This window comes from Diadema antillarum, unplaced genomic scaffold (assembly GCF_040938485.1).
Source record: "Diadema antillarum isolate AM-2024a unplaced genomic scaffold, OU_Dant_1.0 scf00000147, whole genome shotgun sequence".
Taxonomy (NCBI): Eukaryota; Metazoa; Echinodermata; class Echinoidea; order Diadematoida; family Diadematidae; genus Diadema; species Diadema antillarum.
In genome coordinates, this window is record NW_027271036.1 from 243,842 (window position 1) to 388,020 (window position 144,179).

General features: G+C 39.8%; 1 protein-coding gene across 1 annotated transcript; it reads right to left on the reverse strand.

Annotated features, from left to right (window-relative positions):
* Window positions 1–1,154: 1,154 nt before the first annotated feature.
* On the reverse strand, window positions 1,155–89,901 carry LOC139721705 (uncharacterized). Its single transcript, XM_071633034.1, has 24 exons — window positions 89,520–89,901; window positions 56,227–61,538; window positions 42,569–42,913; window positions 41,557–42,167; window positions 37,159–37,278; window positions 21,375–21,480; window positions 15,987–16,092; window positions 15,092–15,339; window positions 14,488–14,596; window positions 13,594–13,746; window positions 12,677–12,917; window positions 12,196–12,403; window positions 11,302–11,434; window positions 9,902–10,055; window positions 9,001–9,191; window positions 8,274–8,367; window positions 7,679–7,820; window positions 7,201–7,285; window positions 6,539–6,626; window positions 5,702–5,871; window positions 5,057–5,094; window positions 4,404–4,499; window positions 3,586–3,785; window positions 1,155–1,608 (listed from the first exon to the last, which is right to left on the reverse strand). Exons 1-24 carry the CDS (start codon window positions 89,541–89,543, stop codon window positions 1,532–1,534), a joined length of 9,051 nt encoding a protein of 3,016 aa, XP_071489135.1. The 5' UTR covers window positions 89,544–89,901; the 3' UTR covers window positions 1,155–1,531.
* Window positions 89,902–144,179: the final 54,278 nt, after the last annotated feature.

A 144,179-nucleotide genomic window follows, 5' to 3' on the forward strand; every position in this document is an offset into this window, starting at 1 on the left:
TTCTGGCGTTGGACTCCTCACAAGGATTCACCTCTGAAAGCACGCATTACACAAAGTGACAAAGATACTCGCTGCCTGAATCACACCCCTACACTGTAGCAACCTTTATAAAGGAATCCTGGTTGACGCTACCCTGATGCAAGCTAATTCCGTATTGTCCGGTTTGGTTGCGAAATGAAGGTCTTCTTTTACACGAAGAGACACGTTTGGCACCATCACAACACCTGCCGGCGTGAGGAGTTCAGGAAGATGAAACAGAGAGTGTGTGTACCGGAACCAAGGATAAACATCAACTCACAATATGCTCTGATACAAAATGTGAACTCATGCTGAGTACAGTCATTAGTGAGGTACCAGGTGGGCTAAAATCACACCAATATCCACTTCGATGCTGCTCTTGTAGTGTTAATGTGAAGTCTAAATATTCAGGTCGATTAATCCCTTTCTAGTGCGATGATGCAAACAGGTACGCATCATTTCATTTGTATTCATGTGCTATTCATGTGATCTGACGGTTGCCTCACATTCTACATTGTTCTTCGCACAAAATCTCCCCACTGGAGAAGAAGACAAAGAAGAAAAAAAAAAAGCCTACCCGCATTCCCAAGATGGCACAGCGATTTTAAGTAGTACGCCCTTTATAGATCATGTAACATATCTGGTAAGCGGTGAAATTACAATGGTGGGATTTTGTTAATAAAGTGCTGTCACTACAAACAATATAGGAATAAATTATACATATTTGAAGCCTCCAATGGCACATATTTCATTACCGTATCTTCAAAAATGTTACATGATTTCTGGTACTCTTAAAATAGATAGAAACATAGATTTCATCTTTAATAACACATCAACAATTAAAGTCACAACAAAACATTGCAATTGAAGTTTGTGACACATTCAAGATCAATGAACCGCTTTGTGTGTAATATTTCCACAAAAAAAAAACAAATCATCATCTCGCTTGACTGACGCTTCCCTATCTGAGCCTTCGGCTTTTTCTATGGATCATCTTTGAATCACAGTTCTTAAATTTCGACCCTGCTTACTGACATCTTGTACAGATATTAAGCCTGCCACACAACAATTTCTCTACGCACGCCTCTCTGACTGACAAATGTAGAAGTGCTCGAAATGGGTAATTACACAACAGATACAGAAACAAATGATTGTCACAAGTGGAAAAAGTGGCAAAAAGAAGGGGAAAAAAATAAAAACCAGTCACAGCTCTGTTTCTCCGAACGAACGAATAAACTAACGGCAGCTTCACACTCCTTCTCCCCAAGAATGAGGAGATTATGGTAGATCTTCATCTCGTTTTTCTCTCTCTCTCTTTAGACTGCTGGCTGTGCCGATGAAATCATGGGGTAAGGTTCACGCCCTCTCTTTCTTCTCTCTCGGTGGGATTTAAACAAACAGAGGAGCGAAGCAGGAGTTGCCTCGTACCCCGTTGTTTGCTCAGGCCAGACTCGACCAACCGATCATCCCCTCTCCTTTATATCCGATCTCCCACGGCGGTCTGGCCCGGTCCTCAGATGAAGCCTTCCATGACTGGAGGTGTTCTCTTCCTCTGCCTCTTGCCTTGCTCCAGCAGGTAGGTTACGTCCACTGCAGGGTGGAAACAGCCACAACCCGAGGAAGATGGGGAGAAAAAAAAAGACATCTTGGTTGATAGTCTTGAAACATGGAAGATCTATTTTAGTGTCCCATGTCAATGACGAGACAGCTTATACAAACTGAACATTATCAAAAGCATATCAATCTTTGGTCTATCTTACTAATACTGTAAAAGCTGTTATTTTTGCAAGGTCTTTTTTCGAGAATCACCGTTGGGCCGCGAATTTAACAACACGTGGAAATACCGCCACACTCTTGGGTATGTACGCATATCTTTGTGCACTTACAATAGCATCGGTGTCAAATCACGAAAACAACATCTTGTAAAAACGTCTGTGACTTTCTCATTTGCGAAAAGAACAGCTTTTACAGTAGCTTTGTTTATCTTATTTACTGCTTTAACTTCGCAATGCTCAATTAAATCATAAAAGAGCTAATTCATATCCCTGCAAAATAAAACGCTTCGCTGTTGAGACTCGCACCGTTCACACTCGGTAGTTTTTTTTGGTGAATGCTCTGTTGAGCACAACTACGACCCACAAGGAATATGCTATGAAGTCCAGTGAGAGAGATACACGTGATGAACTTCCACAGCTCCCAGGGTCATGGGTCATTATTCTAAATGCAGAAATTTTACCCTTCGAAGATGACAACTTTTGGAAACGGCCTTCACCAAATTGTGTCCAAGAATGGCATTATGAATACAAGTATTTGTTTTGGTCTGGGTTTTTTTTTTTTTAATCTTCTGTTTTTTGACTGGTGATCAGAAACTCAACGTTCTGGTACTGGAAAGGGTACACTTCAGTGAACATCTTGCAAAGGGGAATCAATAAAGGGAGGGGGGAACAAGATGACAAACATGCAAGCAGAGACTTGAAATTGAAGGAATCATTGAAAAAAAACAACATCTTTTTCAGTCACTTTCACAAGGAGCAACAGCTGGCTATTGAGCATGCTTTCATGGTACACATAATAGTGAAATTTCTTTTCTTGTGCAGGTGCAGTTTTTTTCAATGATTTGAGGCAGTGACAAGAGTGGAACATTGAAATTTTCAAACGCCGATGGCAGAACAATGGGCACAAGACATTTTCTGAAAACAGAGAGAGCTTTTCTCATTCCTTTTTTGTTTTCTAATCAGCATGCATGGGGTGAGGATTTGGTGGACAAAGACTGCATGAATGCATAACTCTCATGCTTTCACTTTTGACATCTAAGGATATGGCCTAGGTCTGCTTTAACGAATACAGGGACTAATCCCGACATGTATACATTGCTTTATACTTTAATCTCTCAATCCTCTTTTTTCCTGCAACTGTCATCAAATGGATTAATTGTTTCTGTCCTGGCCAGTTTAACATGATTTGTTACAGAGCAGGGGTGCATCTTTGCTTTAAAGAACTTCAAACTCAACATAAAAGTATACATGACATTTATTAATGACAAGTTTTACAAGTGTACTGCAGTTTTTTGTTTTTTTTCATTCTTACAAGACGTGTGTGATGGCAGATTGGTGTTTATTTCATTGCAGATTTCATGCTTCAGTGGCAAATACTATGCCCTTTTTGCCATGTTCTTGCCATAAACAGTAATATTCAGATAAAACAAAAGCTTTATCAATGAGATCTATGCTTGGATATTTTCTGAATTAAAAAGCTTTGAAACAAAAGTCAAAACTAAGTGTACTGTGAAGTGTACAATGCCTTGCATATTTAAATGAATGTATGTGTGCTACAAGTAAAACAACCAACTGGGTTGTGTGGGCTGCTTGCAATGAGCAGTTACATTTAGCATCTAAAAAAATTTTTTTTTTTTAAAATCAACAAATCAAATGCATTTTGATGAGAAATCATAACAAACAAACAAACAAACAAACAAACGGAGAGCAATAAAATGTGATCAATAAACAAAGAAAACAAAAAAAAAAGGAGATGTAATAAAAGTTTGCAAATGAAAAGTGAGACACTAACAGACAGTGGAGGCAGCATCATCATTTGCATCATGCGCACCAGCTCCTTCCTTACACTGCTTGCTGGCTCGCTGCTGGGAGAGGAGACCCTTCATGATGTCGTCCAGACGTTGTTTCTGCTTCTCCTTCTCCTCGGCGGTCTTAGGGTGGCGGCGCTTCCCCTTGGAGACCTTTTCCTGTGGCTGCTTCGAATCTGTGCAGCTGTGATCATTGTCAGAACATTGGAGGGGAAAGAAAAATGCAAAAACCAACTCAACACAAGTGAGATTCGACAGCAGGCAGCAGATATTATCAGGAATTCATTTATAGATTAAAGAATCAAGGATATCTCACTCCCATAAATGAAATTTTGTCACAAAAGTTCTTCAGACAGTTGATCTGCCTACCCGGTAAGATTTTGGATTTGCTTAACCTGAACACTCCCGGGGTATTTTTAATCTCAGCTGAGGATCGCCCAATCACAGAAAAGATTTGTGGAATTTCGTTTCTCAATATTAAGGCGTTAGTAAGCACCGACAAAAATTTGACGGGGGCATGAGACTCCATAACTTTATCCTTATAAGACTTAAGCACAATCCAACACAAACTCTGTAAAAGTCATCATAGTCCAAATCTAATAAGTGTAGTGTGTTTTGGGGTTTCTTCTTTGCTTGTTTTGGTTTTTTTTTTTTTTTTTTATACATTCACCGCATGTCATGGTTGGAACAGAGTAGATGATATTTTTCTGACTCTGAGAGACCAAATGAGACCAATAGTGATAGTTTACATTCACTGATCCAAATGGAAGTCACACAGTCTTCTACTATGACCTTTCCTCACTTTGATTTCTTGCCACCATTCTTGCGCAGACTTGACAAATTTTCCGAGTCCTCGTTGGCAGACAATTTCTCCTTTTTACTTTTCACCTGGTTGGTTCTAGAATTAGAATGAGAAAACATGCACACAAATAAACACACAACATATATAATTTGCTTCTTGTCAAGTATGATCAAATATCATTCCTACAACGTGTATCAAATACTTCAACTTGACATTTTGTCTCACGTAGATGCAAACACTAAATTCGTGTGTAAGTACCTTTGTACTTTGAGTTGAATAAAATAATGACCAGATTGAGAAGCAGAACAATTTTAGAGATTTTAAGGCTTATGCAAACTCAACAGATTTCTGGTACAATCAGTATTTGTATACAGACGCTCATTCATAGTTCATGGAAATAGCCCAAGAGTACCATTCAACAAGCTGAAATAGCAGTGAATGGTACCAATTGCATTATTTGAAGTGTCATCAAGATTCACTAAATTTGAATCACATATGTATCTCTTTTTTATCCACTATGGCTTTACAGAATCATGCAAGGTCCAACTTGGCGAAGTGAAGGTGTATAATGCAGGATGGAGCAACATCTTGAACAACACTTATGCCCTGAAATACATACAATAAAATGTGTTTAATTCCCTAGAGAAATTTACCTTGGTTGTCTCTTGAAGTGCTCTGGGATGTAATGAGGCTGAAGAAATATAGAAATTGTTTGGTCAGTTATTTCAAAAACTCATACCTGATAGGTGCTTAATAAACAGCGAATGAAGACATCTACACAGAATTAATTCTACACCTTCAAGTCTACACATCACTGCACATGCATTAGATTTTTTTCCTCTCATAAAAACAGGAAATTACAGCATGAATATTCTATTTTCTCTGATACATTACAATACATTCACAAACAATAAAAATATGACAAAATAACTGATATTAGTTTAGGGAGATCAAGGCATAGAGCTAGCTGGTTGTTTGTTTTCACAAACATCTAGCACACAAAACACATCAAATACACAACCCGAAGGAAGAAGAACTCAAGCTACAACAGAATTGCCTAAAGAGAGAACTATGGTTGGTAGTTTCTATAATAATTTTGCTCTTTCCTGATATAAACTTGCACACCAAAATGGAAATAGATATCTGAAATGTTACTCTACATTTACATACTTTTTTTTTTTTTTGGGGGGGGGGGGTTTAATGATATAAATCAGGAATTCTCTAACTTTCGTGCTGATTTCATGGAACACTACTTGGCTTTTTCAACACTGATGGCACCCGACAAAATGTTTTCTTACCGTGTAATCCCGCTTGGGGTTGAGCTTCTTCTCGAATCTGTCAAAGGCGTATCTCTTGGTGCAGACCGGGTATCGGTTCATCTTGCCGATGGGGGAGAAGAGGTGGGCGGTGCGGTCCAGGCGATACTCACAGATGTAGACGTCTTGCTCCTTGACGTTCTTCGGTCTCCCTGGTTACCATGGATCAAGTTACCGAAACACTTTTAGTCACAATCGTCTGATGGTTAATTACTCACTAATTATCCTCATCACTTGTGTGGAGATATTTTTCAGAATTACAAAAACAAAAACAAAATATTTCTGTCAAGATTGCTATGAAATCTGCTGTAATATATGGGTATTAATCATGAGAATGATAAATTTCTGAATACACAATCTTTTTTTTTTTTTCAGAGTGAAAGTGAAAGACAAAATATTCTTTTTCTCAACAAACTCTTCCACATATCTACACTTGGAATGGGAATCCAAGACATCTCCTTCCAGCTATTCTTCCATTACCCAGATACCCACAGATATCCTCATCTTGAAACTTGTTATCATGTTATCATTGGATGAAAAGAAACAATGAGGATTTATAGAAGATCTAAACCACTTTTAGTAAGGGGAAAAAATGTAGGCCTACATCAACAAATATGGTGTTTAATCCTTCTAGACTGCTGGCAGGCAAACACCTAGAAGGTTCAAGACAAAGCAGAACGGTGCCTTTCATACTCACCGCGAGCGGTAAAAATTTGCAGCAATGAAAACAACAAACATGACCGAATGATATCTAGATATTAAAGAGGGATGCAACTACACCATCAAACACTGATATATACCTTCGGGAGGCTCGCATACCTTTACAGTACTTGGCAAGATCTAGGACACAGCAGATTCCAACGATGGATTCCAGGCGGATGATCTCGTAAAGAGGCACTCGGAATAACTGGCAAGAGGAGAAAGGAGGGCACAAAATGTTAATACTACCCTCTGAAAAATGGCTGATGCTCCTTCTGCCATCAACTTTTTTGCTTTTTTGGTTATTCTATATTTTAATTTGTCATTTGTCCTTGCATAAAATCTGCCAAGATTCATTGCCACCATTCGTTCCTACCTACCACATGGGAATTGCTTTGTGGTCTAACTTTCATTTCTCAACACAAGTGCACCATTATTGCTTTGTCAGATAATGTTAAAGGCCCCTAATGCATTTTGTATCTCAAACATAAAGAAAACAAAAGGACTTTTTAACGTTACATATTGCATGTCACTTGTATCAACATAGCCATCAAAACAAGACATGATGTGAACTTTAGAAAAAAAGAAAGAAAAAAAAAACCAGTTATTTTTCTTGAGCAATGTGAAAGAGATGGCAACTTTACATTTCATGGGTCAAACAAATTCAAATCTAATGGGACATAAATTGTATATCTGAAGATTTCAAAACAGCAGTGAAAAATAGCAAACTTTCTGTCATGGGGAAGAAAACAGATGATTGATGAATGCTTAAAAGGTCTCACCTCATTTCGGAAGAACTTTCTGGACGGAGTGTGATGAGTTTCGTGAGGCCTCAGGAAGTGGTGACCGAAAACGAATCGCTCTCCTCTGAAAGAAGACCAAATTGAGACACTGGTATCAAAGACTGCTGCTTAAGAAAATTCATACATCTGTATACAATAGAGTATGTGGAAACACAGTCTACAGAGAAGGCAAAACATATTCATTAAAATATAAAAACAAACAAAATTTGTATTTCAAAGCAAATAAAAAAGCATACAAACACAGATAGCATGCTTATAAATTGGGGCAATTTCAGTCATTTTCAGTTGGTTGATAAATTGCAATATCCAGTAAAAATGAATCTTGTTTACAAACAAACAAACAAAAGACAAAACAGTGAGAGATATGGGAAAGGGGATAATGAAAGGGCAGAGACTCACAAGAACACACACACACATGGGCTAGACAAGATCAGACCAAACGGGGGAAAATACTCACACATCGGTCTTCCATAACTTCTCCACCCTGAAGATGTTGAACTTGTCTGGCGTGGTGTTGGCCATAATTCGTGCCGAGGTTCGGATGGGACTCCCGTCGGGGTTCCGCCGCTGGTTCTCGTGAGCTAAGTACACGCAGTCACCTGATGGGTCACATGATCGAATGCCAGTAGGACATTTATGTTATATACACTCAGATAGTGTTAATAATAATTCTTGAGTTTTACCATTCCAACAGCTTCACACAAAAACTCACACATTCCCATCCCCCCCCCCCCCAGCATATTGTAAAGCTTGCTCAATACGATACAGACCTTTCCTTGAGGGTAAAGTCTGCACACATTTCAATCACAATTATATAAACATCATATTTGCCACAGGTGATGGAAAAAGGGTGTTAGAGCAATTGATTTGTAGACGTTAATGCCCTTCTTTACCTTATCACGCAAGAGTGTATCTATACCCCCAGCATTCTCTCACCCTCCCTGAGAACTAACATTGCTAGTTTCTATAGAAAAAGGTAAAAAACAAACAGACAAATAACTGTCTGGAAACAAATGCAGGTCAACAAACTGACCGTCCTGTCCCTCACTCACCCTGTTTGACGGTCAGCGTGTCATCTCTCTGCAGGCACAGGTAATAGGTGTGATCTGATTGGGCATTCTTCGGCTGGGGCGTCATGATGATCTCCTGTATATGGCACAACGTTACCAATTGTACATTCAGCATCAGGACGTAACACAACTGTGCATATATCCATGCAATCTACTATAACAATGCATTCCAATTACACACAAACAGTGGTAAGCATAGCATTCTTGACATAACTTCATCTTCACCAGATTTTGTGATATATGAAAAGTATTATCATCTGTGTGCAATTCCAAAAAAGGAAATTTCTTCCTTGTGTACAACATAATCCATGACAGATTTCACAGCACTAAACCCTGTATAACATGAGACAATTTCAATTACAGGTTAGATACACAGTTAGCCTGTAAGTCACAACTGATATAAATTCTTTTATTAATCACTAGTCCTTTACATTATTTTCTGACAAATGATTACACCACAGCAACTGGCTCTCGTTCTATAAGTGCCATATTATGATCTTACCTTGGCTACAATAATGTAAAATTGGGTAATGAACATCATAAGCTTGGTCACTTACATATTCATATCAACTGTTCACGAACAGCTGGGCAAAAATGACTAAACTTAACAATTTCACAGCTTCCCTAATCTTCATCCCATTATGTTACTCTTTCTTAATACAGACTAACTTCTATCTGGTCCAAAATTGGCAAGAACATCCCCACTGACCTGTTTGACAGGGCGGGGATCACACAGTTCGCACAGGTAGTGCTCCGGCTGCTCCACGACCCCAACACAGTCGCAGTGCTGCCAGACAAAGCACTTCTCACACTGGATCATCAGGCCCTCGTCGTTAAGGAGACCACACAGACATCGGATGACCTCTTCCTCCTCCTCCTCCTTCGGACCTGCCTTAGGGTCTGTGATGGAGGGAAGGAAGGAATGAATGAACGAATGGATGAGGGAAAAGAGGAAAGGATGTCAGGAATGTCAGAAGATGAAAGCACCTGTGCACAGAATTACATGATATGCATGTTTTAAGATGTTTTCGCCAAGCTCTTTTCTGATGCCATTTTGTCTGCACCTTTGTGAAAAAATTTACATTTTTCTTCTACTCTGGAGGATGCTCAGTTAATGGTGACCAACACAACGCTGGTCTACCACATTTTCTAGACTTCTTTTACAGAGATTCTTAATCCTCCAAAAAAGTCAACAGATCATTCCCTGTTCCATTCTTGTTGGCTAATAATGCCTTCAGCCACACTTTGCAGCAGAGACAGTTAAAAAAAAAAAAAATTAGTGTCAAAATTATACAACACAAATAACAACGCAACATCATCACTACCATCGCCACCACCACCACCATCATCATCATAACAAACAGCAGTCGGTACTTTTGCCAGAGTACACCTCCTATGCAATGAAGAGAGGAGTGCCTTCTCAAGTCAATTTCCCATTGCCAACAAGATACATACTTTTCCCCATTTGAAAGACCCTATGAGTTGATAAACACATCACGTTAATATATATCACAACTACATGTACAAAGTAAGACAATAAATGAAGATGAATACTGATAGAGAGATGTTTTGCAGTTAGAGGGAGACACCACAACACTTTCCCCTCTCACCTTTGACAACCTTCAAGGCCTCTGTGTCCAGCTGTTTTTTGACCGGTTCCAGGATGTCCTGTATGTGGCTGGTGGCCTGGGCCTTGGCCTGGTAGTACACCTTCCTCAGGACGGCCGAGTCCTTGCCCAGTACTGACCGCTTGCCATTGTATTTCTTCCCCAGGACAGGAAGTGGGGAGGAGAGATGAGAAGAAACAGCCATGATTAGGATCAGAGGTGGTTGTGATATATTCCTTTATTGCTCCTCTATAGACCAATTCGGGTTCATTGAGGGCAGCAGACAATTTGTGGCACTGGGCGCAGCCATGAGCTCATTTTGAGGTGTCTTAGCCGACCCCCCTCCTCTCCCCCACCCCCGGGTAACATGTTTATCACGCACTTGTAACGAAGGTTCGCGTACTAAGCAAGCATTCGCGCACTCAGTACGAGACGCTCATTGGCTAAAACAACCATGCATCAGTTTTTCATTCCGTGCACGTGAGAGGGGTGGGGAGAGAGGAGGGGGGGTCGGCTGAGACACCGCAGTAATGGCGCTGCCCATGCCAAAAATACACATAGCGCGTCACAGAATCGGTCTATAGGGCAGGATGAGGTGGCACAATGCAACAAAACCCATTGATTGATCTGGGCAAAGGAGCTCCGGAGTGTCCCTACCAATGTCCACTACCCTTACTAAACTGTCAGCCATCAGTCCAGTTGCTTGCATCAACTTCAGTGAACAGAGGTTACCAAGGAGAGTATTGCCCTTGAAGTTAAAGGGTTGGTACAGTATTGGTAGAGAGGAGGAATTGGCATTTAACTTTTTGTGTGAGATACCAAGAAACCAATTCTGAAATACTACAGAGCATACCATTCTAAGAGGAATGCAAAGTTTATTTGATGAAAATCGGGTTGGAATGGCTGAGACATTCCAAAAACAAAGTGAAACAAAGTGATCATAATAGAAGGTGGGTCCCACCTTTCATTAGGATTGCTCTGTTTTGGATATTTCAGCCATTTCAAAACCAATTTTCATCAAATAAAAATTGAATTCCTCTTGAAATTACATTCTCTTTCACATTTCATATGAGGTTTCTCATGATCTCACCAAAAATGTTAGAAACCTGAAGTTAGGTGTCAACCAAAACTGTATGATCCCTTTAAAGACAGCCAAAGCTACTGACTTATGCCACTACGGAAGCTACGCACACAGACTTTGAAGGATATGAATAACAGAGAAGAAAATCATACTGTAACTTGCAGACTTCAAAGATATTGACTCTCTTCTGACAAAAAACAACAACAAAGGAGCACTCACTGTAACCATCACGATACTATGGACTAATTTTTGCCTCGTTTTCTAATCTTTTATCACACTGCAGCTTTCTTGTCCATTGCCAGCATCAATGCATAACACATACCTCGGCATTTTTGAAGACTTTGAGGAAGTCTGAGTCGAAGGCCTCCACATTCTTGTAGTGTCCCGTCATCAGGTTCTTCTCAATGGTGCTCAGATCCACCGGCTCTGAGATGCGCTTGTAATAGTCTGGATTCCTGCATCATCACAAACACACCAGCAGGGAGTGAGCATTACCCTTTCACGGCAAGACTTATCTTAACCCGTTGAGGATGAGTCCCGAGTATACTCGGGCAAGTGTCTATGGGAAATGCGTGTTGTAGCAAAATCAGCCCTTCCTCAACGGGTTAATCACCTGACCCCACCTCATACTGTGACCTTGTTGAAAATCTTTTTTACTTGGAGATTTATCAAAACCTACATCTCTGTCAAAATACATACACAACTGTAGTAATGGCTGAGATACATATTTCAGCCACTGCTCTTCATTGACGGACACCCTGTGATGTCAAAGGTCATATTCCTACATTGCATTCAGAATTACTAAATGCAGCACTCATTAAGAGAGAGGGAGAAGGGTACGAAAACTGCAATGCACAAGCTTTTCTAAATGACACCTTCTTCATCATCCTAATTCAAACCATAACAGTTTCTGCCAGCCACAAAATTAGTAGCTGATACTGAGACTTCCTATCATACTCCTGAGCTATGCATCGGGGCTCTACTAGCAAAAGTTTATGAAAGACAGCATCCATGATCTCTTCATACTTCAGTTTTGCTCTGTAGAAAGGTGGCAAAAGATGTCCACTCACGAGCACTTACTCAGTGAATGCTCACAAAATCTTTCCGTATTGCATACTGCCCACTTGAGGGAGGACTCTCCAATTTATAACTGGCATCAAATGATTCTAAATCAGTTAAACCGAACAATCTAGACCAATGACCATCAAGAACTGACCTCTTCTTGGACGGAAGGTTCATGAATGGTATGGCCAGACTCTGACCACTGGCATCCCGGTACGTGCACACTGCTGTATAGATGTCTTTGAAGACCTGTGCCAGTCGTGCCGCTTTGGTCACCTCCGTGTTCTCCTGCGCAGCCGCCAGTCGCCGTGTTTTGACCGATCGGGAGGTCTTGAGCGCCGTGAACTGCGCCATGAAGACATCTGCGGCAAATCAGGGTTTGAATTTGGTGTTATTTTGAATCTCATTCAGGGCAATCTTTGCATGGTATACATTGACATAAGGCACAATACCTAGCTACATCATATTAATAGTCTTTGATGCAAGCAACTATGTAGCTTATCCATTACACGATAGTGGTTTTATTTTCATCAAAACTATCACCTTAGAACATTACACAAATAAAAACAAACAACACAAAAGATAGATTTCACACCATGTCTCATCTCAGAGAGGCGAAATGATATGGGACCGACCTTTTCCAGTCCTGTCCTTGGCGTAGTGTCGCTGGCTCCCGTTGACCCGGCGGTTGTTCTCCGAGGCGCGTTTCTTCAGGATGAGCTCCCGGATCTGCTTCACCCTCTCAATGTTCCTCAGCAGGAACACCTGGTGGTCGGCCACAAAGTTCATCTCCCTCACACTCATGGGTTTGGGGATCATCAGCTCCTTGGTGCGGGTGGGGGCGCCTTCCGTCCCGTCCTCGTCCTTGCTGCCCTCCTGTCACGGGGGTGGGGTAACAACGGTAAATGAGATCATTGCAAACATACAGCTACTAAAAGCGCTACTCCATACTTCTTGATATCCACCTACACACTACGAAAGACAGGACGTCAAATTGTTACAGCTTACTAATCAAAACAAGAACAAAACAAATACAAAAATCACTTAACTGATGCCTTCTTCCTTGGCATAATTAATCAAGATGATGCAACTGCTGCTGCAACAACCAATCACATTATTACTGATTGCCATTTATCATGCAGGATCTTAGAATGATCCTAAAGGGATAGATATCTCCAACCTGTTTCTGGTGTGCATATTAATGACTTTGCTATGAGGTTTTTGGTGAACTTTTTGTGAAAAGAGGAGAGGGTTCACATCGATGTGTATGAACATTGCAGCTCTCAGATAGACATCCCTCTTGACAGCACACAGAGTGCCTCCTCCCCCCTCCCCCTTCTATTAGCATTTAAAACAAGGTCCTTGTTGTGCATGTTAAGCAGAAGCACTTTCCAATGATCAAATTCACCACCGCAGTTAAAGTTGATTAGTTCAGCGACATTAAGTGTCTTGATCACCCTGATGTAGGTTCTCACACTTATTGTGCTGCGTCAACCAAACTGACATTTTGCATCATCTCTAATTTCACTCAATCTCCTCCTATGACACTTACGTGGCTCTTCTTCATGACCTTGCTCTGCCGACTGGTCTTGCTCGACGACGACCTCTTCACAGCCACCTTCGTCTTCTTCACGCTCGTCGTCGGCTTCTGGGCCTTGCCTCCGATGTAGCCGCGGCACGTCCGATGACCGCAATTGCATTCTTGCTGTAAGGCCAAAAAGGAAATCATCGTTCAAGAATAGTCAGGGGAATTCTCGACCCATGCTATGGTTCATCTAATAATGGGCACATCCGTCAATTTTTGCTTCATTCGAAAACTGTCAGACACGGCCAAAACACTGTCAATGAGTTGGATTTATGTAATATTGCACACCACTTCAGAATCAGCATCATCTTTGCATGAATACCATGATATTGTTGCCCCTGTGCAGGTTTGTCTCACACCGACACGTATGTCTTAGCTTTGGAAGAGGAATTCAACATACATATTGACCGATTCGGGTTCGTTGAGAGCAGCAGACATTTTACGGCACAGGGCGCAGCCATAGTGGGTGTATGAGCCGACCCCCCTGCTCTCCCCCACCCCCGGGCAACATGTTTATCACGCACTTGTAACAAAGGTTCGCGCACTAGCAAGCATTCGCGCACTCAGTACGAGACGCCTATTGGCTAAAGCAGTTTTTCATTCTGCGCGCGTGCTAGTAGGGAGAGGGGTGGGGGAGTGCGGGGGGGGGGGGGGGTCGGCTGATACACCCACTATGGCTGCGCCCATGCCAAAAATACACATAGCGCGTCACAGAATCGGTCAATAGAAAGTGCTGACTCAGATGCTTGGCAAAGTTATTGCTCGGTGCATGGGGCTTGGAAAGGACTAAATCATGTCTCCAGGACAAAGCTCTGAGAACAAGAGGCAAACAGGCTGTGCTAATGACTTCAGGATGCTCACCTGTGTCTCCATGTTGAAGGAATGGAAATTGTAGTCGTACGTCAGCTCCTCTCCGGGCTCGATGTCTCGTAGGGCAAACATGCCGATCCTGTACATGCCGTTCACAGTCCTGCCAGGAAACATCGATCGTGAGAAAACATAGGGTAAGCCAAAGTTGTATCAAGCATCTTTTGGTTGCAGATTTGAGAAAAGCCATGTATCATCAAGGAAACTTCTGTCAGCAAATTTTATTGCAAGTTGACTGGATCACATTTGTTCTTTCTTCGGTATCTGCCTCTTTTCCTTTCCATTCCTGACTTCTATCCTGTTCATAATTTGATGTCACCTCAAGACTTTAGAGAGCCACTGTGGTACTTCCCATTTCATTACATCTATACTGGCAATATGAAAGTCATATGATAACCATCACATGAAATCCGAGCCAAGTCCATTGAAAAGCAAACAACTTTAGTAAAGAATGCAAGAGAACAAAAATTTAAGTCATTGTTATCACGCTAATTCATAGATAAACACCTAATTCTATGTGGACAACATTCTTTCGGCACAATGTCATTTCGTGTGTTCCTGTATGCGTCACAGCATAAGCTTGCTATGCACGACTCACCACTTTTGCATCTCGCAGTTGGGATTGCAGCTGTGGTTGACGAATCGGGCCTCGTTGCCATAGCGATAGCCATCTATGACCATGCCTCCGTCCAGGTTGAGGCAGTAGTGGTGCTTCTGGTACTGGTAGTCATCCAGGGCTCGCTTCCACAATTCCTTGACGCTGATGACCTCGCCCAGGTACTCGATGATGAAGAAGCCAGACTTGATGTCCTGGGTCGCCCTCAACCCCCATCCTCTGTTTTCCGTCTGTTGGCAAGGTGAAGAAGTCAGAGATACATACGATGTATTGGTGTTCCTTCATTGCACGGGACAATGTACTACATGCTCGCTCATTAGCCAGTGGATGGTATACATTAAAGCAAGGATGATAATGATTATCTTGTCAAACTTGTCATAATATGTTCTGTAGTCACTGCTTAACTCGCTCTTCAACTGCACCGATGAATGAATGGATGGATGGACAGATACATACAATGTACATAATGTTGGACGGATAATATGGCTAGTTTAAAAGATGGATAGAAAATGTAGATGTGTGGAATGACATTTGGATAGAATGGAGTAGACAGAGGGACAGAACGACTGAATGGGCAAATTGGTGGATACATGGATGGGCAGAACAGATGAGTGTCAGGGTGGAAGGAGGTCTTCAATGAACAGAAAAGATGGATGCATGAGAGTTTACACACATAATGGCAGGATGGATGGATGGATGGATGGATGGATGGATGGACGGACAGAGGGATGAATGGACAGAATTAATGGATGGATAGAAGCTACATGCAGATAGAATAGATGGATGGATGTACGGGAGGAGGAACATGTAAGTAGCCAAAGGGTGTGTGGATAAGGTACGGGAGGGTCGACAAACATGAACAGGAATGACATCTTACCAAGAACCTCTGAAGTCCTGGACTCCATTGGTGTCTCTGGATGACTTGGTTGGAGCACTGGTCTCCACAGGGACATGAGTTTACATTGCATTCATGCTGGATCAACCTGCGGGTGAATGACAAAGTATCATATGCACAAGGATTAGACAAGAGAACAGTATCTCACAGAGGCTGACATTACACTAAACACGAAAATGTCCATACCCAATTGACTGCTTTCCCTTTTCCTCTCAAAATGTTACCCCGATCATATCGTAATTTTGCCTTTAGAAATACGATAATTTTGCATATTTTTACCCCTTCTCTATTGAGGCAGAAACGAAGGTGTCATTTAAAACGTTTCCATACTTACCCCACCACTGAGTATTTGCCTTGCCAGACAAAGGACTATAAAAGCATACTAAATATAGAAGGAAAGCATCTGCTTGACATCAAATGACACATGAAGGTTACAATATTTGTCTCCACGGCAGCCACATGAAAATATTAATGGAGCCTGGTGTATCAAACTATCGAATAAAAACTCATGAATAATGCCATATCATGTTTCTTAACAATGCTCATACCCATACATAGACATACACATGTATATATGTGACCCGCTACGACAAAAGGATCCGAAAGTCGGGGGAGGACAATTTTCTGAAAATGGCATGACATTATTCCCTTACTCTTCTACTTTAAGTTCATATATAAAACAACTCATAAGAGTACTCGGTTGAGGAGATATCGATGATTTTATTAGCACATGTCAAGTGGTTGTGGAAATCAGAGTTTTGAGAAAAACGCCTTCAAAGTTTTCGTGCTGACGCTATCATGATCAAGGGGAGGCGAGACAGTTTTCACCGCGTGACAATAGAAGGTATGCTTCTAGCAACCTCCATGATGTTCATTCAAGCTTAGCGCCAGCGGTCTACGCACGACCAATCAGTAATCAGGATGCCACGCACTGACCAATAAGATCACTCTCTTGTTGCTAGGGGCAGAGTCTAGCTGCGGTGCTAAATCCAAACCTTCGGACACGATTCTGTTACTTTGGAAGGTCGGAAAATCATGTCCCAGAAAAATGCTGATTTCTTGCCTTTCTTTTGATCATTTAGCTTCGAAATTTCGGCAGATGATAGACAAAACATTAGACTACAAAATAATGCCAAAAGTAGAAATTGGGTTGTTTTGACCAATTTTGATGATGTGACTTCAAACTCGATTTTCTCGGCTTAGTCTTCAGCAACTTTAGGATCCTTTTGTTGTAGCGGGTCACATATGCTATGACCAATACTCTTGAAAGTATGATATCTCATTTTAAAATGCCTGAGCTAATATTAACTCACAACACACATACCAATTAAACCATTTAAAACAAAAAAAAAAATCTTTGGATTGGACCTATAGTTAATATCGCCAATTTTAAACCTGATTAATGACATTGCAAAAATACAAATGTATAATCATCACATCACACGTTATTATCTATTATGTCACAGGTACAATGTACTTGGCACACGTTTCACACATCATGCATTCACATCACTTGCCAAGCTGAGCTGAAGTATGCATTTTTTTCATTTGCCTTTCAATATTTGTCTGTACTGATAGATGTATGTTAACTTTGTGTGCCCCCAGATATTTTCATCCCTACGATAAGGTTTAACTTTGAATTTTGGAAGAAAAAATTTTTAAATACCGCAATGTGTAAACACATGTCAGCAGTCTCGTAATGAGGTCATCGTGTCTGACTTAGAAAGGAATCTCTCGTCATATACAAGAGAAACTGTTCAGAAATTGGAGACAACAGCAAAACTTGGTATGTATGTGAGACTTGCTAGACATCTCACACAGCTGGTGTGTATAAAGTCATGATTGGCCTTCTCCCCTCCGATGGCGTCACTCCACGCGCGGAGAAATCTTCGCCCAGCTCCCGTCTAACCGGCCATCCTCGGTGAGGTCGTTTCTAAATTTAGGCCCGCGCATCTCCCATCTTCGTCTTTACAAGTCGGACTTCACAAAAAGGAGACACACTCATGTTGAATCATTCCTGACTCACAACATCTGAGAGGCTCGGTTCGTTTTTTTTGCTTCAGATCTTTCTTTTTTTTCCCTCGATGCGAGACATGGAAGTTTTGAGGTTTTGAGGAGAAAAAGCCAAAGAATCAGAAACGCACCCATCATTACATCTAATTCTGGTGTGTGCCTGTACTTTTCATTCAAAGGCCTGATGACATGTTTCGCAAAAAACAACAACAACACGTGTACTCTGTTTTGTAGTTCATTTGCAGCAAATTGTATGGGATTGGACTCATGAAAAGAGATACATACATTTGCACTCCTCATTGAGATTCAAATTTTTTTTTTAAAAAGGAGAAAAAAAAAAAAGCACGAGAAGATATGATCCAGGGAAATTAATCTCCAGGCTCACATCCACTAGGGGTGGAAAAAAGAAAATAAAATTAAATCAAGGATCACAAACTGGCTTAATCACAGAGAAGGACATTATCTATGAGACATCCAGCTTACAATAATCAAGGCAGGCTGCTTTATTAAGGGTAAATACAGGCATTAGTGGACAAGACTATTATCATGAACTCATGTTCTTCCTTTCTTTTTTTTTTTGCTCTCCAGTGACCACATAACATCAAATGTCAAATGACGCATTTCTAAATAGAGTAAATGCTCCCAATTCTCTGGATACCTCACAAACAGGCCATGAGTCACAAAATACTCACATATAATTTAATCTAATCTACCTTTGTGTAAGCCATGAATCCCCTCCTCCTGCGCCGTCTAGGTACCAGTTACTGCTAAGGCAATCATCGCTACTCGCACTGGACCCATTACTCACTGACCAATTAATGAATTGTCCCTGTCTTCCATGGGAAAGGTTTTGTGTGTATGTGCGTTGGGGGGGGGGGGGGGATTTGGTGGTGTTGAGAATAACACAGTGGGACGGACGTTTCATTTACAATTAGGTCAGCTGGTCAGTGCGTCATGATTTCTCCGTACTCTACGGCAATAATTAACCCCCAACCGGAGCTCCCCCCCTCCCCTCCCCTGGCTGAGATAATTAATCACTCTCCACACAGACGACTCACTCCCAGATCCTAATCACATGATTAGTGAATATCGTGGTCCATCGATGATGATGGGGAATGGCGAGGGGACAAAGTGAGAGAGGGCGGTAGACGAGGACGAGGGAGAAATTAAAAGAGATGACAGGGAGAGACAGAACGAGAGAAAGGGAGACAAAAACAGATGGGGAAGAAAGAGAGGGAAACAATTTCTGCCAGTGACAGCGGAGGAGGGAGACTTATCTTTCGATAACAATTGTTGATCATAAATTATTCTGGTGCGTTGGTTGCGGGGGAAGAGCATAATGTCATCTGGATTAATCAGCATCACTTGTGTAGTGTGTTGTGTTTAGCGACTGGTAGCCACCTGGAGTGAGAGATATATATCCCATCTCTCATCCTCCGTTCTGCTTCATGAAATCCGCCCTCCCTCTTCCCGTTCCACGTACACTGCTGCTGTGCGATCATACTTCTTCAAGCACGTCTTCATCTCAAGGGGTACATTGCTCCACAGTACCCTTATCCTCTCTCCTTCATCTCCCTAGCCGTCTATCTGTATCTATCTATAGCTATCTGCTTGTCTGTCTATTCATCTTCCTGTATATCTGTCTCCCATTATACTTTCTCTCAATCTCTTCATCTCTATCTCTCTCTACCTATTTATATCTATCTATAGCAATCTCCCTGTCTGCCTATGCACCTACCTATCTGTGTATCTCTCACTATATCTCTTTCTTATCTCCCTCTCTATCTATCTATATGTTTCTATATATAGCTACCTCCTTGTCTGTCTATGCATCTACTGAACATACCGGTATCTGTCTGTCTCTCATTACCATCTCTTACTATCTCTCTTTCTTCTCTCCCTCTCAATCTATATGTTTCTATCTATAGCTTCCTCCTTGTCTGTCTATGCATCTACAGTACATATCAATACATGGTGTATCTGTCTCTGTCTCTCACTACCTTCTCTCACTATCTCTCTTTCTTTCTCTCCCTCTCCATCTGTTTCTATCTATAGTTACTTCCTTGTCTGCCTATATGCAACTGCCTATCTGTCTGTCTAACACCACCTTCTCTTGATCTCTCTCCATATCTATCTATCTGTATCTATCTATAACTATCCACCTGCCTGTCTGCAGATGCATTTATCTACCTATGTATATATATATATATATATATATATATCACTTAATCTCTTTATCTGTATATATATATCGCTCTCTCTTCTTAACACACACACATACACACAAGAAGGCAAATGCCAGGCAAGATACACACACACACACACACCTATAACTGTCATGTTTGTTCTTTATATATCAATCTAATCATACATGAAATAGTGCATACACTTTAAATTCCCTTCATTCCTACCTCCATCATAAATAACAGAAAGAATATCTTCAGAAGGCCGAACCCTCATTAGTACTATGCTTGTATAGTGGCTTTGATCAAATAACCTCTATGCCAGTCAACATATATATATCTCAAACCACATGAGCATATGTATGCCTGTTCGAATGCTATAACTATCATGATTGAAAGGCAAGGGGTCAGAGAAATCGGATACCATGAAGTTCACCAATGAGCTTCCACACACCATGCTATATTTCCCCAATGCATGTTCAAGTGTCCCCACCATGTAATATCAACTCCAAACGACCATCATTTATTACTCTGCCTCAAACACTGTCTCGACCTGGCATTTTATGAAAGCATTTACCGTTCAAATTATAGCCAGGGCCTACCATATGGCTGCTGTCTTCGTATGCAGATCAATTACCACTGTGTGTATGGATCAAATCTAAAGGTATTCCACCAGAATTGATAGCCTTGTCAAGAGCATACTTATCATCCTGTCTGTTTCCACTCTCTCGAAAAGCTGTGAAGACGGTCTGAAAGTCCAGACTCCTCATAATAACTAATCAATACCAATAAATCATATTTTGCTCTCTAACTATGTATCAATATTTTGACTAGTGACTGACACTATTACTTTGAAACAGGGCACACAAGGAGAAAAAAAAATGCATTGGGAAATGTCAAATCATGTGAAGACATGGGATTGAAACATCCAAACTTCTATTGACCCCCCCCCCCCCATTTTCATAAGAGATGTTTGTTACGACATCAATTCTTGCTAGAATGGCAGATTCTCGCAGCAACAACCAATCAGGAAGCAGGATTCTTGTCGTTACCATGACACCTGCCATCCCAGCAAGAGAAGCTACCATAGCAACGTTTTATGAAATGGAACCCTGCTGCCACACCCCTGCCCCCACCCCTCCCTATCCCACCACGCCCGGTTCCCCTCCCTTACCGGTTGAGGCAGTCCTCTCCGCATCCCTTCAGGCTGTTGTCCGGCTTCTTGCAGCTGCATCGGGCCACCTCCCCGTAGACGCTCGGCTTGACATCAAAGTAGATGTCTGGATGGGAAATGGAGGCACAGAACAAGCAAACATTTGAGACGGATCTGACATTTATCACGCCATTAATATCGACTTGATAAATACGCGGTGTGTGTTTTTTTTTTTTTAGCTGGTGCTTTGTGGAAGAGGACGTGGAGTGATGCACAACTTGAGTAGGAGTGAAATGCCACATTTGTTTTCCATGCGAGGATACAGTTCCTGAGTGGAGATGGAGGTTATTTGAAGATTTCAGAATAATCATCATCTTTGTCAAACAAAACATGACGCCGTCTCGCTGGCCTCACACAAACACATTTCCATGCACAAATACTGCTCCTGCTTCACTAGCCACTTATTTTTGTCATTTCTTCATTTTGCACATTATATGTCATCAAATTGAGTGTTCTAAATTCATTGAATATTCGTACGATACTCATATAGATGAATTTGTATTCTGAGGTATCTGAAGATGAAATGAAAAAACAAAACAACAACAACAACAAAATGGTGAGGCCATCTCACATGCACTCAAAGTTTCTGCCTATGTTTCATTACTGGTTGACCACTGGTAGAAAAGTGTGAAATTTTTACTCAAAATGCTTTTTTTTTGGGGGGGGGGCAGAGTAATCTCTTCTAGAGATCTAAGGATTGATTTGATGAATGCACAATGTAAAATGGATTTGATCCATTATTACAACCGAGGTTGAATAGCTCTCAAGATGTCATGATCTCAACTCATTATTATTTTTAGTTAATCCAAAGTGCTCATAAAACCCTTAAAATATAATGGTATGTCTTCCTGCTTCAATCTGGGTAACCTGTAAGACCCATATCTGGCAAGCCACTATTAAATACAAGTTGTATCTTGTTTCAAACCTGCCATGGACCACAAAATGAATGCACTCATAGATTTAGCTCTCAATTGGGAGGGATATCTGCTTTCAAGTTACACTGATTGACATTATTGGCATTTGCAAGGGCATTATTGTAATTTACAAGGACATTTTCATAATTTGCAGGAACATCAGCAAAGTGGGCGAATAGAAAAAGAAATAATTCTGCACAGAAAATATAGAAACAAATAAACTGTTAAAGATCTCAATACAAACATACAAACAAACATCTTCCTTAGAAAATCGCTCAGAAAACCTCAATGGTTTAACACCGATTTGCATCTGTGATTCTCACTAACATCCCCCCCCCCCAATATCTTTCCCTCATTTCATGGCATCGTGTCATCGTTCCATGGTGAACATCATAGCATGCTGGATGTCATGATTATTTCATATTTCAACATCAAACCCATCGGTGCTTGAATACAGCCCTCTCTATGCAGGAGGAAGGAGGTTTCAGAAGAAGAAGAAAAGAAAGAAAGAAAGACAGACAGACAGACAGACAGAAAAAAGAAAAGAAATAAAACAAGTTTTAAAAAATGGTGACGGAGCTGCATGAGCTCAAATGACGTTCTGGGCAAACAACGAATAATGCAACTGGCAGGCATCCAGTGTTGGTTTTGCAATTCAACGCTTATCGTAGCAAACAGTCGCCTAGTACATTCACAGGAGACAAAAAAGGAAGAAGACGAAGAACAAGAAGAACAAGAACAAGAAGAAGAAGAAAAAGATAGAAAATGAAAAAGAGGAGAAGTCATGAAGACAAGAGGAGGGTGGGTGGGGGTGGGGGTGGGTTGGGGGAGATGGAGACATGGAACCGTGTTGAAGACAATCCCTCACGCAGGCCGTTGACGAGACACTTCATTGCCACTGCACCGCATCACTGTTTTGCGCAGGCGGATGCCCGCCGCGGAGTTTTGTTGTCGGCGCTGAGAAATGAGGCATAAATTAACCTTTTGAAGTGAGCAGGAAGAATCGGCATTTTAAAGGGAAGCTGTCTACTGGTCGGTGGCAGCGATGCCAGACCTGGACGATCAACCTTGTCCATGGAACAGTCACAAATGTGGCGGGGGACTTCAGACTGAAACTCATTATTAATTACCTAGACATCATATCAATTGAGAGGAGGCAAAAACAAAAAATGACTCTAATCTGTTTAGAGTAGTGAAGTCATGATACTCATTCTAGGAGTCACTTTGGGCACTATGGTAACCCGTTGAGGACAGGCTGATTTTGCTACAACATGCCATTTCCCACAGACACTTGCCCGAGTATACACATGGGACTCGTCCTCAATGGGGTTAATGTTACAGACTGTAAAAGTTAGATGAAAATGTTTGTTGGATTTTGTATTTCCAGTACTTATATGAATCACTATCCTCCTCTAACATGCAGGATTCACTTTAATAATTACTAATCATGATCCCCCCCCCCCCCAAAAAAAAATAGAACTTTACATTGGCAATGCATTTCTTATTCAAAATGCCAGACTGTCGACTACTTGGCAGTGGTTTATCATCAAACTATAAATAGTTTGATCACTGGATGGTATCCACGGCAACGACATCACCTCATCACCGTCTGTATCCCTTCCACACTCCGACTGTCCTTTCATTTATTTGTCCGTCTTCGGCAGCCTCACCTTGTCAGATATGTCGCAAGATGTGATACCACAGTGTTATGAAAGCTTTCAATTATCTGCCTTCTGATGTACATGCCTAATGCCACATCCTTTCCCTATTACTTATTTTATAGTCCCTTGTGCTTTATTTAACAAAAGAACACACAAAGTATCTAAAAAAAAAAAGACGAGAAGGTTGTATATATAATGTGTGCTCAAGGATCTAATGCAGTCTTGTCTCTGAAGGAGTTGCTTTCTGTAAATCAACTGACAAATGACATTTGGACATTCTTCTGGGAGTTATATTGATGAAGCATCAATGAGGAAGTGCACCCGCCCTCACATATTGCTACTGCCTAGAAGTACCTGCAGATTGCTTCAGAATACTAAAACTCCCGTCAAAGACTGACAGCTGATCGTACACTTTACACAAAACACAGGCAGTCACTGACAAGTACTTGCAAATGAAACAGAGAGAAACCCCCCAAGAAACAACAACAACAACAACCAAAAGGAAAAAGAAGAAGCCACAAGCTAAAAACTGCCCTTGAGAGTGGAACAAATGAAGTGTGTGATGGTTGGATCATTGCCTGGAGAGGTCTACAAGTGGGTGATCACAAAATAGGCTGGAGTTGTTCCATCCACTTGAGACAGGCTATAGCTGAACAAAATCATCTCACAACAGGGTATGTGTCGTTGTTGGTTTGTGTGTGGTGTGTCTGTGTTTGTTTTTTGTTGTTGTTTTCTTCTTCTTTTACACAGAGCAATTTGTATGCTACCATCAGATAGGCAGCAGCACTCAAGAGTTATTCTGACATCTTTTGTCCTGGGGCAGCATCAAATTGCACCATCTTTTTTTTTCCAAATTAGGATGAATGTTTTATGGTGAATTCCATTCCTGACAATTTAGTTCCTTGTGGGGGGGGGGGGGGGGGGAGGAGACATTTAATCTGAATACATTTTTGTCCTTTTCAATCTGATAAACAAAAAACATGTTTTAATAAAACCACAGCATCCTCTGCGGGCAACTAGATAAAATCTTACATGTGGGAGATAAATCAATCCAAAGTTGAATCACAATTGTGAAGACAACTGAGTATATTTTACATACACATCATCAGTTGCTGTTTAGAAAAAGGAGTAAAAAAAAATAAAACGGAAACTATTGTGGACATTTAATAAAATGCATCATTGGTATTGTTACATCTCTTTACCTGCTAAAAGTTGCTCCTGCAACAAGCGACAACCAATATGATCTAAACCTACAAAAAGACATTTCCAACATGGAAATCTTTGGTTTGAGCTTCAATTGGAACATACATATGTACCATGTATGATAAACGTAATTACTGGTACTGATACTTTTATTCTCTGAATAGTCAGCTTTGTCAATACAAATGTTTCCAACTCCTCAACTTACAGCTTTATGTACAGTACAAAACATATGATAAAGAAAGAGAGAGACAGACAGACAGACAGACAGACACACAGACACACACACATACACACAGACGGACAGACAGATAGACAGACAGAGATTCACAATAAACAGTGAACATGACAGCCACGATGAGTTTAGCTTTACGGGAATGACTTCTGAACTTGCATTTCAATATACAAGAAATGGTTTAAATTGCCTGTAGGAACAGCTGTTTTTAAGTAGTTTTTTGTCAAACCACTGATGGGGTACATATACAATACGAATCAGATTGGGGGTGGGGTGGGGTGGGGATGGGGGAGCATGGCTGTCAGTCAGTTATTAAAACTTTCACTTTTTTTTTTCTTTAATTTTCTGCCCCGGCAGACTGGATGCCATTCGTTGTAGGAAGGAAACAATGGACAGCGGAGCGGAAATGAACTTACTCTTGATTCTCACACTTCTCTGCCGGTTGCCGGCTGTGCCCCCGAAGGAATTTTTGCGCCCATACCTTTTACTTCACTACGCCAGCCCCGTGTCCCACCTCTATTATGCCATACAACCACCAGACAGTGTGTGTGTTTCCTTCATTTCATCTCTAGTCTTCGCTTCCTGTTTTTCCCGCTGCACGCTTCCTACCACTTGACATTTCTCCAGAGGAATGTGGAAAGCATAATCATGTGTTCCACTGGAAACTTAATTTGATGAATGCTCTCGACACACTTTGCTTTCTTTGTTGTTGTTGTTCTTCAGTTTTCTTCTTCATCTTCTTGCAGCAACATCTCAAACTCTCTGAGCAAAGTCTTTCTTTTATCATCCACCTTACCGTGTATGTCAAGTTTTTTGAACGTAATCTTCTACAGTTTTTGTTATCTTCCTGAATCACCCAAGCATTGCAGTTAGAGCAACGAATAAAACAGCAGCGTGATGGTGAAGCCCTAGTGTTATAAAAGGTCACCCAACCGCAAGCATAACATAATATACAAGCTTAAGAAGGAGACTGGCGTAACATTATTAACAACCTTAAGCCAATAATCATCACATGAAGCCAAAAAGAGGGCTCATTTACAGGAAAGGTTTGTTTGTTTGCTTGTTTTTTGTACTTATCCAACCACAGATATTCAGATCAGGTGGAATGTAGTGCTCAGTAGAAGAGGCAGAGCCTGATAATAGACAGTGAACGAATTACAAGGTATGTTGCTCACTGGTGGTAGAAAGCTATTCAGTTGCATTTCTCATATTTCATTGCAGCGTTTTTCATAATCCTCATCACCTTACCACTTCAGACTCTGTTGTGCACACCTCTCATGCATACGGCAAGGACGTACCTATCTCAATACATTTCACCATCAATCATTTTTGCAATGTGAGACGGGTACAATTGTTTGCGTTTCTTTTTTTAATCTCATGCTGACGTATCCCTCCAACTCCCCTCCCCCGCACATAACTCCACAAGATTATTTGATGGACCGGACGCTATATCAACTTCCATTCAATTGCAACAATGGCCAGCACATTCAGAGGCAGTGGATTTGCGATGTCAAATTTAATTTTCAGTCGATGAACCTTGCATTAAGTGAGCATTCGGGAGGAACTGCTTGTAGAAAAAAAAAAAGACAGAAACAAAAAACACTGGATCTGCGGCTGACGCCAGGATGCAAGACGGAGGAAGTAGCTCATCAGGTGATGCGCTAAAGGTCAGAGTAAAATACTGTGGCTTTGACGTCTGTATAGTAGGTTAAACACTATACAGACCAAATTGCCTCACTGTAACCAAAGGACCAATGGGATCATTGACTCACTCCATAATGTCACCACGACAACCGCCTAATTCTTGTCCACACTGCATCTTACCACAGCTGAGGTGGGACTGAATGAAGACAACTTTACAAGATACAATAATTTCCTCTTTAGGGCTAGTATTTATAATAGTAAGTTAGACATTTTTTTAACTAAATGTGTGGGAGAAGGGCAGTAAACTAAAAAAAAAAGATGATCTGAAGAAAACAATAAAACCAAGAAAGTACAGGAAAATAATGAAGGATTTTTTTTTTCCTACTCCCAATCAATTGTCTCTCAATTCAAGAATATTCTACCTTTTCTCTCCCGCATGTGGCCACTGGCCAAACACCTTTTGGAAATGTTGAGCTTGTAAAGGACTAGACACTAAGATCTACTATCTGTCAAGCCAGATACAAATGAGCCTGGCTGGATGTAATGTCGTCTGCAACAGTCTGGTTTTCGACCAAGGCAGCGGGGATAAAGTACGTCAGCAATACCTCATTAATGCAGCCCTGCCTTGCGGTAGAGACATAACTCGGCTACTGAGCATAATCAAAATCTCCCTGTCTGCTATTTAATGTCATCCATACACAACAGCTCTCAGCTTCTCCCCCCAACATCCCCAGGCCTATGATGCCTGTTCAGGAGCATAAAGAGTAGCAGCTGATGCCGCCTGCTCATCTTTCCCTGAATTAAAAAAAAAGAAGCCAAGAATGCATCAACATCTGAACTTTCCTAGAAATGCCCCTCCTCTGCCTGTTCTTTTACCACCCCATGAAAGTGAAACTGTACAAAGGTTACAGCTCTCCCAACACTCCGAACATAAATCAGTGTCATGACCAGACACTCCTCCTATAAAGCTCAATGACTGAAAGGTTTTCTAAAAATATTTTTACTGATCTTATGAAGGTTGATATATGTTCTCTGGGAATACAGTGATCACTTTGACTATGAGCTTATTCAACCCTAAGAATTACAGAAAATGATGCGTAAGGGTAAATAATGTTTGAACAACATCTTTACATACCTAACAAAAAAAAAAAAAAAAAAACGCCTTTCGCTCAGGTGAGTTATAAAAAATAGCATGGATTTCCTTTCAACAGAATAAGGTTTTGTGAGGGAAAAAAAACAGTTAAGCAAATGTACAAAAGGGATTTACAATGTATGTTCACGAAGTACTGTGAGTTGTCAATTAACATTAAAAAAAAAAAATTGAAACATGTTCATTGTGACACAATCTACCAATCAAAGAACAATCCCAGAGCATACATGGTTTGAACATGTGACGTACACATACACTATCAATATCCTACTTTTTGTTTTTGCACGAAGAGGAAAATGTAACTAAGTGTGAAATTCATAGTCAAATACCGATTTCCCTCTCTACACAATATTTCCTGTACTTGATTGCTCAACAATTGATAAGATAGGCATCAGTATTAAAGATGACATTTGTGTGGGTGGTCTCCGATCTGCATGGTCCGAAATGGATAAAGTTGTTACGTCATCGTGGCTGATGCACGCTAGTTGCGTCTTCCTCCCACATCTGTTGTAATTTCAAAATTCTGCTTTCATCCTACAAATAGGAAGGGGGATATGGGGTTATAAATACAGGAATATCCCTGCGAACTCTTAACAGCACACTTGACTTGACGCACAAACAAGTGATGGGAACGATGGATCTGTCAGATCTTTCCTGCGTTTGATATCTGAACATCACACAGCCGCTCCAATAGCATCGCGGAAAACTCGTACTACAGGCAAAACCAAACTTGACTGACTAAATCAAATGAAAAAATACACTCTAGAGAATTCAAAGACAAACAAAAAGAGGTTTCAGTGCGTCACATTAACCAAATCTGCCTATTCCTCTACGACTCAGACAGAGTTTCCATATCACAGCTTTACATCTCCTCCCGACCCCTCCCCTCCCCTCCCCCCCCCCCCACCCATCCACCGCTGCCGCAGTGTGAGTGGCGTATGTTAACGTTAAATGCTCAGTTCCTGGCTGCGTGTGTTTTGCGCGCATCTACATCGCTCGCCCGTGCCAAAACACGGGGAGAAAATTGATTCGCCCGAAGGACGCAACTAAGTGATATTCCCTCCCAGAAGTGCTCGCAAGCATAGATTACCCCTAAGGATGCGACTCTCTCAGCTTTCAGATCCGTGCATGATAGCCATCTACTACCCTTTATTGAGGGCCACTTAAGCATGCTCCCAATTCGAGGTTTTATTACTCATTTGAAAAAGAAAAGAATCACTGCATCCCTCTTCACATCCTATTTCCCTTCCTGCCTTCCACAGCTGACAGACTTTCCCTAATTTCTGAGTCTTTTTTTCTCCTCACTGCCACAATATCAACAGTTTAACAGATGAAAAAAAGAAATAAACATATTAAGATATGTCTCCTTTCAGTGGAGATTTATTTTTCTCTTCTTGTCATTACAAGTTCATCCACTTTAATGCTGTAAAATCCCTCGCTCTCTCTCTTTATCACCACTCAATGAGTGGTGACTTGAATATTATATTCTTAGTATGTCGTATTGTTTACACAATCATTTCTGAGGCCATTATCAAGTCAAGCATTTGCTTATGATGATGGTCTCCTGTATTTCTGTTATATCCAGAGTTGCTTAATTTGTCTTTTGAATGGCAGATACACGGGATCCAATGTTTGCATATATATATCAATGCACAAAATGATGCCTGCTCATTATCATTTTGCATCATGTTAGAAAAAAAATATTGGATATTTGAATTAATCATTTATCTATGTTAATTGTCAGATTCAAATAGTACTGAGCTCAATTAGTTCGTTCAACTGACTTTGTATTACATTTATGTATGAAAAAGAAATTCAGATCAAATCAAACGGAAATTTTCAAGCAAGTAATTTTTAACACTTGGCCTGGTAAAATGAATTTCTCTTGTTTTAATTCCATGGAATCAAAACATCAATAGTGTTGGTTATACAAAAAACTAGCAAAAAAAATATTTGAGTGCTTTCATTTATGTACTACATGTAGTTTTTTATTACACAAAATGTGCGAAAATGTCCACACTGCGAAAGTTTCCACGTTTACAATATTCCTTTTGCTTCATAATAATCTGAACTCTGTAATGTTCTTGTTGGTGATAAATGCGCAAAGACGCACATTGCATGGATAGTCAAGTGATTACGTTTAGCTGTCTAGTACAAGATTATGAGAATAAGGTCCCCTTGCTATGCATGACACAAGCAAGAACGCAACCACAAATGTACTTTCTTCATGATTTCTCTGTGCTTTTATCCACACAAATGCTAAATCTGTATCACCACAATATCACGCAAAATCTCATCTCTTGTTGGAGAGGGGAAGAGTAAAAAAAAAAAGATGCTTGACTTCTTGATCAATAACAAGGAAAGGGATATATGAAATGAAGAGACTGATCGGCATGGCAACGAACCCGCCGTGCCAATTTGACGATTTCTCCCAATGCGAACCGCTGTTTACACCTCGTGTGCGCCGTGCCTCGGTTGTTCAGTTTTCCAATTGATTACACTTGTATGATGAGGCCATTAGACGGAAGTGGGCACTTCCCGGAGAGCTCTGTGGAGCTCACTTCCTGCCCTGCCCCAGACAGGTTTACGGTGGTGATGCACTGCGAGAACGCCTCCTGTTTACATCATTGCCAATTTTTCGACCACCCGGGAGAGAGAGTGCACGGCCAATAAAACACAGCTCAAGTTCAATAACCCATTCAATGGAAAGGTTACTTTGAACATCCATGAGAAATTCATTACAGCGATACGATAAACATGTTTTTAAGAAGTGATCATGAACCTTGCGGGAAGGGGGAGGGGAAATTGAAGGAAAAATAATAGACAATGCAGTTTTTTGAAGAAATCAGAAATTTCTCAATGACCAAAGCACACATTTCACCCATAGATGTGGTGTGTAAAGTTTGGAATCAAATGAACCAAGTTTTGAGATTACAAAGATAAATTGAACAGTACTACATCAACTAAGAAAAGAAGACAATTATGCATTTTAGAGCACCATTTCTTGTTCAAATTCCAAAATTTTGTAATTCCTTTCATAAAGGAAATGTTTGACAAGTTATAGCAAAGTGCATGAACTCATAAAGAGTCAAAATTCAACCTGAAGCATTTTTTCACACAACTTCAAGTATTCACTCACACATGGGTATTAAAAAAGTGCATAATGCAAAAAAAGTTTGTTTTTTGAGTGCTTCATCCACGCATTTACAAGCCCTTCAAAATGAAGGTATTTTTTTTTCAATACTTGCCAACTTATCTTGCAAATGTTAATGCATGTTTTTATAGTATTGTACACTTGTTGGAAATGGTTTTATAGAAAATTACCAAAAAAAAAAAAGAAAGAAAGTAAAGAAACGATATATCAGTTTCAACAATGTCCTTCAAAGGAAAGTTTAAAAATGTAATGCATGTGCTCTGGTTTAGTAAAACAAGATATGAATGTGTCAAATTCTCCAAATGGACAGTAAATAATAAGATACATGTTTATGGTAAAGTTACAGTGTGATAGAATGACTTTCTATCCTGGTGAATACATTATAATGCAGCTCTCTGCCATCTAGTCAGGGAAACTATGAATGCATGAGCCCATTACAGCACAATGCAGTGTCACCGCCTTCATGCATTATGACAAGTATGCTTGCCTGCCTGCTCTAGGGTCCCCACAATAAACACGAATTAGTGGGCTCGTGTGAATGACACCTCCGCATCCCACAGAGTTTACCGCTCCCCGCTGGGACATCATTCACACGCGGGTGAGCAAGCACTGGTGGCATGAATTCGTCATTATTCCACGATGAGATGGCTGAAAGGGGGAAAATGCACACACACAGAGAAGATTGTCGTGTAAGCCTCCGATCTCCCGCCTCTTTCTCCGTCTCCCGTCACCATGGTATCAATCGTGGGAGAAGAGAGCTAACACCAGCCCCGGAGCGGAGAGACGAGATGGTGCGAGTTTCTCTCCATGAGAGACAGATCGAGAGAGAACCTTCCAGGGCGGAATAAACATTTCACGGTCGACCCGGAACGGAGGCTCAGCATGCGGACTTCACACGTTTCTTGACATGTCGCTACTCAAGACAAATCAACGCAACACGGGAAGATTCCTGCGAGCCTTGCGGGCTTTCCCGTTACTCTGCACAAGCCCCTGTGATTTCATTTACAGAAAGATTGATAATGACCCACGTTTCCCTTGTTCGTCAGACACACCATTGTTCGGGGACTTTTATTGTCTGAAAGCGGTTGATTATACACGACAGCTTTTCATACTTGATGAAGGATGAATCCTCACTAGGATGAAAACCATCATTTGCCAATAGGGCAGCTTGGGTCATCCACTAGTTTTTCGCGCCTATTTCTTTTTGTCTTTTTGGGACTACATGACAGAAAGTGTCAATAGGGTAGGCAGGGCATAATCAATCCATCCCTTCCTTCCCCCCCCCCCCCCTTGCAAGATTTTGTATAAGCTGGATAAAAGCCAAACCAAGAAATGAGGGCATTTGACACATGATGAAAGCAGTGCTCATTTCTTAATAGTCTCCACCCATACGATGGATTTTTCCTGCGGTGCACACCTCCCTTCTTTGATCAAGAACCAAATATGCAGTGTAATGATAAATCATATGTGGTGAATTGTTTAGATCAAATGTGCCTTATGATAGTATTAACTGGTAAATTCAATATTTGAACCTCCTCCCCATTTCTGCATGGATTATACGACAGAGAGTGCCATAGTACATCTTTCTGAGTACTCTCATATGATCTATGCAAAGAAAAAAAAAAACGCCCAGAAACAATACATTGCCCCATATACATTGTACTCACACCTGTGTGGTAGTGAATCTGATTACATGATTGCACACTGTTGTCGAGATTTTGTAATTTTGTCTATATGTGTCTTTGTGGTCCACACATATTTCTAAATATGTATAATCTAAGCCTGCGTAGCAAGCCACTGCAGTGTATTTGGACATTTTTATTTTCTTTTATAGCATAGCATGTACTCAAAATGTTGCCTGAACTGACCACAGGCTACAAGATGTTTGCATTTTGTGTCACTTGATATTCACTCCAGAATCTAGAGGGTAGAATTTCAGAGAAACGCCAAGCCGGATACTGACGGTGCGCTTTGGAATCAATTTACTTCACGGTGCCGGATTCCCAAGTTAAAAGATGGCCATCAACACTGCTGACTGCAGGATATGATTCTTGCGCAATGCTTATCTAACGCCTGCAATTTATCTAATCGTTCTGCTAAATACGACTCCATTATTTTTGTACATCTGTGCTAATTATCAGTAAAAAAAAAAGTGGAAATTTGCTTCCATGATTTTTTTCCCCCAGTCTGTGTAAACAAGGAAGTATATATCTTATCATATGCAGCTTGGTTTCCAACAAGCTAATGCATGCATATCACCCCAAGGCTGTCATCCCAGTCAAGCAAACTGCTCTTTAATGACGGTCTCCTCCACCTGTACATTAAGATAAGATATAATGTTTTTTTTTTTTTTTGGTATTATTCCTCAAAAGTACTCTGTACGTACTCTTATTTATATTTTGATGAGAACACTCTTGATTTGTCACAATGATTTCATTTGTACAAGTGGGGAAAATGAAACAAACTGAATGTGAAACTGAAAAAACCATCCAGTGTAGGGTACAGGAGATCATTATCATCAATGGAGTGAGCAATTTAAAAATGCATGTATATAGGAGAGTAGATCATATCAGCAGACGCTTTATTTTTTTCGTGGCTCTGAATTCCCTACTCAGAATATGAATTTTCAGCCAAAAATAACACCAGTTATTCACAAAGTCCTGAAAATTGCGAATTCAGCAAAATAGGGCAAAAATTATTCACTCCAATATTTGGAAAATACACTTCAAGTATGCCCTTCCACAAAAAGTTGTCTTTTAGCACGGTGTAAAATCACATTATAATTCCGTACATAATTTTCGTAATGGAATAATTGACATCTTTCGCATCTTGTCCTTGCACCAGAATCACAATTCATACCCACGATTCACCGTAAACATTGTTACTGAGCGGAGGACAAAGAGAAAATCAGAAAATGAGGCTCAAATTTCATATTGTATGGTAAAAGGTCTAACATTAACATATCGAAGAATCTTGTGAAAAATTGATATCTCCTCCTAAATCTGATGTATCATGTGAATTTTTTTAGTGTTTCTACATTTTTGTGTTGCATTTTTTTTTTTTTGCGATTTCAGCCCACACAACGCTCTGTGAGGCTAGTCTATGAAGTCCCGCATGTATATTGAATGTCATCTACACACAGAAATTTGTGCATCTGGAATTACCATGCTGTTTGGTAATACTATACCTGTATACATACACATATATATATTTAAGAAGATACCACAAAGTACGGGCAAATCTAATATCAACAAGACCATTTCAAAAGAATCACACTTCACACATAAATGCAGATGTTACAATTTTGAGTCGAAACATCCCATCCATCTTGCATGTTAGCCTGAAGCCAAATACGATGGGTGTCAATTGTTCCTAATCTTTCTATGATGAAGCCTGCCACAAGATATGAGTCATATCCATGTTATGGTGCCCAGACATAAGTATATTCTCTCCAACAACTCCACCAGCAACAACAACAAGGGTGCCCTTGACAAAGCCGGAGTCAGTGGTTGTGACATGACTTGATTCGGAGAATTTTTCTCTGCGGGCAGCGGTGAGCACAATACTGTCGATGCATTCATGAGACCAGGAAACACTAAAAAAACACCTTGAGATGAAAGCAGACGAAAGTCAATTTTTTTCCTCAGATTTCCAGTACAATAAGGAAAATGTAACAATTTTACCAACTTTTTACCAATTTTACCATTAAATTAATAGATAAATCAATGATTTTAATAAATGAAAAATAAATTAACATTATGTGAGACAAACAGGAAAAAAATCCCTTCCTGAATTTTACTAAATACAAAATCTCTGCAGTCTTTTTTTTCTTGTACTGTGTCTGTGTCACTTTCATATTGGTGATAAACTGGAGGATTTAAAATGGAACTGCAAGAGGGGAGGAAAAAAAAGGGTAAGATTAAATATCGAGCCTCTGGCACACTAATAGAAAAGAGGGATATAATGAGAGTGATACAAAAACAAAAATAGAACACGCTTCCAGACAGACAGACAGACAGGACTTGGGAGTAAATACGGTCGAGCAATTAGAACACAAGAGGAAAGCAGATCAATTCTGCCTGTACGGACTAGAAAGTAATTTTCCTGCCAAGGATGGGTGCCTAGCAACCGGAGGCCAGCTCATTTTTCACCTCCCAAACAAGGGTCACCCATTAGGGGAGGCTCAACTAACAAGAAGGCATGTAAAGTCTCTCTCACAGATTACCAAATGTATTTGTGTCTGTCCGTACGTGTGCGAGAAAGAGAGAAAGAGAACATGAGGGAGACACACAAACTGAGATTTTGAAAATCTGTGTTAATGTTCTGTGCAAGTATTCTTGTATGCAACCTATGTTTTCAATCACACCCGCTGCTGAAACGAGACGGATTTTTATCCAGAAGCCATATCCTAGCCTCTTGCGGGGCATTCACAAATGTGGGGAAATATGACATGCAAATACTCACAAAACAACAAAGGTGTCTGCCTGATGAGATTTCCATTAATTTCAACTTTGTCGTCAAACTGTAATTTAAAACATTAAAATGCTTCTATGAAATGAAAAGCAGATCTTTCAGCAAATGTACTGAGAGATTGTATCAAAACTCCAACACCACACACTTCTTCAATTCAGAGTTAATCTAAACACATACAAAGGAATGATATAATGAAGATAAACCAACAACTATCCAGGCATATCAAAGATGATGAAAATTTCTTTGAAGCTAAATGTTGCCAATTCATCTTTTGTACCTCAAGCATTCACACAAAAGTTAGGATGAGGGGGGTAAACAAGAAGAAAGCAATTCACCAAGAAAAAAAAAAAGAAAAAAAAAAGAAGGAGGAGAAGAAAAGACTCCCAAAACTGCGGGCAACAAAAAGGCAAGGAAGCATGATAGCATCTCATGTTTCACATCTTTCTCGGGGACTGTTCCTTGAATCCAAGTGTGAGAGGGGAACATCTCTTGCCTCAAGGGTCAACTTTCTCTTTGGGAGGACATGAGGAGGATGTAGTGGGATGCTGGCAGCGGGGAGAAAGCATGCAGCTATGCCACGAATCCAACCTGCCTGGAGGAATGTGCCTGTTACCGTGGGAGCGCAAATATGCAGTCCCCAGAGTCGCATACAAAAGAGGAACACCACCATCCAAAAAAAAAAAAAAAAAAAAAAAGTGACTTTGTATACAATATACATGTGTGAGAGAATTCTTGACTGTGAAAATATCTTGTCGCAAGTTAGAGGCTTGTTTGCGCTCTGCGTGACGGCACGTCGTTCTGGTATAATCCTTAGCCTTGCTTCAAGCCTCCTTCACCACTTTCTCTCTGGAGTGTTCTCAAGATTCGAGAAAGGCAGTGAATGAATTGGTGACAGGCACTGACTTCCAGTGTAATTTGCACCTCACCAATTGACAAAGCTGAGAACAAAACAGAAAGGACATGGCAAACGAAAGAGCAATGACTTATCACGACAATTACGCTTAAGTTGAATATCTCAATTCTAAGTGAGAAAGTAGAGACATAAACAACTACAAATTCTCTTTCATATCCTCACCACATAATCTGATTATAGTACAACAACAACAACAAAATGAGAAAAGAGTGTTACCATTCATTAGGATACCTTTTTTTTCTCTCTTTCATTGGTACACTTTTTACAGACAGCTAACAATACAGTAGCTACAGTGACTAAACAAGTGAGCCACAGATGAGGAAGAAGAAGAGGAAAAAGAGGAGGAAAGGAAGGAGGAGGAAGAGAAGAATTTGTCTGGTGGGAGGCCGCGGAGCACTTACTGTTGCGGATCTTCTTGAAGGTAGGGGCCTGCGTCCTGGGCACCAGTTTCTTGTGCACCCACTGCCACCAGATGTCGTAGGGAAGCTCAAAGTCGAACCACTCTTCGCATAGGTTGATTCCTGACCACACAGAGAAGTGAAAGGAATGCATCAGAGTCAGCACAAACATCCATCATCACAGCACCTTGATGACATTTACGGACAAACACTCAGCCACTTTACCGTACAGACACATACACGTACACACGCACGCACAGCCTGAAAATGATTCATTAGCAATCTGCTGGTACTGTGGGATGACTTCAGTAGCTCGGTGTAAATTTCAAAGATTGAGTGTGAGTGGCATTTCAGGAATGCTTGTCTCCAAAAAACGTCCTTTGCAACGAACAATTGCACTTCTGAAGTATCAGGAATACAGCTTGATTAGCGATGACTATGATAGGATGGTCTTTGCCAAGCCCGGTCTGTGAGAATTTTATGTCAGTTGCAAACTACAGGCAGATGCCAAGAGTAAATCAGCTGTCGGCTGAATTCTACAGGTTCCTAACTGCACTATCCTAAAGTTACAGCACAAGTTTCAAATTCCACCACACCACCATCACAAAAAGAAAAAAAGATAGACATGTCAAAGCAAATAACAAACAGAACACAGTACGTCCTCATATTTTGTGTAAGTTTTCTTCATTATGATATTTGCCAGTACAGTTGCAATTGCACATCTGGAACAACTTTAACAGTGATCTGTCCTGTTCATACTTGCATTGTGTAGAGTGCCAAAGTTTTATTATCTCTTCTGTCAGCAAGCCAACTCACAAACACTTGTAAACACTATACAACTGTCTACTTAGACTACTTGTCTTCAATGATGATCTTATTGTTTCTTGCGAGTTCTTCTTTCTCTCGCTCTCTTTCTTTCTAGATTCATTCATCCATTTTTCTCTCTAGTCACTTATTGACCTATCTTTCTTTCTCTCTCTCCTTTTCCAATTTGGCAGATCATGCATACAAGCAGTTGGATAAATCCTGATGTAAATGATACACAATTACTTTTCTTTTACTTGAAAAACAATTCTACGAATGGAGGATAAATATCTTGGCACCAAACTTTTAACCCTAATGTAACAATAAAGGAAAGGGGTCTTTGATCCATTGCTCTTAGATGTATGCCTAAACACAGCCAATCTAAAATACTGTCAGGTACAATTGTATAAGGGTTTTGAAGTTATTAACTGATATCATTTAGCATGAATGTGTGACTACGTGATTGCAAACACAACCATAGTTTGTGTCTGGTCATCATGTGGTTGGATAGACTTGAAACTTCAGCTAAAAATTGTCATTTGTTGTCCAGACTCATATCCACTTGAGGTTTTCTGACAACATAACACTTCCAAGCATTACATGCTGCATCTCAATGAAGTTAAAATATCAAAAAATGAGGCTCCCATTCTGCATCTTTGACCCCATTAAAGTTGAGTTTGTTAAGTCAATTTCTTCATTTTCTTTTCTTTTCTTTTTTTGACAGGCACAGTATATGTGCTCTCTGCACTAGATTTATACCGAGCATTCACTCTCGCTAGGCGTGATGAATTAACCATTTTTAGGTGCATATATCTTGAAGCAAAACTGTTCCTTCGATGGACAGACCATCCAGTGTCTATTTGTCCTCAGTTGAAGACATGTACATAATTGTCCCTTTGTCATTTTCACTGGAAATGGGATGTGATTGCTAACCTCATTCTGAATACACCAAGCATCCCTTTTGGAGCATATTCAGCTCTGCTGTGTTTGGCATTTTTTCTTCATACGACAAATTCTATATGCTGATTGTTTTAGAAAGTGTCTTTTATACTCAATACTGTACAAACTGTCATCCCTTCTCCAAATGATCCCATCCCCCCCCCCCTCCCCTATTCACTGCCCAATGGTGGCAGGATGGTCTGAATAACCATGCTACAAGCCAAACAATAATTTCCCCAGATAGCCCATTTCAATCTCCAACAACCACCCCCCCCCCTCCTCCTTGCAACATTTCATGCCCCTGCACTCATGCTAAGCCTATAGATGCTAGAAGCTACAAAAAGCATAATGTGCCAACATCATGTCAACACCTTCAGCAAGAGGACCCCACCTGCTTGGCTTACTCTGGCAGACTGCCATCCACATAACCCTCTCCTACTAACTCCCCTCCCTGACCTCAAATCTCTATCAATTTTTTTTTTCTTAATTTGTAAAAAGATAAACCCATAGAATTGTACACATCTCTCCAGCATAGATCACTGCATAACAGCCATTGCATTTCCGGTGTAATAATGATCGTTGTTAACCTGTGATATCCAATTTCTCGATGTTCTTCGCATGAACACTGCTAAAGCAAGACTGCATCATGGCATCTTGAATGAGAACATTAAAAAAAATATATATTTCCACAAAACTGCCAAGACATCACCCAACAAAATAAAGGATGGAACTTATTTTTAATTAGGACCACTTTCTTTTGCTTTGTTTTTGGATATCTCAGTCACTTCAAGAGCGATTTTCATCAAATAACATTTTTAATTCCTCTAAGAATCATATGCTCTTAATGTTTCATCTATGTGGTTTCTAATTATTTCGTAAAATTTCAAAACCTGAATCCCCATCTCAACTAAAACTATACCATCAGTTTATCTGGCTTTGAAGTATGCTCTAGTAGCTTGTCCTGTATTGCCATACTTAGATGTAATCACATCAGTCACACATTCAAACTCTTTACATATTTTGAGGTATCAAGTAACAAAATATATTATCTACCTAAAATGCTTTTTATACTGCATAGGCATTTTTCATACATGATTTTTTTTTTCATGCAAAAGAATAATTATATCATATGTGCAAGTGTACACTTAAAACATACTCTTATTTTCCTTTTTCTACACATGGAGATCATTACAAGGATGTTGTGTCCATTCAATTTGTGAAAATAATCCTGACAATCCCAAGTCAGTTTAATCTAATCATATCATCATAAATCATCATTTCTCAGACAAGAGATATGTGTGAGGTCACTAAGTTTAGCACCATTTTTCTCTTCTTTTTTTTTGGGGGGGGGGGGGGGTGGGGAGGAGGAGGAGGAAGAGAGGAACTTTTTGTTCTGAAGAAGCCATGTATGTGTTAGATCAAGCCATAGTAGAAAAAAAAAAGAAGCTGTGCAATCTTAAGTAAACTTGACGAAAGCACCAGACTTCAATCTCCCTCTTGTCATAACTGGTTGTGCTTCTCTCTTTTCATGAGGAAATGAACTTGACCTGTTGCCATGGTTTTTAAACACCGTGGTCAGGATGAGTGTATCCATTATAATCAAAGCCAACCTTGCCAGCAGGAATACCACAGACAATAAGTGAATCACACCTTTTAGTGTCGTAACATCACAGACACACAAACACAAACACACACATACATACATACACATTGACTGGGGCAAGATTGCCTTGATATGTATTCTTCCATCTACCGTACACTGCCTGTTTCACTGGCCTCTCAATATATCATTAACCCTCAATATGCCCAGGCACATTTCTTAACTTGCCAAGCTCTTTTGTCTGCATTCAGCAAACCTATCCAAACTTGACCTTGGTGTGAGGTTAGCAAGAAAACTCAGGTGTAGCAATGTGCCTCAGTCCAAAGGGAAGGCCATCATGACACAATAGGGATTAGGTAATCACTATTCATTGACAATTAGTTTCAACACATCTGTGCCAATCAGCAGAGAAAGCTCTCCAGTGTGCATGTCAAGTGGCAGACAATTTCTCAAGCACAGTTTGTGTTAAAGTGAAAAATCACACTATGTTCAACGTGATTCACATGAACAAAGCAAAATGAATCAAACAGAAGATGAAGGTTTTGTGTCATTTAAAATTTGAAGTTTTACATGATTTTACGAAAAAGTTGAATCAGTTGTGAGCAAATATTTGGACCAGACTAAAATAATGACTACAAGCTATAGCTTGAGCAACAGTCCTATAGCCTGTGAAATTAGGGTTTCTACTTTAAAAATTTAAGCTTAAACAAGTGGTAAGCCTGTGAAAAACATCAAGAGGCAAAAATAATCCGACATTGAAATTTGCATGCACTAAATGAATTATGTCCATGACCATATGATGTAATCACATTAAACCCCAACAAAAAAATAGAAGATTAGTGACAACACAGATCTCAACAAAGGGGAAAAACTGACAAATTCACTTAGAAGTCATTTTTACTGAAATTTACTTCTCAAAGGATGCCACAAAGGAGAAAATATGAAATATCCACATGTCCTTTCCATACATTTTGATAAAATGCATCATCACAAACAAGAGTTGCACAGAGGTTAAAACAAATTCACATTATTCGCATCACATGCTGATGTCAACCCACCTGCATGGAAGGGGAATGGCAGCAACTTTGCTGGAGGCTGGTCGGAGGAGGATTCCTCACTCCCATTAGTAGTTGCAGTTACAGCAGCTGTCTTGGCATCACTGGCTGATTGTGCTGCACTCCCAGCTGACACAACTTCCATCCCCTCTGGTTCTGGTGCAGAGATTTCTGCCGTTGATGATTCGGCCAACTCTCGTGCAGCTGCCCTGGAATCTGGAGTTGCGCTGACCGGTGTCATTGTTGGCGTTGCCACTGCTGGAGTGGCAAGAGGTGCTGAAGTTGCCGTCGATGTCATTGTTGAAGATGATGGCTCCGTTGAAGGTGTGGTTGCCGACTCTCCAGATGTCGCCAAAAGTGGTTTTTCCAGACCAGCTTCCTCCATCGCAACATCCGCTGTGCTTCCATCACCTGTCGATGTCTCATCCTTGACTGCCTCCGCGGCTGGTGCGGTTCTCGGCGAGGATGGTCCCTGAGAGGGTGCCGGTGATGCTGTGCTGGTGGCTACCTTGGTCTCCTCTGGAGGTGACGCTGTCTCTGGAGGTTTTACGGCCTCATCAGTAGATGACTTCCCAGCCTCCTCCCCTTCACCGTCTTCACATTTCTTCCTGACTCTGCAAAGAATAAAGTGCAAACATTTCACAAATAGGGGGGAGGAAATCTATCAGATTAAGATGAAAATCACTTGTGATAGGCTCTTTTTCTAGTGTGGTCTGTACATGTCTGTACATTAAGGCACTCTTGGAATCACAGTGTGGCCATGGAGGAGTCTTCAGGACTCAGAGACTGTTAGTGAAGCACTCTTCAAAGAGATGAACAGCTATCTGTACTTCACACAGTCAAACTGGCTGGAGTCCATCAGCCTGCAAATCATTCATTGTCTTATCTGTGATAGACAGATCATCTTTACATGACTGACAATAAGAGGTGCAATGTAGCTGCCCTTAAAACTCCGGAATGTTTCTGCTTGTCAATCAATAACACCATTAAAAAAATGTCAATGCCCCTGACTTACAGCTCTTCCTTGAAGGTGTCTGAGTAGATGCCTGCCCTCCAGTACTTCCTCTTTGGTAGCTGCTCTTCCTTTGGCTTCCTCCCTGGCTTCTTCTTCTTCTTGGTCTCCTTATCCAAACTGGGGGCTTGTCCGGGAGGCTTCCCCCTCGCCCTTGACTGTTTGCTGGATGGAACAGGCCGCGCATCCTGCTTTTTCTTCTTCTTCTTCCGCTTGGTGTCCGGCTTGGCGGGCTTGCTGGTCTGCTTGGCTCCTTTTCGCTTGGGGGTGCCGTTGTCCAGGCTCTGGACACTGGACGGTGCAGGGGGTTCGTCCACTGGAGGTGTTTCAGTCTGCACCTTAGGTACACTGAATGAGGAAGATAAAGAGATATGTAAATAAACATAAAAACAGGACAAGCACACATCATCCATGGATTTAACACACTCCCAGCATTTCCAAATATATATGTGGTAAAATTTGCAGTTGACTATAAAATTTACTTTCAGACTCTTGTCATGTCCTAGTCCTTACAGAATGGGTTTGATTGCGAGATGTTCCACCTGTTCTACGGAACAAAACCCAAGAGACAACTTATAATGAAAATGAGGGCAGTAAATTTGAAAAACTAAAACAATGCCAAGAGAGTGCGAGTGAACAAGCTTTGTATGCATCTCAGCATCGGACAACCAGTAACAATGAAAAAAAAAAATGAATGAGTATCAAAACTTCTGTGGTAACTATAGGTCAATGGCACAAATGTAACAGAATATAAGATGTTATGACTATCAGAATACCAGTATAGTCATAAACATAGAATGGCAATCTTTGTGAATCTCAAAACAGAAGTCTTGGTCATGGAAATTTGCTATACTTTGCATTCTAATCCTCATTAGATTGGCACACAAAAATAACTGAACACATGCTTCAAGATTCATTGATAGTATTCAAGGGCGCCGTCTTCCATATCTTATGATGTGGAACATGGACATCTCTTTATTTCCTGAGCAATGTTACAGGGATAGTGACTGTGGTGCTGCTGACATTTCATGCAAAAAAAATAAAAAAAATAAATAATGATAATAATAACCCAACGTCCTTGCACCGGATTGATAGTTAGACCAAGACAGCATTTCTGCAACACATAGAGTAGGAGATGTCCTATGATGTCAAAGTCATGTGAGTGATGCAGCTATTCTGGGATATCAAAAGGATGCCATGACGGATGACATACTTTCCACATCGGCCCTGTCATGGTATTTTTCTGAATTAACTTCAAGTTTCACTAGTCCTGTCAGTTTCATTTCCTAGTTCTTATTTTTAAACTTCCTTTTCACAATAAATTCTGCATCGTTTCTGGTCAGCTTTTGCTCATTGTCCTTGTGATATACTCAAATGTATTGGCAACCGAATAATGCTCTTACAAAGACCACGCAAAAGAGGAAAAAGGAAAGTCTGGGAGTTCCTTAAACTTGCACATATCACCAGTCAAACTTTCAACAACCAATCTTCAACAGGAGTGTATCTTTGCACCTTGCAGAGGTGAAAAATGGGTCCACTACCCTTTTAGGTGCAAGATTTAGTCATAAATATCTTTCTTTTCTACTGGAAACCTGGCTGGAATCTTCCCACTCATTAACCTCTTGACTTTAGGGCAGATTTCTTGGCTGCACTTGCTCTAAGATGGTAGCTCTGATCAGCAAAGTCTCATGTCTTTCGTCTCTTCAAGAATTCCATCTCTTGTCTTTGTTTTATTAGGCTACAGTGCACTGTAGCCTAACCCTATTTGGTACAAAGTATGTCAAGTGTAATAACACAACAACACTCAACTCATGATCAGCACATGCTACCTACAGTGTACACTATCACGTTTCAACTTGCCAGCAATTTACACACAATACACCTATTCAACTGTTCAAGATAATGAAGAGTTCTGACCACCCACAAACACAAAGTGTTATTAACTACTTACACAAATGGATGCATATATGCAATACATCCCCTTTTATGTTCTCCACAGCGATTATAGTGTTAAGAGTTAAGGATGTCCTTGTAAAATGCCATCAATGCAAGCACATACAGGTAGTGTCCTGAATCAGTTTGATACAATATAGTCTCGCTCAATGCATCTCAAAGAAAAGGCAGTGGACTGCCGTTGTAACAAAGTCCAAATGACCAGCAGGTTTTTCTTTGTTGTTTTTTCCCATTAAAAAATGTGTTACTATAGCCAAATGATAGAGTATACAAAGACACATGAAGATGATAATTTGGAGATCTGAATGTTTACTTCACTGTAACGAGAATTTTGTTATAATCATGTTTTTTGTTGTTGTTTTTTTTTATAGGAGGAGTACAATGTATGGACAGAAACAAAAACTTGGCAATTAAATCTTGAAATTTTGTGTATTCTTTTTTCAGAAGCCTTTGATTAATTTGTTATTTATTTTCGTGTGTCTAATCAGTGACAGGAGCTCTGTTACATCACAGCGCAGTAGAGTATATTTACATAGTAGCTGCGCTATACAAATTTGTCTAATTATTATTATTATTATTATTCCGATGTTGTTTTCATGTCATCTTTATGTAAAATGTTTTGAGGTTTTCTCAAAGAGCACATTGTAGCTGTTGTGGGTTGGATGCTAAGAATCATCTGGTTTCACAAAAGGTTAAAGAAATAACAAAAAATAAAAATAAAACACTTCGCAAAATCGCATCTCTTTCCTTTGACAGCAGCTTATATCAGTACATCACATCTTGACACGCAAACTCTATTTTTAGAACAATCTGATCAAGGCCATTTGGTACTAATACCCGATAACCTACAATGTGATGCCAGCTACTGTGGAAACGAGGCAAAAAACACTTCACCTTCTATCTAGAGCCAGTCGTGCTGCTGGTTAAAATTTGTGACATTTTGGTAAAGGTTGCTCTGGCAAATGAAATGAAAGCCATCCGAAACACCACAAAGACCACACAACACTAGTGCGATTTTTCCAACTTTGCGTGAAGTTCGCTGTGACCTTTCGCAATGAAATTTTCATCATGTGACTTCACTCAGTCTATCCCTCGGCAACATACAGAATGTGCAACTTAGCCAGCTAGGCTACTAGTTTACGTCATGAGATGTAGTTGCATGCAGCAAAGATTTGAGCCATTGGGGCACGCTCATCATTGGGGGCGAAAACACGTGATACTTCTCAACTGCCGCAACATCATGATTTATAATTCCAATGTGAATGAGAAGGTCAAACAGCGTAATTTTCAGTATCCTTATGTTTCCAGTTGAGAATGGGTCTGTAAACTTTGTCTCATCTTTTTCCCAAAAGATGAAAATAACCCTCATGCCTATTCGGTATCCCATGAAGCTTTCATATTCATTCATTTTCATTTTCTTTTACTCCCATCAGCCTATTTCCACAGATAAAGGCAATAAGATCAGGCTCATCGATCTCAGGGTTGTCAATGCTATTAGACTGCAGCATTCTGAAATAAATTTTCAAGGTTATTTCTCTTACAATTAACGAAGGGCAAATTCTTGGTCAAGAGCTTCACAGTATCTGAATCCATACCGGCTGAACACTTCTCATTAGCAGTTCCCAATTATGCAACTTTAATATATATATGATGTAATATATATATATATATATATATATATATATATATATATATTATTTACACATATTTCTTCTTTTTTAAATTGTTGTATTACATGGAAAAAAAAGGCCAAGCAGTACAATTGTAGTACCATGAGAAAGATTTAAGTGTGGACAAATATATACACAGGAATCATCAAATTGAAAATGGACAATTTATGATTACTGTCAGGGTTGAAACAACACTCCTCGACCATACAACAAGCCAACCAGTGGGATGAAAAATCATAGCCATTAAATTTTTTTTTTTAAAAGAATTTGCCATGATGACAATATCCCAACTGCAACAAATAGAAAATAAAACGCACACACACACACACACACACACACACAATGCATCCAAAATATATAGAAGAACAGATCACTGACAGATAATGGAGAACTCACTCAAGCAGGTATACTATTGTAGATTAAAGTAGGAAATCTGGAAGAGATCTAAGCAAAATCTACAGCACTACTAGAAAGCACAGGATACAATATTCATGACTGGCGATGACTTTAGAGGCAGGAAGTCATTAGCAACAAAGGTGTTCCATGCCATGGCATCTGACATACCAGCCCCAGTTCTGTGAATGTGAAGATCTCACATTGTACTCGACAATTCCACGGATGAAAAAGTCACTAATTTTCTGCTCTCTTCTGAGAAATACTTTCTCCATGCAAAACACAACAGAGAAACCCAAGACATGGTGTTCTTGCCTACAGGTCCTCTATCTAAATTTTATAAACAAAAGTAAATTCTTTCGAGTAAATTCAAACACATGCCATCTTTGTCTTATTTTCGTCTTCCTGATTGAAAAAAAAACCAAAAACCGATGTGACCTAGTAGAGTGACAGCAAAGTAACATGATCATGGCAGCTTCTAACAACGTTGCAAAGAGAACACAACTGATGTGACTGACATTCATATATATATATATATGCTCTTCACATATCAAATTTGATTTCACTGCTATTTTTACCTTGACACAGCCTTCAATACTCATCGACGATTTTTTTCAGGTACACACTTAAGTCAGTTTAGAAGCTCTTGAAAACTGGAGTATGTTATTTCTGACTCAGACAAGCAACTCAATCAAGTGATGATTGTGTATGATTAAGAGTGCAACAATGTCAAAACTACATTCGCATTACACTAACAGGCACAGCGTACTAAGCCCCTATGATCGGCAAATTCTATATCAACACCACTGCCAAAAGAGAATTCATGTTATTCCACACAGGGTATAATATCCCAAAATAATCAAATTAAATTGTCTTTTGCTACACCATTTGTTCTAAATCTATTATTTGTAATCGAGGAAAATACCCCCAACCTTACATACAATGCACTACTATATATATATAGTACTATGTAGATCAATGGGGACTCAAGATTACTCAAAGAAAATATATGAATACTATATTATGTGAATGGGAATATTCCATACCCTTAAAATTTGAAAAGCAACAACTGTGAGTGTGAAGATCTACAGAACTAGAAAAGAGAAAATTCTGGGGAGAATCTCTCATTGTTTTGCCCTGTGATCACCATCACGAACAATGCCCGAGCAGGACTGGTTACGGCTAGATTCAAATCAGCAAACGGTATACCCACGCTACGTGAACCCTTGCAGTACAGAACAGCACCAACACGTGTGCTGACTTGCGTACAGCGCACACACACACACAGCACAGCTACACTAGCTGTGTAGTGTGTAGCGCATGGGCACAAAACCACTGCCTTCTCTCCCGAACAGATCATGAATGGAAGGGGGTGAAAATAGCTTTGAAATGTGTAAGCTCATTAGTAGATAAAATCCTACCTCACAGTCGGTTAGAATCACTCACCAGGCTGGATCCATTGGATACATGTATCAGCAGAAAAGTATGGACTGTTTACCCAAACCCTTCACAAGCTCAGCATTCGTAGTACTCAGTAAGAATCAGTGATAAAAGAAGAGAATTCAGGGAGGGGAAAAAAATCAAGGCACCTCCAAATCTTTTTGTGCACACACACAAACACACACAGACCAGGGTCCGTTCAGCTGTCGTCTGCTTTCTTTCATTCAAAAAATGCTAACCACCAGACAGTATGGCCAGTTGCAGTCTGTGTGTGTGTGTGTGTGTGTGTGTGTGTGTGGGTTGGGGCACGTCTACGTGTGAGGTTGTGTGTATACACACGGATGAAGTTGCAGAGATGCTGGCGGTCAGGTTTGACCCAAATTTTATGAATATTACCCTTGACCTTAGATGCTGAATCTATAGTATTGTATATAATTTCTTTTTTTTGGGGGGGGGGGCAGAGCAGTGAAATAAGAGACACTGTCAAAAAATATAATACATAAATCATCAGAATGATATAGGTGCAAGAAATGAGATTTTAGATTTCATTATATCACACAACAAAATATGTTTTTGGTTGGTTTTTTTTTGCCAGTTCTGAGTCGGTTGCCCATAAGCATTGTCATGAATTTCAGTCTTATCTGGTATTTAAGCTGCCCTCCTTGCTAATCATTTTTTTCTCATCTCATCTTTTTTTTTTCTCAAGACATTACTTAAAAAAAAAAATCTGATAGAACAAAACAAATCTTTTTCATGACAGGTGAATTTCATGGGAAGACAGTGCAAAACACTTCTTTTTCTGAAAAGATAGAACTGTTTCCTTCAAACTTTCCTATACTATAATACTCGAAGTTGTTGTTGTTGTCGCGGCCTTATGTATTTCCTGTTTTATTTCGGCGTTGCTGGTTTCTCTATCTCCTCCCGAGCCGTCGGCTCCGGGCAGTTGCGACCGGTGCCGTCGGCCGCAGGAGAGTATCCTACATCGAATGGCGCGGGTTTCGTCCCCTCTCCGCCTCCGTGTCGACGTCGAGGACGAAAAAGAAAAATTAATTAGCTATATGCATAATGCATTTTTGTGCGTGACGAAAGAGCCGAGCGTTTCAATATTCACGGAACCTGCGCTGGCTTCCTGCTTTCTCGATCTTCCATCTTTTAGCTTGCAGAGACACTGGGGGATACTAAAGATGATGGTGCAGCGAAATCTCTGAAATCTTCCGGCGGACGCGCACGCACACACACAATGTACCTCGCAGAACTCTATACACACTCTACACTGTGTGTATATAGTTCTGTGATGTACCTTTGCCTCCGCCTGTTACGTGTACTGAATGTATTGACGATGGTTACACGAATCTGTGTGTGCGTGATATGGACTACTCAGTACAAGGGCATTTACGTACAGTTCGCCATTATTGGCGTCCCCAAATGAAAACAACGAACGTTGGTTATGTAATTGTATTTTGCACAACTGCAGAATACTATATGCAGCTCAGGTACGTCATTTAGTTTGCTCGCCGTTTGCTCTCAAGTCCGGTGTCATTGTACGCAGACTGTTTAGGACGCGGCTAAATATATTTGCCGATCGTACCCTTACATATCAGATTACACGCGCAGCTGTGTCCATTCGTTTACTGCAGAGCTGCTGTAATCATACATATTCATAAGATGAGCGGACGTAGAGGAAAACCTCGCTTTGCCGACCGCCTATTTTTAAAATTGCAAGTGGAAATAGAATGTGTGGTTCTATGGTCTATCAAACCAAGTTTTGGTGACAAAAAAAAGAGGGAGCAAATGAAGACGAATGCAGTGATGTATATATTCTTCTTTCTTCCATAACATGGGAAAAATATTAAAGAAAAAAAATACGAAGTCGTGAGAACCTACTCACACGGGTGCCTATTAAACCTGATGACTATGATCTCCCCCTCCCCAAATAATAACAATGATGATAATAATAATAATAATAATAATAATGATAAGGATAATGATAATAATGATATAATAATAACAATAATAGGAGCAATAATTGTAGGCCTAATATTAATTATGATAATGTACAATCTGAACTGAGCAGATGTAGTTCTATATTAATATGATATATCAAGCCAAGTTTTGGTGATTAAAAACAAAAAGGAGGGAGCAAAATTATGAAGACGAAAATATCTTATTTTTCTCTCATAACGTGGGGAAAAGAAACATGAAAAAAAAACCACATAACAAACCGAGGCCTTGAGACCAGCCGTGGATTCCCGCAGGTGCCCGCGTGGATGCAAGAGCAGGGGGTAATCAAAGTCATAGTGTTAATATCATCCCGTTTCGACGGGAACAACCTGTGGGCAGAACTTTCGGGGAATCTCATTTGCGTTTTTGGTAATTTTTCCCTGAATGTTTTTGTTTTTTGCCCTGCGGAGGTGGAAATGTGTGTGTGCGTGAGGGGGGGGGGAGGGGGGAGGGGCAACAAGACAACTCTTGGACTTCAACGGGTGCAAATAACCCCTCGAAACTCAAGTTCTATAATAAAAGCAAGTAGTGGCGGGAATGATCCCTACCAATGGACCGGATCGCCGGGCATATACTACAAAAATGTATTATAAAATTTCTGGGAAGGGTGGTCATTTAGAAGACAGCACAATTAACGAAAGAATGAGAAGACTTTTCTTTTTATTTCTTCAATAAAAATGTGCAAAATCGTATTATGAGAAAAAAAAAATTAAACCCCTCAGACCCGTGGATTTCCACGGGTGCTGCTAGTTAATATAATAATAATGTACGTTCTCTCCTTGTTTCAAAAATTTATAACCTAGAACTTCAACAAAACATCTGTGTGTTCCTTGAGCATATTGAACATAAAAAAACACAGATTATCTTTAATTCTATGGCTTGCATATACTCAGAAATCAATATGACGTATCATTTTCAAAATACAGATGGACACTTGAAGAGACATATTTAGAAAATTGGTAGATGCACTGAATGCCTCTTTTGTCAGTATTTTGCTTGTTTTTTTTACTCAAAATAGATTTTCCGTGTTACATCTGAATTCAGTAAAAAGAAATATAGCAAAATATACTTTGATGGTGTAACTTATATTTGAAAGTTTTACAAACCATAATTCTTAATCAATTTTATCTGTTGAAACATTCTGAAATACAGGAATGTGAATGTTTGGGTTTTTTATCAATGGGAAGATACTCCCAGAACAGACATTTTGCTCATCTAAATAAGGTAGAAATTTGATAACTATGTGTAAATAGATATATATGAAAATAATAAATTGCTTATTTGTAAAAAAAAAAAGAATGAACAAATAAAACACAAATAAATGTTCACTTGTTTGTTTTATGCTCTGGAAATCAGCAGGTACTGGAAACAATATTTCCGTGGTGTAGTGCTTCTTTGGAAATACTGATTATTACTTTTCACTAAAATCAAAACAAAGGAAAACAAAGCAAAACAAAGTGGTCCTAATGAAAGGTGGGTCCCACCATTTATTGGGACCTCTTTGGTTTTTAATATATCAACCATTGAAAAAAAAATCATCAAATAAACTTTGAATTCCTCTTAAAATTGTATGCTACTTAATACAATGCTTACCCGTTAATCGGGAACTGCTTTAGCGGGAACCACACTTCAGTGCGAGAAAACTTGATGCACAAATTTTTTATGTGTTATTTCCACCACTCAATCTGAACCATAAACTGCTTTATCGGGACAAATTCTGGCATAAACACTTCTATTGCCCGTCATTAATATCTAAAAATAATAAGCATATCCTTAGAAATAATCTCGAGTATTTTATTTCCTCATCAGAAGTTCTGATGATACATCTGCAAAATTATGAGACTGTTGTATGTGTGTGTGTGTGGGTGTGTGTTTTAATCGCCATTTTGTGTCTGTGTGCCGTAGCGCGTGTGTACTTGTTGCTGTGGTTCTCAGTGAATTGAAAATTTTGCATGGTTTGGTGTAATGTCCACAAACTGGGCTTCATGTTGTGTGCTTTGCAGGGGCCAATACCAGCCACTGCTTAAACGGGAGAAAAACCTGTCTCCCGACCCCTCCCGATTAAGCGGTGAGCACTGTATTTCATTTAAGTGGTTTATAATTAGCTTCTAAAGAGTTAAAACCTGAATTCCCATCTCAAACAAAACTATACCACCCCTTTAATGTAATAGACCCCCTTGTTATGGTTAGTGTCAAACTATTTTAACCCATTGAGGACAGGCTGATTTTACTATAGCATGCATTTCCCATAGACACCTGCCCGAGTATACTTGGGACTAGTCTTTAATGGGTTAAGACAAGAGGTCAAAGACCACCTGCTGTAGTTTGGATGCAAACATCATCCTCTGTCACAAGGTTTGACAAGATTTCTAAGATGTACATATGTTATCTTATGTTCTCTTTAAAAATAACCATTGCTTGCCAAGAACTGCTACATGAAATTCTTCAAGAGTCAGTCCCATAAGAGAATGAAACCCAATACACGTACATGTGGATTGAGTGAATGCAGCAATGTTAGTAGAACCCATTAGTGAAAGCCTGAGGAAAATCAGACTATCTGTTCAAAAGTTATGAATTTTTAAAGTTTGGTGCCACCATCACTGGATGACAAGACTACTATGAAAAAACAATATTAAGAAAATTTTAAGAAAATCTGACATATTTTCACTTATCAAGCAAAATGAAAGAGCACTTTATGCACCTCTTTAAGAAAACAGAAGGAATTATATACCTGTAACATGTCAGTAACAAGTGAAGGGAATGTGTACTTTTTGTTGAAAAAAAATGACAGTTTGTGAATCTCTCTATATATTTTGCTAATATCATTTTACATATTTGATGTCCAAAATTTACTGTAATTAAAAACAGGATGTATTATCTAATCATGGATTTTCTAATTTTTACAGAAAAAGAAAATACATACAAATCCTTTGGAATATAATGATGAAAATTATCTTAAACAGCTTCTATGAAGAAGATACTGAATATTTTTGAAATACTGAACATATAGCATCAAGTATGTATATTATATATGAGACTCTTTTTAAGCAATGCTGGAATTCACTGTTGCCTATACAGTCACGTTGTACAGTCTGGGTCTAAATTCAAGTTTCGAACGAGGGCTACTGTTAAACCAGCAAGCGAAAGTTCTTGTCTACACTATTATGCATTAAATGCCAGTGGAAATTTACAAAAACTTCAGGTTTTACAGTAATCAATATTTACCAGCAACTCCATATCTTGTAAAATTGGAATCATAATCATGCATTTACCACGTACAGATGTGGGGGCCAGTGCAGTTGTGAGTTTTAATACTAAAAGCAATGTCTGAGATTGATATCCATATTATTACTTCTTTGGTGAAACAGTGCCCATGTTAACTGAATGATTTAAGGACAATAAATCATCAAATTGAATATTTGTAATCAGCTGGTGACTTGTCTGAAATATAGAGTGACGAAGACAGGCTCAGTGAAAATTATGTCTCTCCTTCTATGGCCTTATCAATTATCAATGTGTCTAGAAAGCAAAATGACTTTTTTTTCCCCCAAACATCTAATATCGACGACTGTCGAAAAGTGTGATTTTGATGAGATATAAGTTATGTTCAGACAGTGATCCTTAACTTCGAGGACAGCTAACCTTAAGATTTTGTCGACGAAATGACCGATTTCGTACTGAAATCGACCATGTGACACTTGGCGCCCTATAGAACATATTCTCGAGGTTAAGGATCGCCATCTGAACGTAACTAATGATGTTTATGACTTACAAAAGTCTTCGCAAGATAGCTCTTTTTGAAGATGAACTTGAGAGGAACAAAAATCATGTCCCTCACATCACTTTGTTCTCAATATCTATGCAATGATCTAGCAATGGCAACTTTGCAAAATGGGAATGGGGTGCTTTGGTTGATGAATAACTAGCAAAAATGATTTTACATCTCCCAGCTTGAATTCAACATGAGAATTGAGGTGATGACATCATATGCCTTGACTAAATTGCATATGTGATGGCAAACAATCAACTATTTAGCAAAAACATATTGGACTAAAATTTAAAGGACACCTTAATATAATGTGTGATTGAGAGAATGCAGCAATATTTGAAGAACACATTCAAATGAGAGATTGAGGAAAATCAGACAATCCATTCAAAAGGTATGAATTTTTGGAGTTTTAGTGCTGCCAGCACTGGATGAGAAGACTACTACAGTTTGTGATGTCACACAAGTAGAAAGATATGAAGAAAATGAAACATATTTTCACTTTTCTCTCATAATAAAAGAGCACTTGACTTGCCCCTTTTAGAAGACAAGGGGAATAATATTACCCATAACATGCATAAGTAACAAGTACAGGAAATGTGTACTTTTCAAAAAAATAAAAATGAATAAAATTTGTGGAATTCTCTTTATATTTGCTTGGCATCGTTGTACGAGCATGACATGACAAACCATAGTAGTCTTCTCATCCAGAGATGGTGGCACTGAAAATTTAAAGATTCAAAACCTTTAAATGGGCTGTCTCATTTTCCTGAAGCTTTCACTGATGTGTTCTGCTAATATTGCTGCATTCACTCAATCCACACATATATTAAGATGAGCTTGTTTTTTGTTTTTTTGTTTTTAACTTTGTGTCTTTGTTTGGACCAATTCTATTGAAATTCTCACTGCTTGGCTTGTATGTATTCACTCTTCTAATGAACATCCAAAAAAAAAAAAAAAAGAGAGACAAGGATCTGTATTATAATATCAAAAACTTGTATCTATCCACATAGCCTCTTCACTGCTTTCCAAGATAGCCTTAAATATTTTTCAATACACTCACACAAAGCAAAGGATCCATTGTTACACCATTGTCAAAAAGGATACTAGAGGAAAACATCTTGTCATTGTTTAAGCCATTAATTCCCAAAAACTTCATTATTGTGGCTTGGTACATTCTTTTCACTATAATATTTAATATTCATTGTTTGTATTTCTACATAAGAGCAAAAATTTCTCACTCAATAAAACTTTTTTTTTTTTTTTTTTTTTGCAGAATGTTCTAAAGTCTCTCACTACATTTATAATTGAATCTGAAATGGGCTTTGCACTTAAGAAGCTCCATTTTCTCTATAAAAATTGGCAAATTTTACCAAATTTGTCTCATAAGGGCAGATTTCATGAGATCAACTGATTGTAGTAAATGTTCCTCCATATACCGGTATGCAGTGAAATTCAGAAGTGCGAATTTGAGGTGCCACAAGAGATGATAGTTACTGAAAAAAAATTCCCCAAGGTCCTGAGATGTACTTACACAGCCCATAGCCTTATCAACCATACCACCCACATTATCCCACTTATGCACAGGATGACAGAAAGTTCACATCCACTGCAAAAAGGGGGAGAAGCACATACATTATACCCTTTGGCAGGTTCGCTCACATGATCTTGACATTCCACTCTATGTCAGTTTACAAAAATGAGGCACATAAGAAATTAACCTTTTCTGCCACTGAAAAACATCACCATTAGAAGTCTCTGTGAAGAGATTGCATGATATGATCCATGAGATGAGAAGTAGAAAGGTATTAAAGGACAAGTTCACCTTCATGCATATGTGGATTGAGTGAATGCAGCAATATTAATAGAACACATCAGCAAGAGTTTGAGGAAAATTGGACAATCCGTTTTAAAAGTTATGAATTTTCGAAGTTTCTGCTTAGTCACTGCTGAATGAGAAGACTACTTGTGAAGTCACATGTGTCCAACTATATAAAGAAAGGATAAGGAAAATTCAAGATATTTTCACTTTTCTCGCATAATAAAAGAACACTTGACTTCCCTCTTTCAGAAGGCAAGGGGCATAATATTACCCTTAACATACATCAGCGATGAGTCGAGGAAATATGCACTTTTTTCAAAAAGTAACATTTTGCGAAATTCTCTTTATATTTTCCTTATAACGTTGTATGCATGTGACATCATACACTGTAGTAGTCTTCTCATCCAGCAGTGACTGTGCAGATACTTTAAAAATTCATAACTTTTGAATGGATTGTCTGAAGATGTGTTCTACAAATATTGCTGCGTTCACTTAATCCAAATGTATATGAAGGTGGACTTGTCCTTTAACACCCCAGAATACACATAGTGTTGGGTCCCAACAAATTCTCAACAACCGGACAAACATTGCAAAGGGTCATTTCTGAAGGACTTACCCTTCTACCAACTGCTCCGTCAGCTGTGGGGGAGGCTCCTTCATTAGCTTTCTCTTCTTCAAAGGAATGGAGGACTCATCGATGACAGGGCACACCGTCACCGTCGCCGCCACCTCAGGGGTCTTCTTCTTGTTCACTTTGAAGAGCTGCTGAGATGCCTTCTTCACACGGACAACAGCCCTTGGGAGGGAAGCAGCCTGTTGCTTGGTGCTTTCTGATGCAGTAGGCGACACGTCAGGTGCCGAAGAGATGCTGGTGCTGGTGCTGATGGTGGTGGTCACGGTGACCATTGTAGCAGGAGAAGTGGTTGGCAGAGAAGATGAGAATGTGGTGGGGCAGCTGGTAGTGGCTGTCACAGCAGAGGGGCAAGAGGTTTCTTTCACAGACACAGGTGGCGTCGGAGGCAGCATCGCAGCCTCCTTGCAAGTATCTGCCAATTCCGGTTTCGACACATGTGCTGCACACACACTTGAGGGGAGTTCTTTACCCTTTGTCAATTCATGAGTTCTTGATTTTGTATCTTTGCTGTCTTTGGTTTCATTTGCTTGCACAAGGGGGACGTCCACCTGAGACTTAGATGATGTTGTAGAGGACAATGATGAGTCACTGTGAGCTGAGGTCGAGGACAAAGAAGATTTCTTATGATTCAGCTTGACTAGCAATGATGACATTTTGCCTGAAAGTAAGGATGATAGAGGCTCTTCATCCGGTAATTCATCGAGGGCATTTATGTTTGTCTTCTTCAGAAATTGTTCTTTGGGCTTTTTGATTCTTCCAGAAATGATCTTCTTTGACTTTTTCTTATCAGCTGTGTTTACTGTCTTTGGTGAGGATTTGGATGGTGACACTTTGGGCAAAGAGGTCTTTTTGGGGGAAACTTTCACTGAAGAAACACGTGTTGGGGAAAGTTTAGATGTCTGTGTTGTAGAGGCACTTTGCTCTGCTTTGCTGACTGACTTTGGTACTTCTAACATGTCCTTACTTCTTACTGATTCGTCACTGGCAGATTTTTCAACAGCGGTACTGCATCTTTCTTCAACATTTTCAATCTTTGAAGAATCTTTAACTGCTTGTCTCTCAGCTGTTGTCACAAGATTTTTCTTCCACCCTTTCTTTGGACCTCGTTTCCTACCCTTCCGCTTTGCTATGGTTACACCTTGAATGAAAGACTCTTTCTGTGCATTAACTGTGTCCCTATGTTCAGTCTTTGCTACCACTGCTCTTGCAGATTTCACAGCCATTGTCCCTTTTGACTTGCCTGGTGGTCTACCCCTCCGTTTTGGTACTTTTGCAGGCTGCTGAAGGCCTTGCTCTGCGACAACTATGCTTTCCCTTGGCAGAGTGGAGTCGCTGAGGTGGATTTCAGATGTCTTATCATACTGAACTTCATAATCTACGATGGATGGCACAACATGGTTCTCACCAATAGTACTGTTCACAGAATCTATGACCACTGAAAAGGGTAAGCTCATCCCCTGAGCTGTAGTACTTGATGGACCTGTCTTCTTCCTTCCACCAGTCTTCTTGGCTTTTACAAGTGTTTGTGTTGGCTGCTTCACATTTGGCACAATTGGACGAGGATTCTTTGGAGGTCGACCCCTTTTCTTCGGCTGAGGTGCAGGAGGTTGTATGTCCTGAATCAATGTTGGCAACTCAGGAACTTCAGTGGGAGGTAGAACCTTCTTGCGGGAGCGTCCTTTGGGCCATCCCCTGCTTTTCTTCTTTATGGGTTGATTTTCACTTGCATTGAGCACCTTAACAGTATCAGCAGATAACATCTCTTCTTTCTTTTTTCTTCCCCTTTTCTTTTTCACTGGGCTCTCCTTTGATTCGGTGCTTTCCTGAGTACCTTGAGAACTATCCCGGTACTGTGAATACACATTGTTATTCTTCACAACAGCAGGTGTTGAATCACATGTCTTTGATGAACTTGACGATGATGGGACAGGTACATCGCCCTCAAAGTCACTTCTTGGTGCCTCTACATGTGCACAAGATGGCAATCTTTCTCCAAGGGCAGAATGTGAGGTCCCCTGATCAAACAAACCAAACACAGACTTTTCATTTGTATTCTCCACCTGAGAATCATAATGATGGCCACCGTCAAGAAACATGCGATACTTCTCACGCTCTCGCTTTTTCTTTCGGTGCCTATTCAGCCTCTGAAGTTTCTTGTAGCGTAAGGCAGTAGCAAGGTAGGAAGGTCGCAGATACGAGTTGTAAGACGTGTTGAGTTTGGCAATTGATGATAGGTAATTTTCTGCTGGCTTTTTTGCGTGATGGGGGCTTTGGTGCACGCTGACAAGTGAAAGTGCTGCCATTTGGATGGCTAAAGAGTCCATTTCGAAGAGGAAGGTGGGACTAACTCTGCCCAGCATGCGTGACATGTGATACTTCCGCCGCCTCTTTTTGCAGTGCATGGTCAAGTACTGCCAATGTGCATGTTTCAGTTTTCTATGTTTCTCCCGTTTTCCGAAGCCGTACAGCCCATGGTCTGATGTGGCAAGTGGATGAGATTCCAAGACTTCTGTGGGCACTTCAGCTTCTGCTGTGGGAGGCACTGACAGCATCCTTTTGTGCTTGTCACAAACATGTTGGTCCGGATTGCTATTATTGTCCGTGCCGATGCCACTGTCACTGAAAAGCGTCTCCTCACTGACACACGTTGTAGCACTTTGCGGTGAAGGTGTTTGCTCTTTGTGCTTAGCCTGCCCCTCTGTCTGCACATTCTCTACCACTTTCTTGCCCTTCCCCAATCCCACAGAGGTAGAGTGTTCTGGCTCAGCGAAGACATGTGAGTCTTTCTTTCTAACAGACGCCTTACTTGGCTCCTCTAAATTCGAAACGGTCTTCTTGGGTCTGCCCACTTTCCGCGACTTGGGCTTTTTGTGATTGATAGACTTTTGCTCATTAGTCAATGCCTCTTTTCTAATTGGACTAAATGTGTGTTCTGCATCAGGTATGTCTATGTGTAATGGTGTTGTTGGGCTCACTCTTTGCGGCTCTACAAACATACTCTTTTTGACTGAGCTTTTTCCCTTGATTTTCTTTTTCTTCACAACCTTATCACTACATTTCGTCTTTTCAGAAGGTGACAGAGAGTGGCCATTCTTGGATTTCTTCACCACAGTCTTTTTGGCTGATTTTGACACTGTCTTCAGTAACAGCTCAGGGTATGAAAGACTAGCTCTTGGCAAGGCCACAGACAGCTTGGGGAGCTGTGTGACTTTCTTACTCTTACCACTTTGTGACTTTTGCGTGCTGCTGTCATATCCGACGTCTCTGTTGTCTTCATCGCTGTCAATGTTGTTCATCAGAACTGACATGGCCATAGTGGGAGAAAGCCTCCCTGTTTTTATCAGTGAATGGACACTGTCTGAACTTGGCAACTTTGCTTTGGTCTTTTTCTTCTTCTTCACAATCTTAACAACTCCATTGATGCTCTTGTGACTACTGGCTTTCTTTGCATTAGACTCACTGCCTTTCGGACTCTTTTTAATCTTTTTCTTTTTCACCTTTCCCACTTTTGAAGAACTTGGGCTTATGCTACTACTGACTGTTTTCTCAGAAGCAACATCTGAGCTGCGAGGACTTGATTTTGGGGACTTCTTTTTCACTTTGTGTGTAACTGTACCACTATCAGAACTTGCTCTACTGACAACAGGACTAAGTGAGGACTTGACTTTCTTCTTCCCTTTAACTTTGACAGCAGTTTTCTTTACTTTCTTTGTCTTTGGTTGGATATGTACAGTTTCATTCTTCACCTTCGATTTCTTTGTCTTGTGCGAAAGACTCTTACTCTTTTCAGACTCTGAGTGTTCATTATCTTCATCAGAAGAGCTCGGAAAAGACAGTAATGGTACAGAATGTTCCACCTTCTTGTGAACTTTCCCAACAGATGACTTGCTTCCTTCTGATGATGATGAGGGTGACACCATGGAAGATTTCAATGTTTTATGGACCTTCACCTTTGGCTTTGAGTTGCTGTTTATCTTGGGAGAGCTAACCACTTTGGAGCTTTGCTTTGAGTGCTTCTTTGCAACCATTTCAGATTTCTTCACAGAAGTCACAACTTTATCTTTAGTCCTGACTTTGCCAATTTTGCTAATCTCCTTTGCCTTAGTCGCTGACTGGTGGTGCTTTACTGCTGTGCTCTTGTCCACGGCTGGTAGATTTGAAACACTAATGCTGTCGGTCAATGAAGAGCTAGGGTATTGAGTTGCAATTTTGGACTTTTTGGCCTTGGTGCCAGCCTTTGGACTGTGCTGCAGATTCCACTGGCCTTGTTTCTGATAATTCTGTTTCATTTTAGGACTGTATCCTGTCACCACAGTGTATTCATGCACTCCCTGCACCCCCTGCTTGGCGCACAGTATGTCCTGGTCCTGTTCATCGCTTGTGCCATTTGGGGTGTTGTCCGATCCTTTTTCACTCACAAGCGCATCAGCACCAAAATTATGAGCATAAGACTGATAGCCGAATTCTGCTTGCTGAGAAGATGGTGTTACCAAGGCAGTTGTTGCATCTTCTCCTTCTCGGACCTCCAACACAGACTCTATCATCATACTGGTGTCTATGGCAAAAGTGTTTGAAGACACCTCAACATTCTCCTGAGGGTTACCATGACTCTGTTTCATGGCCACTGACGAGTGTTGCTGCTGGCTGGGTACCATAAGCGAAGACTGCGCAACCATGGCAACTGGTGTGTGTGATGTCAGCGCCTGGGTTACCATGGCATCGGATGACAAGCCCATGTTGGTCATATTGTTCACAGTGTGGCCGTTATTCATCGCTTTGCAGTAGTCCACGTTGATGTTGTCTGTCTGCAGATGCTGCTGCAGCTCTGCCTCTGTGAATGAAATGGACTCGTTCATCAGTGAATTTGCTAACGATTCCATCTCAAGCTGTTCAGTGGCGCCGGAGTTGACAATGGCCTGGAGGATATTGTCCTCCACATCCTGCAGCAGGACGTTGCTGCTCTCCTCACTGCTCCCGGCCTGCACCATGACCGAGCCGCACTGCTGGATGGTGGTGATTCCATTGGATGTGCTGGTCCCCACGTCGGCGTTGACAACTGCGTCCACGTCTGCCAGGGAGACCTGGACTGGCTCGCCTCCGTGGGCAGCATGGTTGGGATCAAACTGAAGCTGCAGTCCCACACAGCTGTCCATGGTGGTCTGCTTGGCTTGGCATGGGGCACTGTTCTTGGCAGCACTGCCGGTCAGGTGAGAGGAACCTTTCTTGGTGGAGGTGTTGTTGTTATTCGTGACGTCTCCAGGTTCATTCCCTGGGTCTAGTCTTGCTTGATGAATCTAATGCACAAAGGAGAAAACAAACAAAATGCATGTGAATATGTATTGAAGATTTTGCAATGATGGCATTACTACATATACAATTTTACTGAAACAGAAGCAAACATTACAAAAAATGCAATGAGGAAAGAAAAAATAAAACATGTGAATGAATTTGGTGGATTTCGCAATAATAGCAGTACTATGCCCTTACAATTTTACTGAGAAACAGTAGCATACATCGAAAAAATGAAGCACCTTTTACCAATTTGCCTTCACAAATATCAACTTCACAGAGTTAGGAGTATAATTCCTGAGCATTAACACCAACATTTTCATTAGGAAAATATGGATTCATCGGAACAAAACATTCAATATTGGGTGAGAAGTAAATTAATACATTCACACAGAGAGGAGCCAATGCGCTTCAAAGGAAACATTCCATTCTGGCTTGATTTTGTTATCCATATTGAAGTTCAGTCGAGCATTCGTATCCTGAAATGCACCAGAAAACATTCTGATAGATGTCAAAATTACAAGAGCAGAAGTAGACATCGCAGCAGCACAGCAGATAAGCCTCCCAACAAGCACCTTCTCCATGGGAGGCTGTTATAGCTTTTCATGAGAGCACTCCCAGACAGTGCGCCATCGGGGCATGCTAACTCCCCTGTTTAAATGATCTCTCACAGGGCACTTCCGGCATCATGCAATTATGCACGCATCACACTCTACGAGCAGAGATCACTGGGGAGATGAACAGGGGGCCTTTCCTCCATTTTTTTCCCCCTCTCACGGTTGATCGCAGCAGCTCAGATATCTGTCTGCCTTCAGAAACTACGCATCACACTCTCCGGCCAGGAATTGATTATGGTTGTTTATTAACATCAAAGATCACTTGTAGTGTTAATGATGACAGGAAATGTATCAACCTTGCTACAGACACTCCATTCACTTTTGGGGGGCAGGGTTTTTTCCTATTTTTTTGGTGCAACAACAAATAACAGCTGTGCTTGAAGTTAATTTCATTCAAAGAGAATATAAGATTATAGGTATATGCCAAAATCTATTTCATTCTCTTCCAAGGGTCTCCGCATTAGCTGTTCACGAGGGTTCATGAGTCCCAACTCTTCAAAGAGTGGGCCTTACTGCACAGAAGGAACATTATCACCACATACGACAGGCTTAATTTGTACTATTGTAGCCAACTGCAGCAGAGCCTCCGAGCATTAATGATGGCATACAGGTCAGATTAGTGACAAAATGACGGACAGGTGTTTCTTCGGCTATGCCTGCATCTTCAGAGACTAGAGAGAGTACCCAAAACCATCTTTTACAGGGAAGGATAGGCCAGGTGTTTAATGGCAGGAATGCACACCAACAAATTCCTGCTTTTAACCACAGCCCGCGCATTCAATCAAAGTGGCTGGCAACCTGCTCCTAATTCTGTGCAGATGCGGCCATATATTTGACTTGTGAAATGGAAGTGCCCACACGGATCAGCCCCTAATTGGTTCTCATAAAATTTGATACTGCGCCACAGACTGCAGCCATTACATCAGCGCCGCGGCTCTCAAAGTACGATGTAACCGAATCAAGGGAGACATGTCGAGATAATTTTCAATCACCCTGATTGAAACAGACACAGTAGAACTCGCCTCATCGCTCCGTCTGAAGCTTCCAAATTAATTTTCACAAAATCTGCCAAATGAACAGGGTGGGAAAGACCAGTGATTTCAAGAGGTATCTAATCTATGAAATGCACATATATTTTGTAGGACAAAGACTTCTCTTTGACATTGTCAGATTGTTTTCCTTTAAACCATTCTGTGCCAGGGACTTTGGAGGGCGTGTACAACACTTTGGGGTTTTCTTTGCCAATTAGCGTTCAAAGCATGCAAAGGGTTAAGTCCAGCCATCATTGACCCATATACCCCTTCACTTTACTGTGTACTGTATAAATTTTATGTCATTCATTTAAGAGTTTTCATTCATCTACAAATTACATGAACAAAAATCATTCCTTTTTGTATTAACCCTATTAAGCCCAAGCTATTTTGACCCCTCGCAGGCCCAAGGGGGGGCACATTGTGCCCCCCCTATATAACTTTTTTATTATTTGATGTATCATCGTCATATTTGGCACGTGGGTAGAGTAACTCATACTCTACATGACCGTACATTTGAATTTTCACAAGGTCACCCATGGAGGGCGCTATTTACAAAAATATAAAGAAATACATAGGAAATATGCTAAAAACATGATTTTTTGGTATAATTTCTTTATCCCCATTATATATGTCTTATTATAGACCAATCATTTTCATATTTGCAACAAATGATAAGCAAGTGGAATTTTATTATTTGCTATGTTTGAAATTTCTCAAGGTCACCACATGGGGGCGCTATTCATATCAACATAGTGATACATTATGAAACCTCAGATGAAATGTTTGGGATGGGTACACGTATAGTTATGACATTTCATATTTGCATAATAGTGGAATTTTGAGATTGCAAATTGAAAATATGATAAACTAATGATATTAGAGGCATAACTTGGGTGAAGGAATCAAAATAACTCAAAATATAAGGGCAATCTGTAGAAAATATTATTGTTTTCAATTATCTCTATTATATCTATTGTTTTATGCCTTTGTCACATAAAAACAAAGGAAATAATAAGAAAAACTTTCCAGGACCATGATTACTTCAAATTTTGCATCTTCAACAAATTTCAGCCAAGAAACACCCATTTCATACACTGTAATGCTGTTAAATGAAATGGGAACAGAAAAAAGATGCAAAATCTGACTGACATGGTTGTCAGTTTATGGTTGCCATGGCAACCAGCAACATCAAATATAGCTAAATTATATATCAAAATGTTCGCAATAAGATTTTAGGAAAAGTCACCAAATTTGGTTGAAATCGGATTAAGGATGAAGGAGTGGCAAACGAAAATCTGGTAGGGGGGGCACAATGTGCCCCCCCTTGGGCTTTATAGGGTTAACAGAGATGCATTGCATGTCTTTCAGGTGGAAATTACTTTAAACTTTTCTCCTGAAAAGGGATAACACCTATTTCTCATTCTGCCCTTGTGACTCATAATCAGAAATTCAACCAACCACAGAAATATCTCACAAGTCCTGAACACCCAGATATTGCGATTACAAAGTAAGTGACATGTACAGTAATTTCTGTTCTGCAAATTTTGAATAAATCAGACCTTCTTACTTTAGAGTCTCACACTTCCTCCCTAAAAATAAGTGGATTGAAATCAAGCAGGTTACTGTTATGTCATTGTCCAATGTAATTTGAACTGAATTATACTTGAATCAAATTATACCATACAAATTCATATAAGAATGTACAAACACTTCTTTGGGTAGTCTTTTCCTAAGATGATAAGCTTGAATCAAATTATAAAATGGATTCATTGGCTTGGTAACATTCTCATACTGTAAAACGAGAAATTTTCGCGTGCATTTTAATTTCGCGAATTTCGCGAGTGCCAAGATTCGCGAAATTAAAATGCTTGCGAAAGTTCTTGTCTACGCTATATGCATTGAATGCCAGTGGCAGTTCGCGAAAATTTAATGCCGCAAAAAAGGCCGTCCGCTCCAATTCGCGAAAAAATTAATCCGCGAATATATCATGTCTGACAGTAATCATTTCACAATATTTTCATCATTCTAAAATTAAAAAACATTCACCTCAATAAGAAAAAACAAAAATAAACCTCACAGCCTCAATCAAAACAATGTTCTATTTCATTGCAAAATGACCACAAAAAAAAATGCTGAACAAAGATCATGCTTTTTATCTCTCATGCCAATTGGAAATAATACATTAATCTAAAAATTAAGACAAATCCAAGGTATACATAATACATTCCCATCTTAATTGAAATAATTACAGCTGTAAAAGCCTGTAAAATGTTGATGGGGTCACTGAACCTTCCAAATACATTTTTGCCTTTTGTCTTGCTGACTTTGTCAGAGAACAATTACGACACTCTCCGCACGCCAGAAGTCACGAAGCTGCTCTCCCATAAAGTCATTTCATGCATATCAGCACATTTACCATTTCCCCACACCCAATTTAGAAACGCCTGCTCTTCACTTACCCCTGAAATTGAAAATCGTGCCACCCAACCTCGCAGATGATACACTTATGGGGGGGGGGAGATATATCCCCACGGAAACCGATGACAGAGCTGTACACTGCAATATCCTTTCCCCCCATGCCCCCTCAAATGCAGGGGGATATTAATGAAGGCAGATGGTAAGATGCATGCCTATCCAAACAAGACACTTCTCCAGGGACCTGTTCACATCTAGTAAAACCTTCTCACTTGAATGCGCAAGTTGTATTAAACGTAGCAAATTATACATATAGTTCTACACAGGGTCATTTTTTTTTTTAACCTTCAGTTTTCGTCTTTTCAGCTGCATTAGAATAATCTATGGGAAACAAAACAGGACTCGTAGAATGCTTGTCCAAATTGATTTACTGCTAAACTTATTGTCGCAATCTTTGACCAGACAACGCCAGAAGAAGAAATTTTGTGAAGGAAACTGCCTTTGATACGAGGGAAGCACTTACTGTGCATGACATAATTCTCAATACTGAGGATCCAGACTTCCAGTTTAAACTCCTGGTTTTCACGAGACATGCGAAATTCACCATAATCAAAAAGGCGAAAACATGTGTGGTCTTGTGTGAAATCTATTGCCACTGCGGGCACTAGTTCACAATGAGCATTTTGATGTGAGAAAAATGTGTGACTGAGGTCTTTTAAAGTACCTCCCTTAGAGCTTCATATCCAGCATCTAATGATCGCAATTGCACTCTTCTGCAGGTGTGCTCTTTCCCATCTCGATCGGGAAGTCGGGCGCAAGAGGGCATTAAGGACACCGGGTTCATTCATTGTTTAACGCCTCTCTGGTTCTTATCGCACAATACCGTCTTGTCCATTACAACTGCTACACTAAGTCACAGAGGTGACACAACTAAGTCGAGCGACGCCATGTGAGCGTGGAGTTCACGCTCAATCTGGCTAAAGCCCCTTTTACACTTTCACGGATTGCTTCACGGATGACCATGGATCGTCATCCGTGGTGTTCCGGCATGCAAAATATCGATTTGCCTCTCAATGCCGGTGTGAATACGATCTCAACTGGGTGTCTACACGGACAAGTACGGAAGCTATAAGGACAAGTACGATGCCTATACGGACATTCAAGGAATGAACTCGGACCACAGCAGAAACGATACGGAGCTAACACTGATATCAAGGAAGAGCACGGATGTAACTGGGTCCCTTCGCGGTCTTCACACGGATATCCCAAAAAAGTTGACACATGACATGGTTTGCTTTTGCTTTTGATACTTTATCATTTTAGGGCGATATGCTTCCAGAGCTAAGTACAGTGTAGGCCTACATGTAACAAGCACACCAGAAAATCTACAGCAGCCTACATACGCCTCTGCTTGTCAACAACATAAAGGCATATCTTTTTGTTGCAAAATCTCTTTTAAATATAATATAGTATAATACATAACATAAACAAAGCAACACGAAATAAAACAAATCAAAAGACAAAAAAAAAAAAGCAGGAACATGTGTGTGGGTCACTGAATCTTCTCATGCGACCACTACAATGTATAGGCCTACTAATAGTAAGAGGAGTTGGTGGCTGTACTGATGGGGGAAGATGTGAGCAAACACGAATTTCTCATCCCGACTGGAGCCTATTCCAATATTCACATCCCGATGTCTTCACGGAGGCAACATGGAGTAGCCGGTGCCTTCAAGGAAGGAATACGGATGCAACACGGAGTACACGGTTCCAACAAGGAAGAGCTCGTATTGATTTTCATCCGTGATGTCCGGGATGAAAAATTAAGCAAGCTTAATTTTTGCCGCGGACATGCCGAATGATCAAGGATAATGCCGGATGACTTCACGGAGTCAACACGGTCATGCCGGAAACAGTACGGATGATCCCGGACCGTCGATCCGTGGTCATCCGTGATGTGATCCGTGAAAGTGTAAAAGGGGCTTTAGGGAGGTATGAGTTACGCCAGCAATTTGTCAGACAGAGGTGGAAGCTGAGGTGCTCCTAGGCCACTAACTTGATTACCAGATGGGTGCCTCATTAGCTCTTTTTTTTTGGGGGGGGGGGGGGGAGGGGGCAATGGGGGATGGGGGAGGAAGAGGGGGTAGTGGAGGAGGTGAGGAGAGTGGGGAAGATAGAAGAGGGGTGGAGAGGGGGATGAGAGGGGGCTGGGAAGGGGAGACGTAGAGAAAGCAGTAGGACCAATGCAGTGCAGAGTCCATCTCTACAGTGGGATGCGTTCAGTAGGAATTAATAATACCTAGCATGGATTTGTAATTTTGTTTACTGGTTTATGCGCAGTGGCATAGTGGATAAAACTCCGACTCCCGTTCAGAAGATCCGAGTTCGAATCCCGCCCAGTGCTTACATCCTTGGACAAGATGTTTTTTAATACCCACTAGGTCCCTCTCAGCCCAGGTGTATAAATTGGTACCTGACAATGCTAGGGTAATAATAATAGCAGGGCCCTCTGGTAGAGCAGTGGCAACACTAAAGCAGCTACCCTGGGTAAATAAGACCTTATTAGTACTATTATTACTCCAGGGGATTCCCCCCCCCCCCCCCTTATAGTTCTGCTCACTTTTTAGAGTATGTGAATCATGCAGTGGTGCTAGCTAAGACCAGGCATCCGCTACAAAATCTGGAGAATCACATATGGAGAATGGTGCATCTGGAGAATTCTGTAAAAAAAAAAAACTGTGCCAAGGGATCGAAAAATGGTTTGCAAGTCAGTGCCCCACATTAGATACTTCCATGATAAATATAACCAAATACTGCAGAAAATAACAATACCTTGACTTACCATGTGGAATCGGACAAATATTGTACCAGTATGGCTTTACAGATCTTGTGCTTACAGTCAAAGAGAATTCTATTTCATCAGCACAATTGTCAGAGCAGACTGGCAAAAAAAATATCTGACCTTGCAATGGACTTACACCACGTCAAACCAGACATCCCTGCCGAATCTGAATCAAGAGCCACAAATCGCCATCACCTCGTTTATCAATCCAGAGTATGAATCTTTGAGTCCTCTCCCTCATTAAGACCCCTGGCGTTCAGCATTGCTAGAAAGGGAGGTCACAGCTTCTTTTTTTTCCTTCCTTATTTTTTTTCCCCTTTTTTTTTTCATCTTTCTCTTCTATTGTCACTTATTGAATGCAGGTGCTTCAATAGGGGTGGGGTTTGGGGGAATGGGGTTATTGGATGTTGAAATGAAAATACTGGCAATATTGGAGTCAGCAATCACAGCCGAGCATGGCACATATGACGACAGTACGAAGGGGGAAAAAAATAGAGGAGAGCTTGATGAAATGAAGTGGGAGGGAGGAATCAATACATCACGGTGGTAAACAAGGATCGGGTGGCCTCGCATATAAATAGTGTTGTCATCCAGGCACTATGGCTGTTGCAAATCTACGCGGCTACAGTTCTATAGATCTGGATATAATGCAACCTCTGTTGATAAAGCTCTACAACTTAATTTTCTATTTCGTGCTCCTCTGGTATAGCATTTACTCGTAAGTCACCTTGAGTGTCATTAAACTCTTCGTGCACTAACCTCTGGTAACCCGCATCACTGCCCCCTGATACATTAGAGGGGATTAACTGATATATTATGATCACATTGGTTTGCCAGAATGTACAACAGTGATTAATTTGTGTTATCACTGTCTGCAAAATATACCGTGTAAGCTATCACTTGAATCTAGAACAGTTAGTCCTAGGAGGGTCGAAATGTGTTTTGTTTTTTAAATTATCATCTAATGCATGTCATATTCATTATCACTTGCTTCTATTTTCCTCCCCTTTCACTCCCTCTCTTCCCAAGATGGAGGAAGTAGGCTTATTGATACATCATCACTAGCCAGCAGTATACTGTAAAATATGATATATTCGCGGCACGAAAATTTCGCAAACTGGAGCCGAAGGCCTTTCTCGCAACATGAAATTTTCGCGAATTGCCACTGGCATCCAATACATATTGTGTAGGCAATAACTTTCGCGTGCATTTTAATTTTGCAAATTTTGTCACTCGCGAAATTTGCGAAATTAAAATGCACGTGAACATTCCTCGTTTTACAGTACTACCTCATCAGAAATCAATGCTGTCTTTGACTTACTCTGGCATTTCAGTCCTACCACTAGTCACTGTTATGCTCCATTCAAACAACTTTTTATACTCCCCTTCATATGTTCACATCCTCAAATTTACTTCTTCTCGCTCATATTTCACCATCCTGTGGACTGTTAGTACAGTCATCTCTGCATTTAGACACAAAGTCATTCCTATACACTTCTTATCACCTTAATAGCAATTACAGACTGAGGGGGCCATCCATTTCCTTAAATGTTTCTATATTCCTCTGTTCCTATCCCAATTATAGATGTTATTGGTCTCAGAAAGCATGGGGGGCAAAGATGAAACCCTACAAAAGGCACGCTCGTGCTCAGATCAATTAGTCACCGCACAATATCAAAATCCATACAGTTTAGCCGGTCGATTGGGCTGCCTGCTATTATCGGGCAGGGCGCGACGCGTTGCTCCTAATTAACGTGATTACAAAGGCGGAGGAGGTTGCCATCTCGCTGTGGCATTTATCAGCTAATCTGGAGCTCCATCTACACGCGTCCTCCATTCGTCTCAAGGTTTGAATAACACAATTAAAATTTGACTGGCGCTCGTCTGTCACAGTGCTGTAATAAATGGTTGGTAATCAGATGCACTATTTTTTTTTTCTCAATTTCAATTCAGAAATACAGGGACCACCAAAGGGCTTTTAAATTGATGACTCTTTTGTTAAACACTGCTTCATAAGTGTGCATAATGTGCAGAATACGAGCACCGAATCGATACCATCCACTCATGTGAGGATTGTTTTAATCAATTGTACACTCGGGATCTTTCCCTCGTTACTCCAGTGAGATGTAGCAATGAAAGTTATGACAAAACAAAAGAGAGCACCATAATTACCACATGGAAGCTAGACACTGGCATAAAAAGACATTAACCAGTCCTCTGAACTCATTATACAGACACTGGCAATGAGCACGCATCCATGTCCCATCAATCATAATGAAGATGACGAATATTTTTACTGCAATTATAGCCATTAACATTATTATTGCAACTATTATTATCACCCTCATAACTGCTGCCATCATCATCATCATAATCATCATTATCATCACCATTATCATCACCATTATCATCATCATCATCGTCATCTATATTGTACCTAGAGTGGGGTATTGTGTTGTGAACAGAAAGGATCTAGACTTTCAATTGGCAGTCCAAAATTTGCATCCCAACCGATGATTTTCTCCTTGGATGACATGGTTTACCCACAATTAATGTCCAAGGTTTAAAATATGGACAAATGGCACAGGTGGGGCAATAAATGATAGTGGTGATGCCCTCTGGAAGAATAGTATTTACACTGAAGAGGCTACTCATGATAAGATTAATATCATATGAAAATCACTATCATTACCAGAGGTAACATCATCAACTTTTTTATAATACTAAGTAGTTATGATTTCATCATCGCCATCTTTACTGACAGCCTCAGCCTCAGTGCCAACAGACTTCATCTGTTGCTGCTCCAGAGATTGTCATTCAAGAGTGGGACTATTCAGCCACTCTCAAGGCAATGCAAATTTCTTCCCTAGTGCTACGCCACCACCTCTCCAGACGAATGGATGCCAGACGATGATCTTTACTATAAAGGTGCATGCATGTCCTCAATGTGAATATGAAGAAACATTCTACTTTAGCATGATGCTGACTGGCCTATAATCTAGGTGGAGGATGCAGCTATGGTCTATGCTGTAATGCTAAACATCTGATGAGGTGAGATTATTGTTCTTGCTTAGCGATACCTCTTATGCGGTAAGACTACGAACAGTGGAAGCATCCACCACCTATATGCACTCGTCTCGCTTTAGTCATTGATTTCTTATTATCGACTATGAATTGGTGGCAGTTTTTCGTATGAAAGCTGCCACCAATTCAAACTTAATAATTACAAAACAACGACCACAGTGAGACAGGTGGATGCTTTGCGTGCATCCACTGTTCATAGTCTCGCCGCATCAGATGTATTGCTTAGCAAAGACAATAGTCTCGCCGCATCAGATGTTTTGCGTTACCGCAAAGACAATAGCTGCATCCTCCTCCTGGATTAGGGAGCTTTAGATTTTGAAGCGCGGACATTTGAGCCGACGCTTGCGCTGGACGTTCTCCTCTCCGTCGTGCTGAAATGTAGCTTTAGATTACGCTGGGACGCAACGTATAAAAAATTAAATTGCGCCCCCATATGATCGGTACATGAAATAGTTCTCTACGTTGCAAACTGTGCAGACATAAAAATAGCTCAGTATGCGTAGTGAAAAACTCAGGCGACGCAAGCTAAAAATAGATCGACATAACATGCGCTTCTGCGCATGCTCAGAACATGCCTTTTTTTTCCTCTGAACGTCCCCGTCGTGAAAATCTAATATTGGGTAGATGCTGACTGGATACATTATATTATCAGTCTCCTCTCAAGCCACAAACTGAATTTTTGGGATGCAATGCGTCATGTGACCAACCTCCAGGACTGGGTGACCCTGGGAGTGTTGGCGGACATACAATTTCAATTCAGACAAAGATTTCCCATGTCTATATTCACTCTTGCCCCTGGCAATCACGAACCAAGACATGTCTGATAGGCTTATATCTTAGATCATGAGAAAAAAAGATAAAGACAAAGAAATCGTCTGAAATATATGGTGGAAAATATGCCTCCCCTTTATACTAAAGGTACCTTCCAGTAGTGACATCTTTATCAGAAATTGCAAATGAGAGACATTTCTCAAAAGTCATCACAAATCATTCACAGATAATCTCTCAGTTTTGTTCACTTGTTGCTGCTTTGTTTTTGGCGAGCTGGAGATAACACAGTTTCAGGAGATGCCCGAATGGAGAGAGAAGAATGGAAGGTAACAGTACACACAAGCATACAAAAAAAGAAGGTCAGTGAATAAACAGAAGATATAAAAAACATGAAAATGTGAAAATATGAAAATATGAAAAATAAAAAAAAATTGTGAAAAAAGATCCTTGATATCTGTCAATCACAAAAAGAACAACATTACAACATGTACATGTCATTCATGTCATCACAAACAGAGTTTGGCAGGCTACTTTCAATGTAGCTCTTCGGTTTATCAAATCCCTCACATTTCTGACAACACTTCATCCGAGGGTGGAATTTGGAACCGAAATGGCTTGTATCAAGTTCTGGCTCAAAAGTACCACAGGTGAGAAATGAAAGGTGCTGTTCCCATTACCCCAGTAACAGAGAGCACAGGTCATCACATAAATGTTACACTAGACTGCAGCAGACTGAATGTAGTACTGTGTCTGTTTTCTGCCCAAAGGTGGCTTCCATGTCACATTAATGAGTTCACCGTGATTTCATGATTGCCCCTACCTACCCTTTCTCAGATTCTCCTTCTCCCCCCCCCCCCTCCACATTACAAATAAAAGTTTTGATAGTGAGGGTCACTACCATAGATGTCCTTGATAACATTACTTAAACAGTATTCTTATTTCAACTCATGTCTAGCTCGTTTTTTTTCCCCCTGATTTTAAATGCAGATTTCAGGAACCCAAATATCCTTCTTCCCAAGAATGTCAAACTGTATCTCCTTGGACACACTGGGAACATGACCACAACACCTTTAAAAGCGATAATCCTGGCACGGACCCAAATCATCACTCCTGTTGTTGCAACATGCACACAGAGCGGCTGTTTGTTCAATAAACATGGGATATTGGGGCTGAGATGAATTCGGTTGCCCTCACGAACGAAAACACTGCCGTGAAAGGCTAACTAACTACAAGGCCAGGAGGAAGCTTCTGTGCCCATAAATGATTCCTGCCATTGAACGGGGAGGTCTCTGCCAAATGGGTCTTATAACATATTCCCACTGACTTAAAGCCACCATACAGGTCATCATCATCATCATCATCATCATCTACATGTACTATACAACACCTAAAATGATTCTAGCTATCTGATTGGTCAATTGCTAGTCATGTGATATACAGTCAAAAGAACCATGGCATGCTGTCGCTGTTGAGCCATGCAATTATTGTGGGGCAATTTGGATATTGCATGACTGACGTCACCAATTTGCACTGACTTCTAGTGATAAAGTGAATTCATGTAGACATGACAGACTGAAAAACACATCTTTGCAATGTTTACTTTCCCTTCATTACTTGCATCACATCACAAAAATGTGCGCAAATTTTCACACAGTAAAATAGTCTTTATATCAAGTTCTGTATTTTAATCACAATATTATGATGCATAGGTGTGTGTTAAGTTGCTACGATAGTTTGATTGGCAGGTCTTTGACAAAAAGAAAATGATGCTGACCCAGAGAAATTTGTACTACAGTGAATGCCATGATTTTTTTTTTTTTTTTTTTTTTTTTTACAAAAGATTTGACTGAAACCATTACACACCAAGGCATTGGGGGTATTTTCCCAGGTATCTGCTTGACACTGTGCATTCAATAGGTTTACATGTGAATAATATCACAAGGCAGAATTACGCTACAATGTACATATCCAGTGTATCCAAGGGGAGTCATAACCCCTTTGGGAGGTCAATGTACTACCCATTTTGGCAAGCTACGATTCTTTTCCATTTGGCAAGCTATGATTCTTTTCCAGCTCATTTCTCAAGCGCAACATAAGCGACGGCTTTAGCATAACACACACCCATGCACACCCACTCACAACAAAACAACACACACAACAAAAATTAACTTAATATGTCATTGTCAAGTCCCACACAAATCCATTATCCAAATGCCGTGCATGAATACCCCAGCCTGAAATCCCAAGGCCGAGAGTTGTTTGTCACTTGTGTTCTGCGTGTTTTAATTGAAACTTTAATACAGCAGAGAAATACTTGTAGATATGTGCTGAAAAACTACAGCACCACCATTATTGTATTGTTATGCTGAACAGTGGGGAAGGGGAAAATATCACAGTTTGGCAATTTTTCTTGATGAGTTACTGTATCAAATTCTATACTCAAAAGAATTCTCTTGCATGGATTTTTCTCTTTTTTTTCATTTCTTAAAATCAATTCTGATCTTTTTCATCAATGAAACTTTATTTACAATATCTTCAAATGTAACCTGTTCATGAATAGTGAGTGAAATATCGTTAATTTTCACCACCCTGTAACAAAACGAAAATCTCATATCAATCACATGATCCTATCAAATCTAGCACTGGATATACACAAAGTTTGATAGCCCCAGGTGCACAATATATGAAATTTACAAGATGAACACATTTTTCATTCATCGAACTGGTACTTCAGTGAATGATTTGATAATTAATTGCAATCATCACATTTTCATCACATAGATTTAATACCAATACTGGAAACTGCTAAAATCATGGACTCACTTTATATTTTCTCATCACAAAGTTCATGGACATTATGAGCCACGGTAAATGTGATGGTATCAGTAACATTGAAAAAATGAAAAAAGAAAAATCAAGAGAGCCAACTGCACATGCTATTCAACACACTGGTAACAATGCATACAATACAGAAGAAATATTTTTTTATACCAATAAAGTGTCTATTCTTACAATATTTGCTTTTCTGTTCCCATTGAAAAGGAAGAAACATTTGAATGGTAGGGGCACAAAGGTTCTTCTATTACACACTCTCAACAAATACAATAGTTTCCTGTTGCTGCTGTTTCATGATCTAGTCACAGGAATTCCTGTACTAGGACACGTTCAAAGAAAACAGACTTAAAGTCTGAGTACAAGATATATATGGGAGACCAAAAAATACAAGTTCAAACCTCTCTTTCAACTGTGATCATAAGGAAATATCTAACATTACACATGCATGAATACCGGTAGAACAGATCGCAGAAGTACTGGGGCCACAATTCTGGCTATACCACGCTGACATGGATAGCCACCACTGCATACCCCACATATGCAAATCTATGTCAGTATAGCTCTTGGTCTACTTGCCATTTGCAACCAAAAAAAAAAGATGAAGAAGAAGAAGAAGAAGAAAAAAAATAAAAGCAGTGCTCAAACTGTGGTCTTGTTTATGTTCATCACCAGGACTGAAATAACTGTACAGGATCTGTTAGAAATGACCATGTAAAAAAGGTAAAAAAGCACAATTTCTCTTTAAAAAAATTTTTAAAAAATCATTCCAGTAATCAACAGTGTATACAGTACAGTGTATACAACTGAGGTCTTTAACAAATCGAAAAGGAAGAGGAAGATTATAATCACGTTTTATGGAATTGAAACTTGACAGAGTGAAGTGGCGTCAGAATTTGTTGACACAGGTGTTCAGATCTGACTTTTGTGGGACAGAGTATGGCTGAACTACAGCAGAGAAGTGGGGGGGGGGGGGGGGAACTACCTAGCACAGCAACTTGTATTGCAGTAATAGTTGGATGCATTCTAACGTTCATACACCCTAGCATCTTATCATTGTTTGATAGAGCAAGAGACTGAGGGAAGAATAAGCCACAATTGCATAGGGAAACTCTGGATTGGATTTAATGTTTGGCTTCCTTTTTTGTTTAAAAAACCAAAACATGAATGCGGAAATAACTAAGCAACATGGTTGACTTCTCTCGAAAGGTAGTGTTTTGCAAGTCCTCTATTGTGTAACAGACGAAGAGCATTTGTTCCATCCCATTTTTTGATCATTTTGATCTCCTCATAATGAAACTATCTCGCTGATTTACATGGAAATATATTGAGACCAGTGGATAGTGTTTCTTTTCACTGTGCACTCAGTGTAAAATACTAATCATAAGAACTGTAACTATACGGGTTGCATGGAGCAAGTATTGTATTTGCAATACTTGAAAAAGAGAACAAAAAGGATTACATTTCACTCCTCTTCTTTTTTTTAAGGCCAGGAGTACTCTAATTTGTGAAAATACCCTGCCACATATTACAATATGAAAGGGTACACAGAGAAAGTTGAGATTTAAAACTACAAGCCTCATATTGAGATGAAACAGACACATTTCATCGTTTCTCGTGTAATTGTAGTAACTGTGGCGTCACTGAGGCATCATTATACACACTTACGCATCATAATACAAGATGTTCCCAATCAGCATCATGAAAACATTTTCGAGATGAGAAATATGTTTAGTTGCTGCTCAGCAAGATAAAAACCAAACAAAACAGTATGACAAAGCGATGCACAAGCAATGTTATCACGCAGATGCTAATGTGAGCTTTGTTTATTCCTGACAGCAAAGTGCCTGCCAACAAGGAAATACAATAAGCTGGCATTCAATTTGCCGAGGGAATGTCAGAGGATGAATACAACGGTGGTGGAAGTAGTTCCAGCAGAGCTGATGAGAGGGAAAGCAAAAGTTGGCAGAAAACATCCCATGGACAATTATCCCATCAGTGGTTGGCCAGCACTCTGTCTTTTCTAGAGTAGAAAGAGCTTTTAGGGGCCATGATAATTTTCATCTGCGTACCTGGGAAAGAGCTGACACACCCTATCGCATGATACTGTTGGCGCGCATATCCGGGTTTCGATTGGCATTCTGCCACAAACAGTATCAAACCTTTGCACGACAATTGGATGAAACGGTGGTGACTTTGATTTTCTGTTAAATGATTAGGCCTACATCCATGGCATAGGATTGCCCGAAATTGTCCATCATGAATAACACATTCAGACTTTCTTTATGTGTAGCTATGGCCGTCATTCTGAGAAAATTCTCCCTACACATAAAATCGTATGAAAAAAATGCTTCAATGTTCTTGATCTCACACACACAGAATGATTCGTGGGTCTACAGCTGTACATTTCCTCTCCATATCATTTCTTGTACATAAGAAACTAAAAACGCGCACATAAATGATAATGATCTTTTGGCCTTGTAAGACCGTGCTTGAATACCTACCAACTTTCAGTGACTATGATGTAAGTGTTGAAACAATCATTACAACGGAACCTGTATATATACAGTCATTTGGTTTTTATTACAAGTTGATGCAAACAGACATATGTGATTGTCACACAGCACTTTGAGAGGGTGAATTAGTACGCACTCTCCTAACATATGACATACGGCTGTCGCTACCGATATCACATCCCCATTGCATGCTGATCCTTGCAATTTATGAATGTATCATGGGCCAATGCTTTTTCCTCCACCGATGTATAAATGATTGGAGGGCCATCACAATGATTCAAATTGTCGAATGACGATCCCAGATATTTCATGAGTCTTAAACACTATAATTTCTAATACTAATCATCAGGAAAAACTCTTCTGCAATACAAATACTCCAATCTTCAGTTTTGAACAGTGATTTTCTTGCTCTCACTCCTAGTGTAGAAACCCTTGTAGATGAACATTTCCTTTCAGTAGTTCTAACAATTATATTCCAGATTTTCTGGAGATATATCTCCCATTCATAAACAACACAAACATCTTGGGGGAAAAAAAAAACTGTGTGTGAGGATAAAATGGCTGAGGCATAACAACAATAATAAAATGGTGCATGATATCCACTTCCACACCTGTTACTTCCATTTCACATTCCATTGCTATTTACTGAGCATTGTCAATACCGTACACTGCATAATATTCCGATCACATCATGCTGAACATTACACACATGACTGTCTCCATTCCATCATGACCATGACCGTTTAAAACACTGACGCACTATTGTCAAAACCTTTGCATAACAAAAACAAATCATAAAACATACAGCATGTAGATCATGCTGGAATATAATGACTACCTCTCCTTAAAGCTAAACACATTAAAAAAAAAATGGGAGACAAGCAGAGATATAGAGAAATCAATACTCCTCATTCTAAGAAAAGCCAGGCGTCAAACTATACACTTGATATATAAATATAAAAAAATCACATGAAATGGCCATAAATACTCTGGTGAGTGGAAATGCCATCTAACCACCAACATGGCATAATTTGAGAGAGATGGAGTGGTGAAATTACTTTCTGATGTGTGGCATCTGCATCACACAGCCCATATTCAGATCATCAACATGATTTGACAACCCAAAATCTCTCAACAGTCGCAGGGCAAACCTCACCGGTTTCCCCATCTCGATTTAACCTGAAATAATTATGTTCCTTGCAAACATTCACTGATGCGACTCTTAGCCCATTACATATGGTAAGCTGGTGGCCTGTGTATTAAGTCGATGGGGAATTTCAGGATTCAGTCTGGAACGGGTTAACGGAAAATGCTCCTCAGAGGCGAGATTGACAAAGTCTGAATGCAGCGAAACAAATGACTGATTATCAGCGTAAATTTAGAGTAAAACTGTGTATAAGTCCAGAAAGTCGCAACCATCTCAAAGGTTGGCAGATCATCTAGCATTTAGTAGCAACTATGCATGCTGCTCCATGCACACCTCAAAAGACTTGTTGTCATGGCAGAACTTGCGACATTGCTTGAATAATACTCTCTTCGATGCATCAAAGTTCACCAATATCCCATTTCCTTATGACATTACCAGTTTCTCCAAACCTCCACAATAGGCGTGTCAAAGATCCGTCATGGGTAGTCAGAGGAAGTCGAGTCCACTCTAAAGATACACAAAGAAGCATGATTGTAGTCTTTTTGGGGCTTTCCAAATGAATGAGACTTTCCATAAAAAGTGATGCCACGATGACAAAATCAAGACAGCGGCTTTGAGGTCTTCATAAAATGACATGCCAGAGACTTGCTGGTGTGTGTTTCACTTGTCGAATCTTTCTTCACAGTTGTACATTGTCAAAGAAACTTCCCCTTATTTGGTTTCACCGAGTTCATTCCAGACAGCAGTTCCTCTGGGAGTGAAATTCCCCGCTAGATTTCATTCTCTCATCTGACACAGCCCTGGCATATCAAAAACATCACGCAGAAACTTTCTCTCTCTGAAAACGCCACACAGTTTTGAAACTTCTCTGAAACTCTACACTGATTGAATTAACACGTATACATTCAATTCTCGACTATCTCAAATCTTGGTGACAGATTGTCATCCCGGTATTCTGTGTTCGTGGGAATGAGACTACTCTAAAGGAGGTGGGGCGCAAAATTCCAAGAAACTACTGCCAGCGGATATCATGATCGCTTGCTTCCTTGATCACCGTTGGAATGCATCCTTCAAAACATTCACTCACGTGAGTCCAGAAACTTTCAAAGACACAAAGGGGGATGATGCACGTTTTCCACGGAAAGGATGGATAACAACAGACTTACCAGATTTGATTGGTAAAGAGGGCACCACGACAGTTTCCTGCACCTGTTTATGCTCACTGGTGGCTGAATGTCTTTCCCTGTAGAACTGGCTTATGACATCTTCAACTCAGAACGGTGTCGCGTTCTGCGTGAAAACGAAGGCAGTCACTGCGACTACAAAGAAAGATGACACTGTCCAGGGTGATTTTTCACACATCTCCATTCGGTTTGTGCTCACTGACCATCGCTGTGACAAGACAATGCAAATACCGCATTTGTCCAGTTGTGTCCTTCCAAGGGATTTGCACAGGCAAGGTGATACGTTTAGAAAGAGCTTATGACTGGATCAAATTAGTCTCACATCAAAGATTGATTTGTCCAAACTGTACTCTAAGACTAGACAAGATGTACAGACATGTATCACTAATGCACCATTGACTGCAACAGTAAATCTGACAACGGACGGTTCTACCTTCGGCAAGTTACATTGTATATAAGCTCATCAACTATCACTTTATCACTTGAGTGTAGGAACATTTGCCCACTTGTGTGATTGGGCAAGTGGAGTTCGAACAGAAATTCAAAACTGTAGCGTACAGAAATTTTTACTCTGCCTTTTATTGCACAATGTGTTATGACTATTCACAAGTAAAAATTAAATGCAAAAAAGAAAAATCTCTCACTGCCGAGCTGTAACCAAATTGCTAATTTTCTGTCGGGACTTCTGATTACCGTCATCTTTTCAAAGTGCCTGGATCTTGTAATGATCAGAGTTGCACTACTTTCGGATTATTGTGGACGCAGAAAAAGTAATCGCCACATTGCAATAACAACAACAATAACAACAACAAATTGCAGGAATGCAACTGGACATTGTTCCGGCAAGTAGGCCTATACACAAGCATATGTTACACATTGTGTATCGGGTATTATAAGGTATGGCACAAAATGTCACTTGATACGTACCGGTACCATACTGGAGCCTGAGTGCATCGTATGTTTCCTATTATGTACAATGTATGTGGATCTTCCCCGCCCCCCCCCCCCCCCCAAGAAATTGAATAAATAAAAACAAAAAATATCTTTCATATACCAGTAGCTGCTCAGACTATGGGCTCTCTCTAGCATTGATCAAAGACATGTCATCATAAAATGGTTACATTACAGACTAGTCCTAGGTTTACTCAGTCAGGTGCCTATGGGAAATGCATGTTATAGTAAAATCAGCTCGTGAAGTGTGGACCTCTGGTAATTAATACAATCTATGTGGTCTTTATCCACATTAATCGAATGTGAATAATTCTATCACGAATACTAAAATACCATGATCATCAATGTCGTATGCTGAATCAATGCACATCATCTGTAGCGGTGGACATAAGTACAGTTTCATACTAATAAACACAGTGCTCTGGGAGACGTTGTTGTAACAAACTTCATTCATCATTCACTGAAGTCTGATATTGTAGACTACATAGCCGCGGATGACATCTATGAGGATTGCAGACACGTAATGCAATGTGTACCCCTAGAAGGCCCTGTGAAGCCAGGTCAAACAAAAGAGGCCTCCCAAACTCTTGGAGGACTTCATGTGAATCCACTTGTGACATCGCCTGCTTTTGATAGCGGGCAACAGCGGATTGAGGCCAGTCTCTCTTGTGGGCAGCTAGGAAATGCATTTAAGAGAAAATCAATAGCATTGAGCTGCACCAGGCAGCAAGATACATGGATGCTGATCACTTAATTACAGTAGCATTGAGTGCCTGAATGAGAATCATTATCAGAAGGTGATACATGCGCACACACACATACATTGTACCACTAACAACAACAACAACAAATCTAATGGATAAGTAAACCTACTGAAGAGGAACGTTTATTTGGAATACAGGTAAGTGACTTGATCCGTCTCCTCCCCCTCAATAAGATAAAGGAAGAAAGAAAATGGAATGAGAGAACTCCATTGTACAATTGCCCCTGGGACTTTTTGAAACAATTTCCAGCTGATACATGGCTTTCACCTGCACAGGAAGATCTGCACACCTAACAAAGCACCCACGATGGAGCTGTGTAGGGCCTATAGGCCTACTTTGTATGGTTTATAAATGTGAAGTGTAGCTCATTTGAAGCAATCACAGTAATATCTACATGATCTAAATGCAAAAAGAGGTTAACAGGCTACCGTACCATGGCTCATGTGGCTTTTGGTATTAAAATACTAACCAAAATTCAAAATCTACATTTTACTGACCATTTTGCCACTGAAGCTATGAAAGATAAATATTACATTGTGAATACAAGCAGAAAAGTTGCATTTACAGGTTAAGCCAATCCTTAGTCCCATCTATGCATATACAGTGAGTGAGTGCAGCAGGGTTGCGCATCACTGAAGAGGACTGAATGCCACACAGCTGTTACATGGGCCAACATTGCATTCTGTTTTTAGCTGCAACATGTGGCCACTGCTGCTGAGGTCTGGAGTGACTCAATGGCAGTGCATGTGGCAAGCTGTAATTGGTGGTTGGGGGAACCCTTTTACCCGACAAATTCAGGTACGAGAAGATACTTCCAAGGAAAAGAGGGTACTTCGACTCAAAATAAGAAAAAAATACAAAAAACTCCACAAAGAATTCCTTCTCCCCCATCCCCCCTTTTTACTGACCATGTCAACATATCAACTATTGCATGTGATAGTGTCAGACACATAATGACTGTTGCAGGCAAGTGTAAGTCCTTCTGTCTGCAGCCTACGTACAGCATTCATCATAAATGGGACATTAACAGTGCAAAAAAGAGAAGGGGATAAATATTTTTTTCTTTTGTTAAAATATACCAGCCATACTGCTAGAAAAAGCCAGAAACTTTCCTGTGTTTCAGCAAGATATGTGCATGTGTAACATAAAAAAACAAAATAAAACACAAAGAATATTCAGGCTTTTTTTGTACATATGTAATTGCTATGCACAACTTGCCACTGTCTTTGAGTGCAAACAGGTGGGCTTGAGTAAATGTGGAGTGTAAATGCCCCGATTACCTTCTACTTCTTCCCATATTTCTTCTGACACTTACAAACAAATCAGCTGCAGGTGATAGTGTTAACATCTCTTTGTTTACAGCCTGTACTGCAGTCACCACTCACAGAAATGCCAGTACGAGATGAATACAAAAGGACGCGAGAGAGACAATTCTACATGTCATTTGGGACAAGGGGTCCTGCTTGGAATCCGACAATGGCATAGCGATCTCTCTGCCCCCTCTGCGGTTTTCCCTAGCCTACACAGATTAGTGTGATGAGATAAGGGCCAGACAATCATACTAAAACAGCAAAGTAGCAAATCTTTGTTTTCTTTTCTCTCCAAGAGGCACGATCTCACGTCAAAGCCGTGAAAACTGAGCCAACCGCAGTGAAAGGAATACAGTTTGCCTACAGACCACAAATCCTTCTTATTCTTGTCTATCAGCAATTCTTTCCTCTATTTTCTTTTTCTCTCTCTCTCTCTTTCTATCCCGAAGATGTTGTACAACCATAAAGTCTTGACTACACTATCACCAGCTATTACTTCCTCATCAAAGACATCCATTCTGCCTTTTCAGTGTTGTTTTCTTGTTCCTAAATCCATTCCTATAATTGTGCTCGTATCAACAGCTTTGTGGTCCTCTCTCTCTGTCTCTCTCTTTCTCTTCCCCTCTCTCTCTCCCTAAACGCCAAGCCCGCCTTTGAGGCAATTTTGGAACAAAGGTTATACCTCTTCACAACTATCAGGATATTGTGCACAGTTTGGCGCTTCGGATTGTTTGTGATTGTTGCGTCCGGCAAAGCAGAGCGTGGGATGCTAATGGTTTGACCTGGGCTGAACTGTGACTAGATAGGACATGGTGTTTGGAAAACTGACTACTGGTATGTGCTAGCCACCAGTAAAGATAACAGTTCTGACATACAAACCTAAGTATGGTGACAGTGATTACATTGATTTTTTTCTTTTGAACAAATGTTTGTACCTTCAACATTTGTAATGGATACTAGTATGCAATACTCTAGCATGCAGTCAATGTGACAACTGAGGCACAGTGAACTAGTAAAAGTAGACGCATTTAGTTCTGAGCAACAGGAACACAGATATATATGTAAGAGCTACAAAAGATTTCAACATATCTCTATAAACAACTTACTAGCAAATAAGTTACTAGCACAGTTTATCTACACTTCAAACAATTACTGTGCTACCTGAACTTTGAACTTTGAAGTATACCAGAGGCACACTCGACAGCATTATGAGGCATGCAGTAAGAGTGTGCAGCTGTTCAAGTATTAAAGGAGAATCAATGCGTCTCCATCAAGATCTGGGGCCTATATCGATCTTTGGAACAAGTTCATGGTGCACATTTAATTGCTAGAGATCTGAGGACAGCTTGGGAACTCAAGGTAATCAGAATAAAAAAGAAAGGCAGAGATTGATCGCAAACATGAGGCGAGACCTGAAAAGTTGGAACTTGAAGAAATTTTCACAGAATACCTTCACAACAGACAGGGCAGCCTTTTTTTTTTTACCAGACATTGGAAGGGGAGAAACTTGATAGCTAGCAAACAGGGCCATGTGAATCAGGAACATCATGGCCCCCAAGTCTAAAGGGGAACATCTATGTAATCCCCTTCCAGGGATCTTGGGAGGTGACATTGCCAAGGAAACAGTCAAGGTGAACCCCATTCCCCTGTCCCTCCACCCCCTCCCCCCACCCCCAATAAAAAAAACCTGGTCTTTCAAGGCAAAAGAAACATTTGTTAATGTGTATGTGAGGGGGGGGGGGGAGGCAGCCACATAGATTTCTACAAAGATAAGTCCAGACAACATGTTCATTCTGCAAGCTGCGTAGTCTTTGTCCATTTCAGCATAGACGAGTCCTCACATTCATATTCCTCTCTCTGCACACACTGGGGTTGAAATGTGTACAGACTTCTGGATGAATCAACTAAAAGTAGGCTACTGGATTATATAAATTATTGCAATGGATTCTGACTTTAATCTCTGCTTAAAGACCATATTATGCCCCTCTACTCACTGGTGTGTCACATACTGACCTTCAAATGCATTCTATCTTTATACTCTACTAGAAATCTGGCCCGACATTGGTTGTTTCGACAGCATTAAAAATGATGGCAAACAAAATGAGAATACCTGCACAATCATTCAAAATATTACAGTATTAACTCTTTCCTACTTTGCCTTAATTAGTCATGGAACAAATGATGACTTTCCATAGTACACTAGTTTTGTAGCAGGCCAGCTCCACAGAAACTATATCTTTTTCATTTGGAGGGAGGGAGGAATATGACAAACTAATGTAACAATACAGAAATTGGGTCTGGATTTAGACTAAGATGGAGGTAACACAGTAATAGTGTATGAGCATTCACCACCAGAAATGGTGTTTGTGCCTCATGCAAATAACTGCATACATACCTGGCTAGCTAACCTCCATATCACGGCAAAATGTCATGAGGTGCAAAGGTTGAGGTTGGAGTCATGGGAACGGGCTTATTCTAGATTCTGCCTGGAATGCTGTTGCTCAGCATTAATTCTTTTCTTTCTCTCAGCTCAACCCCCTCTTCCCTCCATCAAAACTGAAAGTTGTTTATACCGTGCGTTCTCCTCCCCTTCCAAAACCTACTTCTCTGCCCTGCCTCCCCATCCCAACCTCTTTCTCCTCCTCCTCCTCCTCCTCCTCCTCCTCTTTCTTCTCCTCCTCCTCCTCCTCTTTTTACCCCTGGCTACTTGCCCTAGCTTCTTCTGCCCTGAGCTACTTTGGCCCCCTCATTTTGTACCTCTTCCTCTGCGCAGTCAATCTAGTTTTCGCATGCATGTTGCCGGAAACCCATCCCAGACGATTCCTGGGATTAATAGCATCATTTCACGGCACATTCCTCCGTGTTGTTTTCAAACGTGGCAGACATGTAGTGTAGAATATCATACCCAATTGCACGCTACCATACTGGACGCTTAGTATTTCCTTGCCACTTTCTCTGGTTATATTCTATGCTTGATGTCATAAAACATAGCAGCATAAATGGAACATGTCCAAAGCATACAATGAACAAAAGAGTTCACTTCTCGTAGCAATTGATAATTGCGATCTGTGATTTTTCATCAAATTTGACAACTACTGAAATTAGTAATTTGGCCAATTTTTTTCCATGAATGTTAATGTATCATTCATAGACAGACACCCCATTTTAAATGGTGTTTGTGAACAGTACAATAATAACATTGATAATGATGATAATGATAACAATTGAAATATCATTCTGTGCTCTGGAGAACGATGCGAACACTGGCAAGGCCCATAAGTATAACACTTGCCTCAAACGTGTTCATGTTGTTCTCCTGGGCACACAACGATATATAAACAAATCAGAGCATAAAGAAATAAGAATAATACAAAAAAATATATATAATAGTGTCAACAATAAAGAGATTGGAATATATATTGTGTACTTCTACAGGTAAAGGAAAGCTGTTTGAAATTCCGAAACATGGAAACGTCCATACTTAAAATTTCATCTTCTATGAAAATACTGTGCTGAACCTGTGCAGCAATATTACCAAATATTTTTCAGGGATCACACAGTAAAATCTGTGAACAAAGAAACCAATTATGACTATGAGATGATAAACAAAGTATTGGTACTCTGCAACAGACCCACAACAAGGCAAAAACTGCTGTACATAAATACGTTACTTTCAGCAAGATAGCTCCAATCACAATAAGACAACACCCTTCATTTTTTTTTTTTTTTTGTAACATGTAAATTACCCAATCATTTCCTAAATATTACATTTTGACATGGGTAGCCGGGGGTTTTACAGGAGAGGTAATGCAGGTATTGTATGTCCAATGGCACAGCTCCGTCATATCGCCTCAGTTCTATTCTACATGTACCTCTTCATCATGCGATACTTTTCACAGAGGAGATACAGTACCGACAGGCTGTTGGTGTAATCCAATCTGGACATTACTGGTGACCATGCTGCCAAAGAAGGATCCAGTAGCGTCACATTTCTTTAGAAAGGAAGCCATCTGCGCCCACACCCCACCCCCCAAAAATATATAAAAATTCTGACGGATATATTGCAAATATATTTCACTCATCTGATGGTCACTCATAGACAAAGGTCAAGGACTTATATCAATAAGATTGAGAGGAACAAAAAAAAAATGGAAAAAATTGACAACTTTATGTGTCTTCATTGAAATGTCACAGGAAATACGAAGATTTTCCTTGATAAAATCATAAAATAGATAATGCAAATCCCAGAGTATGAAAAAAGTTTATGTGTGTTAATCGCTATTTCATATGTAAGAGCGCCATGAGCATCATCATTGATGGACTTTCAGCGCTTTATAAGAGGCCACTATTATTAATGCATGTCTTTGATATACTTATGCATGTACACTATATTTTCCATGGAATAAAATGCTTTACAAGTACTGTAGTAATATGCTGCTAAGAGGAAAGCACAAGTAAAGCACGTTGGAAAAATAGATTAAAGTTGTGCAGAACGAGAGAGAGAGACACACACACATGCACTGAAACAGTGAGAATCCAAACTCCATTCCGATTAAAAAAAAATATAAGAGGATATACAATCTTTTGTTACATTCCCGCCTCGTGGCTGTCAGTTTGAAATAAGCTGAGCAAACAGTGGCAGCTTGGATAGGTTTAGCTACACAACTGATATGTCAGAAAAAAAAGGGGGGAAAAGGAAGAGGAGGAGAAAAAAAAAGTCAACAAAAGGAGGCAAAGTCCTGTGTCTGCCATATCACAATGGACATAATATAGCTTGATTCAACAGTCCCGCGCTATTGATTTCAGTACACCATGTGCTCCAACTACTATCGGTATGTACACTGCCAAACATGCATTGACTCCCCCCCAGCCAAAACGCAGGAATGCTCGTGTGAAAATGCAACATGGGACATTCCGCACAGCTACTCACATAGCGTGCGCCATGTTGCATCGATATAACATGCAGTGCGTGATCCGCCATCATGAAGTGCGGCATCAAGCGGACTTAAGACTGAATATAGAGTGATACACACAGGATTGTCTCTATTCTGAGTCGCAAATGAGGAAAGAAGAAATATAGTTATTGTTGATAGGTAGTGAGGCAATGTATAATGATGGTATCAGTGACGATATCAAAGTAGTATCAAATTAATTAGTAGCAGTTGTAGTAGTTGTAGCAGCAGTTGTAGTAGTATGATTAGTTGTAGTAGCAGTCACAGCAGCTGCTGTCATTAAAAGTCGTGGCAGAAAGAGAGATAGTAGCAACAGTCAGAGGAGAAGGGGTTAAGTGGTAGTAGTATAAAAAGGAGTTGAGGCAGTAGGAGAAGTAGTAGTTTAGTTGTAGAAAAAAAGAATAGCAGTAATAGTACTAGAAGCAATAGTTGTATGTAGTATTAGCATTACTTGGTAGTAGTATTGGTAGTAGTAGTAGTGGTAGTAGTAATGGTAATAGTAGTAGCAGTAGTGGTAGCGATAGTAGTGACAGTAGAATAGTGGTAGTAGTGATAGTAGTTGTGGTGGTAGAAGTGGTGGTAGAAGTAGTAGTAATAGTAGTAGTAGTAGTAGTAATAGTAATAGCAGTATAGTAGTAGTAGTAGTAGTAGTAGTAATAGTAGTAATAATAATAGTAGTAGTAGTAGTAATAGTAGTAGTAGTGGTGGTAGTGGTAGTGGCAGTGGTAGTTGTTGTTGTTGTTGTTGCTATTGTTGTTGTTGTTGTTCTTAACCTGGTGAGGACGAGTCCCGAGTATACTCCGGCAAGTGTCGAACATGGGTAATGCGTGTTGCAGCAAAATAAGCCCGTCCTCATAATATACGGGGTAAATGTTGAAGCAGTCTGGCATTAGTGGAAGTGGAAGCCGATAGTGGAAACATGGAACAGGTATTGGTAATAATAGTAGATGACATTAAACTCAGAGAGAGAGTGATGTCATGCTTCAGGATCAAACTCTACCCTGGTAAGATTTTATGCAATACAAACATTTAACACACAAGAAGAACTGACATATCAGTACACAAATAAAGACAACAACCTAGATGTGCAAGGGTGCACAGATATTTGAATATAATTGCAATATACTAGTATATAATTCAACCATTGCACAAAGACACAATGCCACAATGACAACTAAATATCAAGCAGTGCAAATCACCACTGGGATGAATAATGCCTGTGTAAATGTGACATAATATCTAACTTCGTTTTTCAAATATCATGTACAGGCTCACAACAAATAAATGATAATGTAGAAAATAACATAAAATTGACTTAACATCAGAGAACTAATGATGCGTTACAAGAAATGCAGCCATATGATATTAATACACATGTAAAGTCAACGTCAATGTCGATCTACAACATAATGTATGTAATAATGGAAATCAGAAGTGTTACATTGTCACACCAATTGGTTTGCCACAAACTGTACACAAGCTGAGAATAGCCCGACACACACAGCAGACAGTGTGTAAACTGGGCGATGACTAAAGCTATTATCACGACTCATTCAAATTCTCTTACATTTGTCTGCTTCTCGGCGTCCATGTTTGCATTCCAACCGCGACGAGTTGACAGCGATACTTCCTCCTATGCCGCAAGATACCCAGCAAACATGGGCAGTGTGATATCTACAGTGAGGCATCAAAACGGACGGGGGCGAGATATCATACTATCCCCCCCCCCCCTTTTCCTCGACAGAAACAGATCAGCGCCAACTTTATACTGCTCCTACGCAACACACGCATATATCATAAATGCATACATCATTGTATAGGTATGAGCCGCAAGTAATAGTCGGAGCTGTGTATTATATATATATACCTCTTACGCTTAAGTAGGCCAGCCCCGGAGCTGTTTGACTGAGTTCTGAAGCCAGAGAAGCACAGACAGTATAGTAGTGTGAGAGGAGTTGAACTCCATTGCAGAGATGCAACGGTTGACTGCCATTCAATAGCCTTGCTCATAGGGCTTTGAAGAATGCCCACGCTACATGCTTTTATTGCCACTCAAGAGCGACACTTCAACCAAAGAAATACAGCACTAATCTACAACAGGCAGAACAAAACAAACAAAAAAATTATCTATCTCTATTCCTCACTCCCGCTCCCTCTGTATCTCTCTCTCATTCAGAGGGCATTAATGGGTAACTCTGGGTTAGTGATATCGAATATATAAATAAATGCTGCTATAAAAACATGAAGTATATATCCATTCACACTGGTTTGTTGCTGTAGTGTTATGGTAGTAGTTTGAAGTGCTGCTTATGTTCCTGCCATGAAAACATGGCCAATATCAACACAATTAATTTTTGCCCCATACAAATACTTTACTTGCCAAATAGTTTATTTCAAGATGTGCTGCCACACTTAAAGTGACGATAGTGTTCATGTATTCCATGGAATTTCTACAAAAACAAAATGCCAATGCCCACATGAAGTTGGCATGGCCAGTGAGCTTGAGGTCAAGTCTTGGTCATTGACTTTCAGAAGTGACTGACCACTTTTTTTTCATGACCTTTATCCAATTTTCATAATTTACAGGACTGGCATAGGCATGAATATTTTCAGCTAAATATTAGCATCTCATCATCCTACTTCAACCTTTCAAAAATGAAAGAAAAAAAAACACCAAAAAAAAACAACAATATGTGAAGGTCTTTCCCTAGTTGATTATATACCTTTCCAGAGGTAAATCTACCTACAGTATCAATTTTTATACCCAAATTTACAAATCACTTTCCCTGGTCAGCATCTGTCAGGTAATGTAAAAAATTAACCTTCTACAACTCTGTTTTGAACAATGTGGTATTCAACTGTTTGACACTCAAGCAAGAGCCAATGTGGGGATCTACACCTTCTACAATTTTGTGGATGGTGTTCTACCACTTACTGTTTGACTTTATGCAGTCAAAAGGTCACAGATCACACACAATTTGGGTTGCGGAATCGTTTCTTTTTTTTAAAGAAATCTTAGAGACGGGACACAATTTAGGGATACCTGGTCCAATTTAACATTCAAGAAATCACAAAACATGAGTTGCTCGGACTAGGTGTCAACGCTTTTGTGGATATGAGCTTTGGAACAAGATATCCATCCATAATTCTGTTCAAATAATATAACAAAAAAGGAATTCATTTTTAATGTCCAACACATAGAAACTCTTACTTTGAGGCTATCTTGTTGTTTCTACACTGTGATCAGATGAACATGACATGTAAAAACCAAAACTTCCAGTTACTGTGTATGTCGGTGGTAGTTTCTTTGCAGATTTACACAACCTACGCGAGAAAAAGAAAACATGCACCATAAGGAAGAGAAACCTTTGGGTCATAAATTTATACTAATATTGACCTGATGGTGCTCACCGCTAGCATAATTACCCATGAAGAGCTTCTCGTAAACTAATTAGGTGATGGCCTACTTGACTCTGTGCAACAAGTCTTCAGCTGAAACAGAATTCACCATTAATCACAAGGAATGAGCAATGGCTCCACATATTCGAACACGTCCTGTAGTGATGTGCAAGTATATCAATGCAGTAGTTCTTTTTTATTATGAGTGCTTATTCAGTTCTAAATTGGTAATGGACAGGCCATCTATTGCATGGTGAGGATATGCCTGTTCAAATGATCAGCTCCTATTCTGGAATTCTTGATTCAACAGTTGCATGGATAGACTGAATATAAGATTTATTGATTCAATTTTCTCCAAAACATTTTGTTTGTGATCAACTTCATTATTTGAAAAATACACTGTACACAGGAAACTCCACATTATCATTTTCCTTCTACAATTCGTATAAAATCACTGCTGTCAATGCTGGCAAATACTTCAGTATAGTGCTATACAAACAACACAAACTGATTTGAAAAGATTTTCCCATTAGGGTGCACATTATTACATTCCATTATACTACCATGCACACACAAGATATTACATGATGAGATCAACCCCTTTCAGTATGTTGTACACAATGTCGGAGTTGCCAGTTTCAATCAAATGCAGTCTTATTCAACAGGAAACGTTCATTCTTTCCATTCCTTTTTTTCTTCTCTTTTTTTAATCACGCGGCAACACTCATTCATCCGCACTGCAATTGATACTGGATGAATGCATTGGGGGTGAACTATATATGATAAGGATTTAGTCTGCAACAGTTAAACGAGAGTATAAAGTCCACCTGGGTGGAAGTTGAACAACATGGCTTTATACTATCAGCAGTATCGAAAACACAGGTAGGCTCTCGACAGTAAAATGCATTGACAAACTTCAGACAATAGACACACCTGTTATCTGTATTGTCAAGCAGAACATACATGTAGACATGTTCATGACAGCTCAAACCAGGGACATTTGTGACATCTTGCTTAATAGGAAAATCACCTTTACCATAGCAAGCAGACTGCATACACATGTAGCTCAATACAATTGATACAGCACTGCACCTTGAGATTAATGAATAAATAGATAAATAACAATATGAACGAAATGCCACCATTGTGGAGGAGGTTTTCCGGACATTTCTCAAAGAATCTCCAGATAACAAACCAGAGACCACAGACAATAGAATCACGTATCTTCACATCTTACTCATGCATTATTGCAACAAAGACATATGAGGGTTTAATTAATCTTTTTGGCAAGGGGAAGTACTAAATATTACTTTCAGCAGTGTTTATTCTTCAACCTGTAAACAATGCTTGCCTGTGTTTTTTAACAGGACACAATACGTCTTTCTAACTCATAAAATTTACGCATGATATACCAGGGCCCCGTTTTATCAAAAGATATAATCGATTATAAATTTCTTTACCACACAGGCTGCCATAGACTTACCATAGAAATACCATAGAAATCAACTATATAATCAATTATAACTCTTCATAAAACAGGGCCCTGATCTTCATGATAACTCATATATTTATTGAAATCAAAATCTTAAAAAAAAAAAAATGAATGACAGCAATGTGTCAAATATCGTAGCATATGTTCCATCAAGGCACATGCCAGACGAAATGTGTTTTTCATAAATTTTACAGACTTCTGCACCACTGCATGTTGTTCCCACCAAATCTGCCAAATTATCAGGGACTCCCATCCCATCCGAGCCTAATTAAGTTGGCCTGTTACAGGAGACTCGAGAGAGGTGGACGCTGGCCTCAATGCGAGGATAAACACGTCGAAGCCTGTCGTAAGCCTGCCATGCAAATCGTGCCACTGTTGGCACACAGATCACAGGATCACGGGTGGCGCCCGCACCGCGCAAAGAGGCATGACCTGCAATTTGGGTAATGATGCAGGCATCGCGGACGGACCCCTGCCGAGTTTCTCACGTGGAATGACAAAAGGTCTAATGACTGTCAAAATGCTGCGTGAAAAGAGGGAAGAGGGGTTACAACACCAGCTATTAAGGGGACCGTGAGCTCCAGAGAGCTTCTTTACATATCGGCACGACACCTTTTTCCTGTGCAGCCCTGAACGACGACGCAGAACATCTTGCCACACAAGGGGAGCCCCTTTCACAAGTCACATGACCTCGCCATGATTTCTCACACCATTGCGCCAATAGTTCCCTGGAACTCCTCTGAATCATACAGGTAGCACTCTTCACAAATTATTAAACTGGACAGGCAAGGAAAACAGGATTCGCGAAAGCCAGAACGTCAAGTGCATTGCGCTTGCAAAAAGCAAAACATGGTTGTCATCATTGCATAGAATAGTTGTGCCTAAAGGAAGCACCATGACAGCTATAATCATAATTTGTAAACATGATTAAAGCAATGTCAATTTGGGATGAAAATACAAACAGACAAATGTCATCTGTAAGAATGAGTATGCCCACCTATCACATTAAAGTCTTTTTGCCAAATCTGTTATGACAAGATTATGGTTTTGATTTCAAGTGAGAATCGCCACCGGCATGATGCGAAATGTCAATTACTGCTAAATCTCGCACTCAGAAGATATACCTACTTTTGCTGACTATCTCCCTCCCTCCCACTCTCTCTCTCTCTCTCTCTCTATCTATCAGGAAGATACTCAGGAAGTATCGTGGCTGACGGAATTATTAACTGACCACAAGAGAAATGGATTACATGCATGATACTCAATCATGACATGCATCAAAGTCATTAACTTGATGGCAGATACAAGCAAACTGTATAATGATGTCGCCGTGATGACCTACAAATTCAACGACCACTTGATATCATAAAGCCACCTGTAACATCGCACATATCAATGACGATATCAATACACACTTGATATTGTCACAAAAGGCTAGCAAACATCACAATTACATAGGCCTACAAAGAGTAGACTAAAACAGTGGTCTAAATCCATATGGCAGAAAAGAATAACTTAAAAGTGATAAACCAAACATAAGAATAAATCTATATCATCAATGTTATTCCGCCATTTACATTATGGCAGCAATGACCAAAGTCTCTCCTACTTTGGTTCTTTTGACTCCAAGTGTTGCAAGTGATATTATTAGTTCGCGTATTATTGTTTCAATTATTTTTGTACCAAAAAAATGGACATAATATCATTGTATAGTAATAACTGAAATAATCATCGTAACTTAGTTATGTTTCAAAGTGGAAATAAATTCAAATCAAGTAATATATATTTATATGGGATCATATCATAACATATGCCAGTGCTGCCACAATTTGCACATCAATATCAAAGAGATTATGTGCTATACGCCACATCTCAAAGAGTGAACATAATCTTCCCAAAATTGTGAGGTTTTGGTATTTTCTTGTCAAGACACTAGAGTAATATTCAAATTTTCAGCAAGTCTACAGGAAAATCTGCTGCTCTGCACTTGCTTGAATCTACACCATATAAGCAGCAGTGCAATTCAGAATCATAATGTCAATTACGATAAACAATAATGAATAAAACATTCATCAGCCTGGAATTGCAGTTTCTGTTATGTCACAGACAATCTTTTAGTGTGATGCAACCAACATCCCAATCCTTGCATTCAGTTTAGTTACTGCATCACTGCACAGGTCTGCAGCAATAGGATGCAACCACTGCCCCATCTTTTCTCATATAGGGCCTATCCATTGCACTAATGCATGATCAGAACAGGAGGGGCAAAAAAGGTGAGAAAATGACATTAATAGTAATCGGCCACAGTGTTTGCAGCCTACGAGCTCCTTTCCCCTGTGGCCGCAAGGCCATTGTTTTACGTTGTCCCCTCAGCATCGAAATCCCTGGCAGATGGCACTGAACTTGACACAGTAACGAGATCCCACACCCTATCACCGACTGTTGGCTAGACGAACGAAAGGGGGGGGGGGTGCAGCTAGAAAGTGGGGGGGGGTATGAAGCAATGGGGCCGATACCTACGGGAGAAATCAAGTGCCACCATCCAAGGACACTGGGCAGCCCTGTTCTCACACTCTAGGTGTAGGTGTTGGCTGAAAGATAAGTTCTGGATTATTAATGGTTCCTCCTCCTCACAATCGCCCCCTCCAGGAAAATCCTACTTTATGACCCTGATGCAATAACCTACAAAACTTGTTTCCCGTTCCGCGGAGTGGGCCATCCTCCTCAAGTAATCTCTGTGATACGGGAGGAAACTGAATGCCAAGTCCTCTTGAAGTGCACAGGACTCCCGCCTATAATTGCCTCAAGAGGGAGATGCTCCTTTTATTGCATTACCGACATGACCTGTTTCCATAGCAACCAAGAAATGCATCATCGCTGCTGCATATTCAATCCTGGTATATCTTCTCCCCACCAACCTCCCCCCCCCCCCCCCCCCCCTTCAGATCAAGGAAATGGTCGTTAAGCTAATATCCCTGTGAAGAACAACTAAGGAGATGCTTACGAAATTGAACCAAAACTTTACAGGCGATGCCTTGTAGTCTTGTCAGTCACAGACTCCATTCTGCTCTTAATTTTGAACAAAATAATGTCATTCCATGATTGGCATCACAAGTCATACGTTACATGGAAATCCTTGCATCAACGATCCACCTTTAAGTATATTACATGTACCCTTCACATATATCATTTTGTCATTCCTATCAATTACAGTCAAAATTTACTGTCTTCATTTAATTTACAAATCACAGATAAAGCCTCAGTTTGTACAATAGCCATAATTACTAAAGTATAATGTCTGATGAACTTCAGACTATGCAATCTAATGGTGGCTGATCGCTCATAATGGCCAGTTCTAACAGTTCACAAGAAAAGACATGACTGGTATCATATTGCAGCCAATCACAGGCCAGCTTAGAGAGTGGGATGATTCACCGAATCATGACCCTGACTAGAGTGAGGCCGTAATTGGACTGTGCCTTGGAGTCACCCAGGGTCATCAATTATCTAAAGTCGTCTGAACTCCCAACGAGAGGGGCTACGCTTGTTCCCTCAAGTTCGGAGAAATGAAGAACCCTATGGCCAAATTGTACATTCTTCCTTCTCCCCCCCCCCCCCCCCCATCATCATGATTGATGTTTGTAACTATGCGCTATCTGTGCTCATCTTGCTTATCATCATCTATCATCTTTTAACAGCGTTGAATAAATATCAATTAGCTTGACAATGTAAGTGCACTCGATTCTGCAGTATCCCCAAGTATGATGAATCATAATGAGGGAAAAATCTGGTCAATAATCAGCGAGGTTGAGAAAGCGATAGAGGGAGAGAGAATACGACAGGAAGAGGAATCCCATAGCCTAGATACATGACTGCTAAAAAATGACATGCTTTGTTATTCCAATCTTGTTTTACTCTTAGCTTTCATTGCTACATGTATGTCAACTTCCGATACACACCATTATTGCGTACAATCACCTTAAAAGGTTTTCTGCCTGTCCTCATTTCTCTCGCGCCTCTAATTTCACTTTGTTTCATTATAACCACGCTATCTCGTCAAATTCTCTTTTTGTCTCCCTAGCCCCACATCGATGAATATTTAAGAGACGGTGCATGTTCCTCATCAAGTACACATGTATCCTTCATCCGTTTCTGTACAACAGCACAATGTTCACATCGAGCAGATTCTGAGACAGCAGTGTCTCAAATCATACATTCTGTTCATTATACAGGCCTAGATATGTGTATGAAATTGGAAAATGTGAGCTGAATTATCAACACTAAATAGTCCTGCAAATATTCATTTCTCAAATTACAAAGCTAAGTTGATATCTCCAAAGTTTCGGGGGGGGGGGGGTATTGCTTGCTCTTATGATATTCATCCATCCCAACATGACATGACTGATAAAAACCAGAGACCAGTGTTGAATACTTTTCGAATACCAACATCACCCTCTCTTCTCGCTGTATCCCTCTCATCCATGCCCTCTTCCCTCCTCCTCCTCCTCCTTCTCCTCCTCCTCCTCTTCCTACTCTTCCACTGATCTCCCAACATGGCCGCCGGCCAGGGGAGCTCACTCTTTCGCAAACAAGAGATCGACTGTCGCAGAATGCCTGCGGCACGCCGACTGGCATCTCACGTACGTCCCCACACGCATGTTGGGGGGGGGGGGGGGGAGGAGCACACCAACATGAGAAGGATGTATGTACTAAGGCAAGACTGACGGTTGAAAAATTGGTATCTCTGTGTGCAACTTTCCCTCCCCCTCCCCTCTTTTCCCATTACCCCTTACCCCCATCTTCCCTCCCCCACCCATTTACGCCATGCAAACGTTGAACTCTTAATGTGTCCTCTACCATGTGATCATGGAAAACTGTTCAAATACACTCCTAGAGGGTTGGCGCACATGATCCAATGTAAATTTGTACGGCACAGGGAATGAGGAAGATGGATGAATATGTTTATACTCAATACTCGGGGTTGACTTTCAGCCAGTGGCCTGCATAGCAGACCAGCAAGATTCTATTAGAGACCGTTGTCAATTCGCACCACGCAAACAAAGGCATGGATACATTACGTGTCAACACAGATAATCAATTTTGACAATGATGTACACTATGTCTTACATTTGTCTCAACTTTGCAAGCTTCGGTATTTGGTATCTACACTAGTACATGCCACCATTTTCAGAACATACATTCAAACTTTGTTTTGAGAACTTTTATTCTTGAATCTGGAATTGCCTGCTTTATTAATGGATTATTCAGGTTTCATTTTCTTACTTTCTGCAAGAATTAAATGACAATCAAAATTCTACAGGTCAGAGTGATCTGATTCAGAGCACAATCTGAAGCAAACAGCTAGCACAGTGCAATTTTTAGCATGCCTCGCTGAGCAGGCCACATGACTGGAGATCAGCAAATTTTGCAATAAGTGGTGGTGGGAGGGAGGGGCTCTTCAGAACCCGGATACACCGAAGATCCGATATGCACTCTTGGTTTCACATGCCAATAGCTGGTTCTCAAATTACTACTACATTGCCTTTGGTTTCCAGATCATGAGAATGATTATTTCAGCGCCATAAGTGGCAAGGTCCTGATTTTTCAGTGAGAAAGTACAGGGGCCAGCCAAAAAATGACAACTTGATCACAAACTGTCAGATTTCAAGGACCTTACCACAGATTAAGACCACAGACATCAAATAGATAGACCCTATACCATTTTAGTATAGAAGAACAAACTGTGCAATTACTTGTAGTTAAAAAATAGTATTTTCATGAAAAATCAAATATTTTCCAGAGGGCTTAGCCAAGTGCAACAATAACCATTGTTGGCAATATATAGTCCAGACATAGACACGAGATTTCAAGGAGTGAATTAAAAAAAAAGTGTCATCAACTCCCTGTATTGTTCGAAGAAACATTTCTTTCAAATTTCAGCATTCATTTATATTCTACTCATCAAGCAACAGATTGTAACTGTAAAAATCCTAAATTCATCACAGCACAAAACACCATGGACCTGATGTTATGGGACTCAACCATCTTGCAAAAAAGTTTTTCTCGCAATGTGTCACTTGAATTCATAATCTTACTCACCGATTCACTCTCATATATCACAATCACAACTATATTTGCCTCCCACAGCAGGGAGGGGGAAAAAATGTTATTACAATGCTTCAAACCGATGGCTAGTTGAGAATGGCTTTTAATTGGTAGTGGACATGTTAAAATCATACAGGCCTTATGGGAATTTGTTGAAGTCTGCATGTACATAGAATTTTGCTGCCTACTGTGGTTGCAATGTAGTCAGATCTATATCAGAGAGACAATTAAAATGTGAATTGTTCTTGTGGCTACAAAGAAGAGGGGACAGAAGGACAAAAAAAAATCCCAAAGCTTCTCCTTCATAACACCAATGTAGAGTTCATACCATCCTTTCATATGCAACTATAAAAGAAAAAAAAGGGGAAGTTTTCCAACTGCATGTGCTAAGCACAAACAGACATAATTTTTATGCTGTATTCCTATAGACAGTCAAAACTGTTTAGACTACTGTAAGAGTTTTCCCCTCCCATAGATAAGTGAAATCAATACAAATGTTTGGTCTTTTGTGATACAATAAAACCTAACAGGCAATTCCATTGAGTTATTATCTGATCTGTAACATAATACTGTTAAGTATAGATCAACATCAAGCTGTGTTTGGGTAGAATACTGGGGAACCCCTTTTATTGTGAAACATGACCATGTGTACCACAACTTCTCTCTTCCCCCTATACCATTCAAATTGTATTCCAAAAAAAGTGAAGTGAAAATGGATGCATCCTAGTCAAGCATTATTTATGGAATACTAAAAACTGCCTGCAGATAAACAAATTATAGAATAATTTCTGTGAGGTGTTTATTGGTATTGGCCTCGAGCAACACTTTATGGCGGAGGTATACAAACTCATGCAAAAATTTCTGGTTTTAGTACTGTACTGTACTGTATATGCCATATATTTTTTTGGATATATTTCTCAAATTGTGACTTTGGGACTATATCATGAATAGTTGGATTTGCAATTGAAAACCCCACTGACAAAAGTGAAAAAAAAAATTAACCTTTCCTTAAAGAAAAATTGGCAACATCCCACTTTGAAAAACGATATAAAACACCCAATATGCGTTGCAGGAGGCACTATTTATGAGGTGCTACATTTCTAAATATTGGTCAATTTGTGAAATTTTGTTTAAAGATAAAAAATTGCAAAACATAATTATTGTTTTGTACAAAAGCTCAAAGGAATTGACTTTTGAATGAAGGTGACATAGTAATTGCTACATAAAATTTCAGTCCTGTTTGAAAAAAAAAATAATGATAAAATAAAATAAAATGAAAAAGAGGTTATCGTACATCCTCCTTGCAGCTCCATGAACAGACTAGACCTACATACACTGCTTGTCTCCCTGTACCTTGTGACATTGTGCACACAGTCAGCTTTCTGCTCAAGTTCCACCATTTCATCCTCACATGACCTTTAGCCAATCACAGTCAATGACGACCAGCCTATGTAAAACCATACACATCTCTTCCCAATTGGGATCAAATGTACTTCTTGGAATAAAAACAAAGAAAAAATGCCCCCAAATTGGGCATAAATCCCCCACGTCTTTCCCCACAACTTTGCCACATTCTGGTAAGAGGTGTCATCTGAAACTAAGGGGGGGGGGGGGGGGGGAGAGATACCAGTAGTTGGAAATAAACTTGTTGGCACAAGGTCACAGTATGGCAAAGGAATCTGGTCTCCTAGTGAGAGAGAGAGAGAGAGAGAGAAGGGGGGTCTGGTTACAGAGACTACCTAAGACCTTGCTGTAACTCACACCCTTCTTATCAGGGCATCATGGTGTCCTCAAATGACCCTGTCTGAGGTCAGATAATTAAGGTCAAACAAATTTACACTGCTTGTGGAATTTGTAAAAACAAAAGAGGGGGTTGGAGAGGACCAGGGAAAAAGGGCATGGCATGAAGGGGGAGAGAGGGTACTAAATAAATCTTGGAATTTATTGCTGTTCCACTAACAGAGACCCAAGAAAAAAACATGGAGGCTAGAAGCCTAGGGCTCTTGAAGCAAGTCTGTGTATGTCAGAACACAGAATGAAAGATCTAGTAATATATACACCTCTTTTGGAAATATATAAATATCATATCTTCCACATACACTGACTCAAATTTGTGGAGGGTTACAGTGTGAACAGATCACTTTTCATTTACGGCATAAATTTACCAAAACTGAAAGAGGTGTGTCAATTAGAATTTCTTCTGTGAGTGCAGTAGCTTTTGTCACTCTTGTTTTGTTATGTTTTTTCACTCATTACATGAACTTACACCAACTCTCTAACCGCCTTGACATTTTTTTTTTTTAGAATCACTTTTACAATCCATTACAGGAAGGACCACAGAAATAAATCATTACTCCTCCTTCTCCATAGCATGGAAGCACGTATCACACCTATTATCCAACCTTATGAGTGCGGCGGTGCACTAGTTTTCCGAGATCAATTAGCGTTTCAGCTCTACATCCTCGCAGATGATATGCACTTCATGCAAACATCAAATGAGGTAGATTGAGTGGCTCTAATATAACGCAGTCATCGGCTCTGCACATATGTCTCGTCCCTGCTTGTAGCTTATAATCACGTCGGATGGGTCATCTACATCACAGTTGCCATAGCGATTGAAGCCAATGGGATGGAGAAAAATCTGCTACCCAAAAACTACCCTACAGCAGAAATCACAGAAACTCAAAATGAGACATACAGAGAGAGAGAGAGAGAGAAATAGATAGAAAGAGAGAGATAGAGAGGGAGAGATGTGTTGTTCCTCCTGAACTACAAAACTTTGCTTTTCCTCGCAGATCTTAATCTGAGCCTGGATTATAAAATGACAACACAAGGCGAGGAGAAAAAGGGGGCAAAAGACCATCAATCACAACACGACATGGGGAAGAAATGAATTGCGTTTACCTTCGACCAGCAGCACGTGTGTCAGCCCGGGAGAGCAAGATCCAACACTTTTTCGTCGTGTGAATAAGATACTCCCGCTAATATATGTTTCCACGCTAATCCAAATAACAGAGCTTCCTAGCACAAACGAACCTGAGAGGACCACATTGCGAATTGATGGCGACAAGTCAGGGTTGACGCAAATATAGCAAACTTTCCTCCTATGTGTGTCCCATCCCGCGCGCTTTGGCTTCCCAACACTGTCGCTTTTTTTTTCTCTCTTTTTTTTCCTGGTGAGTGTAATGTAACTAATCACCTACAAGAGTCTCAGGCCCCAAGCAGTGAGGAGTATATGTGTGTATGGGGTGTGTGTCTCCAATACATCACCAGTGCCTCTGTATTGAGATATATGTGCATGTGTGTGTACGTGTGTGTGCCCCAGTGTTCCTCTGCAGTTGCGACAGGCATACACATCCCTGCTAAACCTATGCCTCGCACACATACATGGGCTTTCACACACAAACACACACACACACACACCAACCAGACGAAACAGCAATACATCACTATGCAAAGTGCACGCTACATAAGCATCTCTCCACTGTGCCATGGAAGAAAAATTAGTCTATGCTACCAGAACACTGCAGGCTGCCCTACAAAAGCTCCCAGCGTCTCTTGATCAAGACGTCTGGCTGCCACTAGACTACATTGTGCTAATGTTTATACAGGCTAAATCTTCATACACTAGCCACTGATTACTAGTCTTGCATTCTAAACATTTTTACTGACTGCAGTGCAAGAATCACTTGGACAACCACAATGGGCAGGAATGGGTGTTCCAAAGGGTCTTTAGGAGGGAACTACAATCACAGACAGAATAAAGGATCATTATTTGCTCACAGGGTACAAACTCCAAATGGGTGACCTGGTACAGTAGGAATTGTTGATCACAGTAATTCCTGCTTGAGTCAGGCAGCTGGGCAGCAGCACTAGTCTCAGTTCAGGAAATTGTTGCATTTGTTTGCATTCTATTTTGTTTTTGTTCCTCATTGCACTCCAAGAGCAGTGAGATGAATATATTATCATACCACATTTCCTTAAATAACTGGCATCAAACTTAGATTAAAAAAAAAATGATATTGACATACAGTGCAATTTCCTATCCATCCTCCTAGATGAGTATATAGGACCTAATATATATCTCTAATTACTTCTATTTCACATTCAATACCCTTATCTATCATAATGAAGCCTCTATGAACAAACATGAATGTGGGCCTCTAACAGGTTACATAGTTTGGGTGAAGTAAATATCGATAGGCCTACATGTACTGTTGTATCAGTTACGGGAAACCGGGGATGGGGGGGGGGGGGGGGGGGACTGCAATTGTCTTAATCTCTCTATCCACTCATGATTTCCTTAACAAAGTAGAATCACTGTATTAATTGATTTTCATGGCTTCTGCATATATGTTACACATAGATCAAAAACAATCAGGAACTATGTCACGCTCATATTTGCCTAATCTCATAGTTTACTGAGCATCTTGTGATAAGATTATGTAACAAGATGTTACATAATCCTGCAAGGCTTAAAACACGTATATTAATAACAAGACATACTGAAACATTTAAGATAGGCCATCAAAAAAAATGCTACATTAAACCATTATATCTTTCAATTCTGCAATAGCGCATCATTTCCTGAAAGTGGCCGATATGAGGGCGCACTAAAGCAAATGAAAGACAACATATATTATCATGGCGAAAGAAAGACATGTCGATTCTTCTGCACAATTTATCAAACGTTCTTATATGAGCAGACAAATAAACATTTATTCATGCATACAGGTGTGATGATAGTTATGACATAACAATGTCTATACAGCGAGAGAGCAAATGTCATATTATATCTATACTACATTGGATGACAATGAACAGGATGCCAGGGAATATTGGCCTCAAAGAGTGCAATTTTCCTTGGTATTCCATGAAATAAAGCCATCCAAAATAATCATTATCTATACAAGGCATAAACTGTAAAAAGCAATTAATACAATTTGAAGTAGACTGCACTAAAAATGTAGTGACTTGCACTTGTAGCGAGAGTTTGTGCACTTAGCTAGCATTCTGGCACTCACCAAGCATTCACGCAAAAGAAGAGACAAAATGATGGTGTATTTAATTGCACAGTCTTTTACTGCAGTATCAACAGTACAACTGTATTCCTGCTATTCACAAGCCCAGAAATATAAACAATTTGCACAGAAATCATGATATCACATTTTACTTTCTTTGCTACCTGGAAATCTGTGGTCGTTTCACACAGATATATTGAAATTCTCTTGGACACAGTTCACAAATTCCTTTACAGCTTTAAGACAAAGAGAAAAACAACTTCTTAACATTTGTCTTTTGCTTCTACTTTTATTAGCTGCAACATCCCCACGGTCATTCGTGGATAAGAACTGATGTGATAAGATGGATTCATGAATGACTGTACTTTGATTAATGACTTAGGTAATGCACTGTCCACAGCATAAGTGAGGAGCAATATTAAAGTAAATATTTTATTAACCTTTAACCCTATCAAGTATACTAAACTCAGGCTGCCATCAACATCTATATGCTGTGGACTTGTCAGTGAAATGGAAAAGACTTAACCCATTCCATACTGAATTCTAAAACCCCCATAGACTTAATACACAGGCCACCAGGTTCCCGTATGAAACGGGTTAATATGATAGACGGGGCGGGGTTGGGGGAGAGGCTGAACAAGTACAGCACTACAACAGAGACGAGTATTGCTCTATTCAAAATAGCGTTCAAATGATGCCCCTTTATATCTATCTCGTGGTGAGAAGAAGAATGGAAACATAAAAAAAAGAAATGAATAAAAATCAACATAGAGGGCAGCATTCCATCTCGCCAGAAATGTTGGAGACTGAGGAGTGGTTAGAATAACACAGCGCATTGGGAAACATACCAGAAGTATTTAGTCATTAGCCAGTTAACATGTATCAAGCATGAAATGATTTCATGGCTCTCTCAAAGGTGTCTCAGAGGAGGGGAGGGGGAGAGAGGGGGAGGGGGAGAGAATCAGCTCTAGTTAAAAAAGCAGCAAAAGATAAAGACAGATTAATTGCATCTTCCGCACATGATCACATTTTTCCTCCACTGCAACTGCCTCAATAGTAGCTTCTCCGCAGCAGATGCTGCATACTCACTCTCTCATTATTTAAGTGTTTTTGTTTTGTTTTTTCATACATTCAGACTTGTGCTAAAATTCAATTTTTACCTTAAAATGCAACAAATCAATTAAAAACAGCAAAGAACGACTACAAGAAAAAATGTACGAAACCTGTCCAAAGTGAGGCTCAATGATTTCTTTTCTTTAAAAAAACAACAACAAGTACATGACTATCAATCTCTTACAATATACTAATAGAATAGGCCTACATTGTATGTAAGCAATTAGGCAGAAATTTGAACCCCAAGACAAGAATATTAGCTTGGTATCAATTTCTCAAGGAAGAATTATGTGGATTAATATTCCAATCTATAATCTGTTGCCATCACTGTTACGCAAGTGATTTACACATCCATACAGTTCCAGTACAATGATAAACAGCTGTCCTAAATGCAAACAGCAAACTTATAAATATCAACTGCTTTGAGGGGCTCGGTTAAAACTATTTGCCCAGAGGTGATTTCTTACGATGCTATGCCCCTCGACTTGTCTGGGGGCATAACACTACCCAGAAATCACAGACGGCAACGAGTTTTAACCATAACCCGAAAAGAAGCAGTCACTATTTGTTTTATACACCACATCCCACTTAATTTTGGACTACCAATCTATGGTATTGAAATGAATTTTTTGTTCCACCAAAAATAAGTTGAGTATAATTTGACAATGGACAAAAATAAATACATGCATAAGATATACTTTCGCACATCTTGATAAAATGATAGCTAACTGTAGGGCAGTATTGCGAACACTAAGGACTGCCCCTCTGACCAATCAGAATCAACAATTCATCAAATGAGATATATACGTGCACACACACACACACACACACACACACACACACAAATATATATATATATATATATATATATATATATATATATATATATTCATAAAGTCAAAATCTGCTTGTTGTGTGTAATTAGTTTATATAAGTGGAACTGTAATCATTCACTTCTTGAATTAACTGTCAGTGAGAGAGAAGAGCTGCTGTTGGAACTGCTTTGAATAAAACACAACAAAACTCCAGCGCAGCATGAACACTACACGATTCATATTCAAAATGTCATGGGAAATATACAGGCGTACGTTTACTGAATGCATCAGATGGCGTGTGAGAGAATGCAGACAACGCGGACATACACCCCGCATGTTGCTGGATGCACAGAGCACTGGAAGGCAGCCGAGGGACCGCGGGAGCGCAGAATTCATAATCATCGATTGTGGATACTAGAATTCGTACAAATGTCTCATTTTTGGGGGGATGGAAATGGTGCAAACATATTAGTCACACGCGGGAATCCAAATAATTTATGAGAGATATCGCCTTACATGGCCCAGGACTGACTCATCTGTGCATGCTGAACGCAAGTGAGCCTCAATGGTACGTGAGGGGGTTTGGGACACGCACGTTGGAGGGGATAGCTGCACTTATAACATGTATCTATGAATGGAAATGAGGGGTAAAGGAAAGGGGGGAAACTGGGGAGGGAGGGAGGGAGGGAGGGGGGCAGGGTGCAGTGTCTGATGATGATGGCTGGGCCATCTCCTGCAAGGGAAAAGGAGAGAAGAGACAGAGAGGGAGAGATGAATTGTATGATGACATATTACAACACAAATACATGGGCAGAATCCAGATGGCCCATCCCATCCCATCCTCCAGCTTGCATCACCGGTGTGTAACGACCGTGAAGTGTTTCATGGAGATGGAGCGAAATAATGTGACTCACATGTCATGGAGGAGGGAGACGAACGAGATGGAGGGAGGGGGAGGGGAAACAGACAGAAGATGCAGGTGAAAATGATTGATTACTGTGTCTGTCGGTATGGAGGATGCAGCAGACGTGCTTAAAAAAATAAAGAAAACAAAAAGCACGAGACGATGAGGATGGTTGGGTTCTTCTTCTGTACCAAAATGCCATCTTCTATGATTATGAAAAGGCAATCTGTATTCCAAAGAGCACTGTGCTATTGATGGACAAGACTTTATGAACGGGAGATTCAAACCCTGACAGGTGCGAACATCCACTGATGAGATGACTAGCCCTTTTGTTTGCTCCTCCTCCTCTCCATGGAGGAAAACTGAGCATCGGAAAATGGTGAGGCAACGATAATGGCTGAGCATCCCTGGAAGGCCACTATTAAGACTGAAGAGCAACAGTCAATGAAGATCACTCACAAATACACAGATAATGATAACTACAATAATACCCATTATCATAAACATGAATATGATCATTATTTTTCATTATGATTGTTATTCTTGTATTATAGCCATCATCTTTATAGTAATACTCATCATCATAAACATAAACATGATTATCACTATCATTGCTATTATGACTATGATTATTCTTGTATCAAGACCACTATCACTGCAATAATATTAATCATCGCAAACGTGAAGATGATCATTACGACTGTTACTATGATTATTATTCTTGTATCATTATGACCATTATCATTGCAATAGTACTCATTATCATAAACATGAACATTTATATATCACTATAATTTTTATTCTTGTATCATTATGACCATTATCAATGCAATAATATTCATCATCATAAACATAAACATGATCATTATTGTTATTATTATGATTATCATTCCTGTATCATTTGGCCATTATCATCACATTATGATGATGATCATCATCATTATTGGTGATTCACCTATACACACACACAAAAATGTGTTCCTGAACAACAAGCTTGCTATACAAATTGATGGACTAATATTGGTAGATGCCAAGAATTCTGAAAAGTGTTACAATCAGTATGAATAAAACAAGAGAAGGGTCCAGAAAAAACAACAACAATGAGTGGTAGGGGGATCTGCGAGGCATTCATAACATAGAAGACATAGACAACACCAGGGTTTCTCTCACTGAACAAGCGGCTCACAACTTATCCTTATTTGGAAGTGTCGTTGTAAAGGGGGCTCACAAGTGTTGACACCACTGCCTGTAATTCTTCTGTCTGAAAGCTCCGACCATAAATTATGGGAACATAGTGAGCAATCTCCCTGCTCTGCGACTCACGGAAACCAGTCCCAAGTAACAACGCCAGCCCCTCTCGCATCCAAAATGATCTTACTGAGATGCACATTCTTCTGTTTGGTTTGCTTGTCTGTTTGTTTTGTTTGTTTGTTTGTTTGTTTGTTTATTTTTGTTTGTTTTGCATGAACATGTGAGTTGAGATAATTACTACAATTACTGTTTAATACAATCTACAAAGCACATGAATTTCATGACACAGCATTCATAGGGTAAAATTACACACATGCATTTTAGGAAGGGGGCAGGTTCTTATGGGAATGACTTCAGAATGCACGAGAAAATTTGAAGGGTCACAATTCACGTTCTTCAACTTGCAGTGGATGATGATGAGCTTGAGAGTGAATAACCATATTGGATAGCAAGATCTGTACTATTGATAGTACATGTACTGTCTTTAAACAGATTGTCATGAAAATCAAACCACCAAAAGGACAGTTGGAAGTATGCAGTTGTTATGAACAAGTCAAAGAGATTGCAAATATTACATTCCCCCTTTTCTCTCCAAAACACAGGCACAGACAAACACAGAAAAAACACTCACACACGAAATACACAAAGTGCTAGGTAGAGCACAAAGTTAGACGTTTGGCCTGCCATGCAAAACAACAACTAAACTGTAAATTGCGAGACAAATGCAAGAAAAGGGTTTGCTCTGACAGCTAAGAAACTTTAATGACCATTTGATACAGATGTTTGTTTGTTTTTTCAGCACAAAGTAAAACAAAACAACATCATGTTGAAAGGATTCTGAAATCAGGCCATACTCCCTTGAAATATAACATCATCAGAAAATGGTTTACTTTGCCAAGAAACCATAGACTCACAAACACATACGCCCCATGAGAGGCAGATAGAAACAATCTCAGATGTACTAAATATCTTGATTGGCAACCATGCCTAATAAAACACAACAATCACATCAATAAAAGAGACATTTCTAGACAAAAATTCTTCTGTATTGTTTATACCTGTAATAATTTCAAGCACATCCCAGTCTGACACGAGGGTTGATGCAATGTGGGTAAAAACTCCAAGTGGTTATACCAGCATCGTGGCAAACTGCTCATTTGGTTTTCTTATACTTCTAAACAAATACAGTGTACAAGCAGCACTCAGCAAAGATATATGTGTGATACCTAAACTCACATTCTTTTTTTCCTACTTCACAAACTGCCATGATGTACTCAAAAGGGCATGTGTACACCATGCCATGAGGTTTGATCTCATGTTTGAGGAGCAGCAACCCCAATAATGAAACCATCATTCCGACAAGGTCACATGGCCCTATTTCGCTGAACACTTAACCGCCGCGATGAAATCAGTGCAAAAACATGCCGCAGTGGATCTGGCCGTGCAGTCAGTCTGATACACGCTGCTGCTGACACACTTTCAATATCATTCTCCACAGATAATCGACAATGATCATTAATGGAAAATATAAGGATAAAGAATTGGCCATACCTCGATCCAGATCATCATTAACACACTTCTGGCTTTCTCTGTCCACCATTATCAATCACATGCCTCGGCTGTCACTGCCGACCGTTCATCCATGAGCATCAGCAAGCATGACAACTCACACGGCTTTGAACGTCATGAGTTCTCGAGAGGTTTTCTCCTCTCTTTTTTTTCCCCCCCCACTTCTCTCCCTCTCTTTTCCTTTTGCTGCATTGTTGCTCCTTTGCAACTTCAAGTGCACATCATTCAATGTACAAGCCATGGAACAGGGACCTTTGATCTTTGGAGTGGATGAACTCCGAAATCTGTGAGAATAGGAGTCTCACATGAGCTTTCAACCCCAACCCCCCCCCCCCCCGTTTTTTTTTCTTTCTCTCTCACACACACACTTACACACTCAACAAACACACACACACACACACACACACACACACACACACACACCAAGGCATACACAGGTCCAAGTGGCACATATAATACATCACGTGTAACATTGCAATTCGCAGACAGGTGCATAATATTCATACCAACAAAAAAAAAAAAAAATCCTACTGGCATATGAGGTAAGTGTTTCATGTTTCGAAATCACTGTTATGCTATGCTGTGTGTTGTTCCTGTCTCCTGATATGAAACTTGGTGTACATGTTGGTTTGTCTTTCTGCGGCAGGGGGGTCAAATGTCAAGTGCAGCAAACACACCCAAGAGCTGCTTAGCACTTGTTGCTGTGATTAAGTTTGATTGTCTATGTTCCTTGGTATCAATGTACAAACTCAGACATGGATGAAAAAAAGGAAGCAGTCGTAGCAATAAGGAAATCCTAACCGCTTATCATGAATCAAGTGTACAGAGAGCGCCACGGTAAAGACGAATGACGCGACATGGGTAAAGTCTAAATGTACCCTAGATAGCTAGAGTTACAGGCATTGCTCTATTTTGGTGCTAATCTCCCAACCCCATCCCCCCCCCCCCACCCCATCCCCCCCCCCACCCCATCCCCTCAAAAAAAAAAACATTGAAAGTGGAAGAAATGCGTCAACAACAAAAGTAATACACAGCAAGTTTGTACATACACTGTAGAAACCAACAACAACATTTGCTTGATATTGAATCAGCTCCTTTCCAAAGACAAAGTAGTTCACTGATGAGAACCCTAATCATAATGACAGTACCTAGACAATTAAAGGAAACCCAAACCCAAAGAAAAATGTGGATTGAGTGAAAGCAGCAACATTAGTAGAACACAGTAGTAAAAGTTTGAGGAAAATCGGGCAATTGATGCAAAAATTATGAATTTTTACAGTTTTGGTGTTGGAACCACTGGATGAGGAGACTACTATAGGTTATGGCGTCATGTGTGGACAACAATATAAAGAAAATATAAAGGGAATTCCACAAAAATTCATTTTTCATGAAAATTACACATTCCATCAACTTGATACTGATATAATATTAAGGTAGCAATTATTCCCACTGCTTTCTGAAAGCGGTTAGTCAAGTGCTCTTTCATTATGCTAGAAAAGTGAATTTTTGTGGAACTTTCTTTATATTTTCTTTATATTGTTGTCCACACATACATCATAACATCTAGTAGTCTCCTCGTCCAGTGGTTCCGACACCAAAACTTTAAATATTCATAACTTTTGCATCGATTGTCCAATTTTCCTCAAACTTTCACTGATGTGTTCTACTAATGCTGCTGCTTTCACACAATCCACATTGCTCTTTGGGTTTGGGTTCTCTTTATAGGCCCTTCTGGCATAGAGTAATTCATGACAATGAAACTCAGTATGAGAAAGGGGAGGGAGGTTGTGCCTTCATTTGAAACACTGTTATCTTAGTGAATGCTGTATTACAATTTGTGTTAAATTTTCCTACACACATATGAAATAGCCTATATACACAGAAAGGTGCTTAATTTCATAATGAGTCAAAATGTCTGCATGATAGGGTCTTCACCATTTGCAGTAAGCTCTAAAAATGTTCTATGTTCTACCAACATGTATCTACCATCAAGGTACTTTCATTTTTTTTTTCTTTTTTTTTCACTTGTAAGAAGTATGAGAGCCATTGAGAGGAACATTAAAGCAACATTATCACACCATTTCTTCAAATCAGAATCCTGGGTTGTCTTTTTTTTTAAACAGGAAGTGATGCCATTTTCCTGAGAGATAACTTAGCTTGCATGTATGTATAATGTCCTACACAACTCTGTCCATTATGGTGAGCAGTGCAGCGAGAGCCGACAACGCTATAATCTGTAGTCAGTTCTCTGTGCAGTACTGAGTACTTGGTACCTCTTGCTTACAGAACACCCCCCCCCCCCACCCCCACCCCAGCTGCTAAAACAGACTCCTAGTCCACACGTCAGTGCAGTCTCTGCTCTTCGCCTAATGTGACATAATTAGCACTTGCGGCAGCCAGGCCAATGCGGCGCTGTTTCGTGCAGGGCAACCCCAGGGGTGTCATCACACACATATTTTCCAATGAGTGGGACCACGGTGAATGACAGCCTTCCGTCTTCATTAAAACTGATTCATCGGGGGTCTCTCTCTGCCCTTTACGAATCTCCCTCTCATTGCACCCACAGAGTGTATAAGCTCCCTCTCTCACGATATGACAATCTTCTTAAGATGTTGACTCATTGGCTATCTCTTTAACAGTAGTCTCTGTACACTTCCATGGAGTCAATCATATTAGTGGCAAGGTTTTCAACAATGATAATAATAATGATTTACAGTGCTTATATAGCGCATAACACATAGTGATAATGCCCCATTATAACAACTCATTAACATGTGCACAAGGACTGCATGGATGCTAGAAAATACTACAAAGCATTCTCAGGGTTAAATGTTAAATCTAACTCAATCTCTTGATGCGAGGAAGGAATGGAATTATGTTTCAAGTTAATGCATCTACTGAGCGGTTGCATGCTGCGCTTTCCTGAATAGTGTCATATTCCAGTCGAGTTTAATCATTCCAGCAACTATTTCTCATCATGGCTCATCATGTTAATTTCTTGCTTGAAAGATTCATGCTTTTGGAAAGGTCTAACAGTGGACACTCATTGGGAACATGCCCTTCCATGTAAAACGAAAATGAAACCATACTCAACAGAGATTATGACCTGTTCTAAACTGACACGAAATGTTGATGATCGAATAATGCTACTGTAAAACGAGGAATGTCCGCGTGCACTTTAATTTCAAAAATTTTGTGAGCGCCAACATTCGCGAAATTAGAATGCATGCAAAAAACCTTGCCTACACAATCTGCATTGGATGCCAGTGGCAATTTATGAAAATTTCATGCTGCGAGAAAGGCCGTCGGCTCCAATTCACAAAATTTTCATGCCGCATATATATCTGTTTTACAGTAGTTGACATAAACAGCAAATAAACATGGCTTAATATCTGAGAATGACTACTTATCAATGTTGTCCCATTAGATCACCATTAGCTCAAACATCAAACCTGAGGCAACTTTTACAGATTAATGGAATAAAGGCTGACAATCATCTTTATTTGTTCATTTGTCCGCACCTAGCAGGAAGAGGAAGCTTGTATCTGTGCAAAGCTCGTGGGGTACAACAAATAATTTACTGCCAGTTGCCGACTGCCTATGAACCTGGTGTGAAGCTTGCTCGGCTGGATCCCGAGCATCATATTAAAATGTACATTTTGATCATGTTAAAAAATTTGCGCTGGACTCATAATCTGCGTAATACAGCACACACACACAGTCAATGAAACATGCTCGACTGGAGTTGACCACTACAAGTGAGTACACCCTTCAGTACACACAAACACTGATCCCTGCAAACCTGCGCTAGTTTTAGTTTTCATATGCACTGCGGTGGTTGAGGACGAGTCCAGAGTATACTCGGGCAGGTGTCTATGGGAAATGTGTATTGTAGCAAAATCATTCCGTCCTCTTATTGCGATTTTAAAGCTATAAACCTCTGCAGACCAAAATTAAACACTAATAGAGAAAGATAAGATAGGTATAAGATTAAGTTAATAAATTCAAAATTCTTATTAAAAAAAAACACCAACATATCAAATATGGAAAAACATACTACCGAGCAGCTTTGGCATTTGCCCTGGGGTAAGCTGTTTGTTAATTTTTTTGAATGCTCTTGTTTGTCTTTGTACATACAGATAAATTCAAGGAAGACAAGAAACACCCAACGAATGTGAGGATGGCACAGCAGAAGGAGGGCATATTCTCGGGGTCGTTGGTGAAGCCCCAAACAACTGGCAAATTTCTTGCGTACGCTCGCAGTGCGTCGCTACGACGGGATGAGATGGACAGCAGCGGGGCGTGTGATGGCGTACTGAGTCACAATCCGCGCAGACAAGGAATTAGGTTGGCCAAGTCATCCCCGGCGTGTCCCTCAAGAAGCCGACGAGCTAATAGGAGGTGTCACATCACAGGGGAAGGGTTAAGGTATTAGTAATTATGGCTCTTCAGTTCAACCGTATCATATCTTGCGGTTTTCTTTAAAGGGACACATGCTTCATCAGTGTTCGCTTCCTGTGATTAACCCAGATTTCCTGAGGCAAAACACACACAAAAAAAATACTAAAAACCCAAGATGATGCAGAATACATAATCCTCACCAATCCACATACCTGAGTCAACTTTGGTGTTATATTCAACCTTGCTGGTTTTCCAATACCTGGTGGTGATGAGAGTGTGTTTTTATACCTGTAGGTTTTCATAGCTGTGGCCATGGCACACATGCATCCCCCCCCCCCCCCTCATTGACCAATTGATGACAACTTGATTTACACATACAAAAGAAACCAATCATGTACTGTCATGTTTTACTTTTTTTTCACCCATTTCTGGATACAGGTATAAATTATGTGTGGATGAAAATCATTCCTTTTCATTTTATTTACTTTTCTTTTTGGAAAAACTACATGAAAAAATTCATACAAAAATATTTTCCTATGTTTGAAGTGCAGGAATTTTTTTAATGCATATATATTTTTTTTGAAATATGTCTGTAAGGACCTCTGCAGAGGCACCACATACCTGTCTGCTGAAAATATTAGCTGCAGTCACACTGGCAAAAGATCGAGAAGTTTAAGATTGCAATCTTTAAGATCTCGAAGTTTTGCCTGTGTGACAACAAACTTCCCGCAAAACTTCTCACAAAACTTCTCACAGAACTTCCCACTCCAACTTGAGCATCCAACCCCGCATTCTTATGTGAAGCTGCTATGTCATCATTCTTGTTCATTGTGATTTATTATGAATTTTGAAAACATCTTGTATTTCTCATCCCAATCACTATAAGTTCCGAAACTCTGTACCCAGTATAAACAATTTATAAATGTCAAATGCAAAAGTCTACCAATCATCTGGAGATCTCTGAATGACAAAAGCCTCACAGCACCAAATGAATGAGTATTGACCAAATGAACATCTTTCTGCCAGTCAAAGTGAGAAATAGAAGGTTTCTTTGTCAAATAGAATCTTCACTTCAGGCTCACCCAACATTCATAAAGAAAAATCATTATTATAGGACAGATCCTGCAATCTCATTGGTCATGAGCTGTGTGTTGTTTTGTACTAGCCACATGTTGCCTAATGATGATAGCTACTGTAAATATGTTATTGTGCGCCTGTAGCAAAGAGTCTGTGCATTACGCAAGCGTTCGCGCACTCATTAAAAGAGCCTATTGACTAACAAACCATGCATCCAGTAAATCTATTGTGCATCCAATAATTACTTGATGCATGGTTTAGAAGAACTGGATGCATGGTTTTCATTATGGCAAGCCGAAAGGAAATGCATTCAGTAAATTTACCATCAAGTTACCTGATTAAAAAAATTGATTTCTGTAAAAACAAACAAACAAACAAACAAAAACTAGATATATCGCTACGGCGACTGATATGCCTCCGCCATAATGCATGGTTCTCCTAATAGGTCTATAGTACAATGTCTTGACAATGTGTGATGACAGTTTCACACAATTGGCAAAATATTAAAATGACAGGTTTGACACAAATGTGCTGAATGTTCACTTTCCTAGAAATAGGTTCAATTGGATGAATGATTAAAATGTCAGAGTGCAGGTATTTCGGGAACTGATGATTTTTACTTGACTTTTGACCCTTTTATAAGTTTATGCATTGAGTAATTTTCAAGGTATTGAGAAAAAGTATAATTTCAGTATCAAATGGGAAAATAGCATTATCTAAACCTGGCCTTTGACCTTTGACCTCACAGTTCCAAAGAGAATCACTGTTAGGTTGAACATGCATAAATATGTAAGTTTCATGATGATACCTTGAGTTACTCTTGAGATATGGAGGAAAAAGTGCAATTCAGCACTTTCACTTGACCTTTGACCTTTTGGCAATAAACTTCCCACAGAATATATGTGACCCTGCACCTCAAAACAAACAAAAAGTCGCCTGACATGAATTTTTAATTAAGACCATATTCTGAAAGAGCAGACTTTAAGCTTTAAAATGATGTATAACTCATATCAAATGGACTCTCCTAACCTATCTAAATATTGGAAAGAAAGCACAAACTCAGGAAAAGTGTGAATTGAGAAAAGAGGCTCTGAAGTACAGTGTCTATTCAAGCACTTAATCTTTACCAAACCGTGCTGGCTGTGCGATGAATGGGACAAAAAACAAGAAGTAAACCACCAGAGTAACAACAATGAAGGGATTATCAGATTAAACTGAAATTAAGCATGCCTCATTAACACATTCTGTCCATGATTAATGCCAACTTTCAAAGCAGTAGCACCATCCTTTCAAAAGTTATTAGAGTTGAAAGTGAAGAGTGTGGACAAGGTTTTTCAGAAATGAAAAAGGGATTCTAAAGACACACCTAATCACACTATTCTACCAAAAATGTTCGAGATAAACTGCTAAAAAACACACTTTCTTGCCCATTTTATGATACCAAATTTTAGCATAATGTAAAAGAAGACCCTTTCTTTCAGAAAATATGAAAAAGTCAAGTTCGGCTAGGTTGACCCATTTCACTTATTTTCTGTCCTCACGCAAAATCAGTGTGTGCGACTTTATGTTCGTTTTGAGATGCGCGGTCACATATATTGGGTAATACATGAAAACATCAAGTTAAAAAAAAAACCTTCAGGTATTGCATAAATTTAAGGAAAGTAGTGATATTTTGAGGAGTTGACCTTGACCTTTGACCCCCTGACCTTTGAACCATGACCCCAACTTCCCTAGATAATCACTGCCCATTGGAACAAGCATATATACTAAGTTCCATGAAGATACCTTGAACCATTTGCGAGATATGGAGAAAAACATGAATTTTCAACCGTTTTTTTCACAAAATAACCTGTGACCTTTGACCCTGTGACCCTAAAATCCGAACAAAGTATTATCCCCCCAGGATATACCCTCGTACCAAGTTTGATGTAAAACCACCACACGGTTCTTGAAATATCGACAAAAACAAAACGGGACGGACGGACGTACGGACGGATGACCCGAAAACATAATGCCTCCAGCCACTTCGTTGGCGGAGGCATAAAAAATGTCCCCCGTTCTATAAAACAGATGATGCACAGGTCTTTTTGTGCATCAGTAGGAATAGTGTACATGCAGTAACTGTGGAATTAAGCCTAAACCAAATCCACTTCAACTCATGGGTTAAGCATGCCAGTTACCTTATGCACACAATTCTGACTGACATACTCAGACCTGTGCGTCATTTGTATGCTGTCTGATGACACACAGCATTGTTTTGAAATAATTCTCCCCACTTCACAAAAATGTACATGAATTTATGAACGATCAAAAGTTCTAAGAAAATGGCAAAGGTTGAAATTGATTTCTTTCTTTTGATCATCATTCTTAATAAACTTTGCATACACACAAGATATATCTGATCAATCAAGAAACGTAGCACAGCTACACCTGTAACTAGATCTTAGCAAGATTTTTAGTGTGAGCAGTGTCTGTCGTTCAAATTGTAGCTTGCTTTCTGACAAATATGGTAGAGTCACTTCTTTTCTGCTTCTAATTCTCCTCTTTATGTCTTCCCTCTTCTTTAACATTCCTATCATTTTTTCTCTTCTTCTCCTCCTCAAAATAGAAATGACAAATTTTAATTGAGATAGAGAATGGTGTGATAAAGAAGGAACAGCTTTAAAGGGTGTGTACAGTTCTGGTCGAGGTGAAGATTTAGCTTTTAACGTTTTGTGAGATATTCAGAAACCACTCTATGAGATGTGAAAGAGCATGCAATTCTAAGGGGTATCAAAAGTTTATTCGATGAAAATCGGTTTTGAAATGGCTGAGATATCCAAAAACAAGGTGAAACAAAGAGATACTAATAAAGTTGGGGCTTTTATTATTAGCACTTTTTTGGATATCTCAGCCATTTGAAAACCACTTTTCATCAAATAAACGTTGAATCCTTCTTAAAATTACATGCTCTTTCATATTTCATAAGAGGCTTTTCATTATCTCACTTAGGAATGTTCAAAACATGAATCCTTACTTCAACCAGTACTGTACAGTTCCTTTAAACATCTAGCCCGCAGCACTTGGGTTTCAGTAAGCGTGATACACTGCCACCGTTGTTGCATCGTTAAAGTTAATGACTCCTCGTAGATTTATAATGCGCACCTCCGAGCAACCGCATCTTAAAATACTGCAAACACTATGCAGGATCAGACTACTCACCAAGTTTAGAATGGGTTCAAACCATTTTTCTTATTGTTTTTACTCTTTAAGGGGGGGGGGGGGGGAATCCCAGGATCTCAGGCTATTGTGCTGAGATATTGTAAATTCCAACATTGCTTGCAATCTGCTTGCAAGTGCTTTTTTTTTGTTTTTTGGTGTGTGTGTGTGTTCTTTTTTTAGGGGGGGGGAGGGGAATTTTGAGGGAGGGGCAGCTGATGGAATCTCCATGCCCAAGTATGACTTAGATATGTGCCAGACAGCATGGCTACAAAAAGCACTTTAAATGTCAAGATTAATTCAAGAGCATGCGAGGATTTCGGCATGCCACGATGTACCAGCGCAGTGGTTCCATTCTAACGGCCTGCTGATTTTGAGTAAATATCCAATGCTGCTGAGCTAAACTTGCAGTAGCTCTTGATTACGCTGGATGAATCATTAACTACATGCAACGTCTGATAGTGTAAATTGCTGAGGTTTGTTTCATTTTTTTTTTCCCTCCACCCATTTCTGACTAAATCCCTAATATTTGACCTGGCATTTTAGAATGCACATGGTATCAAATTCATATTTTCTTCACTGGGCTAATGTTTGTTCAAACAGACTCCTCTGGTATTTGTGGTCTATTGAGCATTTTATATTCCATGATTAGGCTGATAGTTACATGTGCACCTTTCTGAAATGATACTAATTTTTCATGACCAGTAACAGGGAATGAATAAAAAAGAGATTTTTTTAGCAGTACAATATTCATAAAAGGAGAACCAGTCACTACAGGTTACAAACATGAAAAACAAATAGCTTTAAGGGACCACGCAGTACAAATGCACATTGACTTGTATTGATTCATAATACCCCAATCATCACTAATGTGGCCAAAAGAATATAATACTATGTGCTAAATATCTTATAACATTTGCATTATAACATTTGTATTATTTTTCTTCATACTATTTGGATACGTCCACAAAAAAGCAGAACAAAACCAAGATTTTGCCAATGACATCATTTGTCAATTAATGATAAAGTACTAATATGATTAACAAAATGTTGTGTGCCTGGAAGAACGCCATGAATCCAAGCGAGCGCATAAGATATATTATGCGCTCATGTGCGTTCGCTTCATTTGCGTTATTCTTCCAGGCACACAACCAAAAGACACTAGAATGCACCTTCCCCTAGACCTACCATAACTTAAGTGATTTACATAGGTGCTGTTGAGGGTATTATGAATTAACACACATCAACATGCATTGCATTACATAGTTTCTTTATAAGATCTTCTTTAGAATATCATACTACTTGTAGTACTGTAAAAGCTGTAATTTTCGCGTACAGATATTTTTGCGAATGAGGAGGACATGGACATTTTCGCAAGGTGTTGTTTTGACACCAAGGATATCATAAAAGAACACTACTGCTTGGCCCTACAAGTTTGTAGTTCACGATATTCTTGCATAGTGTTAAATTCACCGCTAAATAGTGATTAACAAAATTAGCAAAAATTAAATCCTCGAGAAAATGACAGTACAGCAATCATTGCTTCAAGGACAAGTTCACCTTCATAAACATAAGGATTGAGAGAATGTAGCAATATTAGTAGAACACATCATTGAAAGTTTGAGGAAAATCAGACAATCCGTTCAAAAGTTATGAATTTTTGAAGTTTTTGTGCAGTACCCGCTGGATGAGAAGACTACTGCAGTGTATGAATAACTTAGATGTCACATGCGTACAACAATATAAGGAAAATATAAAGAGAATTTCACAAAATTCCATCTTTTGAAAACAGTACACATTCCCCTGACTCGCTACCGATAAATGTTATGGGTAATATTATTCCCCCTGCCTTTAGAAAGAGGCAAGTCAATTGCTCTTTTATTATGCGAAAAAAGTGAAAATATGTTGAATTTTCTTTTATATTTTCTTTATACTGTTGTACGCATATGACTCACAAGCTGTAGTAGTCTCCTCATCCAGCGGTTCCAACACAAAAATTTAAAAAATTCATAACTTTTGCATCGATTGTCCAATTTTCCTCAAACTTTCACTGATGTGTTCTACTAATATCCTTGCATTTTCTCAATCCTTATGTTTATGAAGGTGAACTTGTCCTTTCATAACCATAAGATACTTTACTGTAAAAAAGAGAGAGAGAGGGGGAGAGAGAGAGAGAGAGAGAGAGAGAGAGAGAGAAAAGACAGGAAGATGCTTCCATTGACAGTAGAAAAATCAATGTCATCATCATCATCATCAATATTGCTTGCTATAAAAGTGGAAATTTTTGCGGTGTTGAAATTTTCACGCATTTCGCGTAATCTGAAACTAGCATCAAAATAAAAACATGCAAATATTTTTGCTTGCCGTATGTTCCAGTAGTTGATGTCTTGATTTCGCAGAATTAAAAACACGCGACCTTCTTCTTGCCCGGCTGAGCGCGAAAAATTAGTTGCGCCAAAATATTCACTTTTACAGTACTGTATGTTCCATGTCATGGTGTTCACAGTGTAACTATCTCACTTACTGAAAAGTCTCCTAAAATATTGAACTCACTCTGATCCTTGGAGAGTACACACCTTCTGGGCTAACACTTTTTTTGCACATAAATGTTAAATCCAAACCACACTTCTTTTCAACTTCCAACACTGAGAACCCATTTCCTTTTCCACACAACGGCGTAGAGAGAGAGAGAGAAGAATAAATTGGGGACAGCACGCGTCTTGCTCAAGGACGAAAGTGCCACGACAGGGTTTGAACCCTCGCCCCTTTGATTGAAAGCACAGATGAAATCATCACAGTGATGAATGGAATACAACTGCTCATAAGAGTGGCTTGGTGTGATAGCAACCTCATTCTTTTTCTTTTCTCTTTCATTTTAATGATTAAATACAATATATCTCATTGTACAAATAATGATGTTTGCTCTCAACCTGGGAAAGTCTTCCAACATTCACCAAAAAAAAATTGTTCTAGGAATAAGAAAGGAAGCAAAAGAGTGCTGAGATATGCAACTAATCCATATAACAGTACTCTCTATGTACATAATCAAAATAATATTTCTAAGACCATGACTATGTCAAATTGCTAGATATCAAAATTCTTATTGTATTTGGTCAACCTGGATAAGTACTTTTAGAAATGTCATCCTATCCCAAATGGATTACAAGCAAGGTATACTGCTACATTCTGTTTCAAACTCATTAGGCCAAATTAGGGGAAGCATTTTTGTTGTTGTTGTTGTTGTTGTTGTTTATACTTCACCAAAGCACACAATGTACTTCCCAGGAGTTTATTACCCTGAAAACATGGCAGTAATCTGATTTTGAAAAACGCCCATTATGTGGTTATCTTTCAAAAGCATCTTACTTATGACGACCAAAAGGAAAAAAAAAAAAAATCATGTGAACTGTACACATCTTGACTCTTGCATTGTACTTTCAATTCATTTTCCAGTTTGTGGTTTTTCAACCTCACAGTTTCACACTTCATCTGCAAGAACACACATGCACAAACACCCACACACACACACACACACACACACACACACACCCACACACACACACACACAAATGTGTACAGACACTTCGCACATTGCCACATCTGATTATTAGTCCTTCCGGAACAATAATTTGCTCAATGCAATTACTCCAGCCGGACATAATGCTCCTCTTCCATCCTCTTCCATCAACTCTTCTCCTCCGTCTTGTCGATTTTGCCAGATTCATGCGCCAGTTTGTCATTGAACCACTAGTCTCTCTTCCATACTCCACGAGCAAATAATCATCTCTTGTTCTGTGTCCATATACAGTATGCATGCCAGACATCCTCCAATGAACAAGCTGAAAGGACTTCCACAAACTATCAATTGGCTCACAAGGATTTTCAGAGAACTATCAATGAGATGAAATACCATAATGTTACTGCATTGATTGCTGGAAAGAAGGCTACCTTGACTACAGACATATAGCTTCAATGGCAACAGCACCAATCTCACAAGTCAGCACATGATTTAACAGTGAAATGCCTTAATTGGAAAATTTATTGTATTGTCTCAAAGAAATGCTATATGTAAAAATCCCCCATTTTGTGTATGTATGTATGTGTGTGTGTTTGTGTCTTCATTTTTGCAGTGGCAAACTACCAAGCAGTATTAAGGTAATTATTAATATGTGAGTAATTATTTGAAAGTTTATTGCCACTGCATGTATCTCATGACATTCACACACATTCTAAAGGCAAAGCCAGTGAATGGTTGCTGTCACTTCTCATCAGCAAAAAAAAAAAAAAAAATATTACCTGAGTGTCTGGGAGTGAGACTAGTGCACCTAATAAGAAAACAGGTTCAATACCCTACTCTCTCTCTCTCTCTATGCTATGTGGATGCTGGCCATTCGCGTTTGACTTGATGACGTGGGAGGTTTTCCTCCTTTTCTCTGAAATCCACAAATAAAACCTCAGAATATTGTTAACAATAACTGAAGAACAGACAGCCCCTTTTCCTCTCCCATTCTGTTGGTTGATTTTTTTTTTACCACAAATCAAGTTACATCACTAACTTTTTTTATCTGCAAAATGAAATTAAACTACACGAGCATGCTAAGTTTATCACAAGACATTTGAAGAGAGGCAAAAACAGCATGAGTAATTGGAACAAAATTACGGAAAGTGCTCACACAATTTTGTCTGATCTATATCACTAATGGCAGTTACAGAATTAGATTCAGTACATCAACACAACGATATTTTCAATTCAAATAATTGTTCCAAGTGACATTAAACAACATCTAAATGAAGTAACAAGACTCTGCTCTACCGTGACAGACTGTGAAATTGATACGCATCATTAAACATGTTTCTAGGAAACTGAGACCATTAGACTCACTTTAAACAACAGAAAAGGACTCTTAAATGGCAGAAAAAAATGGAACACACAAACAATATCAGAAAAGAAAAATAAAAGTTTTCATTTCTCAGGATCAAATTCCTATGGGAAAATATAGTGTGTGTGTGTGTGTGTGTGTGTGTATATACGTATATATATATATATATATATATATATGTATGTATATGTGTGTGTGTGTGTGTGTGTGTGTGTGTGTGTGTGTATATATATATAACTTTAACATAAATACAACAACAAAAATCCCTTAAGGGCAGCATAAAGTATCTAACTTTGTCAGAAAACTTTTCTGAGTCAATGTCAACCCCTTGACATTTGACCTCTTCTAGGATCGGGCAGAAACTTCTGGCACGTCGGGTTGATTTATACTTGGTCATGTGCCTCCTATAATTCTGCATTCATTCAAAGACCAGCACAGAAAGAGAGTTCAAGAATTGTGATCAGTCCATACTACATAACACAGTTTTGCTGCATGATCTTGTTTAAACACTTTCTATTGAAATACACAGTGAGTAGTAGTTAATTTCTTGAATTGATCAGCTCATTTTTCACATTGTGAATTTGATTATGGCTTCAAAAAACAAAATTTGTCGCCCCAACATTTCATGAAAATATGTCTAGCTTCCAATTAGAGTGGATTATATTGAGGATGCCATCCTCATCTGCAGCTTACTAAGTTAGTTGTTATGAAAGCAGCATCTAAACTTTTGTTCTGATTCTCATGTTCGATAATGATTTATCTTATTACAAATTAGATCAGGTATTGTGATACAGCAAAGTAAAAATGTCTGACAGAGATCCATTTCATCACGAAGTCTGAGGCCTCCAACTGTTTCATGTTCAGATTGAAGCACAAGTTGATATCAAATCAAAATCATTTTCAATTTCTAATATCTAGCGGAATGTCCAGTAAGCTCAAAACAGAGACACTTTTCAACTGGCATTAATCTATGGCAACGTACATGATGCTTTAAAAGAGCTATCATTAAAAAATTACATACATACATATATATTTTGTTAATCATTTAGCAGCATGTCTATCCATTACCGTTGCGTACATTTTATGATTGCAAAGTAAATCATAAAGAAAAAGTCTTCTGGTGAATGCTGAATTGATCTAAATTTATATAACTTTAAACTCTTGAAAGAGGAATGCTTTGAGAGTATTCACCTATTATTTTTTCTTCTTTTTCTAGGCATTCAACATTGCCAGTAATGTAAGCTCATGCACACTTTTGGGAAATGACTCAAAGACTATTTTTGGAAAAGGCAACATCTGTGCATAAAGTCTGGTTTAGAATGAAAGTACCTCTAAAGCCAACTTCATGGTGTCAGGATGATTTGTGTGTGTGTGTGTGTGTGTGTGTGTGTGTGTGTGTGTGTGTGTGTGTGTGTGTGTGTGGATAATTTGATAATCAGTATTGAGCTTCCCAGTTTCACAAAACCATTTCTGTTCTTCTTGCTGTGTGGAAATTTAAATGTGAAACACATGGCATGCAGCAGAGGCTTAAAATCTACAAATAAGTTGATGTCCTGTCAGAAATCCTGAGTAGTTATCTGGTATGTATGCATTTTTTCCCCTCTATCTATCAATCAATTATATATGTATTTTTTTTCTCTCTCCATATCAATCAATTCATATATCTACCAACACCTTCCACAAACTTCAAACATCTCTTGCTTTCATTTAACTTTAAACATCTTTGTACATTCACTGATCTATATATTGTTCCTTCTTTCACAGAAAAATAAAATAACCACACTAAGCATACACTATGGCATATATTCCTCTCACTCTGCCTCTTTTGTCAATCTCTCTCCCTCCCTATCTATCTATATGTCTGTCTGTCTATCTATCTTTATCTTTAAATCTCTAGGTTGGGAACTATGATACAAACACACACAAAGAAATCCAAGTAGTACTGGGAAGGATGCCATTTCAAAACACACCAAAGATGGAAATTGGCGGCGTAGTGACTGCAACACCGGTGACGTCACCCTCCCATCAAATATGCGCCACAGGACCAGACAAACGAACGGTCACTGACCATCGCAACAAGAAGTCATCTATCCATCCTTTCCTTTATAAGCTGGGCGGTTTTCACCGTCCATGCTTTCCATTCACTCGTGTGACTCATTTCGATTGTAAACATCAGTGCGTCTCAACGAAATCTGCTGCGCATGTGACGCATTCCTACCGGTATCGCAGCAGAAACAGTCAACGTCATCTACTCCTGTGTCCTCTCTAGTCAACCACAACTAAAACTCCAATGTCAAAGTCAAGGAGGGGTTCAATAACGGCAGTACACATATTACATTGTACATTCCATGTTTTGGAGATGGGGGGGACCCACTAAAATTGAAGCTTGCAGATTGTTGGTCCAACTAGTTCATAATACATTTCATGGCAAAAAAGAAAAAGAATAAATCAAAATAAACTTCATGATCACAAAATGCAGTAGGCCTACATCAACTTTAAACAACTGACCAAGTTTAAATGATATTCATAAGTACATCATTTCTATTTGACGGTTGATAAAACTAGATAAAGTATATTAATCTAACAGAGATGAGATCAACGGGCAGTGTACAAGAAGAAGACAAGAATGGATCAATCCCTGCAAATATCACACAAGGCATACTCGGTTCCATAGGCGATGGGTTGATTGTGATTTCCATGTGACACACATACAATGTACAATGTATAGGCCTAATCTGGCAATATTTCAGAAAGTCTGATGCTGCAAGTTACCACTGCTTGCTGAATCAAATCCATCATGTCAAATTAAATTGATGATGCTGCTGTGTGAAAAACTGGGGGAATAGCTTTGAAAAGAGTGACAAATGCGCTCGCCTGATGTATATGTGATAGCTCTCATGTGTTTTCTTTGAGTGCTCATCACCCCTAGACAACAGAACATTAGTGAAAAATTAATGAGAAGATTGGGATAAGGTTAGTGGCTGGGTGGGGAAATGCAACCATTCATAAAATTGTCTTCAGGATTCACTACTCTCTCTCTCTCTTTCTTTTTTTACTTAAACACAACTCATTCTCTTCATTTTTTTTTTCTGGGGGTGGGGGATAGATGTCTTCACACAAAAAAAGCAAAAAAAAAAAATCAGCCTCGCCCAGGCAGTATAATTGGAAAGGGCAGAAAAAATACAGATAAACTTAAATACATATATCAAGATAACTAGTGTTCTTTAAAAATGGAGTTTATAAGAGTTTTATATGTTCCTGTCATAATATAAACTCATATCAGGCCGACTTTCATGACAATGAGACGAACAACTCTGCTACTATTGAAATTCTGACGACCTTTAAGGGAGATAGAATGCAGAATTCAGAGTTGATATAGGCATAGACAGCCAACTTGCAGGGGAGCCCATCAACCACAGGTTTGACAAAGGTCAGCGAGATTACAGCTACGCTAAAAATTGAAACAGCACAAAGCCTCTTTGCTTTTTACGGTCTTGCAGACGAAGAGATCTTTGCAAGGAATGCTCGAATAGATTCCTCATCGACCTTCCTCAAGAGGCCATTTCCATTCGGCAGATTTAATCTCTCTCAGAAAAAAAAAAAATGTCACAAAAAGCTCAATACCATGATATTCTACAACCACATGAATATGAGGGGGGGGGGGGGGGGGGGGGGAGAGATGCAGAGTTGGCCCAGTCCGAGGACAGTTCTCAGACCTCCAAGCCTCTGCCAAATTACAAACATAAACAGCTCATTGAAATCAACTGGAGGGCTTGGACAATTGCTTTGCAGAGGATGTGCTGAAGGGTAAAGCAATTATTTGCATCAAATAGCCAATCTGATCTACCAGGGAAGGACAATGGCACTGAAAGGAAAAAAAACACACAAACAAATAAACAAGTTTCCTATTCAGATAAAACATACACAAATTTGACATCCCCACAGGGCATCTTTATACCCATATGAAAGTTTGCTATTGATGTACTGATTTTAATCACATACCTATCTCTTAAAAGGTATGGAAGAGTGATTCTATATTCTGTCACATGTTTATCAGAGTTTGTCTTTTAGGACAAACACAAGCAACCACAATAATCACACAAGGTACAGAATTAATGGACAAGTTTACAGAATTCTGTTCTAAGAAACAACACGCATTACACAGTAAAAGAGCAATGTGCAAAGAGCAATGTGCAATACATAAAAGTTGAATCACGCTTTAGGCAAACGATGAATAGAGCTCACTTCGAAATAATATAGAAAACACATTCAAGATAGATGACTGAGCACATTTGAAGATATATCAGATACTTCATGTCATTAAAAACCTTTTCTGTAAAATTGTTGTGCAACAGCTAACACAGCCATGTTTCCATGTTATCTTTGCAATGTATCTGTATCGTGCTAAGCATGAGTTCAGATTATGCAATATAATTAATTTCACTGGGTTTTTTTTCACTGTTTTTGTTTGACATATCCTCTAATTTTTGATAAAACTGATGCAGCTGAAATATCAAGGAAGTGCTATAGAAAGGCAAAAAAGAGCAAATAGGAGTGACCAGGATGGGATCTGCTTATATATATATACACAAATTATGATTTTATTGTATTCTGAAGACTTTGTGCAGCATGCCAACATAGATTAGTAGAAGGTCCACACACACATACACACGAACACACACACACACACACAAACACACATACACACACATACACACACACACACATAAAGATGTATGGAAAGGTCTGCAGACAAAACTGCTTTACATACAATGTGCAGTGTATGTTAATGTCCTGCCAAGTTGTGCAGACTCTAGCCGACTACAGCTGCACTTGAGCCCATGCAGCATACCTGCCACGGTACATAAAGCCATCTAATACGATGCACCTGCCCTGGAAAATTTTGTAAGAGGGTAAACTAAAACAGACAAACACAACAACAACAGTATATATGCACGCAAAGATTGCTCCTGGCTTTAGCAGCGGCGATTCTGGCTTAAAGAACATGCACTGACATACAGCACATATCATCTTTTCTCAAGTTCATCTTCACGGATTTTCATTCTATTGCTTGTACATATAAATTACTAATGTTATGTTTTTGAAAATGCATCCCAAGACAATGATACATTTGATTAGTTTGGTCAAAGCGAAGAGAAAAAAAATGCTTAGTTTTTTCCAAATGCTTTTTCATCTGCTCCAAATTTATGACATCGTCTGATATATCCAGGTATAAACATTTCAACACAAAATGTGGATATGTAGGATCACGCATCCAAATGCCCTCTCCTTAGTGTTAATGATACTGCAACAAGAAAATTACTTTTAAAAAATGAGAAAAAGCAAATATTTGGACATAAGTACATACGTATAGTGTGTAGGCACATAAGAATACAGGCACCTGTCTGTAGCATTGATAGTTGTTATTTGAAAAGATAGAAATAGGGTCTGAGTCAGCAGACTAGGCAAGGTATGTGACCTCATCGGGTCACGGCCCCCCCTTGTCAGGAAGTATGAGACTCTTCAAGCCAATGGCAAGGGGAAGGGATTCTCCCCCTCATCATGCTCTTTTCCCCCATGGAGATTTCCCCTCCCCACCTCCTCCTCCTCCTCCTCCAGCACCAACCCCCCCCCCCCCCCCCCCTCCCCACAGCCCATTACCCTCGGGCAGGATTGCAGGACAGAGGGCCTGGAGTGGGCTGGAGTGGACAGGGCGTAATTATCTCCCAGTGATGCCTACCCCTTGCTACATCATGGAGTGATATCAGCATCTCACACATCCCAAGTGAGAGGTTAAAAGAGAACAAACCCAAACCTCATCGTCATGGGGAGGAGGGGGGGGGGGGAGAGAAAAGGAGAAGGGGAGATTTCATGAAGGATAGATGGAAATAAGAAGACGACAAGAGTGATGAAGTAAAAAGGATGATATAAAAGAGAAGAAGGAAAAGAAAATGATAAACAAAAAGAGAAAAGGATTAGAGTAAACAGAAGTTAGTTCCAAAAAAGTATGACAAAAATCAAGGAAATACAAGTAGTAAAATGGCAAAAATAAATGAATAAATAAAAAATGAATAAAAAATAGGAAGGGGGAAAGGACAGGAAAAGAGGGAAGGATCAAATGAAATGAAAAAAGAAAGGAGAGGTGATACAATATATCAAGCATGCAAAAAAGAGAGATATGGCATGCATAAATAATCAAGAATGATAACATTTTAAGTTTCCTTTCGCTTGACACACAAAGAAAATGACTCAAAGATTCAAGCATATTTATACAATCAAGAATAGTGGGATTCACACTTATCAAAATAGGCAGGATACGAATTTGAAATGATGCATTTTTTAGAATCCAAATCTTAAGATTTTTGCCAGTGTGGACATAAAAATCTCACTAAAATAGTCCAATCACCACTGCATCCAAGTCCCCCAAAATCTTCATTTGAATAACTTGCACCATGGCAAGCATGTGAAAACCGGAGCAAATATTCTCAAAATTATTTACCTTATCATTCAAAGCACACCGCACAACAGTACACAAACACAACGGCAAAGGTCACCATTTTGGAACATTTCAGACATGCCCAGCTTGGTCGAAAAATTATGCGATCTGCAATTAGCGGGATATTTCTATCCATCTGAACGGGCACTAAAACACTCGGTATTTGGATCGCGATCAACATCCTGTTATCTTGCCTGTGTGAATGACACCACTGTCCACTACTAGTACCTGCACGTTAACATTCCGCTGCAATTAATGCTCACAGGGATGAGGTGAATTACCTTCACAATCGGGCTCCAATTATGTCAGATTAGATCAGTGCTTGTCTTGGTAATTCAGTGGATCGAGAGATACAATCTGGATGAACAAATGACCACTTCATCATTTCAACCTTGCACATGCATTGCAAATGAGTGAGCATTTAATCATTTGTCTCCCATTTGATTAAAACTTCATCTTGTTTCTTCAACCTTGCCTTAATCTGGAAGTAAAGCAAATTGTTTCAATGTCGACATCTGATGTCAACCATTAGATTTTACTCTACAGCTTAAAATATCTGAGGGATGTACTCCTGTGATTATGACAGATGAAGGATTTGTTTTTTTTTTCCTTTCTGTAAAAAAAAAAGACCCACACATTCTAAAACATAATCATCACCAGAAAAAGAGATGATAATACAGCCTTGATGGCCAAAACTGCCATGTCATATGGTTGAAAGGAAATAATTTCAGATAATCTACTGCTGTTAAACTGGTTCACCTGGAGGATTTGTATACAGAACTAGCATGAACAATAAATAGCCAGGCACGGAATCTTCCTGTATGGTAGGCTATTTATAGGTGTATCCATCCTGAGAAACATACTTTGATACAAACCTTATCACATACATACAAGAAAAAAAATAATAAATTCAGTATACGTCGTCCACTGCCATTACTTCATGATATAACATGGTGCATCGCCAAAAAAGAAACCAATATTAATATCGAAATGTTAGGTTTGATGCATTCACTGTTGTACATGCCAACACAGCCTGCCAAATACTAATGTAGTATAGCATGTGTTTGATACCAAACCAGACATTTGTGCGTTCATCCTCGTACGAGATGTTTCACCCACAAAGTCCCTCCTGACCCACGTGTATAAAAAAGGGTACCTGGTAATTCACAGCTGTAGCGGTAATAATAATGGCACAGCCCTCCGGTTATCAGAGCAGTAGTAACACTGATGTGGCTACCCTGGGGAAAGTAGACCACTCTATCATTATCGTTATAGACCAGGTTACACTATGAATTACCAGATGCACATGAGCCCCCTGATGTAGTGGTACAGCACTGAGAGGAATATGATGGTGGCACATGGATGAAAAAAAAAAAGACAACAAAGCTCACCACTGTGATACACTATAGAGAGAATATGATGGAGGAATAGCTGTACTAGCAAAACAGCTTTTTCTTTGGGGGAGGGGGAGAATTGTCTTCTTCAAAAATATTCCACAAGATGGGCAGGCTGAGTTAATAGTGTTTAATCTTAACAAACTAACAGACAATTCTTATACCTAGAAAAGAATTACGTGTGTGGGTTTGTGTATGTATGTGCGTGTGTGCTTGAGGAGACATAAACATCACTCGTCCACAATGTTTGATGATTAGTAGCATTGTAGCAATGTCAAACATTTATTTTTTAGATACCACAGGGCTTCATATGGTGGTTAATATAAATGATTTTGATTGCAGCCAGCCCATAGATTATATTTACGAAATGATGGTGGGTGTGTGCTACATGGTTATTTCAAATGTGACCCACCATGCACAAATTTCCAGTTCTGTCCAATTATCAGAAAAATATCTTACAGCTGATGTAGCCAGAAAATTCTGCAGTCCTTTTCATAAATGACTATAACTTCCCAACGATTGACTGATTGATCTGTGGTGTAAATGCAGTCTTTTTTTTTTTTGGGGGGGGGGGTAGGGGGTGGGGGAGGTGACAGACAAGATGAAGAAGAGAGGGAGCTGCCAGATGGGGTGGGGTGGGGCGAGTGTCAGAGAACGCATCCCTTCAATCCCATCATCTCAACAGAGCTCATCGGCCTCCATCCGTCCGAAGTGGTTGATCAGTATCTGCTCCCCGATTAATAACCAGCCCATCCTCTGGTACACACATAATTGCCTGCAATCCGAGACGGCGAGGGCCCCCCGCTTTTGTTTCAGGCGATATTGCGCGGAGGATTTGCAGGGTTCGCGCACAAGCAGGGGAGCCCCCCTGCGGGGGGCGATTGGGTTGCAGTGTTTTTTCTGGCCATTTATGGGTTGAGATGTAAGCGAGAAGGAGAAGGATGCGAGTTTGGGTTACCACATTGATTATTGGAAACATGATGATGAGGTGTGGACAGACAGTTCCGAGGTGCGCCAGACTCAACGGCACCAGATATGACGCTGCAAAGAGTAACTCTCCGCGGATTTAACTCGTCCACCACACAAATCCTCCGCTGAAGAACATGTACACCATCGCATGTCCTGATGTTTGCGATGTACACTTCTGAGGGAAAAAAACAATCCTCTTCTTATTCATTGCGTTGCTATGCTAAAGATGAGATCCTGGGACACCACTATTATCTTGATTCATTCATCTTCTCAAGTGGAGTGATGTATCGAATATTAAAGAAAGTATTAAGTTACCATCAGTATAAGCACATTATTAGTGAAATTTGTCATAATGCTCTAATGCCATTATGACGCTCACATGGTGGCAATATTTTGTATGAAGGACTGATATTTAAGTCCAAAGTCTGAAGGTATTGAATAATAACAATTGTATGGGGGGGGGGGGGGGTAGGTAAAGTGGCAATGCTTTCCTGATTGCCCTACCAAGCTGTAATAGTAATAGTGTTTGTGTTTGTTTGAATTTTTGTTTTGGAGTATTTGTGGTTGATTTGTAGTGTAGGCTATTTTATTGTTTGTACTTTGTTTGATGTTAATTACACTTTTATCTGTACATAATGTGAGCAGGGCCCCGTGGTAGAACAGTTAACCAACTGAAAGGGTTACCCTGCTAAAAGAATATTGAAATAAAATAAATAAATGAATAAAACTCAAACACTTTGTGCACTAATTGGGAATACAAAAGACATATAGGGGGTATAACAATGCATACAGCCAAGTCAACAAAGACTGTTTTGTGTGTGTGAGTGTGTGTGTTTGTTGCGTGAGTGTGTTTGCCACATTAGAATTCCCTGCTGTTAATTTATTCAGATGGTACATCAAATGAGGGAAGTCTCCATATAATGGGGAATACGTAAAGGTTTTTATGATTTCCCAATGAAAAACAAAAATGAATAATTAATTGAGCCATTTCTGATGATAATTACAGCTTGGTGCATATGATAGCAAGTGCTATATCTACAATGTAGGTGGCAGTCTTCAAAGTGATAAGACTGGGAGAAAAAAAAATTGTGTGAAATGTTGACTGAAATGTATTGTAAAACGAGGAATGTTCGTGTGCATTTTAATTTCGCGAGAGCCAAGATTTGCGAAATTAAAATGTACGCGAAAGTTCTTGTCTACACTATATGCATTGAATGTTAGAGGCAACTCGCGAAAATTTCATGCCACAAAAATATTATGTTTTACAGTATGTGTACACCCATGCTGTATCTTATCCATGTATTTTAGGGTTAAACTAGATATATCGCTACGGCGACTGATATGCCTCCGCCATAATGCATGGTTCTCCTAATAGGTCTATAGTACAATGTCTTGATAATGTGTGATGACAGTTTCACACAATTGGCAAAATATTAAAATGACAGGTTTGACACAAATGTGCTGAATATTCACTTTCCTAGAACTAGGTTAAACCTGGCCTTTGACCTTTGACCTCGCAGTTCCAAAGAGAATCACTGTTACTAGGTTGAACATGCATAAATATGTAAGTTTCATGATGATACCTTGAGTTACTTTTGAGATATGGAGGAAAAAGTGCAATTCAGCACTTTCACTTGACCTTTGACCTTTTGACCTTTTGGCAAGAAACTTCCCACAGAATATATATTGGGTAATACATGTATACATCAAGTTTAAAAAAAAACACCTTCAGGCACTGCATAAATATAAGGAAAGTAGTGATATTTTGAGGAGTTGACCTTAACCTTTGACCCCCTGACCTTTGAACCATGACCCCCAACTTCCCTAGATAATCACTGCCCATTGGAACAAGCATATACTAAGTTCCATAAAGATACCTTGAACCATTTGCGAGATATGGAGAAAAACATGAATTTTCAACCTTTTTTTCACAAAATAACCTGTGACCTTTGACCTTTGACCCCGTGACCCTAAAATCCAAACAAAGTATTATCCCCCCAGGATATACCCTCATACCAAGTTTGATGTAAAACCACCACACGGTTCTTGAGATATCGACAAAAACAAAACGGAACGGACGTATGTACGGACGGACGACCCGAAAACATAATGCCTCCGGACACTTCGTTGGTGGAGGCATAAAAAATGCACAATGATCAATCTTGTTTAATACAAGGCTGTTTTAAACGTCAAACTTCTGCTTTTTTTTTCTGAATTGCTCGTTGACCTAGCAGAGCTATCATATGAATAACAAACCTACCGTAGGTTAGTGGAAGAAAAATTACATATTGCTGAAGTTGTTACACGGTATACAGAGTGAAACATCAAATTCTATCTTGTTTCTTTGCCTGATATCTTTCTTTTAGCCAGCTCTAATTACTTTGTAATGCAAGATCTGTTCAACAGGTTTGATGAAAAAGAAACATCTTCAATATTTCTTGACTCACTTCAATTTCCTAACTTTCATGATACATCCACTATCTGGCACATACAACGAAAAGACACACTTCATTGATGAATAAGTTTTGACAATATCAGCCGCAATGAATTTACAATCTGACCTCAAACTTTGACTTGAGCCCTCTCCCATTTTTCATTATGAAAAAAAAAACTATCTGTGACTTATCCTGTCATCTTTTGCTCAAATTTGATAAATTTAGAACAAATCTGTTCAATATCACTGTACAGTCAGTTCTCTGCCCCTAATATGCAGACCAAAGACCTTGACCTTTGAGAGATTCTCCCCTAGAGCTACGCATTCACACAAACACACACACACACACACACACCACACACAAAGAAATCGTCCTGCCACACTTTGTCAAGTACCAGGTTTGACGAAATTGCTGCGCAAAATGTCTGTCAAATGTTGTCCTACGATAAAATAGGTAATACTACTGTATAAGCTGTTATTTTGCGAGGGTTTTATTTTCGCGAATTTCGCGAATAACAATTGGATCGCGAATTTAGCAACACGCGAAAATGTCTCCATGTACTGGAGTAATAATAGAGCATTAATGTAAGCGTCGGCAACAATTCGCGAAAACAACATTGCATGAAAATGTCTACGACTTCTTATTCGCGAAAATATCTGTACACGAAAATAACAGCATATACAGTAGTATGTTTATCTGACCTTGACATACATGTATGACCTGATGCGCATTTACTGTCCTCAAAGCGACCTTGGGGCAACAGCATAAAATTTTCTAACATCAAACATTGACTGCTATCACTGGTATAAAACACCTGCAACTCTTCAGAATTTGTCTTGTAATCTCCATTTGTTTTGTTTTGATAATTGTATCATGCCTTTTTTTTTAGGGGGGGGGGGCTATGACAAACACTCTACACTCACAGGGAAGCACTGAAAAAAAAAAGAGTCCTTACAAAGATTGACCATGTAACGTCAGTCATGCAACAAATTCATGTCTTGCTTACACGTATTAGAAGAATGTTCCCTCCCAGCCAATTTCCACACTCTGGCGACAGACGGAAATGTGGGCATCCATACAGCTTCTTCTCTCTAAGCAGAGCCCCAGCAAAGCATCCGGTCATGCCTTAACCACCGCTAACACCCGCATCAGATTAATCGATGCACATCCAAGAATAGCACAACAGCACTCACTCCAGTGCAAGACGGAAGTCCTGTCTAGACTAATTTGGAGAAACCTGGACATGGCGTGAGCTCTCCGTGTCTTAAAGACACTCTTCTCTGAGATCTATTTCCTCCCACATGAGCGCATTGGCTCTTTGTACATTCATGTACCACATAGTGAATCCAATTATTGTTGTTTTTTATTTTTCAGATATGGATCAAATGCCCTCCTTCTTTCATCCGCTTTATTCATCACAAAGATCAGAGTAGCACCTGTTCATTCTTATGTTGCAGAAACATCGCAAAACAAAGCTGTTTTTATAAATGGCATTATGGGCCACTGTGCACTTGAGCTGGAAAGTTGGGACAGTCATCAACTCATCTATGATGAAAGTTGAAAGCTTCTGTATCTCTATTTGAACTTGAAATCCTCCCTCCCCCCTAAAAAAAGCTGTAAATGAATAATAAATGTCTGATAAATTATTTGACTGCACTCTTGACTGTACATGGCTATAGAGTGAAGTATATTTGTATGTGAGGCCTGGGAGGGGAAGAGAGAGAGAGAGAGTTTTGAATTATTAATACAGGTTTGTCATTGGATGATGTACGAGTGTTTATTTCTAGGAAGTTGGATTGCATAACTGCGGCATTTTTTCTGGCAGGAAGAAAAAACACAATACCACATATCATAGATCTCATCATGCCATGTCTAGCTTGATCATGTTTTGCCAAAGAAAGAAAAAAGAATGATAACAGGAAATAACAACAACGATATTGTTAGTAATTTGTAGGAAGATATTTAACATGACAAACTATCGAGTGGAGTGATGCTACGATTACACCCTGTTCCCAATAGCCACAGCAAACACATTTTAGCCACCATGAACAAAAAAGGATTGACATGAAACAATGTGGGGGTGGGATGGGCAAATGTGACAGGCTGTGATTGCCATGGATGCCATGCTACATTCTTATACAAATACTGTCAAAAAACTTGCCATGGCAGTCACAGTGCGAAAGAAAAACCTGTTGGGCCATAATAAAAGGGGGGGGGGGGGCGGTAAACGCAACAAACTTGATAGCACATAGGCCATAACAAAACTTGGAGCTGGTCCATAATGGGACACAATGGGAAATATGCATAGTCTAGTCTGACCAGATGCCATGAAAATGGCCTCTGATACTGTAGAGCCCTTTTTACACTTGTGTTTCTTAATCCCGTACTTTCTCTGACCCAGGATTATCGTTAATCCCGTACCAATTTTTTCAGCTTTTTACACTCGCCAATAAATCCCGTACTAAGCTCTTGTCCTGGGCTAAGGAGAAAACTGACCTTTTTACACTCGTATTTCTTAGTCCCGTACTTTCCAAACCACATGAATATTCATGATTACGCTGTGCACTGTACAAGTATACACACGCACCGGCAGCACTTGATTACCTCGTTTCTGATTGGTCAGTAGGGGTCGGACTTCGTCTCCGTCGCTTAGCCCTGGATTATTTTTTCGTTCTGTTTACACTCGTTTGCTTGGCACCGCAATTGCGGGGTTAGCACCGCAATTGCGGTGCTAACCCTACTATTTTGCAGGGCCAGATAGTATGGGATTATCGGTGGGGCTAGCCCACTTTGGCAAAAACAAGTGTAAACAGAGTGGGCTAAGGAAAGTCCGGTACCAACAGACTGGCAAATTGGCAAATTTTTGCTTAGTCCCGTACCAACAGTGGGGCTGGGGGGGGGGGGGGGGGGGGGGACCTTAGCCCCACCGTTGGTACGGGACTAAGCAAAAATTTGCCAGTGTAAAAAGCCTTAGCTATATGTTCACTGGATTGAGGATACCCTCATAACAAAATTAGAATACGGAGAGAGGGGGAAAAAATAACATCCCACTTGCACACAGCACTGTAAATTTTAGGCAAATAGGGTCGCGTGGCCACCAGGAACGGGGTACAAATATAGCATGAGGTTATTGGTTAACAATAGTCTCAAATACGAGGGTTTTGTGCATCTGAAATTTTATAATGATGACTATGACTTAATGTTTGAGGTTAAGGACTATATTTTGATATACCAAGTTATAATACATACACTGTGTATGTGTAACTTGAACATTTCAGACAGAGGACATAAAAAAAGAGAAGTACATTGAGGGCAGACAAAAAAAGAATTGAAACAAAAACCAAGAACATACACACACACAAACACAAGAAGAAGAGCTATGAAGAAGAAAAACCAAAGAACATTCAAACAAAAAACCACAAGGAAACTGAGAGTATGAATAATCAAAAGATTATCACATGACCTGGTGACTGTAAGAGTATAGGCCTATATTAAAAGTACGAGGGGCTGGAAATAGCACAGCTGTTCCAAAGAGTTTCCGGCACTCTGCAAAGGAGCTTTGTAAAAGCCACAGTAAATTATTGCTCCCTCTTCCTGTCCCCCTGGTATCACTCCTGTAGCCGTGAATGGGTTAAGAAACTCCTGAACTTGACCTCTACCAAAGAGATCGGAATCACCAGGACAGAGAGGAAGTGAGCGGACCTGCAGGTCGGTAATCTGCCGGCTCCCAACATGGATGTTTCAATTGAATCCTTCCGCACACCTCTCTATCACTTCCTGTCGTGGCCCAGAAGTATGCATTTCACAGATTTTCCCCCTTTTTTCATTTCCTGCAGGTCTTTCTTTTATACACACATATATATAATGTGTGTGTGTGTGTGTGTGTGTGTGTGTGTGTGTGTGTGTGTGTGTGTGTGTGTGTGTGTGTGCGGAGTATATGTTTATCTTTCTCTCTTCTTTTATCTCTTTTTTTTTTGTTGCTCATCTTGCAGGTGTGAAGGGTGTGATTACACAGCATTTATTGTTGTTTTTTTTCCCACCAGTTCCAGACTCTTTCCGCACTGATCTTTCACTGTCAAGGCCACATACTTTACTTTTCCTTCATTTCTATTTTTCAGAAATATGACTGAAATTGCATAAATTAACCTGTTGAGGATGGGCTGATTTTGCTGTAACACGCATTTCCCATCTAGACATCTACCCGAGTATACTCGGGACTCGTCTTCAACAGGTTACGAACAAGCAACGATGTTGTCTCCCGTAACACAATGCAAAGTACAGCATCTCCAAGGAGACAAATCCTGGACGTTTCTCTTGAAAAAAAAACTGATCTTTTTTTTCTGAGTTTCTCAATGGTACAAAAAAAAAAAAACACACATGTGAAATATTGTCCCACAAGTCTAGATGCATGAAATATGTAGCACATCCAGTATAATTTTTGTGAAGGAGTCTTTCTTCGAAGATGAGTGAAGAAATATTTTGCATTCATGAATTAACTGAACAAAAACACATCTGTCCATCAGCCTTCTTTACCCCCTCACGTACAAATGAAAGCCACTGAGCATAGAGAATAAACAAATTCAGTGACCTTTAATCTTTGATATCAATCACATTCATAATTGGCTAGGGCCACCATACATTATACTCCCTCTTTAATGTGCATGCCCTGATCCTACTTCATTACAAGTGGGTGCTGGAAGTCATCCAGATGATGTATCTCAATTTTGCAAGAGTTCGTTGACTTTAAGATTTTGGCCTTTGACACAAAGGTCCCTCACATTAACCATTCAGACTTGGCCATTGCCCTAGCCAAAAGAGGTGTGCGTAGGCGCAAAGAAGTACCTCCTTGGCTGGAGGGAGTAATCCAGCAATCCCATCACAGCCGTGGGAAGCTATTGAGCGGAGAGCTCGTAGGCAGACGGACAGAAGCATCCAAGCATTCACCCACACAGAAACAGTGATGAACAGTATTTCCTTTGTCCTTTTCTTCGCAACAGCATGGGGGTAATAAGCTCATCTTCTTTGACTTTCCTTTGATAGCAAAGGAGCTCATTTGGGAGCCTTTAAGGAACCAGGAAAAAAAAAAACATCAACAACAAACCATGGATAGAGTGTTTTGTAAGACGATTGCCAAATTTTCATCCGACACAAAGTCAGTGAACTCAAAAGAGGTAATAGAAAAAAAAAAAACACACACACATGCACATACACATATACGCATATATATACACATACACACAAAATGTAACTGAATATTTGAAGTTCTCCAGCTTTTGCTACAGTTTGATATGCTTGTGAAATACAGTTATAAACTACTCTCAATAATTCAGAACATTTGTGAACTTTTCCAGGAGATTGTAAGATGGAACATACACAGATCAAATCAGTCTAACTCCCATACAGATCACAGATGACGATGCAAACTATCAACATGGTTGTGCTATGGACGTGTTCTAGACAGAAGCTAGTGTATCTATATAGAACATTGCTCAATGATCTTTTCCTTTTATTAAGCAGCCATTGACAAAGCAAATGAATTCTATTACGTGAATCCAGAATCCTACATGATCTATTTCAACTAAAGTGACAGGATTGTTTAAATTTTGAAATGCATCAGACACATTGCAATCCCTTCTCTCAAGCATTGATGATTCAAGCATAATATCACAATTCACATATTATAATCCTGCTTTGTCTCTTATGCCACAGAAACAAGCTCCCACTGCTCTTTTCAGAAAGTGCAACAACTGCAAATAAATAAACAACTTACCAGCCAAAAACTCAGCATTTATCCCGACTGTATCCTGCCCTCAGAGTGAGATATATATTGCAGTGAGCATGCAGTTTGTTCAAAGAGAAGCATGAAGCTGCACTACAAACATATGTCCGATGTCAACTTTGACCTTTGCTTCTGACAGCATGTCATATCATTATCAACAGATGAGGTGAAAAAAGAAAACAAATAAGAGAAAGAAGTGAAACCTTCCTGTCTTGTTTTTGCGTTTCAAATTTAGATTTCAATCATGTGACAATGATGTGACGCGCTACACAGTGAGTCATCCGCACAATCACATGATGCACTACGGGGATGCTGAACATACTCGTACACTGGAACTTCTCTCATGACCGAAGCTAGTGTCAAAGGTCGTATCCACCAATCATCTCATCCAACACAAAGTCATGGGTGACTTGGCTGCGAGAGAGAATAGAGAAATGCCAGGGCTTGCTCGCCAATCCTTCCAAGAGATGTTGGGATGAGACCTTATCCACGGTAGCAGCTCGACACGACGTCTCTGGTTTGGCACTGCAGCTGCATGCCACCAGCAGCGCATCCACACACACACATATACAAGTCTGCCGCAATCTTTTCACTTTCATTTAGCAAAGATGATCCAGGAGACGGCAGGCACGACTACTCATCAATCACTCGGCACGGAGAAAATGGGATGCTGCCAACTCTATCTTCCCTCCACCTATAACACACCGGAAAATGAATGCTTTAGCTTGTTTGTTTGCTATCATCACCACTTGGGCACAATCACCATCCCTATCCCATTGCATTCACAGCACATAGCAAAACGCGAAGTACTGACAAGGTACATCTGGTAATTGATGAGACAACACGGTGTGATAGGTGTTGTGCCCTGAATATATGATATTCACGCAAAATCCATGAGCGAAATTCACAAGTCGGCGGCAAGCACGCTCCCGCGAAACAGAAAAACCTCAAGGATTCGCGCCCACTCGGTTTCATGAGGTAGCCGAGTAACAGGTTTAATGTGTGCAAGTGCGTACATGACCACTATATATGGCATCCCACGTTATAATTCACTGTGTAAGCATTTTGCCTCCGATGCTACAATCCCGGAGTGAGAGAGACAGAAAGGGGAGGGAAAAAAAATGATTTGCGACAGTTGGGGGGCAATGTTGCTGCTGATGTGTGGGGTTGGAACATGAGGTCAAGTTAAGCCAGACACGGGAGAACATAAGATGGCGTCCCAATCCTCCTACACCCCTTCTCTCGCTCACTGAGCTTCTGTTTTTTTTTCTTTCTTTCTTCTGCACATTCCCACACTCAAAATGAATGCAAATACATTATCGATAATCTGCAAAGGGGTCTTACAGAACTTTACTTGTCTAAATGAAGACTCAGTAGAAATCTGTATGAAATGCTTTGTGCAAAATTTCTTACATTCACTGTACAACATTCTTATTTCTTTTTGAGGGCATTATTTCTATTATCATTTCCATTCTTATTTTGGACTGTAGCTATATGTCAAATTTTGCTTTTTCATCGTTTTTTATTGTTTGATAGCTTGATGCATTTCTTTAAAATGATAAAACACGCATTAAGCGATCCTATAAATTTGCCTTGGCAATAAAGAATAAATACACACTGTTTCAGCATATTAGCATTATGTATGCATTCTAAGAAGTTCAATGCTAAACACTAGCGTGCATTCTGATACGCCTACACACATTCATCTTTATCCTTGCGGTGAGAAAATACAGCCAAGCAAGCAATGTGACTTAAAATCAAAGGCATAGACTACAACGTGTACCTCAGACTGGCATTTTTTTATCCAAAATCATTATTTTCTCTGACAAAGCTAAGGCTTGAAAATAAGAATTGCTACTCAGAGCATCATTTGGACATGTTGCAATTGTACATCTTAAATTTTAAAAAACAGCATACATGAGGTCATGAAAAGGGCTCAGGAAATTTAAACTGTGCAAACACATTTTACAGCCACATAATAAATTTCTGCAAAACTAGTCCAATGACACAAAAAGATGAAGGAGAGTTTATTGAAACTAAAGTTTGCTAAACAGGCATTGACAATAACAGATATCATCTGACTCTTCCCATATAGTTTCAAGGAGAGAGAAATCCTATACTTTGTAATAAACTCAGTACAGAATCCATTTTCACATGAATATGAGTAGATATACTGGTATCCATGAAGTACTTAAAGTCAAGTACAAATATGCCAATGAACTTTTTTTTTTCCTCTCTCTCTCATCGTCCTACAAGTCTGTTCAAGGTATACTTCACAAAATACACTTATAAATGCATTTATGTTCATGGAAGGAGACATAAACATAGTTGGCACCAAAACTCAACACTACCTTTTTTTTTTTCTCTCTCTGGTGGCTCATGTGGGCCACTTAAATATGTCAAATATAACATTTTGGTGGCCCAAAGTAGTGGCCAAAAACAAAAGCAAATGAAAAGATGCAGCAGGTGAACCAAGAGATCTCTGGGATCACCTAAACAAGAGACCCGGGGGGTCACGCGCTCACCTGAGTATCGCAATTTCACCTTCCATGCATTCTTGCACACTCTTACCTGAGAACATTGGAAACTTGGGTCTGCATATGGATCCCCCCCCCCCCTCAACTCCAGGGTGGGGGGGGGGGGGGGGGCAGACGGCCCTGGATCTGCAATGAACAAACTTGGAACTAAAGTCATCAAGGTACAAACTCAACTTTGCTGTATCAGTTCTGGTTCTAGAATAAAAGATTTTAAATATTCCTTAATGTGGGGGGGGGGGGGGTGGGCCCCCTAGGGGCCCCCAAGAGGGATATGGTGCCCATTTCAAAGAATTGAGATCCTATCCCCCTAGGGATGCTACCTGCTAAGTTTGGTCAAAACTCATCATGAGGTTTTCAAGAAGAAGATGAACATGTACAATTCAGGCTCCATTACAACTGTAGGACTTCTCCCCATCCCCTCTCCTGGGTCCCAAGGGGGGGGGGGCACCCCTGATTCCGCCAACCCCATGAACAAACTTGAAACTACAGTCACCAATGTACTAACTCATAGTATTATCTAAGCCCTATCACTTCTGGTTCTAGAAAAGATTTTTAAAGATTCCTTAATTTTAGGGGGTTTGGGCCCCCTGGGGCCCCCCAGGTGGGCCATGCTGCCCATTTGAACAAATTGAGATCCTATCCCCCTAGGGATGCTACCTACCAAGTTTGGTGAAAATCAGACATGCCGATCTCAAAGTGAAGATGAAAATGTACAATTTAGGCCCCATTAGGACCCCTCCCCACCCCCTCCCCTGGGTCCCAAGGGAGGCACCCCTGATTCCCCCATGAACAAACTTGAAACTACAGTCATAAATGTACTTACTCATAGTATCAACTAAGCCCTATCACTTCTGGTTCTAGAGAAGAAGATTTTTAAAGATTCCTTAATTTTAAGGTGTTTGGGCCCCCTGGGGCCCCCCAGGTGGGCCATGGTGCCCATGTGAACAAATTGAGATTCTATACCCCTAGGGATGCTACCTGCCAAGTTTGGTGAAAATCGGTCATGGGGTTCTCAAGAAGAAAATGAAAATGTAAAAAGTTTACGCACGACGGACGACGGACGACGGACGCTGGACGCTGGACGCTGGACGAAGAGCGATCGCAATAGCTCACTTGAGCCTTCGGCTCAGGTGAGCTAAAAAGGATCCGTTTTGAATCTTACGAGCTGCCTGATTGAGCCACCAAAAGATAATCTTTGTCTGAAATCTGGTGGGCCAACATCAATTTCTTGGCCCTAGGCCACCGGGCCGCCACTAATGTCGAGCCCTGGGTATATATATTCTTGCTTCTGTTTCTTCACCTTTGAAAACATGGAAAGACATTTAGAGTGTCTGTAATCACATCTACAAGAAGGCACCTTGGAAATCAGGGGCTCAAGTAACAAAGAATGAT

Excerpts from the sequence above, each read along its gene's own strand:
- LOC139721705 (XM_071633034.1), bottom strand. The coding sequence starts at position 89,543 with ATGGACGCCGAGAAGCAGACAAAT. Across the intron at positions 61,539-89,519 it reads ACGCCGAGAAGCAGACAAAT|ATTCATCAAGCAAGACTAGA; the intron begins GTAAGAGAATTT and ends TTTGTGCATTAG. Across the intron at positions 12,404-12,676 it reads CAAGGACAGGACTGGAAAAG|ATGTCTTCATGGCGCAGTTC; the intron begins GTCGGTCCCATA and ends GATTTGCCGCAG.